We start from the raw sequence: 124,986 nt of genomic DNA, 5'->3' as shown, positions 1-124,986 counted from the left end.
GGAAGAGAAGTGCCCGGGATGGATCTCCGCCCTGCCTCCCGTGGGAGCCTGACCTGTCCCTCATCAGTCACTGGTTTTACTGAACTAAGAGCGTCAAAGGTCTCAGGGCCCAGAGGGCCGGTAGAACAGGCGCTCAGAGCCTCAGTCCCTCTCACCCCGTCTTGGCTCCCGGCTACTGTCTGTCTCTCTCTTAGGATTTTCCCCAGGGAGGTGCCAGCTGCCAAGATTCCCCTGGCCTCTTTGTAGAGCCGGCGGGTGGAGGGAGCCTGCCCTTCGGGGCCTCCCTACAATCAGGGACTGAACACCAGACACTCCGATGGTGTTAGCTCCCTGAGCTGCCAGGTCCGGTGTCTTAGCCCAGGGTGGTGTTTCTGACCAGCTCAGGTTCTCAGGGAGCCATGGGGAGGGTTTGAACCTGGAGAGGGAGGGTCAGCCTGTCCAGATGAGGCAGCAGAGCCCAGAATCCAGACCCCAGCCCTTCCCCACCTTCCTTCCTGGGCAGAACCTACCTATGGAGCCTACGCTGGTGTTAGGCTCGGAGAGCAAGATGGAGTGGGACTCAGCGGCAGAGGCGCTGTCCTCAACCAGGAGTCGGGAGTTTCGGAGGAGGACGGGATCCCTTGTGGACTGAGAGGCAGGAAGGATTCAGAGAGAAGGGTGGGCATGTAGCCTGGCCTTGGAGGAGGCGGTGGGCCAGGGAGAGGATGGGGGCGGGGTTCCCGAGGATGCTGGGCATCCAGTCAGGCCCCAGCTTCTTTTAGCACGTCCTCCCGTGAGCTGCTGGGGTGAGCTGTGACAGTGAGTCCTCCACAGAGCCGCGCCTCGTTGTCACCAGGAGTGGATGAGCCGTTGGGTCATCTGGCGTTAAAAATTCAAGGCGGGTTATTCTTCCAGCCGTTACAGCAAGCGCCTCTGTGTGGCAGGCCCCGTTTCAGGTGTCACGGGAGATGCCGGTTTTGACCTTGGAGGGTCACTAATCAGGCCCCAGAGACAGATCCATGTGTCCCACGTGCAGCGGCCGGCGTGCCAGAGGTCACACGTCCTGGTGTGAAGGTTAACGAAGTCCCCCTGGAGCTCAGAGGAGGGGGCAGCCCCTCTGATTGAGGAGTAAGTCCCGAGTCTTTCCCGGCACCTGAGGTGGGGACTGAGAGGCCCCTGGACACGCGGAGGGGGCAGAGCCCACCTGCGCCCCCAGGCAGGGCAGTGCCGACCTGTGGACGGACACGCAGAGGCCGCAGGGAGGCCTGCGGCAGGCTGCTGTCGCGTGTGCAGGGGACGGGGAGTGTCAGGGGACCGGCAGTGGGGACTGAGAGGAGCGGACCCATCCAAGAGGCCTGAGGTGCGGGGCTCTCGTAGCCGAGCAGGCGGGTGGGCCTGGGCAGCTGGCAGGAAACGACTCAGGTGCTGTCCGCCCGTCGGTCCACTGAGGCCGGGGCCGTGGAGAGGCGTGTGTGTTCTGTTCTGTGTTGATTGGAGTGGGGTGACGGAATAATTCGCAATCCACACACACCAGGCCCTTCTGAGGGCAGAAGCAGTGTTACGACCGCTGACCTGGGCTGTCAGGCTGGCCTGTGCCTAGCCGACGGGGACATCAGGTCTCCCTAGCTATGGCCCCTCTGTCTGTGGAGACACCCAGGGGAAGAAAATGCCAAGGGGCAGGTGGGGTGTGTGCACACTGTCCCCAGCAAGGGTTACTGCACAATGGGAGCGGCAGGCGAGGGCCGAGGCCAGGGGCGGGTGGCCTTTGGCCCGCCCTCCCCACCCCCGCCCCCAGGCCTGGGTCTCCCCCGAAGATCCCCACCCACAGCGTGGAGACCCGGTGGGCTGCCTTCTCAGGTTTGGTCAGGCTGCTGGCGAAGGACGCTCTCATCCTGGGAGGTCCTGCAGCTTCCGCTCTGGAAGGCCAGCCCAGGCTGCGCTGCCTCACGTGAGCGGGGACACATGGGGGCCGCCAGGGGCAGCTGGGGACAGGCCCTATGCCTTCTGGGCGCACGGCAGCCCAGGCCCGGGGCGTGTGTGGTTCTGAAAGCTCGAGATAAACGCCCAGCTGCTGCAGGTGGACGAGAAGAGGAGGCCAGGCACCAAGAGGGCCGTGGAAGCAGGGCTGGAGGGGGGCAGACCTGGGCTGTTTATTAGAAACATTGGGCCTTGCGCTTCCGGGGCCGTGGCCTTGTGGTCCCGAGTGCGTGGCGGATTCTCTCTGCTGGGGCCTGGGCGGCAGGAAGCCACGGGGGTCTGGCCTGCCACGTGCCCAGCCCAGCTTCAGTGATCAAGGCCAAATCCATGATGCCAGCCTCTCCTCCCCCTCAGGGCTGGAACCAGTCCCCTCATGGCATCTCTTCCTAGTGAGCCGAGAGTCTAGGCCCCTGCAGACGGGCACAGAGCCTGCAGGGAGAACGCCTGCCTGTCTCCACTCGCACCCCAGGGCCCTCTCAGGCCCCCAGGGCTCCAGCCTTCCAGAGGGAGAGTGGCCTGGTGAGCCGGGTCAGCCGTGCACCGACCACAGGCTTGTCAGCTCCTGGGGTGAACAGGGTCCCCGTTACCATGCTTGGCACGGGCCTGCATGAGATCAGGGGAGAGTATAAATACAGAAATATCCAGGGCTTTGAACTGGATGGCCTCTAGGAGGAGGTTTTTTTTTTTTGCAGTCTCTTTATGAGCTGTGTATTTAAGCTCTTACCACTGTCCCCCTTAATTTTTCTGTCCGATCATCTTTAACTCTTTGGGGAAAATTCTGAAAGTTCTCTCGCCTTTTTCATCATGAAAGCCTTGGTCACATCGCAGAGTGTGGAATAAGAAAAGGCGTGCTGGCCCTCCGGCAGCATGACACACCAGTGAACTTTCCAACCAGCGAAGGGCATTTTCAAAAAGGAATTTGACTGTGATCCCGTAGCTCTTGGGTTTTCCGTTTTGTCAACATTGCGTTTCAGCTGTTCCCCATGTACGTACTTCTCACACACCCATTTCAGAGACGCGTTTGTAGCCAGAAGGTGCAGTTTCAGTCTGCTTTTCTCGAGTAATGCAAATCCACATTTTCCTGTGTTGCTGAGTCTTCTGATCCTTTGCTTTGGTCATTTAGGTTGTCTGTAGTATTTTTTGCAGTATTTGTATTTATACAAATTTGGAATAAATAACAGCACTTACCACTTTTTTCTTCTTTCACACTGTCCTCTGAGTATAAACACCTTTGTGAAGACAAAGGCTACGAAAGTCTTTGTGGCTTGATACACCTGTTTGCAATGACCACTAATGGACATCGTAGGGGGGCACAGCTTCAACACAATCTTTTAGAGACACTCATTGGTAAAATGTATCTTTCCACTTTAACAGGTAATAAGGTAAAGTGGTAACTCACTTCAATTTACATTTCTTTGAAAAAGTAAGATTGAAAATGTTTCCAGATGTAATTCCTCTCATGTGAACTAATTATGTCCTTCACACATTTGTCTATTACAATCTTTTGTGTGTCTGATAATTTGTATCAACTATTTATTTAGAATAAATCATTATTCCATTTGGTTCAAGTACCTTTCCAGGCTTTTTTTCTTAGTTATTTAAAATTTTTGTTTTATATTTTCATAGTGGAATTCGTTGCTCTAAGCAATTTCAGAGTTTAGAATGTTACTTTCTCTTTGATGATTTAAATACATTCACCTTTACTTTTTAAATGTATTCATTTGGCTGCACTGGGTCTTAAGACATGGCACGTGGGATCTAGTTTCCTGACCAGGGCTGGAGCCCGAGCCCCCTGCATTGCGAGTGCAGAGTCAGCCACTGAACCACCAGGGAGGCCCCTTCGATTTTGTTAAAATTTTGTATCATCTTTTTAAATCCACATAAATTTTTTTAAATTTCTAACTTTCCCAACACCATTACATTAAAACTATTTGTAAGAACCCCACTGTACTGCAATGTCGAACTGTGTCCACACCCGCCACACTGTCCCTGTGTCTGCATGTCTAGTGAACAAACAGGTGGGGCTGTTGGTGGGAGAGGCTGGCGTCCACGTCCGCTTTATAACTTGACCGCCGTGTGCAGCTGGGCTCCAGTTCCCGTCTCAGAGCAGGTGGGAGAGGGCCTGTGTGACGGGTGAGGATCCCATGGACAGCTGGGGGGACACTCCCACAGCAGCTCTGCACTCCAGTCCAGCCCAGCCCCCCTGGGGAGCTGCGGGCTCGGCCACCCTGCCCCCTCCCACCCCGGGTGTCTGTGCACACAGCGGGTGGAGGGTCGCGGTCTGAGATTGCCCTGGACACCTCCTGTGAGGTCATCCCCACCGGGGGGCTTTCGGGCCGGGCCAGCGCAGGTCCCTGGGGCACAGGTGAGGTGGCTTCTGCTGCGGAGCTGAGCGGGCCGAGGCATGGACTGGTGGCAGCATCGGTCTACAGCCCGTGGTGGGTAGGGTGGGCGTGTCCCCAGCCTCTGGATGGCGAGGGTGCTAGAAACGGGGGCCCTGCCTTCAACTCACAGTCCTCCACCGGCTGCAGGTGCTTCCTCACACACCATGCTCCCGAGCCCTCCATGTGCATATGCATGCACGTGTGTGTATGTGGCTGTGCGCGCACGTGTGCCTGTGCCAGCGTGTGGAGCGGCGAGGGGTGTCAGGGGAAGGCCGGCAGTGGTCCCCCCTCTACCCCTGCCACCGCAGGCTCCCCAGCCCAGGGCCGGCCCCACCCTGGGTGCCAGGGGTGGAGCGGGGTTTCAGAAACTCTCAGGGACGAGACCAGGCGGCTGGGAAGGGGCAGGAACATCTCAGCGTCCCTGGGGGAAGTGCTTTGGTGACTCAGAGTGAAAGTGTCTCAGGGCCGCAACCTTACTGCTGGCCTGGGGGTGGTGGGTCAGGGGTGAGAGGAAGAGGGCGGCTTTCAAGGAAAGCGAGATTCCATCTCCTGCTTCGGGGCTGCAGACTGAGGTGGCAGGAACCCGAGAGGAGGAGAGAGGCAGGGAAGTCCCCTGGCAGGACAGGGCCCCAAGGGTTTGGAGAGGAAGTTGCAGGTCTGGGTGGTGATTACTCAGCCCACAAGGGATGCTCGCCAGCACTTCCCAGTGATCTCAGCCTGTCTCTGGTCACTGAAGCAGGACTGGTGGCTGGGAGGGGGCGCGGGGCGGGGGCCAGCCCTTTCGCTGCCGTGAGCCTGCCCTTCCCGCCTGGGCCCACTGCCCGACCCTGCCCTTCCCACGCCATGCTGCCTGTCCTAACAGGGTGGACGCCCCACCTGTCAGTGAACAAAAGACAAGAAGACAATGACAGGGTGCTCCCTCTCCAGCCGCCCCCGCCTTACTGGGGAGCAAGTTTTAGCGCAGAATGGCTGGGAGGCGGGCAGACCTGGCACCCTGTCTCCAGTGTGGCCAGGTCGGCCTTGAGGCTGTGTCTGGGCACCGCGGTGAACGGGTGACGTCCTGAGTCACCCTCCCAACTTGGCACAAATGTGAGGAGCCAAGGAGCCTGAGAAGGTCCTGACGGTTGGATCTTTCTCACAGTAACTTTGTGACTTATCTCGAAATGCCACACTTGCCTGAGTTTCACAGTGTCTACTGGGGATTTCCCTGCCAGCTGCTGTGACCGGGCCAGGCAGGCTCAGGAGGACTTCAGTGACGGCCGGGCTGAGCCGGGCTTGTGCAGGGGTGTGGGGGCATCGGGATCCCGGTCCCCCCTGCAGAAGAGACGGCCTGGCGGCTCGGGCAGGGGGCTGGGGTGGATGGAGGCTCGGGGGGTGCAATGTGTGGGGACTCGGCCCGGGCGCCTCCATGCTGGACTGGAGAAGAGGAAGGGAGGCCCTCAAAGGCTCGGCCTCGGTGGCTGGCAGCTGCTGGGGGCACGGACCTACCCAGAAGGTCGAGGACTGGTTTCTGAGCTGGGTGAGCTGCGGAAGGCCATGAACTTCTGGGTGAGGGGTGAGACGCACGGGGGTGGCGGGGAGGCCAGGTTGTATGGAGGCAGAGGCTGCAGGCCTGGCAGAAAGCGCAGGGGTGGGCAGGGCCTGGGGCGGAGCCCTGAGACTCTGCGTGCAGGAGAGCTGGGGACAGACAGGAGGGGAGCAGCCCACCCTCAGACGACAGCAGTCTGCAATTTCAAGCTGCCCCCAGGCCCCAGGGACAGTGTACGTCAACCAGAGGGCGTCGGACCAGAAAAGCCACCGCAGGGCTCTTATTTTGAGGGCAAAACTATCTTTAGTTGGAAAGTAGGGGTGGGCTTCCCTGGTGGCTCAGGTGGTAAAAAATCTGCCTGCAATGCAGGAGACGCGGGTTTTCAATCCATGGAAGACCCCCTGGAGAAGGGAATGGTTCCCCTCTCCAGTATTTTTCCATGGAGAATCCCATGGACAGAGGAGCCTGGTGGGCTACAGTCCAGAGGTCACAGGGTTGGACACAACTGAGCAGCTAACACTTTCCCTTCACACAGTTTTTAGGTTTTTCTTTAACTGCCCTGGTCTGAATGAGGAGAATCCGCAAAATCAAAGTGAAGCTTATGGAATAACTGTTGAGACCTGGCTCCCACTGCTGCCGGAGCTGGGTGAGCTCAGCAGACATTCACTTGTAGAGGCGCAGAGGGTTAATTCTGGCATTTTTAATGATCAATTCCCCAAAGAAAAAGAAGGAAGAAATCAGGCAAAATTAATGAAGATGAGCACAAGTGTCTCTGCATCACTGTGTGGACCGTCTGAGCCGCACAGACCGCGACAGGCTTCCCACAGCGCCTACGCCAGGCTTCAAACGCCCTCCAGTGTGATCGCTCTCATGGACACCTGAATTGTTCAATTTAAACTGAGGTTAAGAGACAGGAAAACCATGTGATGTGTTTGCCCAGGTGCAAATATTAGCCCCAAGACCCCGTATTTTAATCGAGAAACAGAAAGGGACATTTGGTGCCATGCTTTTATTCAAATGAAAGGGGAAAAACTACACTGTACCAGGAAGTAGCAAATAGGACAGTATTTTACAGCACAGCATCGTAAAAAACCTGTGAGTGACGCTCCCGAGTGGACGGCAGCACACTGGACGCGGTGCATCGCCCCAGGTGTCCATGGAACCACAGCTAAAGAGCTGGATGTGGCTTTAAAACAGCCAACTGAACTGGAACAGTCATAACACAACTGAGCAGCTGAGGGGAATGGAAAGCTTTCCAGTGCCTGTCGCTCGGCAGAACCGGACAGGCCGCACTGGTGACCGTGACAAGGGTCTGGCAAACTCAACCAAGTAATCACCCAACAACATGACCTCCGATGATGAGAAGCACCAATGTGTTTCAATAAGTTGATGACTATCTCCAGACTTTATGAAATAGCATAATTCTCATTTGTATAATTTTAAAAACATAATTTAAAAAAATCCACAGACTTAAATATATCCATATTCCTTCTGCATGAATAAAGTAAACCATCATACTGAGAGCAAGGAACTTTTGTGGCAATATTCACATTCTACCTTCAGACCTCACAGACAGCACTGGGCACACACAGGCTTGAGAACAAAGGGTGGGCCTGTCTGGTCCCACAGAGTTACTTCCTCCATTGTCTTGCATTCAGTTTAAAACAATTTAATGGCCAAGTAGTATCACCAAAAAGATTGCTTTGATAAGGAAAATTTCATGGATTAAAAAGAACAAATTTAGTAATGTTGAAGGCTTGTTAACTCTCCTTTTGACTATTACCACATTTTGATTAGGTTCACTATTTTTTTAAACCAGTCAATCTATTTGACAATCATTTCCTTCTAATTGTGACTGAAATGGTTGTCTGAAAGGTAAAATGTGCAATCCCTCAGTTTTAATCTTCATATATTATATACACAATATGTATACACTTAAAATATAAGAGTTACATATATCCTGGTCTTTTACATGCAAACAGCAGATCACAAATAGTTCTGAGCTACACACATATCTTGCACAGGTATTGGAAAAAAATCTGTGAAATTTTCTTTTTTACAGTTTAAACAAATATACATAAATATAAGAACATAAATTACAGTAAAATATTGACAGCATTTGAGAAGATGCTGATAGCCCAGACGCACTGACGCCGAAGGCCGTATAATAAGAGAGAAGCACAGTCCAGGGACACCTCACTCCTACTCTCTTTAAAAAATAAGTGAATACATCATCATATGAGATATTAGTTATTTCTCTGAACAACTCAATTAGAGAAATGTATATATTTTTGTCTCTACTTCCCATGAAAGAAAACAGACTATGCATCTCATATATGCTACAATACTGTCTTTCCCTCTAAGGTTACACGTCGTCACAACACTGAAACATAACAGGGTCACAGAATCATTCAAGTCTTTTCCTGAGAATGAAGTTTTCCCCCAACTAACCCTCTGGGATGCACTGTTAAAGGAACAAAGATCACATAGGGAAGAGTTCAAGTGTGTATTTAATCTAAGGTGTCCCACTTGAAAAGGATGAAAAAGAAGAAAAACTCAGAATCAGTGAAAGAATGTGAAGCTATTTTAAAATTAAAACGTAGCCCTTTGTACATGTTTAAAAACTCTAAATATACCTTTTGTATCAGCTATAAATACAACGGAAAGACCTCTCAAGAGCCTGTGGCAGGAAGTCTTCCATCTTCAGACTACTCTCAAAGTGCCGTTCATTTCTGCCAGCTTACAAAGTGATGTGCTTCCAAAGAGACAGAAAGCCTTTTTGTTAAAAGAACAATCTAAGTGATTCTGAGACGGCCAGAGGCGGCGTGCAAACAGCACTGAGTTAATCAGCACCTTCTTGTAAGGTCTCCTTGGTGAAGCCCACGTGGTTTTAAGTGACCTATAGCAGCTCTGTACACTCCTCCTCTTGTTTCATAGGAAAATGTTAATCCTTGAGTGAATAATAAATACACAAGTGTAAATACCTGGCAGGGCGGTCCGGCCAGTGCTCTGACACCAAGCATGAGGGTTACTGGGGACTGGCCCTAGTGCTTCTCTCTGCACCCTAAGAACAGCGCGAGGCATCTCCGCAGGCCTACTTCCTACTCTTGTGATCTCCACATGAAACCAAATACAAACGTTATCCTGGAACAAACTCCAGGGGAGGAAAACAGCAAAATAAACCATCTGAAGACACTCATATACGTTAAAAAGTTACAAAAAAAACAGCAACAAACAAAACACACAGCTGATGATCCTAGCCTTACGTCAACTAGCGTCCGCAAGAACTCAGTGCTTTGCTGTATCGAGAGCCCAGCAGGCACACCTCCCCCAGCGAGCCAGACACCCACCATCACCTGGCCTGGCACCTCGGTGCGTCTCCAGCACTGTGGTCTACATTCCAGTTGTCATGACAACAGGGCTGAACGTCCAGTTTCAATGAATAAAAGTCTGTTGGCAATTAGAAAGGATTTCTATAGGCAGGAGGGATGAAGTGCAAACTTACCATGAACGTTCAGAAGCAGGGACCTCCCAGTTCCTATGCTTTAGTGGGTAACAGTTTTTTGGGCGTCACTGGCCTCTTGGCCTGCCACAAATGGCTGTGAATGGTAATGGCATCAACACTGGCAGATAAAGTTTTAGCAGGGATGTGGCTGAACTGTTTCCTGTCAGAATTGTATTTGTAAAGGCCCTCGATCATCTTTTTAGTGACAGACTTAGGGCCTATCCCAGTCAGCTTACTGATCTCTTCAGTCTCTGGGCAGTAGGTGTACAGAGACCGGAACTGGCAGCCTGAGTCCCGAAATAAGATCAGGAAGTTGTTGGCATCTGACTTCTCCATTTCCTTCAGGATTACAAACAAAAACAAAACAACAATAAAAACCCTTAAACGTTTTGCTGAACACAATTCATATGTTACATTTCTTGACATGTAATTTAAAACAGAAACTCTCAAGCAGCTAAAATGCGGTGCATGTAATGCATGCCCAGCACGCTGGGCTGAACTGCGTGCAGGCCCCTTACGGCCGAGGGCCTGCTGGCTGTGCCCAAATCAAGACCCTGGAGGAACTTCAAGGTCTGCAGGATCTGCTAAATCTCTACCACTGACAACCAGGCACTGGCTGTCTCCTTTGCGACACAGCTCCATTTAAAAAAAGGCAAATAACGCAATCTACGTTTATGAAATGTGACCAAGCGACTCTGGGGAAGAAACATTTTGATTTTGTATTTTCATCTTAAGTCTATGCCTAGTCTTGAATGAAATGTGCAGTCTTCCAGAATCCCATCTGAGAGTTAAGTCCGTCTAATAATGAAAACATAGTTACAGACCCTTCATATGCGGCTGAAATTCTAGGAGTCCCTAAGGAGTGTTTTTTCTTGAATTGAGAGAGAAGACTCCTACAATTTTAAGACATTGCCCAACCTAACTTTCATGCAAACAGGCTTACCTCCAGTATTTTTTTCTTCTGACCTTCATTTACTTTTCCAGCCAAACAGCAATGAGCTAAAGCATTTTGTATTATGTGCTTATTGGATTTTGCACTGGGTTCTTTGAAGAGCTTTGGTCCTATGATAAGAATTTAATAACAATAACAGTAAAATAACTTTCCTAAGTCAGAAATACTACTTATGTTTAAATGATACAATTGTTCCTACACTGATTAAACTCTAACATGAAGGCCCCTGACTGCCCTGTTCCAGTCAGGACCCAGTTTTATCTACAGGGCCACACTCGCGGGTCCCCTTTGGCCTCCCGAGGTGGCCTGGAGGGCAGTACTTTCTGCCACTTTCCTGGAACTCCTCCAGGAGGCCTTCAGTAAGTATGCAGAGAAACCAGTTCTTTGGAAGAGAAAAAAATTAGCCCTGATTTGTCATGTTTATCTATATCTGGAATAAATTACTCCCAGCATGGCTGACTCAGAGCTACCAGTGGTCCTGCAGCCATGTAACTCCTGGAAGGTTCCCTGTGTGTCTGACAGCCCTGAAGGTCTGGGCTCCCCGGGGCCGGCAGGCACGTCTGCTGCACTGACCTTACAGGCTGCTGGGCCGGCTGGAGCCACAGGGTAGGAGGAAACAACTCTGGGGGAGTCAGCAAGCTCTGCCCCCTGGGCCTTCGGGGACCACTTGGGGGTCAGCCGGATGCCAGCGTCACCTCTCCCACCTACCTCTCCACGGCTGCTCCCACTTTCTCTCCTGCTTCATTGCTTTAGTTCTCACCCACATGTTATTCTGCGTGCTTCTCCTTCAACAACGCCTCTCCCAACAGAGCCAGACCAGATGCCCTCCTGGACCTAAGGCCTTCCTTTATCTTTCAGAGCCTCTCAACACTTGCTCTAGATGCACAGGTCCAGACCTTGAAGGCCCAACACGAGGGGAAGGACTTGGCGGGGCCGGGCTGTTCCCCTCACTCATGACTGATGTGGGGCGGAGGGACCTCTGGAGACCAAACGAAGACAGCCTCAGACCCAGACTACAACACAGAGACGAGCAGGGTTTTTAAGGGAGAAGCCGGGCGCTGAGGGCTGAGGGATATTGCTATTTTTCTGAAGCTGAATTCATCTGGGACAAGCTGCCACCACTCTGACTGGAACCAAATCACAGACACTGACTTACCTGAAAGTGACCGCCACCTCAGCCACTGTTTCCAATCTGTCTTCTGCACGCAGCACACCCTGCATCGCGTCTCAGCCCCTGGCCAAATGCTTCCCAAGGATGGGCGGGCACTCACCTGTGTACTCCGTCCCTGAGGCCACGGACGACGTGGTGGATGCGTTCTCCCAGTCCTTCTCGCCGTTCCGGCTGCCACACCGGCTTGGAGATAAGAAGCCTTCTACAGACTCTGATCTGAATAATATAAGACATGCACTGTAACGTCCCATATAGAGGAAAAACATTTGGGGCTCAGGAGGATGAAGGTGAGTGCCAACCAAACTCAACTCAGAGGCTTAAAAAGAAGACGACGGTGGTCATTCTGTCTCGTTCACAGCTGCAGGACCGAGACCTCAGTGGGCACCCCCCTGAATACCTGTGGAGGACAGATGGACGTTCCCACAGGACAACCGACAGTACCTGACGACCTTCACTAGGAACCTTCTCTTACATGGGTGCTACGTTATAACATGCTTCGAAGACCAGGAAATACTGATTTTTAGCTTCTAATACATATACTGGGTTGGTCAAAAAGTTCATTCTGTTTTTTCCCATAAGGTGGTTTGAAACCTCTAACTTTTTGGCCAACCCAACACATCCTTGAGAAAGAGGGAGCGTACGAAGGCGCTTTCCTAAGTCACGAGAGGGCAGACTAGAGCGGCTGGCGCGCTGCACACAAGGGCGTTCCGCTTCAAGCTCGACTCTACCAACAGTCAGCAGTGGCTGGCCCACAGATACACGCACTATCCTACTGATGTCATTAATCTAAAATCCAAAGGAAAAAACTGAAAGATGAATAGACTTCTTCATATATGTATTTTTTATAGACACCCAAACTGTCCAAGTCAGCAAAACTTGCGACCGTCCGCGATTACGGTGCGTTCACTGAGAATGTTGTTCTCAGGAGACGTCTGCGCTGTGACTCACCTCGGGGTCCTCTTCCCTGACTGCAAGCTTTCGTTATCGCCCGTGTTCAGTGATGCCAGAGAAAGGCTCGAGACTGAAAAGACACGACAGATTTGTGATCCTGAACAAAAATTAGAAATTTAAAAGGGGCAACTAGAGAAGAGTGTTCATTAGGTAATACCAGTGTATGAAAATTTAGCTAGTACAGTTTCTTTTCCTTTTTAGATACATAATATGCTTGCACACATATACGCACAACTTACTTAAAATGGGCAAGGAGCCTACTTTTGAGAACTAATGCAGTAAGTGAGGGAGACTGAGAGGTACACGCCTCCAGTTATGAGGTGATGAGTCAGGCAGCTGGCGTGTCTGGCGTGGGGAGTGCAGTCAGTCACTAGATAAACTCTTCGTTCGGTGACAGATTAACTAGATCAAGCCTGGTGACCACTGTGAATCGCTCTGTTGTATAACAGGAACTAACACAGTGTTGTAGCGCAACTGTACTTCAACAGCACAAACTCAGAGAAACGAGATCAGACTCGTGGCTGCCAGAGGCGGGGGGAGGGCGCCTGGGTGAAGGGGCAGCGGCCTCCGGCGCGCAGGCCTCGGGACAGCAGGTGCTCGTCTATAACTTCCCTGACGCTGCTGTGTGACACTCCACACAAAAGCTGCCAGGAGACGGGCCCTAGGAGTTCTCAGCACAAGGAGAAAACATGTCTTTCTTTTTCTGAGATGTTTTATCTATTCAAGATGACGGATGCTCAGTAGATTTACTGCGGGCACCACTTCATGACACATGTAGATCAAATCACTAGACTATGCACCTTAAACTCACAAAGTGCTAAACGCCAATCACACCTCAACAAAACCGAGGGAGAAAAAGGATAAAATTAATTACTCCCAAACAGTGGCGTGGTAATAAATGAGTGCCTATAAGAAAAAAACTCAAAAAAAGAAAAAGTGACAAAGAAACTAACTATAATAATAAACTATATTTTAGGAATATCTAATTCCCAGGTAATGCTGGACTGGATAAAGCACAAGCTGGAATCAAGATTGCCAGGAGAAATATCAATAACCTCAGATATGCAGATGACACAACCCCATGGCAGAAAGTGAAAAAGAACTAAGGAGCCTCTTGATGAAAGTCAAAGAAGACAGTGAAAAAGTTGGCTTAAAACTCAACATTCAGAAAACTAAGATCATGGCATCACTTCATGGCAAATAGATGGGGAAACAATGGGAACAGTGACAGACTTTATTTTTTGGGGCTTCAAAATCACCGCAGATGGTGACTGTAGCCATGAAAATTAAAAGATGCTTGCTCCCTGGAAGAAAAGTTATGACCAACCCAGACAGCATATTAAAAAGCAGAGACATTACTTTGCTGACAAAGGTCCGTCTAGTCAAAGCTATAGTTTTTTCAGTAGTCACGTGTGGATGTGAGAGTTGGACTATAAAGAAAACTGATACTTTTGAACTGTGGTATTGGAGAAGACTCCTGAGAGTCTCTTGGACATCAAGGAGATCCAACCAGTCCATCCTAAAGTAAATCAGTCCTGAATATTCACTGGAAGGACTGATGCTGAAACTCCAATACTTTGGCCACCTGATGCGAAGAACTGACTCACTGGAAAAGACCCTGATGTTGGAAAAGACTGAAGGAGGGAGAAGGGGATGACAGAAGACGAGATGGTTGGATGGCATCACCGGCTCAATGGACATGAGTTTGAGCAAGCTACAGGAATTGGTAATGGACAGGGAAGTCCACGGGGTCACAAAGAGTCGGACACAACTGAGCAAGTGAACTGAATTCCCAGGTAGCAAATCAATTTGTTAATTTCAACCAATACTAGGTATCAAAATTTTTCACTGACTACAAAAGGTGGAGTTCTCTTTACTTTTTAAATTGAAGTATAGTTAATTTACAATGCTGTGTTAGGTTCTGGTATAAGCAAAGTGATTCAGTTACACACACACACACACACACCTCTTTTCCATATTCTTTCCCATTATAGTTCCCTGTGTTGTACAGTAAGTTCTTATCTGATTCATATATAGTCATGTATATATGTTAACCCCAGCATCCTAACACTTACCCCACCCCATTATCCTCTGGCATCTGTTTTCTATGTCTATTTTATTTTTTTAACAGTTCTCTTTAAATAGTCAGTGTTACATTATTTTCCTTCAGTTTCAGAATAACTATAGTAATTCAGTATAGAATTCAGTATAGAATTCGGTATAGAATAACTATAGTAATTCTTAAGTTTCAGAATAACTATAGTGACAACCCAGGGAGATGGTATGTGAGGGCGAGCGCCCACTGGGCTCGTGTTCAGGCTGGATGTGAGCACTCGAGAGTGCTGTTGGCCATATGCACGCACGCGTAACAGGCTCCACTCGCAGGAAGCTTTCCTGCCCAGTTCAGAGCCCCTCGTGCCTCTGTGCCACTGCCGAGCTGGGGTCTGTTCTAAGCCACCTCACCAGGCGCCCGTTACCTGGGGGACCTTTCACGGGTGTCTTGGGGGACTCAAGGTGGTCCCTGTGGATGGACTTGGGCCGCTGCTTCTTCTGCCGGGCCACCTGAGGCCGGGGCTTGAGGACGCTGTCCATGTCCTCCATGAGCTTCAGCTGCTTGCGCCGCAGGTACTCCTGCCGGATGAACTCGCGGCGCGCCCGCTCGTCCTCCTTCTTCTGCCGCTCCTCCTCCGTCCTGCGCCTGGAGACGGAGCGGGCGGGCCGCTTACTGTGCACGCACGGGGGCGGTCAGGGGCGGCTAGTGCGCGTGAGGTGGGGTGAGCATGCGTGAAGAGAGGTGAGGGGCAGTGAGCGTGCATGGGTGGGGGGGGTGTGTGAGTGCGTGACAGGTGGTGGGGGCAGTGACCGTGCGCGGGGAGGGGGGCAGTGAGCGTGCGTGAGGAGTGGTGAGCGTGCGTGAGGAGTGGTGAGCATGCGTATAGAGAGGTGAGGGGCAGTAAGCGTGCATGGGGGGGCTGAGCATGCGTGACAGGTGGTGAGGGGCAGTGAGCGTGGTTGGTGGGGGGCGGTGAGTGTGCGTGGGGGGCGCGAGCGAGTCAACACCTGGAAAACGCTCCATTTAAAGTGTACCTGGGACAACCGCAGTCATTATATCATTAATAAATAACTACTTTAAAAAACGTGTGTGTGTGAGAAAAACCCAGGAAAATTATTTTAAATTAATGTTTCAAGCTTGGGATAAAAACATGCAACCAATACTTAAATAAATAAACTCCTAAGAAGCACCCAAATCAGCACCGATTCCGCGAAGGTTTCCCAACGCCCATTAAGGAGCCAGCAGGACCCCTCCCCGCTCGGTGGCCGCACCTGGTCTCCTCTTTCTTGTGCTCCATCTCGGCTTCCAGCTGCTGCTTCCGAAGCTGTGTCTCCTTCTCCCTTCTTAATCGTTTCTCCAACAAAGCTGCTCGTTTCATGGCCATATCATTTTCTGCCTTTTGATCATCCTAGGGAATGAGTTTCATTGAGGAGGAGGAAACATTTAAGGCACCAATATCCGCGTTTTCAATGGCTGAGGCCACAGGTAGTGGTTACTCTTAGAACTGAGAATCCAAATTACCCACTGAATCCTATTCCAACCCCACCACAGATGGACATGTTCCAAAATGATGAAGGAAGAAATGAATTAAAGAGGCAATACTTTTATCAAATAACAAAAGACACAAACTTCTTTGATTACATGTTTTCAAAACTTAGGAAGTTAGCAAAGAACAACATAAAATGGGGGAAAAAAAAGAAAACGTTTTCTGGGCCCTAATAAATAATTTACAGAGTGGAGAGTTTCTCGACACATTTTAAAATTCCATTTAAGTTGTATTTAGAATGCACGCTTGATGTAGAAAAGTCAAGGAAAAGCACCAAAAACATAGCTACCCAAAGTTGTATCATATAAACGAAATTCCTGCTGCACGATTTTTTTAAGTGGAGGCTCTGCCAGTTTGCTCGCTGGGTTCTGCACTGCACTGCGGGCTCTCCCACAGAAGAGGAGATGGGTGTAATTACACTTCGGACCCCAGGGCTAGCTAGAAGGTGGGTCCTTGGCCTTCTGGGCCTGCCTGGCTCCTAAGCAGACTCTCAGGGCCCAAGTTCTCAGAAGTCAGGAGGAACCAGCTGGAGAAGTGGTTCTGACACACTCCCAGCACGGTGCTAACCCTAACCCAAAAGACACGAAGAGTGAACAAGACGGGGCTCCTTAGGCGAAGGAGCTTCTAGACCCCTACCAGCCAGGGGGAGGAAGGGGCACAGCAAGGCACTGGCACAGAAACTCAGCCACAGCTGCGCTCAGAACGGAGAGAGTCAGAAGACCGAGTCAGCCAGGCTGAACATACACACGTCCGCACCAGACACGCTGCACACACTCGGCGGATGAGAGGACGCAGTGCCTGCAGGACTTCATGGTCTAAGAGAAACTGTGACAGAAGCAAGCCACGAGGTGGCTGGGAAGCCCAGGTCAGCAGCGTCACTATGAGAGTGCTGAGGGCGCAAGAGATGCGAGAAGACACTCCGTCCACCCCCAGAACCACGCAAGGCTGCGGCACACAGAGGCGGCCCGAGGCGAGCCAGACAGGACATCCCGATGGGAGCTACGGGGAGAGGGTGGACCCACGAATCAGCGGATTTGTCTGCAAAAGGCCCCGATCACATACCGAGGGGCTGCACTTTATCCAACAGGCATCTCTAAGAGACCCCGTGGACTTCCGCTCCTGAGAGGCAGTGTGAAGAAGGGACCAGGCAGACGTGGGGAGCCCGTGATGAGCTGCGACCACGGTCTGAGGGCTGAGTACCGGGTGATGAAGACAGAAGTGAGGAAAGGAGGGCATGGGTGGACACCCGAGGACCCCCTCTGCTCTCCTCTCGGAGGGAGCAGAGGTAGCAAGGTCTCTACACATCAATTACAATCTACAGCAGCAGTCCATTAAAAACATTAATAGCAGTCTCACACAGTTGGGAAACAAAAAACACAACTCACATTTAAGTCTCTAAATGTTAAAAAGGGCCGAGAAAAAAAGGGCCATCTCTCTATGACCAACTTCAAAGTAAGTTACCCATTCCCAATATTTAATGATCCAAAGCAAGCGATTGTAATCACTTCCGAATTCTCAGTTCTGACTCGAACAGGACTCCAGAAAATCTGCAAGTATAGACTTTTGCCACTGAAGGCTGTCTATCTATATTCTAAACTGCAGAGGATTAGAAATGATATACCTTGGTCTCTTAACTTTTTAAAAACAGAAACAGGAGTAGCACACGCACGTTTCTGATGATAAAAAACCATTCTTCCCTCTAAGAGTCTGGAAAACACAGAAAAATATAAAGATGAAGAAAAGGATGACAGGAGAAAAACTTTAATACTAGGCCTTCCTCAGTCTAGTACCTATGGTAAGTGTCCAGATGTTACCATCACAAGGTGATACTGTGCAGGACTTGGGTTAGCTGGCTGCAGTAGCCTATAAACGTAGGTTACATCAAACACCAAACTGGAGATTGGGGTCATAAGCTACACCCTCATCAGTGCTTCCAGAGGAGCTAGTCCAATGACAAGTGCTCAAACTATATTTTTAATGTTTCATCTTGAAAGATTCCGTCTGGTCAGTTTTTAAAATATATATATATAAAAAGTGTATGGGAAGATGGTCAATACTAAGAACAGAAACAGATTTGCCTGCAATGCCAAGTTATAACCTTTTTTTAACCAACTGGCAACAGAGTATCTTTTCCAAGAGTGAATCACTTGGTTCTCAAAAGGCTTTGCAGAAAAGAGAGAGACGGGGTGGGGCGGGCAAGAACAGCAGGTCTCCCCACGTTCAACGACGTGATGAAAGACCGCTTCAAAAACCAGAGTGCCTGCCGAAACCGCAGTCCACAAGAGTCGGACCAGAACATAGCCCAGGATTAAGGGCAGACGCTAACAGAGGTCCTGCTGCTCAGAGCGTGCGCGCGCAAACATGGAGAGGGGAGAGGCCTACGGCCGAGCGGGCAGTTTTACCTTAAAAAAGAATCCACAGCATACTTTCTGGTCCTCATCAACTTGTTCTTTATCACTTTCTCCATCATACTTTTCAACAGATACGTCAGCCTTTTCAGGGGGTTTCAAATCTGAGAGGGAGACTTCAATCAGATTAACGCTCTTAGGCGCAGCAGGCGGGACACTGGGTTTGGAAGGCAGCTGTGCGGGCTGACTCGGGGGGTCCTCGCTGGGTGCGGGGTGCGCGACCTCCGAGGCCGGGGCGGCCGGGCCCTCGGGGGCCGCAGAGGGTGGGGGCCGGGCCTCCCCGTGCTCCGGAGGCCCCGCCGACCCCTCCTCCTCTTCCTTCGCTCCGTCCTTGCGCCCAGACTCCTGGGCCCGAGGCTCTCCATCGTCGCCCAGACACACGAAGGACCGCGTCTGGATGGGAACCTGACTCGGGGAGAACCTCCGGAGCCGAGGGAGGCTGTCCACAGACCGCGGGGGCGTCAGTGTGCGGTGCAGGGGCGTGATCTTGAGTTCGCTGGGCCTGGGAGTCCTTTGATTTTTGACGGAGAAGGACGCGCTCTTCCTGGGCGCGGCCTGCGGGGACGGGTGGGCCGGGCGGGGCGGGTCGCGCGCAGGCCGGTGCGGGGAGGGCGGCGGCGGGGAGATGACCCAGGCCTGCTGCTCGCGCATGTGCATCAGTGCCTCCTGCTGCAGCGCCAGGCGCCGCATCTCCCGCTGCAGCGCATGCAGGGACGCGTTGAGCCTCTCGATGGAGCGCGTGTGCTCCAGCAGCTCGCCGTCCTGCGGCGGCTCCTCCGCGGGCCCGGCCGGGCTCCACCGCCCCTCGGGGTCCCCGGGCGCGCTAGGGGTCGACGGCCACCTGCCTGCAGGGCTCTCCGCGCCCTCCTTGGGGTCCGCCTCGGACTTGCTCCTCGGCCCGTTCGCCTTCTGCGGCTCCTTCTCGCGCGGCCGCTCCGTGTACACCTTCTCGTCCTCTGCGCCCGCCGCCTCCTCCCGCAGCGGGGAGACCCCGTCGCCTTTCTTCTTCACCACGGTGAGGAAGGCCGTCCTCCCCATCTTCTGCCTCTGCCTGGTGAACGCGGCCTCCATCTTCTTCTTCTGGGCCTCGATGGCCCGCCGCTTCTCCTCCAGCTTCATCCTCAGGTGCACCACCTCGGAGGCCAGCAGCTGCGTGGTGTCCCGGCCGTGCGGGAGGCCCGCGTCCTCAGGGGCCGGGGCCCAGGCCACCACGTGGGGAATGTTGAGCTCCGAGCCCTCGGGCGTGGTCTTCTGAGAGCTGCTGCCGCTGCTCTTTCCGTCCGTGTGGTTCAGCTTCCTGAACTTCTGCTCGGCAAAGCTGGTCATCTTCACCCCGGAGCTGGAGGAGGCGCTGCTCCCGGGCTGGGACTTGGTGCTGACCGTGCTGGGACAGGGGCTCAAGGCCTCTCTAGTGCTGCCGGTCCGCACGTCGTAGTCCTGCAGGAATTTGGACGCGTCATCCATGTCGGAGTCCAAGCTCACGGTGTAGTCTCTCAGGGACGAGTCCTCGTCCATGGTTTCCGGAATGTCTTCTGAGGGCACGTGGATGCCCGTGTCCACCTCCGTGGTGTCTGTGACAGGACTCAAGGCCCCTCGCGTGTCCCCCACATTCTCGGGACTGGACTGGCTGCGCGGGACGCCGGCATTCAGGAAGCTCAGCTCCTGGCTGTGGAGGAAGAAGCCGTTGGCAAGCTGTCCCGGCCTTGGGGTGTGGGCGGGCTTCTCCGTGTCGTGGATTATCTGCAAGGCCTCTTCGATGCTCGGGGTCCCCACCTGGTTGCCGAGCTCGTCGAAAAGCACGCTGTTGTGTAGCGCTCCGTTGGGGAACCTGTAGTGCGTGTTCTCGTTGGAATTCAGCTCGCCTGTGCTCCGGGGCACGTAGGTGGTCAGGTCACCGTGAGAGCCCACCGTGCGCTCCTCCGCGATGCCCGCCGCGTGCTCCTCCCCGTCCACCGGCTTGAAGGCCAGGTTCTTCCGGCTGTTCCTGGCTGCGCGGTGGTTGCTCAGGGCGAGCCCGTCATTGCTAAGGGAGCGAGTGATTCCTCTGTTGGAGGTGGATCTCTGCACAGCGTTTTCTTTATCAAAAGAAATATCAAATGAAACTCCATGCACTGACGATCTGAAAAAAAAGAGAAGGCTCTTAAATAACCCCAGAAAAGACAGGATCTGGTATCACTGAGAGATGTGATTTCTTCTCTCCCTCATTTCTCACAATCACATCCTCCTGGGGGTGGAGGCGGGGTAAGGCGGTCAGGACACCTGTCACCAAGGTCACTCCATCCTCTGGCTAGCAACAAGGGGTGGTGGGGTGGGGAAGGAGTGCCTCTCGCTAAGGCAAGTACACGGAGAGGGAGCCTCCTGTTTACCTTTTCTCCTTGGGCCATGTCCCTATGAAGCCATCGACATAGGACATAGACGAAGACCTTCTTATTCCTCCTTCAAATGCATGAGAAGAAAAGTCACTGGCACTGTGTAAAACAATTTTAACTTACAACATTTTAACAGATTTCACACAAGGTAAGGAGATACACATGGAGAAATGAAGATCATCTTATTAAGAAAAGCAAGCACAGAGAAACAGAGTCTTCGGTGTGTATGTGAACACTTTTTATTTGCATTTATTCTCAATCACTTTCCTGTTAACCACTCACACGGCACTCTCTGGGCTTTCTGACACATTACCTGAGGCTGAAGGATGAAGCTGGGGCTGTAAGTGCCTGGAAGGCAAATGGGGACGAGAGTGTGTGAACGCAGCTCCTTCCCCACTGCAACAGAAAAGACACGCAAAATGTCACAGCCTAGCTCTTTCAGACAAATCTAACATATGCAGCTGAAGTCACAGATACCACCGCCACCTCTGACTCTCCATCCTACATGGAAAAAAATTAAGGAAACACACCGTTTAAACCAAAGAACGGCTGTGATTATATGAACCTTTATGCATTTTATATTTTTTAGCCCAGGAGCTTGAAATACTACTTTCAAGTACAACTCAATGTCCTTGTGAGATAAGATATGGCACATTATTTTCATTTTATAAGTAGAAAAACTAAGAAAGAAGCTAAATGCAAATCATCAGCTTGAAGTACTTTGGTCGAATCTAAATTTCTAAAAGTACAAGTATGATCACTTCTTATAAAAGAGCCTGACACCTGCTTGCACGCGGACCTGTGTGTATGTCTCTAATATATTTACATTTCTTCTTATTTAATTCCACCCTATTCCAGTCAATGCAGGGATTAGACAGTCTATTTCTCAGTTTATGATGACATTTGGCCAAAACTTAATCTTTTTCTTCCTATGTTTTCAGTCCGCCATGGCTTACCTTAGTAGGTGAAACTCAGCATGCCCTGAGAAGGGCTGAGGACGAGCTGGGGGCAGGGCGCAGTGACCTAGCTCTCTGTGACCACGCTGCCTTTCAGCTAACGCAAACCGAGAAGATGAGCAAGCACCGAAGGATTCAGAGGCAAACCTCAACGCGCATCCTACTGCTCAGCGAGCGCCTGCTACACAGAGCTTTCCAGAAGCCTGCAGCAGGCGCACGCCTCTGCTGTTTCATCAGCTCCCTCGCACCCCACCCCCACCCTGCACATCACGTGTCCCCTCACCCGTGTCCTCGTTTGTGGGGAAGCCGAGGGACACGACCACGCTGCTCCCCATCACGGGTGTGTCTCGTCCCCTCCAGTGGCCTTCCCAAGCCTCTGCTCTTCTTACACCGACTATCAAGTGTGTCCTCAACAGAGGCACGTTCAGTTATTAAATATGTTCACTCTTTTCTTCTTTCCCAAGTGCTGGCTAAACTGTTGTACGTTCCTGTAACTGCCTTACTTCACGTCTGCATGGAGGGTTTTGGTGTGGGGTAACTCCTGGACACGCTAGTGGCCATGTGTGTGCAGTAGCTGCTACAAATGTCTTGCTTGCCGTCTTCTTCGACTCTTTCCTTGTGAGATCACTCTTCAGGCGCGAGAACACTTGTACATGCGGCTGCATCATTCTCAGGAAGAACAGCATTCCCTGAATCCCTCCTCAAAAGTTCTACAGTGGGAGAACTCACACGGGCCACACAGAAACTCAGAGACATGAGAGGACTACACAGCGACCCACTGAGGAAAAGAAATTGGACAGCCAGCTGGTTATAGGAAGCTCTGCCGGGAAAGAGGAGAAAGGTGGCCACTCAGACACCTGAGAGACAGACAGAGGAGCCCTCCCGAGGGTGAGACATTTACCAGTGTCAGAAATGTGGAGGACTGTCTGTCCAAGTTTCTGGAAATAGTAACTGTGGAATAACCTAGTGTTTAAGTGGAAAGTTTAGAAGGTTTTAAAGATTTAACAGGACAAGAGATATGACCTAGGATATTGAGTGTTTTCTAAATTTCAAGGCAGGGAATGTTACTACATAACCAACCCAGGAAAGCATTGAGGAAGTAGCGTGTAGAAAACAATCTCCCATGGGACGCCATAGAGCAACTCCTGGACCAGTCGTATTCCAGCTTCACCTCTTCCTTCATGGTAAACCTCAGTGACGGGTACGAAACAGGGAACTTAACGGAAGTAAGAAAATCCATGGGGGTAAATCCGAGGGCAGGGGGAGGAAAGTGCTTTCCTAATTCACAGGGCTCTGAAGCTCACGGTGATGAGAAGCCCTCTGAGCAGTGAGAGGGTGGTGAGGGTTCTGTCCACACTTGGTCAGGACACAGTGGAGAGAAACTGCTCAGGTGTGAGGAGGAGTGACAGCTTCGGCACATGTTCACACTTTCAGGTTAAACCAAGAGTTCATGCAGAAACTATTTTCAATTTCTTACTTTTAAAAATGTATTTTAAATAGATTGGCTTGAATTTCTAAAAAAAAAAAATCACAAAGTACTTCGGATTTAAATTAAAAAAATCATATATTAATAAATTAGGGAGTCCAAAGTCAATACACATTTTAGTTTCTAAAAAATATACATTAAAAGTGCTTACAGGATCTGCTAAAAAACACTTTGAAACAAATTAATGTCTCTATCACATACTTGGGTCAGAAGTCAGGATTATCCTGATAGTAAATGTTTACCTGGCTTTGAATTCAATTCCTGATATTAAGAACTAAAGCATTAACTATTCAACGGTATAATCAACATTCCATCGTGACCTCTCCATAGCTGCAGGAACTAGCAAACCAAACAGGGAAAACTGTCTCGTAGATTTAAAAACCTCCCCTGAGGCCTAAGAATTACCTATCATTTGAGCCTCATATGATCTCTATTATAAACAAGGTGTGCAGCAAGAGTTTAGTTTTAGGCTGATTATTTGGACCTTAGGATAATATTCTCCCGCTTTTCAGTGTGACTCATAAAAGCCTATTTATGAAACATTCAGTTCATGTAAATTTCAATGACACTGACAGAACAACAGGCTTTAATTGTAACTTATTCAGTTCAAAGTTCAACTGAAACTGTAAAAATGCTCATGTAATATAGTAATTAATAATCTTGATCTCCTAAGTGACTGGGATGGCCATCCGGACTCACCCTGGCGTGAGGTCAGAGCTGTCCAGGGCATCTCGCTGGGCAGCATTCGAGACAGGAAGTGACGGCAGATCCTCCACAGGCTCAGCTACAGGAAAGACGAAAACCTCAGAATTAACGTCAGCCCGTTTCCGCCACCGCTTCAAGGATCCTGAACTGCAAGTAAGTGTTTACTGTCCGCTTTCCTTACTCCTTACAGAGAATCATAGTGTATTTAGTTTTCTCCTTAAATTTTTCAAAAGGACAAACCTTTAAACACTTCTTGGAAGTGTTCTGACCTATAAAATTCACTTGGTTAAGGCTAAATGGGGGAAAAAAGGCTTAATATAAAATAAATAGATAATTAAAAATAAACGAGTATTCAACTTTGCAAAAGCTTTCACAGAGCTTGTTACACATGGGCACTTTTACGTCCACGATAGAGTTGGTGTTTTGGTAATCAATTAAAGAGACAGAATTTTGTTGGTTAATAACTAAAACACAGCTAGCTATAGTTTACGTTTTTGCGAATAACTCTCATTTAGCTTTTTGCTTTTGAGACCTAATATAACAACTGTCGAATATTTTGAATAGTGGGCTTCACAGACGAGATCACACAAAGCACCGCATGTGAAACCTGTGCGGACAGTAAGAGGCGTGGCACTCGGGTTGTGATCAGCACGGAGAGCCTGGCTTTCCCGACCGGCCCTCGCAGGGGCTCCGCGCCCACGGCCCTGCCGCGTTACGTGCCGCCTCCGCCCTGGGCAGGCTCACAGCCGTCACTGCGTGTCCTACAGAACGCGGCCTGGGCGCAGAGCGCGCTGAGGACGCCGCTTCTCCTCACTGGAGTGAGTGCCGAGTTCGCCCCCTACCCCTGCCCGAGTACAGACTTCTTCCTTCTTCTCTTTCCTTTTTCCTTGGATTTTTTTAGGGGGAAAGCGGGTGGGGATGCGGAGAAATAAGGGAAAAGACAAAACTGTGGCGGCAAGGAAAGCAGGCCGGCGGCGGGGAGGCAGAGCAGTCACGCGGCGCGCGGGGCGGAGCGCCGGCAGCAGAGGGGCGCCGCCGCGCTGAGCGAAGTCCTCCCGGGGGTCAGGCCTGAAGGCAGACTTGTTCTTTCCCCACAGAGAGAAACCTCTGGTTTTATCATGGAAGCCAGTGGAAAATCTGGTTTGCTTTACAGAAAGTAATGTTTTTCTTTTTTTTCTGTTTTTTTTCCAGAGATCTTTATGGTAACTTACCCCTTTATTTCTTGTTCGTGTCCTTATCGTGAGCAATCAATAGACTGTGATACTGCAACAATCACAGAACTTACTCGGTTTAAATATATATATATACACCCAAGCCTTTTCATGGCTTAATGGCAAATTCAGATTACAGATAAGAATCAAGCCATAATTTGAATGGCTTCTGGCCAACAACATTAAAAAACAGGGAACAAAACCTAAGGATGGGAGTAAAAGATGCAAAGGGAAGAAAGAGGGAAAACAGTTAAAGCTAAAAGCTCCACAACATAAGCCTTCGAATTCAGGGCTATTCTCGCTACCTCCTTTTCCTCCCCTAAGGTATGGCTCACTCAACAGAGAATTGAATGGCTTTAAATATTAAAATATTCAGAATTTATCCAGGCTAACAGCTAGAACATGAAACAGTCACAGGCCTTCCTGTACAAGAACATCAGGTGAGGTTGTTTTAACTCTCCATTCTGTCTGTTCACAGGAACACTGATCACCTCCTTGTGGATGAGCGACACGGGGCTGGACAAAGGAGGGCTTCACAACCTCAAACCACCAGAAGAGCTCGGCCATGAACACCAGGTAGTTACTCTGAAAAGAGGCAAGAAAGTCAGGAGAAAAATCAGGTAAAGCTTGACCAACAAGCAATGATAAGAAGATTTTTACTCTGTGTTACCTATTGAAATACAGCTTTAAATATCAGTCACTCATCGAAATTTGTGATTAAAAAAAGAAAGCAATGAGAACGCTTATAATCTCTATGGGCTGTGTTGTGCGTTACCTTCTCAGCAGCTTTCATTCTCAACTATATTTGTTTCTCCGATACATTCATTCTCCCCCTAGGCTGAACCCGTCCTGCTGCTGCTGCTGCAAAGTCGCTTCAGTCGTGTCCGACCTACTTGGCTTTTAAACAAGCTCAGGGACTTCCCTGGTGGTCCAGTGGTTATGACTCTGCGCTTTCAATGCAGGGGGCTTGGGTTTGATCCCTGGTTGGGGAACTAAAATCCCGCATGCCACGCAGCATGGCCAAAAAACTAAAAACATTTAAAAAATAAGTAAGCCCGCTCGAGTCTCTCCTACTGAGCACAAGGCACAAGCTTCACCCGACTCCCCTCCTCCGGCTGCCCCTCGGCCCGCCCCCGGCCCCGCCCTCACCCTCGGCCCCGCCCCGCCCTCACCCTCGGCCCCGCCCCGCCCCGCCCCGCCCCGCCCTCACCTCCGCACAGGCTTCTGTCAGGCGGCCTCCCCCACCCACCCACCCGGTCCCAGCCCTCCACTCCCAGTCCACTCCCGCACTGCACGCAGCCACGAAACTGCATCTGCTCAAGTCACCAACGACTATGTACTAAATCAAACAGATTCTGTAGTCTCCCTTGAACCTGACCTCTCAGTGGCACCAATACTCTCGATCTGTCTCCTCTGTGAAGACTGCCACCTGCCCCTATCAGGTGGCTCCGGAACGCGTGACTGTCCTGAGACATGCAGTGGCCTTCGAGCATCTCCACGTGTGTTTCTCTACCTGCACCAGTCATCCTCCCCACAACCCTGATCCCGTTCCAGCCTCATCTCCCTGACTGACAACTGCCATCACAGGGAACAAACCAGAAACCTAGGAGTCGCCCCATGCCCCCTTCTTCCTCCCTTCCCACACCAAGTCATCCTCAGGGCTGCAGAGTCTGCACGCTAAACATCTCTGAGCCCACCCACTTCTCCCCATCTTCATCATAATTACTCTGATTCAAATGTTTTCACCGCTTGGTTAGAATACAATCCCCTTTTCTTTGACTTATTAAGTCAAACTTCTCAAAATGTAGCACCCTTTCCCCCACTTTCCCCACCCTTAGGGAAAGACTGACTACAGGTTACAAGTAGGTACTTGATCAGGGCCCTCCTCAATTTCCCCAGCTTCATCGAATACCATATTCTCCAGGCTTCCTCCTCTTACCCGGCCAGCACTCTGTCTTCAGTGTTCAAGGCAGGGCCTGGTATGTGATAGATGCCCAATAAATATTTACTGAATGAATGTATAAATGAATAAGTAAACACATAATAAAAAAGGCCAGTCACAGGCAAAACATTGATAGGGAGTATCTCTGGGCAGTAAGATGACTGTGATTTACATTTATTCTTTATACTTAACTCACAGTACACTTTCTAAAGCCAAGGTGTAAAATTATATTTTAAATACTAGTGCTAGATTCTGCTCTGCTAGTACAATTAACTGAAAGCTGTGTATATGTTTTGAAAAAACACTTGTTAAGTGCTCCATAACTGTCTGTTATAGGAAATTAATCAATATTTAAGGACCTTGGTGCTCAACAAAACTACTCATCATCAGGAAAATGCAAATCAAAACCACAATGAGATATCACCTGGCACCTGTCAGAATCGCCATCCTCAAAAAGGTAAGCAGTAACAAGTGCTGATGAGGGTGTGGAGAAAAGGGAAGCCTTGAGCATTACTGGTGGGGATGCAACATGGTGCAGGCTCTATGGAAGGCAGTATGGGGCAGCATGGAGGCTCCTCAAAAATTAAAACAGAGCTGCCACAGAATCCAGCAGGCCTATCTGGGTACACACCCAAAGGAAATGAAAACAGGATCCTGGACAGAGATCTGCACGTCCATGCTCACTGCAGCTAAGACAAGGAAGCAAGCTGAGTGTCCACAGCGGGTGGATGGATAAAGATGTGGTATATATACACAATGCAACACTACTTAGCCCTGAGGAAAGAAGGGGATCCTGCCACTTGCAAAAACACAGATGGCTCCTGAGGGCACTGTAGTGAGTGAGATAAGTCAGAGACACACACTGTGTGGTATGCTGCACGTGGAGTCTAAGGAGCCAGCAGAGAGCAGAGTGGGGTATGCAGGGACTGGGGTGGGGCACGTGCCGCTCCACTGTGCCAGCCCCGACTATCAGTGAATAGGTCCTGGGGTCTAATGAGTGTGGCTAATGACGCTGCATCTCAGATTTGAAAGCTGCGGAAAGTAGATCCTCAATGCTCAAGAGAAATGGTAATGACGTGATGTGTGAGGGTGTCAGCCGCCTGTGGTAGCAATCACTCTGCAGTATGTGCGTATCAGATCAGCACACGGAACACCTTAGACTTCTGCAGTCACGCCTTCCCTGGGGGCTCAGTGGTGACGAATCCGCCTGCTGATGCAGGGGACACAGATTTGATCCCTGGGTTGGAAAGATCCGCTGGAGAAGGAAATGGCAATCCACTCCAGTATTTTTGCCTAGGAAATCCCATAGATGCTGTCCGTGAGGTCACAAGAGTTGGACGTGACTGAGCGACTAAACAACAACAACGTGTCAATTATACGTCAGTGAAGCTGGACAATTTTACTTTAGGCACCCTGGTCAGATAGCCGTCCTAGTAACATAACTGTACTGTGTTTGGCCACAAGGTGTCAGCGCAGGAAGAAATGATTTCCCCAGTAACTGAAGTTTATGAAGAGAATTCCTTTCTGGATCTGCGAAGATTAAACAGCAACAGATCTGTCACCATATTCTAGGAATGATACCAAATTAATTTCATTTTAAAAGCTCTTCTTTTAGTTAAGAAGTTCATGCAGCTATACATTAACATTCTTGAACAATGTAAACAATATCAAAGAATACAAATAAACAGAATAAAAAGTGCACAAACTCCTCTTGTCCACATCCTAACACCACAGTCAGAAGAAACCCCTGCTAACAGTTTTGTGTCTCTCTCTGCAGACCTTTTCCTGTGCGTCTATATATATGTGCAGATGTGCATACAGATGGAAACAGCGTTTTAAAAAGAGATATAAATCACATCACGTTATATATAATGTGTGCGACCGGGTACTTCTCTTGGTAACTCTTGCGAGCTTTCTGCCTCCTCCTCTTGCACAGCTCAGCCACGTTACAGGACCCCCCACCGCGCCCCTAAGACGGGCTGCCCCCCGTCACCCCAGGAACAACACTAACACAGCCTTCTGTGCACTTTCAATCTGGTTAGATGCCACCAAGTTCAGTTCAGGCGCTCAGTCATGTCCGACTCTTTGCGACCCCATGAATCGCAGCACGCCAGCCCTCCCTGTCCATCACCAACTCCCGGAGTTCACTCAAACTCACATCCATCGAGTCGGTGATGCCATCCAGCCATCTCATCCTCTGTCGTCCCCTTCTCCTCCTGCCCCCAATCCCTCCCAGCATCAGGGTCTTTTCCAATGAGTCAACTCTTCGCATGAGGTGGCCAAAGTACTGGACTTTCAGCTTTAGCATCATTCCTTCCAAAGAAATCCCAGGGCTGATCTCCTTCAGAATGGACTGCCACCAAAGTACCCTCTAAAAAGGGCACACCAGTGTACACATCCAGTGTGGGGGAAAGAGGGCTCATTCCCCATGTCTCCACAAATACTTGTTGCTCAAGTCAACACATGATGGGATGCCCAGCACCATGGACCAAGCAACTTCTCGAGGATGAAGAATCTTAAAATACTCATTTGAAGACAAAATGTGGTTCTAATAATTTAGCAGAGGACCAAAATAGATAAAGTGACAGTGTTCTCTGCAGATAATTATCTATTTTTTAAATGCCTCATTTAGGAAAATATCTTTATATCTGGATTATGCCCAGAGTAAGTTGATCTAAACATCAGGGTTACATTTTATTTATGGGAAGTCCAAAGTATATGACTTAAGCAAATGTATTCTTACAGTTTAATGTACTTAATGAGACAATTTTTTCCCCTGAGATTATAGTAGTGGCCTTTAAAATTTTTAATAGGGAAGAATCAGCAAAAGCATTAACAAGATAAATATGAAAATATCTCCCATTTTGGTAAAAATGGTGTAACCATTCAAAATCAATCAAGGTCTTTCTTCCGACGTGTGGGCCAGCGGGGAGTGGGTGCTATGCTGGGCAGTGGGCAGTGGTCTGTTCTGGGAGCAGCTGCATGGCTGGCTGGCTGTGTCTCCTGCCTTGTGTGTAAAGGAGGAAGGGCACAGGGTGAAGCGGGCAGAGAGCAAGGAGCGCAAGCAGACGGGCAGAAGCGTGGCTCCAGGAGGCCCATGGCAGCCTTCAGGGAGGCGGGCACCGTGAATACGGCCAGGTGTCAAGCCTGACACAAGGCTGTTCCTCTCTAACATTACACAGAAGTGGCGAACTTCAGGCAAGGGCACAGGAGGCGGGAAGGAATTCCGCAGCTGCCAGGAACAGCAAGGCATCACTCCTACCACGGAGCTCTGGAACCTGCAGCTCAGAAGCCATCACGCCTGAGACACGTGTCTGTCTTCACTACAAAGTAAGCTCTGAAAGGACATGGATCTCTGATCGTCTGCTGATTCACCCAAACAGCCCGGAACAGTGCGAGGTGCTCAATAAACAGCTCTTGGAAGAAGCGCACTAAGCAACTGAGCGAAGCTAGGAGGCCCTGTGACATCGTCCTGAAGCAAGGGACTCGTGCATGGCTGATAAAAGCAAGTACTTTTATTTACCTACTAAAAATTTTATATATATATTGGCTGCACTGTGTGGCACGCAGGATCCTAGCTCCCTGACCAGGGGTTGAACCCACACCCGCTGCAGTGGGAGCACAGAATCCTAACCACTGGGCCACCAGGATATTGCCAGGAGTTACTTCTTAAAAGGTTCATTTCTAGACAACCTTGGTATTTCCTTCCCCCTTTCTTTCCCAAGGGTGTGTCTCAAGTTCTGGCACAGAAGGACCCTTTCTTCCCGGAGCCCGCTGCCCTGCTGAGGGCGCAGCAGCACTTGCCGGCTCCGTCTCCACTGCACTAGCCCCTGCAGGGCCACAGACGAGCTCTTTGTGCTGCAGAAGCCGCCCGTGTGCGTTACGACAGAGCACAATCAGCAGAGAAAGCTAACCAGCTACTGTGACTGAAATTACAGTTAGCTTTGTAAGCTTAACACAGCTAGACTGTCTCTGTACCTGGCTGTGTGTTTTCCCAACAACCTTAAAGCGCAGGGGACCAGGGAGTACCTTTATGGAGGAAGCTGCGTAGAGCATGTCTTCCAGGGTGAAATGGCAACACTGGTTCAAATATTCTTGGCAAAATTCTTGGATCAGCTGCAGGTTATAGAGGCTATCAGCCAAAGACATGGTTTCTTTCAAGCAAATGTCTTCAAATAAGAAAAGAACAAGGATTAATTTTGATAATACACACTTTGGACTCACTTTATAATTAGTAACTTAATACCAGCACACAACTCCGTAGAATCTGGTCATCTCTCTCTCTCTCTCTCTCTCTCACACACACACACACACACACACACACACACATCTATACATGTAGCAGTCACTACACAGACTTAGAAACCAAGCACTCCTTCACTCAACTAACTCCCCTCCTAGAACGACATATAAATGTTTTTCTTAAAAAAAGAAAAAAGCCTTCATTACTTATTAGATATTAGCATCTTAAACATCTGTCACATCCACCCACAGCTGAGGAACATTCCAATGGGCACTCACCCTCTAACCTGACAGCAGCAGGGCAGTAAAAGTGGATGAGCGCGGCCAACGCGCAGCCGTCCGAGCCGTCTTTCAACAGATTTTCTACCAACGGAATGCAAGGCAGTTGCTTGAGCAAGGTCTGCTCCTTCCTATAACGAGCCTACAATATAAAAAAAGAGATGAAAGTAAGAACTTCAACAGGAAAGACACAGCACCGTAGGTCCTGTGTCAGTAATAAAGTGTAAGTCAGCAGAGGCCACAGCTACTCAGCCACATCCTTCTCTCCTGAACAGCACTGCTAGGCCTGTCTTTGCCAACAGCACTGCGGTTCTGAAGCTAAGTGCTTAACAGAACGCCACAGGGCTCCTTTATGTGAATTCACTTAGCCCAAGAATCTAAATATAAAAGCATCACAGAATGGATTTTGGACATTTGAAATGTCCAAATTATCAGTTCTGTGGCTCTGAAGATGATAAAATTTGCTTTAACATTAGACTTAACTTAGACAGCATGCTCTTGTGTAAAAAGATTAAGACCGGAGCTTAAAGACTGAGGAGTGAGTCATCAGCGTCAAGGGACAGCCAGAGGAATGTAAAATTACTCCTAAAGGAGGCCTTGCAATAAGAACCGTCACTCTGAGGAGCTGGAATCAGACCGCAAAGAAATCCTGGCTTCTCATCTGACTGCTGAGACAATGCAAATAAAGTGTAACCACTCTGAAACTGAGAAAACCCTCCTGGATGAGGTTTCTACCCTAACCCAAAGCAGAGCAAGTATAAGGGTTTCTGCTCCCTCTCAGAAAAGAAGAAGCTCTTGTTTTTTAAAGACTGGCTGGTGCGAGCGATACAAATTTGTGAGACAGTTCCCTAAAAATGAGACCTGCTGTAAAACTGAGAGTTTACGAGAAGGAGCTTCTTAAGTCAGACTAAATACCTGGGCTCAGATCCTGCTCCTGCCACTTCCCAGCTCTGGGATCTTGGACGAGTTACCTGAACACTCATCTCTCGGTTCCTTATCTGTGAACCGGGGCAGTCACAGTGCCTGCTTCGCAGGACACGGAGGAGTAAGAAAGGTGGTGACGCCATGCGCGACATACACACGGGCACACAGCGAGTGTCACCAGAGGCCAGAGGCCAGAGGTCGTTAGCTACTAGCTCTCCTCAAGCCAAGAAAAATCATGCTGAAGACTTAATGAAAACTGCACACTGAACTATTTCATTAGCAAAATTTATAATTACAGTGGTCACTGATATTTAAATACAGGTTTTTTTTTTTTAAGAAATCAAAACTAATTTTTCTTCTATCTAAACTGATCATCTCTATTTCATAATTAAAGTATAATTATGAAATATAATACTCTGGTGAGAATAAAAACAAAAAATTACTTACTGAAAGAGATTTACTATTTGGTGGTGAAGTCAGATTTCCTTTAAATGACTTTCCCCAGAAAAGCACACACATTCAAGGGGAAATATTTATTCCTATATACCCCTCACTGGCTACTCAAGAACAAGATTCATGGAACATTTTCCCTTGTGAAGAATTTCAGAGGAGATTGTTCTTACGAATCAGTAGGGACTATAATCTGTATGTAATGGTACAGTGCACCTATATTCAGGAAACACCGCATCACTGCGCTAGAGAAATTCTGCAGCTGATTGTGTTACGTAATCGCTAGTAAGCGTCCTCAGCGAGCTGCTGGCAGGCAGTTTAGAACTCAAGCATGAAAAGCAGGAGTGAGGGGGAGTGGCAGCCGGGGTCTCGCCAGCCTTCTGCTGCCCCTGCGGCTTCCACACCCCTCCAGGCCCACTTCCTTGGGCCGGTGAGAAAAAGAATACTATCTCTGGAAACGCTCTACAGTGGCTGGCTCCGTGCCAGACTTCTCAGACCTCCAGGGCCCACGGCCGGAAGTGGACTGCGCCGAGCGCCCAGGGTCACGGAACAAAGGACTGAGCTGTGCGCTGTGCTCTGCTGCGCTCCGCCAAGGGGCACGGCAACACGCGCACACACGCACACAGCTCCCCAAGGCTGCGGCCACGAGGCCTGCGGTCTGGACCAGACAATCCACGGTTTGCAAGTGGCCGGCCGCATCTTCCTGAAGATTACATCCTAGAAGGCCTACCAGGGAAACCAACTTTCAATCTTGAAGTCATGTGGGTCTCCCAGAACTTCTGGAGTGTGCTCGGCGCTTTACAAACACACTGCTCTTTCTACAAACTGAGACATCTGGCATTTAAGAGGGATGTATTTTCGATCTTTCAACATTGTGGTGGACTTCTAAGTTACATGTCTGTTTCTGAGGGTGAAAAACACTTAAGCGGTCGAACCCCCAGAGTTCACCCTGAAAGATCAACTCTTGTAGTCAAACCAGAACTGAATCTGTTAATAGTTTAGATTCAGTAATGAGAGGGACACAGAATCTGTCACTTTTTTAAATTACACAAACAGTATCCTCTATAGGTCAGGCCAAAAGGAAATGATTCTTTCAAAAAGATGACTTGATAATACAAATAATTTACATGTGCAATTCATACTCACTTTTACTGACATTATTAAAACCAGTACAAATCTATACCCACACTTTCTTCTTACTAGTTACTTATGGTCTGCCAAGTAATGACAGACTAGTTTACACTTTTAATTATCTTTAAAGCGTCTAATCCAAATTTTGGCTAGATTTTTTTTAGGTCTTTCTATTCTGCACTATGATCAAAGACCTTACAATCCAATCTCCACTTGTGACTAATGGAGTTATATGGAATGACCGTATCAGCACGACATCAACAATACAATGACACTCTATAATGATGTCTCTGGAGGGTGAGCTGAAGGAGCTGGGTAAACTTACAGGAACCAGTTTCCAAAACCATTTGGAAGGAGACTTCAGAGGAGGCAGCAGGAGAAAAGGGAAAGTGAAAGGGAAAGTGCATCAGCATTTTTAAAAATTAACAAGTTATAGTAAAGTTTCTGTTAGTGCAGCTCCAAGTTTACAGTTCTCAAAACACTTTTAAACTGTTAATACTTGAAAATTTAGCTTAAAATATAGAGTTTCCTCATGATAAAGACCACCACCTTCTCTCCCCACAACTCCTCTCCCAACATGGATATGTGTTTTTAGGATACCCTGGACCTGCTGCATACTTTGGCAGCAAAGAATTTTATTTCGCGGCTCTGGAACCACACATCATATTAAAACATAAAATACATAACACGAGAGGGAATAGAAAGATTCCAGGGCTGGACTTGCAACCACTGAAATTCTTAAGACATTAGGAAGCCAAGTCTTTGTCCCAAAAGGAAAAGAAGGCTGTTCCATAAGTGTATGAATAAGAGCAAACAGTAATGCAGAATTGAACATGATGATAATTTCCCTTAATGATATAAAGAATTTCTTTCAATTAATAGGAAAGAAGAACAGTTGGCAATTCCTATCAATTAATATTTTTATAGAGTCTCTAAAGCAAGTAGCCACTAACACAAAGAGAATATAAATGTTATTATTTTTACTATCCAGGGGTGTCTCAAAGAATATAATTTTATGTCTTCAAGAAGATTAATTTAATAAACTCACAATTTCAGATAACTGAATAATTTGTGATTGTTTATATTTCCTAGTACCGTTGTGTTTTTTTTTTGGGGGGGGGGGGGCGGGCGGGCAGCCCTAAATAAATATTTGTTAAAATGAACCAAACTAAATGGTGTCTGAGTTAAAATTTGTACTAAACTTTTATGTAGAAAGTTTATCTTACAGAAATTAACAGTAAAAATAAGACTATTTGGAAAAATAACATAAATAACATACATTCAAGAACTTAAAAAACCTGAAAAAGTCATCTCAAGAATCAGAAAACTCAAGAAACAGAAAAATACCAGCTTCCCACAAAGATAACATTTCCAATAAAGTTTTCTTGCCGCATCAGGAAGAATAACCTTAACAGTTCTGTCACATGTATTGTAACCGCTCATTTAACCAAAGCCTCTGCAGCTGCCTCTGCAGGAGTCCCGAAAGGCACAAGCAGGGCAGGAGGCCCGGGAACGTGTCTGGGTTCCCAGGGACGAACAGCAATGTCAAAACGGGAGTCTTCCTGTTTTTGATACTAGAAAAATCCATTACATAGAAATTACTAGGGATTATTCAAAACAGGTGATGAGCAAAGGAGTTAGTCTGTATTTCTTGTAAAATATTCAGTACTTGAATTTTTTACTAATTCAGAAAACTCTGACACAGCTCCCAATGACTGGAGCTGGGAAATCTGAACAAGTTACCACCACAGACTGGTTGTAACCCCAGTACACACACACACACACACACACACACGAGTCCAGATTGCTACAAATAACTGACTGAAGGATGTAAGGAAGTGGACAGGACACAGTCTCCCTTAGAGGAAAGTTCCAAATGATACAGGGGCTCGACCCTTCAGGGAGGGAGCTAACTTCTCTCCTGCAGCGTGGGCTGGACTGAGTGACCCACTTACAAAGAAAACAGTGCTGATGGTGGAAATGGAAACTTGACAAGGAGGGACGTGACTTTAATGAACCAAGTGATCATGTGGACACCATCAGTGATGAGCCGTGTTCATGTCCCGCGCTCCCTGATGCGAAGTGATGAGGTGTGAAACCACCTCTGTGACGTTCTTCTCTGAAAGCCCACACACCAAATCTCATCACGAGACACAGGAGACAAACCCCAATTCAGGTATGCTGGATAGAACACCTGGGCAGAACACAAACTGGTGGACTGTAAAGAAAGCCTGTGGTTTAATCAATATTAATAATCCACCAATGTTACTTTCCTGTTGTTGACAAAAGGGCCATAATTATAATAATAAGATGTTAACATTGGGGGAAACTGGAGAAAGTTGTACTATCTTTGGGATTGCTCTGTAAACTAAAATTATTCCACAATAAAGTTTATTTCAAAAATAAATACACACAAAATTAGATGAGGGTACAAACTTCCAGTTAGTTACAAGATAATAAGTAGTAGGGATGAAACATGCAACATGGTAATTAACAGGGCTGCATGGTACATATGAAAGCTGTCAAGGTAAATCCCAAGAGTTCTCATCGCAAGGGAAAATGCTTCTTCTACTCCCTCAACGCTGCATCTCTATGAGGTGATGGAGGCTCGCTAGGCCTACTGCGATCCTTCCGTGCCATGTGTAAGCCGGACCGTGATGTTGCGCACCCTAACCTTACTCCATGCTTTGTGTCAGTTAGAGCTCAGTAAAACTGGGAATGAGCAAATGAATAGGTGAATAACTGTGGACAGAAATACATGCATTTAAAATAAGAATCTATCAATTCATACAGATAATACAGAGGACAGACGGATAAACAGATGAGCTCAGATCTGCTTACAGCACCCTGACTCACAAGCGTGGGAGACACGACGGAGCTGGAGGGTTACCATTCTGTAGCCACCTTAGTCATGGTAACTGACGTGGGTGCCGTCCATAAATGCTAAATCTAGGGTGCAGGGAAACGCTGAGGAGGAACAGGGTATTTACAGTCTCAAAGTGTCTCCTCTCAAATTACTACAAAAGGAAAAATAATAACCACGCAGTCAAAAAAACCAAACAATATCTTAACCAACTGATCAAAATTATTTTCATCTAATAGGGGCAAATGGCTATCATGTGCCTCTGGATACAATCTTGTGAGAAGGATACACCTTACATCGTATTTCAGTCTTAAAAAGCATAGCTTAATCTATCTGCAAGGAAATGCCAGTAAAAATATCAAATTGAAGGATAGTCTATGAAAATGCCCTGTGTTCTTCAAAAATGTTAAGGTCACAAAAAAGAAAAGCCGAGGGACCGTTCCAGATTCAAAACGAAAAAGATACACAATTACATCTATTATATGATCTCAGATTAGATCCCAGTCCAGGAAAAAGCATAAAGTATCGATACAATTGGGATGACTGACAGAACTAAACACAGTTTCTAAGTCTGATCAAGCACAATACAGACATTAAGTTACCTGTCCTTGTGTAAGTGGATAGCTTTGTTCTTAGGAAATATACACCAAAATATTAAGGGGTGAAGGGCCATGATGTATGCAACCTTGTTTCAAATGTTTCAGAAAAATGTATACACATATGTGTTTGTGTGTGCAACATGTAACACAAGGGCACATGTGCGAGCACATGAAATGTTATAAAATGTTACCACAAGAGCCCAGGGTTCCTGCAGACAATCCTTGCAACTGTTTCTAAGTCTGAAATATTTCAAAATAAATGTCCTTAACTTAGCAAGTTATATTAAGTCCACACCAATCCAAATCTTTGTAGGGTCTTGTGTCCAAAAGCTTGGTAGGGTCTTGTGTCCAAATGCACAAGACTGATTTACAAAGCTGTTAAAGCTGATTTTTACGGTCCTCTTAGACAAAGATTAAAATCACGGTATTAGGTTATCTAACTCATATATAAGTTACTTCAGACGAAATCATCTTTATAAAATATTCCTTGGAGAAAAAAAATTCATGGTACCATCTCTGAATTTTTAAAATGTTTAAATATACACGTACATGTGAAAGTTTATGATAGCCAACTACTTACTATTTTCATTAACCTTTCAAGTTCCTTACATTTACTACATGCAAACTGAGCATCACTTTCGTAACAGAATTTAGGAGCCACTCACCCAAACTTTCAGTTTTGCAGACACAGGAGAGAAGGCCAGGGTAGTGGAGGGCCCGGGAAGGGCAGTGGCAGGACTCTCCTGACCAACACCAGGCCCACTTCCCACAGCACTAGGGACAAGCTCCTTAAGAGAATGAACACTGGACTTCACGTTGCTGGTCCTAACCCTTAGAGATTGTTGAAATAGGACTGCCAGATTTTGCAAATAAAAATACAAGCTGCTCATGCAACTTACACCAAAAATTACTTATCTAATTCACACTTTAGAATCAAAAGGAGTAGCAGAAGCCAAAAGAGAAACTTGAAAGAAAATAAAGAAAATAACATCAGCAACCTGTTTAATCAAAATATTTTCCTAGGACACTATTTAAAACGCCTCCCTCTTAAAGCACCACCCAGTCCAACAATCAGAAATAGATGGTCAGATGATGGTCTAATAATCTACTGAAATGGCTTTGGAATTTAAATTTTGGTCCAACACTAATAATATACAGTACAAGTATCCCTCAACAGAGCATGTATTTTACCCAGAAGATAGATGTAGAAAGAAGCTTCATAAAATTAACGCTACTGAACATCTGAGCAGAGAATCGTTGGACAGGACAGGAGATCAGAGAGTCCCCATCCAGCAGCCCAGGCTCCGTCCATGGGGGGAAGCGACAGACCCCAGGGTTGGGCACCTGGGCTTCTGCCTTGCGAGCACGAGCTGAGGGGGTAAAGGGCACGGCAGCCTCTTACCAACGGTACAGCAAGGAGAAAGAGCAAACCACTCGACCTCTCTTCCCTAAAAGGAGAAAAGGGTGAAGATTTTGCTTTGCAAGAATGAAAATCAAGAATAAAGTGATTCTATTTCTAGCCATACAGTTCAAATGCTGAAACTCCCACTGATAGGTTAAGAGAGCAAGACTCCCTAACCTTGTCTGTGCTTGGCCATGTGTTTCTTCATGACACCTGTGCAGTAAGACGCGTGAAATGAACAGCTTCCCACACATCATAACAATGAGAACAAGGGTAAAACTCATTTGAAAATGAAGGTGTTGAACCTAACACACGGCACAAATCAATCTATGAAGCAGAAACAGACTCTCAGACACAGAGAACTGACCTGTGGCTGCCAAAGGGACAGGGGGCGGAGGGGTGGACTAGGGGCCTGGGGTTAGCAGATGCGGACTATCACACGCAGGATGGGGAGGAACGAGGTCCTCCTGCACAGCACAGGGGGCTGAAGATGCAAGACCCTGTGATAAACCATAACGGAAAATAATAGAAAAAGCATGTACGTGTGTATGACTGAGTCACTTTGCTGTACAGCAGAATTTAACACAACACTATAAATCAACTATACTTCAGTAAAAAATTAAACATACAAAATAAAAGGGAAGAAAAGGAAATGAAGGCACAAACGCTCTGTTCGTGCTGAATGAAAATGAGCAGTAAGCCAGATGCTTAAGTGAACTGCACTGGTTCATTCGTTCACTTGCTCAACAAATCCTGGTTGTGAAGTGTGTATGTGCAATTCCATGGGACCAAGTGCCAGGAAGTCAGAGTGGTGGATCAGCTGTGTATGGATTCCATACAGTTTGCCTTTCTTAAAGGTTAGTGAAGGGCAGGAAAGCTCGGCGTGCTGCAGTTCACGGGGTCACAGAGTCAGACAGGACTTAGCGACCGAACAACTCCATCTACAGCTGACTGGAACACAGACAGCATTTTTTTCCATAGAAACGTTTACTGGATCCTCTGTGATCATATAAACCCATGTAGCTCATAACGAGTGTGCAACACTGCAGCACCGAGCCATTGTACGTGACAACAGGTCTCCACGGACGCTCTGTGACTCAGGATGGTGCTGAACCTGGTTTCTGATCACAGCCAGAAGCAAAACAGCAGACAGGAGTAGATCTGTCTCCAAGGCAAGGGTTTCTACTCCTGAGGGAAGAAGACAGCGAGGAGGGCGGTAAGGGAAAGGGCTGGGGACCCGGTGGGGGCTGGGCTGGGGAAGGCAGCGAGTGGGCCCACCTCCACGGGGGAAAGGTCGGCCATGGGAGCAAGAGGGCCAGAGTGGGCCAGGGTGATCCCAACACCAAATTCAGGCAAAGCTGCTGGTCTTCGGCAGAACCTTCCTAGCAAGGCTGGTTACACACAAACCAGCTCTCCCTTCCCCTCCTGTTACAGAGCATCAGTGGCCAGCAGCCTTTGTCCAAAATGAAGACAAGTGCAGCATAATAATGAAGAGACTCAAAACAACCCAAATGGAAAATAAAGTCTCTGAATAACAGAACTTCTTATACCTCAACTGAAATGCTGGACAGTAAGTTTCAAGGGCTCTCCCTATAACACATTTTAGGAAGTGTAAGATATACTATATTGCAGGAAATTTACTTTAGGTTTCAGTACACAACAAACACACAAGTCTTCAGAGAAGAAACCCCTAAAAGCCTGTTCAAGAATTTTTAAAGAATAAATCCACATCAGTGTTTCTTCTTCCTTCACAGAATAACCATGTTACAGCTTACAATTCCCGGAATAATTTTAGAGGCTGGTCTTACTACAAGTCATTATAAGGCTGATACATTGGAAACTGTTTTCTTGTTTCATAACTCTACCAAACAAAGGCAGAACCATTATTTTTGCCAAAAGAACCTCAGAAATTGAGCTCTAATCATTAACAATCTTTCCTAAACACCATCATCTGGTTAACCTCCATTCTGCACTTCTACTTACCTGGCATTTATGGCAAGGCTTCCTAGGGTACAGTTAAGATCACCAAAAATAGTCTGATGAACATACCTACGAACATTTCCCCAAACAGCACATACCTGTGAACACAGGCTCTCATAAAGGCACTTTTTTCCCCTTAGGAACATGTATGTACCTTTTGACCTCCTAGCGTTTCCACTGCGTGATGGTCTTTCAATTTCTGTTCTTGTTCCATTATATCCTTCAAATGTTCATTTACCTTAAAATATAAAAACATTAATTTTAACTTATAGTCAAATATAATAATAAAATAACACGTACCTTAAAATGCCTGTGTTCAGGTCTCTGATGTCAAATACCAGTGCCACTCAAATGAACAGAACCTCATTTTCCCAACCAGAAAAAAGTATTTTACAGTATTTACAGGTGTTTTGTTTGAAATCCTAAAATTAATTCATTACTTTGCCAAATACTTGTTGAGTACCTACTACATGTCAGGGGCCAGCTGGAGTGCTCGGAAAAAGGTGCTTGACAACTCCAGTTTTGATGCCTGCCGTTGATTAGTCGCCCAGTCATGCCTGACTCTCTGCGACCCCATGGACTGCAGCACACCAGCCTTCCCTGTCCTTCACTAGCTCCTGGAGTTTGCTCAGACTCATGTCCACTGAATTGATGATGCCATCCAACCATCTCATCCTCTGCAGCCCTCTTCTCCTTTTGCTTAGGAAACAAGACTGCTGTTTTTCTGTAAAAATTTTCACAATCTCTTTTAGGACTAATAAGTGAAAACTATTTTCCTTAAAATTAATGTTTTCATTATCAGTAGAAAACACTTTGTTTGGATTGAATTCTTAACCTGTGATTTCCTAGGCATGTCCCTGGATCATGAGTGGGGTTTAGTGTGGTCACAGGTCACAGTTAAAATACATGAAAAGCTTTGTATATAGGAACTTCTCAGGGAGAAGGTCTAACTTATCAGATTGTTCAAACAGCCTCTAATTCAAGATGACTAAGAAACAATCTGTTGAGTGCATAAAGTATTTCTTGAGAATAGTTTAGATAATTTTGAATTTTGAGTTACTCATGTTATGGTCATTCCAACAACAATAAATAAATGCTCAAATTAACTAATAATGGCAATCCAGAAAATATGAATGCCGTTATCAACCATTGTAAACTAAATCAATAATTTTTAAAATTCTATCGCTTGAAAATTCAGTTCTGTGCTTAAAAAAAAGGACTGAATAATTTTAATTTATGGTAACTTGGTCCCATCACTTCATGGGAAATAGAAGGGGAAACAGTGGAAACAGTGTCAGACTTTATTTTTGGGGGCTCCAAAATCACTGCAGATGGTGATTGCAGCCATGAAATTAAAAGACGCTTACTCCTTGGAAGGAAAGTCATGAACAACCTAGATAGTATAATGAAAAGCAGAGATATTACTTTGTCAACAAAGGTCTATCTAGTCAAGGCTATGGTTTTTCCAGTGGTCATGTACGGATGTGAGAGTTGGACTGTGAAGAAGGCTGAGCGCCGAAGAATTGATGCTTTTGAACTGTGGTGTTGGAGAAGACTCTTGAGAGTCCCTTGGACTGCAAGGAGATCCAACCAGTCCATCCTAAAGGAGATCAATCCTGGGTGTTCATTGGTAGGACTGATGCTAAAGCTGAAACTCTAGAACTTTGGCCACCTCATGCAAAGAGCTGACTCGTTGGAAAAGACCCTGATGCTGGGAGGGATTGGGGGCAGGAGGAGAAGGGGACGACAGGATGAGATGGCTGGATGGCATCACTGACTCAATGGACATGAGTTTGAGTGAACTCTGGGAGTTGGTGATGGACAGGGAGGCCTGGCGTGCTGTGATTCATGGGGTCACAAAGAGTTGGACATGACTGAGCGACTGAACTGAACTGAAACCTAGTTAACAGTTACTAACAGTCTTTTCTACCCATGACTCTACCCGAGGCATTACAAGGAATTAACAACACATAGACTTGTTTTGGTGTGTGAGGCTGCTGCATGCCAGATCTCAGAGCATCGACTCACTCAGCTGTGTAAAATACTCTTCCTGAGAGACGGCAGAAGCAGAAATGAGCTGGCTCTGTCTCAGAATCCCCCATTCACAAGCTAGGACCTTAATAATTTGTTGGTATCTGTGAGTCTTGGTTGACAGTTTGAAGGAAACCTACTCCATGTGTGGTCTGGGGGATGACGGCTCTGAGACGGTCCCCAGCGATCCCGGTGAGTGTGGTCAGGGCTGAAAATTTGCTTCAGACCCACCATGGGCGACATGCTCGCTTCCACCGAGGGCATGAGCTCACTGTTGTCTGCACAGAGGTCAGGGTCCCAGCTTCCCAGGACCGGCAGAGCCACGGCCTCATCCAACTGCCTCGAGCCCCGGAAGCCAACGAGAGGCCAGCGAGGCCTGCAGGCCGACTCGGGTCTGCCACCTGACAGCTTCCTTTTCCTTCTCTAAGGCTCAGCTTTGTGGCACAAGCCTTTCTAACTACAATATTTATTTATGGTCTTACACATGTCACTCCAGCAAACCTAAAAATCATCTAATTGGCAATATTAAAAACTTATTTCATTCCTGGATGCAAAAAAAGTTTATGGAGCACCCACAGAGTATATTCCCTACTCGGGAGTGCTGTGAATTTTGTACTAATCTGATATCAACTAGGTTTATCATAAAATGTAGTGACAGATGTTGCTGAATACATAAAATCGTTTTCCAATATTTTAACCGTTTTTTTTTTTTTAAAGTCTAAAGGGAATGGGAACTGTTAAGTAAGACTGCATGACTTTAATTTTCACTTTGACTTAAAACAAAAGAATAACGGAGTCTGTCTTAGTCTGATCAGGCTGCTACAACAAGAACACCAGAGGCAGGTGGCCTGTGAGCAATGGAAATGTACTTCTTGGGTTCCGGAGGCTGGGAAGTCCAAAGCGCCAGCAGACTGGGCCTGGCGAGTCTGGCCCCGCTTCCTCAGAAGGGGTGAGGGGCGCTCTCGGGTCTCTCATGAAGACAGCAACCCTGTTCCCACATGAGGGCCAGCCTTCAGGACCTCCGAACACCAGCACACTGGGGGTCACGATGTCAACGGACAGCTCTGCGGGAGCACAGGCTTCAGCACAGAGCGGGGAGGCGTAGCGTCCATGGTTCTAAGACCACTGCTACCCAGGGGAGCACCCACCTTGTTGATCCAGTACATGACGGCGTCCTCGATGTCGTAGGGCAGGTCTGTGGCCTGGAAGAAGGCCGAGTACTGCTGCGCGCAGGCGGCCACCTTCTCCACGCTGACCATCTCCACGGTGTAAGCCATCATGAGGGTGTCGATCATGGCCAGGTGAGCGCTCTGGAGACAGACCGAGAATGACCTTTAGAATCACACTGAGGGACGGCTGCTTTTACACTGTTAAATGTTACTAACATTGCCCAACAAACGGGAGCGGAACTAAAGGTTATGAACAATAAGCCTTGATAAGAGCATAAATGGTACACACGGGCCAGGGGTGAACTCAGGCAACCCGACCCCTTTATCACTCAGACGCTCACTGAGGGTCTCACTCAAGGTGCTCATCTTCTCCCACTCAGAGGAAGCTCCTTGTCCCGCTTTTCCTGGTTTTGAGAAGGTCACGATCAGTTACTCAACAAAACGACTGCAGACTTCAGCGTCATCTCTGAGCAAGCTCTCTCCTCTCATCCACAGGGAGCCGTGTACAGACTCCACTCCTGAACTGTCCCTCGAGTCTAGCCTCCTTGTCTGCTCACCTCCATTCCAGCTCAGACACCACCACTTCTCACCCCTGAACAAGGCCAATAACCCTCTGCTTTTCCTGGCTGCCGCTTCTTCCCCACCCTCTGCATCCACCATAGGACTGCTAGTCTTTCCTTTACTGCTGTTTCTCATGAGAGGTAGTTTCATACAGAAATGTTACACCACGGCGGGGAGTGGGGTGGGGTGGGGGTCAGTTCTTAAAATTTCCCAACATTAGGAAGTTCCTCAAGTTGAAAGCACCCTGTCGCCCTCCTGTTCCCCAAGCAGTGTCCATGGTTTGGAACGTATTCTCACCAAACACTGTACTCCCCCAGCTCTGGGGCAGACACTCGCGCTGCCTCCTGCCCCGTGGCGCTGTAAACACACCACCACCCTGCATTTCTCCGGGGATGACGGTCACTGCAGGGCTGCTGGGCCCAAGGGCAACCGTGTGTGTGATCTGAGAAACAACCACGGATCTGCTTGCTGGAAGGGTGGGGGCAGCTTCCATCCCCACGCAGAGTGTTGCCAAGGGTGCCTGTTTCCCCACATTTTTGGTCAATATTAGACATCATGCACTTTTTATCATCTGTTATCCAGTCTGGAAGTTAAAAACCTTCCCTTGTTCAGACTGCACATTTCTCTGATTAATGAGGATAGCCATATTTTCATATGTTTAGCAAATATTTGTATTTTTCCCTCAGAAAACTGCCCGCTCATATCTCTGGCTTACATTTCTCTGTGAGATGGTCACCTTTCCTTCTTTATTTCTTGATTTGTAAGAGCTCATTATTTATTAGGTGTCATTTCATCATCAAATACCTTTTTCCAGCTTATATTTGGACTTTCTACTTTATTTGGAATGTAATATTATATTAGGAACCAGAGATCAAATTGCCAACATCCACTGCATCACAGAAAAAGCAAGAGAATTCCAGAAAAACATCTACTTCTGCTACACTGACTACGCTAAAGCCTTTGACTGTGTGGATCACAACAAACTGTGGAAAAGTCTTCAAGAGATGAGAATACCAGACCACCTTATCTGCTTCCTGAGAAATCTGTATGCACACCCAGAAGCAACAGTTAGAACCAGACATGGAACAATAGACTGGTTTCAAACTGGGAAGAGTATGTCAAGGATGAGTATTATCACTCTGCTTATTTAACTTATATGCAGAGTACATCATGAGAAACGCTGGACTGGATGAAGCATAGCTGGAATCAAGATTGCTGGGAGAAATATCAATAACCTCAGATATTCAGATGACACCACCCTTATGGCAGAGCGCAAAGAGGAACTAAAGGGCCTCTTGAAGAAAGTGAAAGAGGAGAGTGAAAAAGCTGGGTTAAAACTCAACATTCAGAAAACTAAGATCATGGCATTTGGTCCCATCACTTCATGGCTAATAGATGGGGAAACATGGAAACAGTGATGGACTTTATTTCCTTGGGCTCAAAAATCACTGCAGATGGTGACTGCAGCCATGAAATTAAAAGGCAATTACTCCTTGGAAGAAAAGCTATGACCAACCTACACAGCATATTAAAAAGCAGAGACATGACTTTGCTGACAAAGGTCTAGTCTAAGCTATGGTTGTTCCAGTAGTCATGTATGGATATGAGAGCTGGACCATAAAGAAAGCACAGCACCAAAGAATTGATGCTTTTTCAACTGCGGTGTTGGAGAAGACTCTTGAGAGTCTCTTGGACTGCAAGGAAATCAAACCAGTCAATCCTAAAGGAAATCAATCCTGAATATTCATTGGAAAGACTGATGCTGAAGCTCCAATACTTTGACCATCTGATGTGAAGAACTGACTCACTGGAAAAGACTCTGATGCTGGGAAAGATTGAAGGCGGGAGGAGAAGGGGACGACAGAGGATGAGATGGCTGGATGGCATCACTGACTCGATGGACATGAGTCTGAGCAGGCTCCGGGAGCTGGTGATGGACAGGGAGGCCTGGCATGCTGCCGTCCATGGAGTTGCAAAGAATTGGACGTGACTGAACGACTAAACTGACTGAATTGAATATTATATTGCAGAGAAGGTCTAAATATTGAATATTTACTTGGTAAAACCTGTTAATCTTAATGTCCTCCTCGAGGCCTGCAATTTCTCCCAAGTTTACAAAAGGCTCCACACCCTCCAAGAATATAAGAATACTATACTTTTTTTAATATTACCTTAAATCCGTGTGGAATGACTTCTGAAGATGTTATAAACTAGGGACTAGTTATGTTTCCAAGTCAGAGATGCCATCTCATGCTCCCATAAAGTCGACCATATCTTCTGCACCGTAAAGTCTAAACTCCTTAAAAAGGGGAGCACGCTTTATTAGCTGGCCCCACCTATCAGTCCAGCTTCATAACCTGCATTTCCTTCCCCCGTCTGCACTCCCTTCAGAGCAGCCGCGCAGAGCTCCGCTGTCTCCACGCCTGTTGCCCGGCTTCCCGCCCCCACCACGTGCAGCACGTCCTGCTCCTGGTCTGAGTGCCACCCTCTCCGACTCCCTTTCCAGCTCGTTCTTCCTACAGAAGGAGGACACCTCCCGCAGAGTGCTGCTCGCACTCGCGTGGAATCCTGCTTCTCTTTCCGTTTGACTGAGATGTTACCGACACAGCGCACTGCCTGAGTGTCAGACTGGACACACGAGCCTGTGAAACGATGCGCACAACAGGCTCACTGACACGTGCACTGTACCCTGCCCTAACGCCTGAAGTGGCCACAGGCCACGGCGTCTTTACACAGCTCCCTGGACGAGGCTAGTGAGCAGCTGCCTGAGGACCACAGACTGGCTGGCCGCAGGATGGGCACTGTCTCCCGGGTGAGACAGTGAGACCCCGAGGGCAAGGGCATCTTCGGAGGTACCTTCACATCCCCTGCACCAGACACAGCGCCTGGCAACAAAGAGGGGCTGAAGGAAGAAAAGGAGCTCACCTACCGCTCACGTAAAGAGGGAAGCGTGAGCTTGACTCTGGACGTTAGGACCTAGCTTTGACTCGGAGGTGGGGACCAGGGCACTGAAAACTCAGCAGTGTTGACAGGAGGGCAGGGGCCTGTCCAAAGCTGCATGCTTGATAACAGCCATCAGAAAACCAGTGGTGACTCAGATGCTGTGCTGAGTACTTTACTAACATACCAGCTCTTCCATTTCAAATCTGTTCTGAAATAAGACTGGAGATAACATACACCTTCTATAACCCTTAAAGCTCAGAAGGAAGCATCACTCATGCTCTTAACGTGAGGAAGCTGAAGCTCCGAAAATTAAATGGTCTGTCCCAATCCATGCGCTCCTTCTACTGTGTCACGCAGTTGGCAGAAACTAAGTCAGCTAGTTAGGCAAGAAAAATGTTCTGGAAATGATAAACAGACATCAAATGCAAGAAAGAAACGCAAGCATAACTGTTTGAACTTCAAGTCCTATTTTCACACACTTTGCCTCCCTTTCAGGCTGCTACTGTCCAGGGACCCTGGGTCTTCCCTCAGACTCAGGGGGACTCGGTGTCCACCTCGTGAGCCCTTCATGCAGGGATTTGCGTGTCCTCTCCATTCACCTGAGCCCCAGGGAGCAGGGCCTGTCTTTCCCACCTCTGCTCCCAGCACAAGGGTTAAGAGGAAAGCCCTGAGTAGGAGGATTTAACAGCATTCTAAAGCATAACTCTTCTGAACAAAAATGTGGAAAAACATCTTGAGAGCTGTAAAACCATTCACGTCCTCTTCACTAAGACTGTTTCTCTTGGCAATTTATTCCACAGATAAGAGTTTAAGAGAGAAAAAAAGAGCTGCATGAATGAAACTGACCGTTAATCAATTATAGGCAACAAGAAAGGAAGCAATGGTACAGCCACAATGTAGAATACACGCTCTCCTAAGCTATTTAACAACAGGAGAAAATGTGCTCAACACAATACTGAGTGGAAAGAGCAACACCATACTGTAATCATGTCCACAAGACATGCACGCACATGGGCACACATCTTGAATACACCCGTAATATACATAAGACAGGAAGAGAAAGGAAAAGAATAAAAGTAAAACTTGCTTAGAAATGACCTTGTAATAATATGCAGATCATTACATAGAAGTATAATCAGTAATATATTTTCAGAACAAACTTCATCTCACTGATTACTTAAAAATACTCCTAAATCCAAGAACAAATTAAAAAAAAATTCCACTACTTTGTTTACAGATATTTCCATAAGAGGTTCACCCACTTTTAAACTAAGAATCTTCAAATTTGAGCATGATTTTTTTTACCCCTTAACTTTATAATATGTGGAGAATTTAAAAATTATGTGTAACAGAAACTGTATACATGATCAATCTAGAAAAGATCAACAGTGAAAAATAAACGGTAGGCTACAATCAATCCATCTGGACTGATTTATGTCTCTAAATTAAATACACACATTCCATTTTTTACCCCAAGAATTAAGGTCAAATAGCAACAGCAGCAGCCAGCACTGAGTGGCACTCCAGACAGCGTTTCCTGCGGCGCCGTGAGACGCACTGTCCCCAAACCGGCACAGGTCAGAGTAGGCAACCGCCGGAGCGCGGTGAGAGCGCCAGGGGGCGCCCTGCAGTCTGGCTCAGCGCCCAGCGCCCGCCCACAGCCCGCGGACCTCTGGGCGCGGCCGGAGGAGGGGGCCACCAGGTGGCAGCACAGAGCCCGCCCGGGAGCAGCGACAGAAGGGCTGGTTACGGAAGGAAAGGCGGGCGCTTCCTGCATCTCAGTGAAAGGCGAGGGAGGACAGGAGGCCCGGAGCTCACGGAGCCGCCACCAGCTTCCAGAGCTGGGTTACAGGGTCACGTTACCTCCGACCAGTGGAGTCTGGACAAAAATCACTCACATGCATGTATCAGAAATGAAGGTTAAGGCTGCTAAATCAAGAGCACGGAAGTGCTGCTGCCGAGATGGTTATTAATGAGCCTCAAGATTATTGAGACCCAAGTTCTACTACTTCATGGCTTTTGATATTCTTTTATCAGGTGCAGATACAGGACTAAGGAGATATTTCCTGAACTGAACTCCGGCCCTGTGGCGCAGTGGCCAGGGCCCGGTGTCCACGTCCCCTGCAGGGACAAGGGGGAGGGGGCAGACTTAACAGACCCACAGGCACACGGAGACCTGGAACGATGCCGCTCTCGAGATGGCACACAGCAGCATCCACACACTACACCAGGGTGTCAAGTTAACTCCCATTCAGAAAATGAAATTTTACACATCATTTATTTATATACACAAGTTTACCATAATTTTCATTTATCCTTAACTTACAGAGACACAAGGAAAACAGTACTTAAAGCCCTACTGAGATACCACTTCCCACCAGGAAGGCTGTAATTAAAAACTCAGATAATAGCAGCCGCCGGCGAGGACGTGGGGCGGCGGGAGCCCTCGCGCTCCGCTGCCGGGACGCCACACGCGCAGCCGCCGTGAGAGTGGCGGCGCCCGGGGGAGGGCGGCACAGGGCCTCGCGGGCCGGCAACCCCGCCCTTAGCAGAACGCGGAAAGGAATGAAGACGCGTCCACGCACAAGCTCCACACAAAGATCCACAGTAGCATTGTTTGTTGGAGAAGGAAATGGCGACCCACGCCCGTGCTCTTGCCTTGAGAATCCCAGGGACGGGGAAGCCTGGTTGGGCTGCTGTCTATGGGGTCGCACAGAGTCGGACACGACCGATGCGCCGCAGCAGCAGCATTGTTTGTAGTAGCCAAATGGCCATCAAGGGATGACTGGGTAAGCAAAAATGATACACCCATGATATTCTGAATGGAGTGTGCCTTGGTAAAGACCAACAAACATGGGAGCCTGGTCAACAATGCTGAGTAAAATGTGCCAGGTACACGTGGCGCGCGCCCACGCGCACACACACATTCTTTTACTCCATTTATATACAATGTCCAGAAGGAACCACTACAGAGAGACACAGAGCAGGTCAGGGGTTGCTCAGTGCTGGGGGTGGGGAGACAGTGTTTCTTTCTGATGAACTGTTCTAACAGGGACTGTGGTCATGCCTACACCGCTGAGTACACCAAGCCAGTGCACGGAGGCCTGGAACGCGTGCACTGCACACTCGGCCGTTACATCTCAGCTGCTACCCCCTAATCAAATTAACTTCTGATGCTTCCCTGCCTCCTTTCCAATGTAAACACCTCATAAATCGCCTCAGCTCTGAGGCAGGCCGTTAGCCACATCCATGTGTTTGCAAACTGTCCTTAAAAGGACTTCAAGGTGAAGTGACACATTTTTCTAGACAGCCTCGTATTTTAGACATTGTTAAAAACGGAATTAAACATTTATTACCATGAGTTTGCTTTCTATATAACTTTAAGTAGGAAATATTTATGTATGAACTGATGATAAAAATAAATATGCTAAATTAATTGTAGTTTCCTCCCACAGATATTTACGTTCCCTTTCTTAAGGCACTAGCTAATTGGATAAAAGGTATACACAGTTTACTTGAAAAGATTATCATTTATGATTTTTCTTAGATAACCTTAATTAATAGCTAGAATGAGAGATAGGTTGCTATAGTTGGTATGAGAATAGAAATTTTCCAGAAAAAATTTATTTCCAATCACAGTGTCTGTCCTCTTGTATGACAAGATCCTAGCACACCAAAAGCTCAGCCTGTAGTGGGAATCCCCAAGCAGCCAACAGGTAGGGCTCGGCACTGTCACTTCCACGGCCCTGGTTCAATTCCTGGTCGGGGAACTAAGATCTCACAAGTTTAAAACAAAACAAAAAACAACTGGCCTATCCAAAGTAGGCTAGTCCTAGGGGCAAAGAGCACTGGCCTTCAAACAATGGCAGGGCACCGCTGGGTGGCCCTCAGACAGAGGAAGAGGTCACCGCCAGGCGGACCCCGGACAGAGGGAGAGGACTGCTGGGCGGCCCCCGGAGGGAGGGAGAGGACCACCGAGCGGCAAAGGGCTGAGCTCTAACTGCAGCAGGATCGGGGCTGTCCCAGGAACAGCGATGCTGCCTCCAACCTCCAACCTGTACGAGACACGGACGGGGCGGTCGCTCTGCTACACCATGGGGAACACAGGCTACACCTGGGGCCCTGGCGAGGGAGGCGTCGTCCAAGAGAGCCAAACCCTTCATAGGACATTTGCTTGTGACCACAAAGAACTGACACCGCTATTTCACCCAGACCCACCTGGTCAGACACGTGAAGAGCGAGCAAAAGGTACACAGCAGGGTCACCAGCTGGTAACTCAGCACAGCAACACCGCTTAGCAGCCATTTAATTCTGCCTCAACTGAACAAATACCCATGACACAGAGCGAGCAGCCAGGGGCTCTCCTGAACCCATGTCTGAAAGGGAACGTGAGCTCCCGGTTCCACTCAGTCACGCCCATGTGGTGACTCTGATCATCACCCAGGGGAGAACTGTTTCCAAGATAATGTTGAACCAAACTGAGATGAAGCTTTACTGCAAGGGGAGGTAAGCAAGACGCAGCCCAGCCCAGCTGTCTTCCAAAACCAAGTCCCGGACCAATGAGAGACACGGTGTCTCCGGAGCGGCTCCAGCACTTCCTCTGGGCCACACTTAACCTCAAGCGGGACCTCCCCGGCGGCCCAGTGGCTCATTACTCCTTCATCCAGTGCAGGGGTAGAGTCTGATCCCTGGTTGAGGAGCGAACAGCCCACATCCTTCATGTGGGAAAACAGAAGCAGTACTGTAACAAATTCAATGGAGACTTTAAAATGGTCCACATCAAAAAAAAAAAAATCTTAAAAAAACACAACATCATTCAAACCAACCAACCAACCTCAAACGGCAAGTTACGGATGTTAACTAGGGCTCTCTCAGGTGGACACGGACAGGAACTGCACGCCAGCAGCAAACAAACACGGTAAACAAAGGAAGCAGTCTACAGCTGAGGTTCTCAGTGTGGCCAGTCATTGAAAATCACGCATCTCCTGGTCCCGAACCTCAGAGGGCCCAGGCCAGCCTCCTAGCAGGAGTCTCGCCTCCACAGCCCTTCATCACAGCAGACTGACCATGCCATCACCCCACAAGCAAGGCCAGCGGGGGCTTCCCAGAGCCCACCCCCTTCCTGGGCCTGCACCTCCTCCGGTCCAGCAGCGCCAGTGATGGCAAGAAGAGCTCTGGAGTTCAACTGCGACTCCACATCACAACATCATCCCGGACAGGGCCCATGGCATCCTTGTGTACAAGTGGCGTGAGGGCAACAATGAGACACGGCCGCCTTTCCCATCAGGAGGCGGGCCCTGGGCGGAGGCGGGCCCCGGGTGCGGCTGCAGCGCGCGGATGGTGGCGGCTTGGGCTCCAGCCCCAGCACGCAGACGTGCCGCGCCACTCAGGATCCGGCCACCGCCCGGCGCTGAGGGGACGTGGAGGTGTGCGAACGTGGGCCAGTGGAGGGGGCACTGGGGGTGGTGCGACTGCCCCCCTCGCCGAGAGCTGCGTGCGGCTGGCGCTGCCCTCGGACAGGGCCCTGGGCAGGCACTCGTCGGAAGAATGAAGCTGCGTGTCAGTTCCAGGTGACTGAGGACTCCTGCGTATACGTGGATGTTCTTCCAGCCCTCGGTTCCTCAGTCATGTCCGACTCTGTGTGAGCCCATGGACTGTAGCCCTCTGAGCTCTTCTGCCCAGTGGATTCTCCAGATGAGAGTGGGTTGCCATTTCCTACTCTAGGGGATCTTCCCGACCCAGGGATCAAACCCTGGGCTTGGCAGGCGGAATCCTCGCTGCTGAGCCACCTGGGAAGCCCTGTCTCTACAGCAGTGTGCTCAGACGAGATAGGGTGTGTTCAGGGTGGTATGGCTGTGGACGCCCAGTGTGTTCAGACATGATCCGGGGTTCAGCAGCCCCCTTGGGATCTTGAAGAAAAGGGCCTAGAAGGAAGAACACGATAAATGCGCCTGTACCCAGATTCTGGTTTCTAAATAACATCTCATTAAAATAAACCCAAGCCTCTTTAGAAAACAGCTGATTCCAAGTCAGAGACAAGAAAAGCACAAAGGAAGCCTGGAATATCTAGTTGTGTCAGAAAGAAAAGAGGATTTAAAAACTGTCAAATGGATATAGGAATCGGCCTAAAGGGGCACCCACTGGCCAAACACATGCCTGCTGCTGCTAAGTCGCTTCAGTCATGTCTGACTCTGCACGACCCCATAGACGGCAGCCCGCCAGGCTCCGCCATCCCTGGGATTCTCCAGGCAAGAGTACTGGAGTGGGATGCCACTGCCTTCTCCAAACACATGCCTATATGAGTATAAAAAAGATTAATGATAAGAATGAATTACAACACAACACAATCCATTTGTCCAATCACAAATGGACAAGGAATGAGAGAATTCTTAAATCATAATATCACAACCACCAACACAGTCACTGATTCAGGCAGAGACCACCCCAGAGATGCTGGAACCACTAGGGGAGCATCACTGGGCAGCATAACATGCCAATAAATGTCAAAGCATCAGCCCACATGATGCCTCCGTGCTTCAGAGGAAAAGTGGTCACCCTCACAGTCTCCAGTAATGGGACATGATGAGACTGATTCAACACTACCCCTGTGTATAACACACACCACCTACCCATGTCATGGAATTCATGTCATATAACACACCACCTATTCATGTCATGGCTTTCATGTATAACACACACACACACACACACACACACACACACCTGTTCATGTTATAGCGTTCATGTCATATAACACACACCACCTATTCATGTCATAGAATTCACGTGTATAACACACACCACCTATTCATGTATATAACACACATACCTATTCATGTCATGGCATTCATGTATATAACACAGACCACCTACTCATGTCATAGCACTCATGTATATAGCACACACCACCTATTCATGTATATAACTCACACACCTATTCATGTCATGGCATTCATGTCTCAAGATTGCAATCTGAACCTCATCATGAGAAAACAAATCAGATAAATCAGGATTAGGGTATATTCTAGAAGCCAACTTGCTTGCATTCCTCAAAAATGTTAATGTCATGATTTAATAATAAAATAAGGGGTTGGAGAGGCAACTGTTCTAGATGTAGAAGAGCAAAAATGGCAGGACAACAACAGAAGCATATGATCTCTGACTGGCTTCTGATCCGAAAAGGGTTAGAGAAAAGCTATAAAGAACATTTTGGGCACATAATTGGAGAAATAAGACTACAGATTGTTGAGGTCCTTTAATGGACCGGAACCTGGTGGTCCAGAGTCGATGATAAGAAAGTAAAGGAGAGAAAGAGGCTGGTATTCCTCGGTTTACACAGAAAGCCAATAAAGCCCCTGGCACGGGGCTTGCTCTGTTCACGGAGGCCTCAGGCGCCCTCTCGATAGGGTGAAGGCGCAGAGCACCTTCTCGAGAGGGTCTCAGAAGCCCAGGCAGGAAAGTGAACTCAGAGGGCCTCTGAGCTCCAGGGGATCAGCCTGAAAGAGAGAGAGAGAGAGAAAGACACAGGGACCAGAGCTCTGATGGAGCAAAGGTGTTTTAATCAACATAGTGTGGGCATATATACTGTCTTACAAAGTAGTTATTCTCAGTAAAGATAAAGATTAAAACTCCAGACTTACAAAACATAGGCAATCCATATTAAAGAGTGAGATTTGTAAACAATCACTTTTACCATATGGTTCACAAGAAGGAAGAGGGTACTTATCACCATATAGAAACGCTAATGAAGGAAATGCCTGGATTCCTCATTCCCAGGAGAGGCTTGCCTCTCCTCCTAATTCCTGAATATTCAGGAATTAATAAGGAGCAGAGAATTCCTGACAGATCCAAAACAGCACACAGGAAGCCTCCTGTTAAATGCTTCCTGGCAATAGATCATGTATTAAATAATAGTGTAGCAACATTTAAATTCTCAGTGTGACCATGGTATTTTGGTTATGCAGAAAAATGTCCTTCTTTTCATAAGATACTGAAAGGAGTGTGTGTGTGTGTCTGTTTCTGGGTCTGTGTGGTCTGTGTGTGTGTGTAGACAGAAAGATAGGAAAGGAAGAGGGAGGAGAGAAGCAAATACGGGAAAATGTGAGTGTCAATTATTCTTTAAGTCCAGAAGAATGGAAAGTTGAAGAAAAGGCAGTTTAAAAGCAAACAAAACCATATTCCTTTTCCACAGACCTGAGGAAGTACACTTACACACGAAGCCTTGTACCGGCTACGCCTAACTCAACTGAGGTCTAAAGATAAACATACAGATCTTATATTGGTATCTTTATCTCACGAAATACTGTGTGCAGAGTAAACTTTACATGATACTCAGCCTAAACTGGAACTGCTTATACACACACAGATAAGCTGTTCCCGTTTACCTTTTTAACACCTAAGTAATTGTTGTGGCTTTCTTCTCAAACCATATCTCATAAAGAAAGCATTCCAAATATCTGTCTGTGCATTAAGCAAGCCATCAGATGGGAACGGGGCGTGCACAGCCTTCATGGAGCCCTAACTAAGCGACGCTCGCCAGTCCTATTGCTGCAGTTACATACAGAAACGGAAGAGGTTTCAGTAAGCCGAAAAGAAAAAATAAAATCAAGTGAAAGTGAAAGTCACTCTCTTGTGTCCGACTCTTTGCGACCTGTAGAGTCCATGGAATTCTCCAGGCCAGAATACTGGAGTGGGTAGCCGTTCTCGTCTCCAGGGGATCTTCCCAACCCAGGGACGGAACCCAGGTGTCCCGCATTGCAGGAGGATTTTTTATCAGCTAGCTGAGCCACCAGGGAAGCCCATGAATACTGGAGTGGGTAGCCTATCCCTTCTCCAGCGGATCTTCTCGACCCAGGAACTGAACTGGGGTCTCCTGCATTGCAAGCAGATTCCTTACCAGCAGAGCTACCAGGGAAGCCCCCAAAAATCAACATCAAAATCTTAAAGAATGAAATGCCTTCAGCGGAGGTTTCAGAGCAAACACAGCAGCCCCTGTAACGATCCACTGGTACACGGAGCACAGGGACACAAGTGCTCTCCAGTCAGGACACCGTCCAGAGCAGGCAGGCCTCTCTGCAGCGCCCCTCTCAGAAGCAAGTCATGCCGCAGAAATGTTACAATCTGAAGTGACAATAAATTTTACTTTTGTAGTCATTATTCTGCTTTACCCCACATTCAGTAAACAATTTTAGAACAATACATACTTGAATATATTATTTTGAATTAACTCATACACTAATATTTAGTTTAGGAAAGACTCAGGAAGAGAAACGGGGCAACAGAAACTGATCACACTTGCTAAAGTTCACTGGCCCCTCATCACAGGTCAGGTGCTGCATGAGATGCTCCCCGGCCGAATCCAGAGAGTCCTCATGGTGTGCAGGGCGGACGGCAGGGTCCTTCCTGACACAGCTGAGAGACTGGAGCCAGAGTCTCAGAAGAAGCCCCAAGTCAGACAGCGGCGTGCTGCCGGCCGAGCCTGTCCTGCTCTGCAGATGCAGGGCTCCACCGCCACGAGGCGGCCTCACAGAGCTTCTCTGCGCCTTTCAATCTTAAATACCCATTCATCACAAGCTTTTGTAAATTAAGCTCTTTATTAAGTAATAATTACAAGTTCACATGCAATTGTAAGGAGTAACAGAGATGCCACGACGTCCTCTCCCAACCGTAAAGTCACCCCAAGAGCTCAACACTGATGCAGTCAAATCGTCACAAGGGCCTCTCACAGCCACGTCTACTTCCCTCCAGCCCCTCTGTCTCCTCAGACCCTGATCTGGTCTCTGTTTTTTTAATTTTGTGCTTTCAAGAATGTTACACAGATGTCACTGATAGCTTACAGTGAATGATGTTGGATTCGTGATCTTCGAAGAAGAAAATTTATCTCCGGGACCAGGCTTCATCACTCAGAGCTTTTGTGTGGGGAAAACTGTATTACAGTGAACAAGGACAAAGAAAGCTTCTGACATAGACAGAAGGGGGACGGAGAGTGCCCCCTCGCTAGCCTTATCAGGCCATATATACTTTTACCAGACCCACTCCCACAACATACATCTTCAACTAACAAGATTAGAACTAACAATATATATAGAAAGGTCTTATCAGACCCACACTCATCTCGCATGTTAGCAAAGTGATGCTCAAAATTATCCTCCAAGCCAGGCTTCAATAGTACATGAACCGTGAACTTCCAGATGTTCAAGGTGGATTTAGAAAAGGCAGAGGAAACAGAGATCAAATTGCCAACCTCTGCTGGATCACAGAAAAAGCAAGAGAATACCAGAAAAACATCTACTTCTGCTTTATTGACTAGGCCGAAGTCTTCGACTGTGTGGATCACAACAGTGGACAATTCTGAAAGAGATGGGAATACCAGACCACCTTACCTGCCTCCTGAGAAATCTGTATGCACGTCAAGAAGCAACAGTTAGAACCAGACATGGAACAACAGACTGGTTCCAAACTGGGAAAGGAGTACGTCAAGGCTGTATACTGTCTCCCTGCTGATTTATCTTATATGCAGAGCATATCATGAGAAATGCCAGGCTGGATGAAGCCCAAGCTGGAATCAAGATTGCCGGGAGAAATATCAATAACCTCAGATATGCAGATGACACCATCCTTATGGCAGAAAGCAAAGAGGAACTAAAGAGCCTTTGATGAAAGTGAAAGAGAGTGAAAAAGTTGGCTTAAAACTCAACATTCAAAAAACTAAGATCATGGCATCTGGTCCCATCACTCCATGGCAAATAGATGTGGAAACAGTGGAAACAGTGACAGACTTTATTTCCTTGGGCTCCAAAATCACTGCAGATGGTAATTGCAGCCATGAAATTAAAAGACGATTGCTTTTTGGAAGAAAAGCTATGACCAACCTAGATAGCACATTCAAAAGCAGAGACATTACTTTGCCAACAAAGGTCCGTTTAGTCAAAGCTATGGTTTTCCAGTAGTAATGTATGGAATTGAGAGTTGGAGCATAAAGAAAGCAGGGCACCAAAGAATTGATGCTTTTGAACTGTGGTGTTGGAGAAGACTCTTGAGAGTCCCTTGGACAGCAAGGAGATCAAACCAGTCCATCCTAAAGGAGATCAGTCCTGAGTGTTCATTGGAAGGACTGATGTTGAAGCTGAAGCTCCAAAACTTTCACCACCTGATGCAAAGAACTGACTCACTGGAAAAGATCCTGATGCTGGGAAAGATTGAAGGTGGGAGGAAAAGGGGATGAGAGAGGATGAGATGGTTGGATGGCATCACCTATTCCAATGGACATAAGTGTGAGCAAGCTCCGGGAGTTGGTGATGGACAGGGAGGCCTGGTGTGCCGCAGTCCACAGGGTTGCAAAGAGTCGGACATGACTGAGCTGAACTGAACTGAAAGACCCACTCCCACAACATACCTCTTAAAATAACAAGAGCAGTTGGAAAAGTTTTTGTTAAGAAGGAGAAACATGTCCTTGAGAAAGATACATTGTTGTTATATAATCATTCAGTTCAGCTACGTTATTGAATCATTAGCATAGAGCTTAAGGAAAAACATACCCTTGAGCAAGATGAGTTGTTTTGTTGTGTAATCATTAGCTCTGGGCTTAAAGAAAGCTAGTCTTAAAGACTGTCATAACAACTCAGAGTTTAAGAAAAAACGTCTTATGTGACCAAGACAAAGCAATGTAGAAAAAAAAGTTTGTCCCTTTCTCCTCTGCAAGTCCCTGGACCCCTTCCCTTCCGTGAGAGTTCCGGACTCCTTACCAACCCACCTAAGAATTAACTCTCTCATGATCATACACTACAAAGCTTTGGGGGATTAGCATTTTTTAGTCAGCATCTTCTGTGGAGATTCATCCAAGGGGCTATATTTATCAGTTATTCCTTTTTATTGCTGAGTAGTGTTCCAATAAAGCTCTTAAGATACTGATTACTTGGTATTATGATAATCAATTTTTTAATTTAATTATTTGGCTGCTCCAGGTCTTAGTTGCAGCATGGGGGATCTAGTTCCTTGACCAGGGATCGAACTTGGGCCCTCTGCACTGGGAGTGAGAGTCTTAGCCAGTGGACAACCAGACGAGTCCCATAACCGATACTTTTGTACTGTAAACACATCACCTCGCTTAGTCTCCACTATTAGTTTCTCCCTATCCTCTCAAGCCCTGTATCTGAATGCCTTGAACACTCGGTTCCCCTTCTCAATTACTGCCCACATGCATCTCCTGAATTGTGTCTCTCTGACTGGCTTCCCTGAGGCTCCCCCTGTCCCCTGCCGGTGAGCTCCTGCAACTCCAGCCCTGGTGGACCCTCCCGGGCTCCACAGCACAGAGGCACCGGGAGCCCTGGTTCAGGAGGAGGCCCTGGGTCAGACTGCCTGGGCACTGAGGCTCCACAGCGATGTGCTGTCACTCACGACAGGGCACTCCAAGCCTCTGTGGCTCGGTTTCCTCATGTATAAAATCAGGGATGAAACACTACAGACCTCAGATGAAGTGTTGAGGACGACACACGTCAATAACTGCAAAGGTGCAGAGCAGCGCTGGCACCTGGGGTCCAGACGGGGCCTGCTGGCGGCAAGAGGCGGCAAGAGGCGGCTCTCGGCCATGAAGGGCAACTGGCTCAAGACTCGCCCCCTGCCAGAAACAACTGCAAAACTGGAAAAACACACAAAACTACTTTCAGACACTGGCCTACAGATGACATAGGGTGTGATTCCTGAAAGCAGAACAAACACAAGCCCCACAGTCCCTTCACAGCACATACAAAGGCACTTCTGGAACACCAGAGCAGGAGACGGAACCCACCCTGTGTGTGCTGGGCTTGCTGAGCTGAAAACACAAAGACTGGAGTCTGGGAGCAGGAAGGCTGAGGCAGCAGACACCTGTGGACCAGAGGACCAAGGAGGGGGAAGCTACTCAGAGCAATCTGCATGGGGCTCCTTTTGGTGGACTACTAACCTGCACGCAAACAAGCTGAGACTTGAAGAGGCAGGATGGAAACCCGCTGCCAGGGGAAGGACAGCTACGAAGGCACTGTAGGTGGAATTAACTCCCTCGGTTCACTTAAGCTTGCAAACACTCAACTTCCAGACAGCAAGATGGAGAGACCACACTGAGTGTCCAGGACACTCAGACAAGACTCCAGAAGGTCACTGAACAACAACAACTGGCTTAAAATAGCAAAGGTCACTCCAGACCTGCCCTAACAAAGGTCAAATACAAGCTCACAAGGATCAAGATGATCTGCAAGTAACTTAACTGCCTACCAAAAAAAAATTCAGAAGTTAAAAATTATTTTAAAATAATTACAGGTTCACAAGAAGCTTACCAAAATTCAAAACTTTTTAAAGGTGGGAAAGATTCAGACACTGAAAAATATGACAGTTACAATGTCCAGCATTAAATTAAAAATTACAAGACATAGCAGCAGGAATATGTCTCATAATTAGGAGAAGAACCAGACAGATTTAACAGAGATGATGGAATTATCACACAGACTCTAAAACAAACAATATAAAACATGAACATATTGAAGAAAGAAATACGTTGTTTATTTTTTTTAAAGGAATTTGTAGAGCTTAAAAACGCAGTATTGGACCTGAAAGATTCACTGGATGAGCTTAACAGCAGATGAAGCAGAAAGTGAACCTGAAGACACAGCAAGAGAAACCATCGAAACTAAAGCACAAGAGACGAGCAGCACTGCCACCAACAGCAAACAGCAGACCGGAGCCCGTGGCCTGTGGGAAACAGCAGGTAGTTCTGTGAGCGGAGCCCAGACAGCGGGGGGAGGAACAGGAAAAGAAATAAGGCCTGAAGAACTTCCTTTATTACTCTGAAAGAAAAAGCTGTCAACCTAGAGTTCTATAACGAACAAAATGTTCTTCAAAAAAACGAGATGAAATAAAAATATCTTTAGACAAACAAATATTGAGAGAAGTTGTCACACAAAAAAATGTTGAAAGAAGTTCTTCAGGCTGAAGGAAGGTACTGTCACATGTAAACTCATGTTGAATCAAAGGAATGAAGGGCACCTAGAAAGCATACACATGCATGACTATGGGGGACTTCATCTTTTCATTTCTTTTAACTTAAAAAACTGACTTTTAAAACAAAAAAAATTCACTTAAAATTTGAAACCAACACTAAACAACAAAAAGACAAACCACTCAATTTAAAAATGGGCAAAGAATTCAACAGACATTTTTCTGAAGGAGCCACACAAGTGGCCAACAAGCCCATGAAAAGATGCACGAGGTCATTAGTGAAATGGAAAACAAAATTACAACGAGATTGCCACTTCACCACCACTTAGGATGGCTACAGTTTTTAAAATGAGAAATAACAAGTGTTGGTGAGGATGTGGAGAGTTTCCAGCCCTCAGACACTGCTGGTACGGTGTAAAATGGTGCAATTCCTGTAGAAAACTGTTTGCAGGCTCCTCAGTGAGTTAGACATAGAATCACCACTAAGACCCAGTACTTCTCCAGCTAGGTACATACCCTAAAGAACTGAAAACAGATACTCGAGTAAGAACTTGTAGATGAATATTCGTAGCAGCCATTATTCACAGTAAGCAGAAAGTGGAAATGTCTGCCAACTGACGAGTGGATATGTAAAATGTGTCCTAGCCCTGCAACAGAAGGCTTGCTGGCGATAAACAGGAGCACAGTGTGGCCACAGGCCGCAACACAGAAGAACCTTAAAAGTACTATGCAGAGTAAAGGAGCCACAGAGAAACTCTACATTTTAACTGGAGTAGTATTTACATTAGTATCAGTCAGTTCAGTTCCTCAGTAAGGTCTGAAAAGACAACTATTTACTTTAAATAGGTACATTTTATTTAAATAATACCTTAACAAAATTACTTAAAAAAAACAAAACAAAAAACCAAACTCTGACCTGAAAGTCACTCAGACTTCATTGAACGTCCTTTTCTTCATCTATTAAATGTGGATAATACTTACCTTCTCACCCCACAAGACATCAAATGGGATCAGTCAGTCAGTCTGTTCAGTCGCTCAGTTGTGTCCGACTCTTTACGACCCCATGAATCGCAGCATGCCAGGCCTCCCCGTCCATCACCAACTCCTGGAGTTTATCCAAACTCATGTCCACTGAGTCGGTGATGCCATCCAACTGTCTCATCCTCTGTCCTCCCCTTCCCCTTCTGCCTTCAATCTTTCCCAGCATCAGGGTCTTTTCAAATGAGTCACTTCTTTGCATCAGGTGGCCAAACTATTGGAGTTTCAGCTTCAGCATCAGTCCTTCCAATGAATATTCAGGACTGATGTCCTTTAGGATGGACTGGTTGGATCTTCTTCCAGTTCAAGGGACTCTCAAGAGTCTTCTCCAACACCATAGTTCAAAAGCATCAATTCTTTGGCACTCAGCTTTCTTTATAGTCCAACTCTCACATCCACACATGACTACTGGAAAAATTATAGCTTTGACTAGATGGACCTTGGAGAAGGCAATGGCACCCCACTCCAGTACTTTTGCCTGGAAAATCCTATGGACGGAAAAGCCTGGTAGGCTGCAGTCCATGGGGTCACTAAGAGTCGGATATGACTGAGAGACTTGACTTTCACTTTTCACTTTCATGCATTGGAGAAGGAAATGGCAACTCACTCCAGTGTTCTTGCCTGGAGAATCCCAGGGACGGGGGAGCCTTGTGGGCTGCCGTCTATGGGGTCGCACAGAGTCAGACATGACGGAAGTGACTTAGCAGTAGCAGCAGACGGACCTTTGTTGGCAAAGTCATGTCTCTGCTTTTGAATATGCTGTCTAGGTTTGTCATAACTTTCCTTCCAAGGAGTAAGCGTCTTTTAATTTTATGGGTGCAGTCACCATGTGCAGTGATTTTGGAGCCCAAGAAAATAAAGTCCGTCCCTGTTTCCACTGTTTCCCCATCTATTTCCCATGAAGTGATGGGACCAGATGCCATGATCTTAGTTTCCTGAATGTTGAGTTTTAAGCCAACTTTTTCACTCTCTTCTTTCACTTTCTTGGCTTTCTGCCATAAGGGTGGTGTCAGCTGCATATCTGAGGTTATTGATATTTCTCCCGGCAATCTTGATTCCAGCTTGGGCTTCATCCAGCCCGGCGTTTCTCATGATGTACTCTGCATAGAACTTAAATAAGCAATACAGCCTTGACGTACTCCTTTCCCAGTTTGGAAAGTCTGTTGTTCCATGTCCTGTTCTAACTGTTGCTTCCTCACCTGCATACAGATTTCTCAAGATGCAGGTCAGGTGGTCTGGTATTCCCATCTCTTTCAGAATTTTCCACAGTTTATTGTGATCCACACAGTCAGAGACTTTGGCATAGTCATTATAGCAGAAAAAGATGTTTTTTCTTGAACTCTTTTGCTTTTTTGATGATCCAACAGATGTTGGCAATTTGATCTCCGGTTCCTCTGCCTTTTCTAAAACCAGCTTGAACATCTGGAGGTTCATGGTTCATGTATTGCTGAAGCCTGGCTTGGAGGATTTTGAGCATTACTTTACTAACGTGTGAGATGAGTGCAATTGTGCAGTAGTTTAAGCGTTCTTTGACATTGCGTTTCTTTGGGATTGGAATGAAAACTGACCTTTTCCAGTCCCGTGGCCACTGGTGAGTTTTCCATATTTGCTGGCATATCAAGTGTGGCACTTTCACAGCATCATCTTTCAGGATTTGAAATAGCTCAACTGGAATTCCATCACCTCCACTAGCTTTGCTCATAGTGATGCTTTCTAAGGCCCACTTGACTTCACATTCCAGGATGTCTGGCTCTAGGTGAGTGATCACACCGTCGTGGTTATCTGGGTCGTAAAGATCTTTTTTGTACAGTTCTTCTGTGTATTCTTGCCATGTCTTCTTAATATCTTCTGCTTCTGTTAGGTCCATACCATTTCTGTCCTTTATTGTGCCCATCTTTGCATGAAATATTCCCTTGGTATCTCAAATTTTCTTGAAGAGATCTCTAATCTTTCCCATTCTATTGTTTTCCTCTATTTCTTTGCACTGATCACTGAAGAGGGCTTTCTTATCTCTCCCTGCTATTCTTTGGAACTCTGCATTCAAATGGGTATATCTTTCCTTTTCTCCTTTGCTTTTCACTTCTCTTCTTTTCACAGCTATTGTAAGGCCTCCTCAGACAGCCATTTTGCTTTTTTGCATTTCTTTCTCTTGGGAATGGTCTTGATCCCTGTCTCCTGTACAGTGTCATGAACCTCCATCCATAGTTCTTCAGGCACTCTGTCTATCAGATCTCATCCCTTGAATCTATTTCTTACTGCCACTGTGTAATTGTACGGGATTTGATTTAGGTCATACCTGAATGGTCAAATGAGATGGAAGTAAATCAAAGTGCCCTAAATGTTAAGTGACATAGTGAGTTACAGTGGTTTATTACCTCAGGCATCAGTCAGCGTATGACTCTGGGATTAGCCTGCAGAGCAGTTTATCATCGAAGATAATCTTCGAATTTCACTGTAATCATTTATTCTTATGTTTCCCCAAACAAATGCTGCATCAATCAACAGTTTAAGGCATTAAATCAGGAGTGTGCCTGGCTGACTAACAGTGGACCTGCAAGGAGCCAGCAGAGACTGCAAGCAGGCAAGACGGCCACCACCACCGGGACCACGAAGCCTGGGCTGCTTCATGGAAATTCCCGGAAGCAGGTGATAATATCCAGCTAATCAAGATTTAAGTACGGAACATCTGTGGCTTTCAAATGTCCTAACCGTGGTGACCTGGGCAAGTTTTATTTATAAGACAGTTTATATATGGCAGCTCAGGCTCATCACCAGCACTCAACATAATTGCTGCCACCTCATGCCAGAGACCTAAAAGGACAGCTATGCTCTTTCATTTGCTAACCAGTATGACATTCCTCATATAGTTGAACCAGTCACATATGGTGTACTTCAAAGTGTGTTTGTGTTTCATAGCTTTCCAGATTCTAAAGTCTTCCAGGCATATGGATGCTGAGCCAAAAACTGTGCTTCAAATCTCAAAATCTAAAACTAGTTGCACAAAACACACTGAAATACGCTTTATCATGTAAAAATAACCGTCAGGAAAAGCTCCAGTTAACACTCGAAAAACTGCCTGAAAGGAAGTTTGTCAGCAAATTTCTTCAGCTGGGTATGTATGAAAAATGCGCCTGACAGTACTAGCTTTACCAGAAAAAAAAGGAAAGAAATTGAACCACACAAGGTTATGGCATAATCATAGCTGTTCCAACGCACTCAGAGTTCGTCTGCCAAGCACTGTCTGTGGGAAAGAGAGAGAGGAAGGTTGCAAGGTCTCCTTGGTGACATGGGAGGTCACCACCCAGGTTTCTGGAAACTACAAAGACGAGTTAAATCTGTATAACAACAGGCAAAATTTCACAAGGTTTGAACACAGCTATGGCAGAAACACCATCAGCAAAGTTTCTCCCACCTGCCAAGCACCCAGAGGTCATGTTCCTTCCTGGCTGAAGGCCTGTGGGCAAGCAGTGCCGGAAGGAACACGGCACAGCGGCAGAACTCAGAATCTGAAGTTGCTGAGGCCAGCATTAAGGCCTCCTCACACAGATGCCGGCCAGAGGTGAAGAGCTGTAGATCTGCAAGGCACCTCACCAGCTAACTGGCTGGAAAACGAATACTCACGAGGAAGGAGTCTGAGCTTGTACAGGGGTCCGTGCACGCAGCACGGGCGCTGTCAGCCCCCCGACCCCCCACACAGCCTGGTGACACAGCCCGCAAGAGACGCTCCTACCCACAGTGACACACACATCTCCTCTCTGTCCATTCTAACCAAGCTGAACAAATGTGTGAAGGGATCAAAAGACTATCAAGTTTTTTTTTTTAACCCTCTGAGCTGGTAACACCTTAAGGAACACTGATTTTTCAAACAGTTGAGAAGTAATGTCCACATAAAACGCTCCCACTATAATTAGACCATAACATATGTAACTCCTTTAAAACACTGATTTTTAATGAATCATTAAATACTGACATTATTCAAATCCAAATTCTAATTTAGATCATGAAAAATACTAAGAAATAATAATCTATCAATAACAATGCTGTATAACAACAAAAAAAAGATTTTAAAAAACATCAGTCTCCCTTGCATTTTCAGGCCGTCTTCAATGACACTCTCATTGCCACACGGGAACCAGGAGTGAGGCACAAGCTCTGCAGGAGCGGGAAGGCTGAGCATAAACAGTGGTGCCACACGGAGCGCTGTGCTCAGTCGGATGCCAAAGGAGCCAAAGCACTTCAGAACCCACGTGCCTCACCATTGTTTTAAACGCAACTTTTCGAGAAAAAAGAACAAAATTGGAGGTGTCACGACCTTTGACTTCAGACTTTACTACAAAGCCACAGTCATCAAAACAGCGTGGTGCTGGCACAAAAACAGACTCGCAGATCATCCGAACAGAACAGAGCCCAGAAATAACCCCACACACCTACGGCCAATCGACCTACAGCGCAGGAGGCGAGGAGACCAATGGAGGGGAGTCTCTCTGAAGTGGCACTAGGAGCACTGAACAGCCAGACGTGAAGAATTAGAGCACGTTCTTACACAATGCACAAAAATGACCCTAAAATCGATCAAAGGCCTAAATGTAAGACCTGAAACCACAAAGCTCCCAGAAGAAAATATAGGCACTGGCTCAGATGGTAGAGAATTGGCCTGTAATGCAGGAGATCTGGGTTTGATCCCTGGGTCGGGAAGATCCCCTGGAGAAGGGAATGGCAACCTATTCCGGTATTCTTGCTGGAGAATTCCATGCACAGAGGAGCCTAGTAGGGGCTACTGTACCTGAGGTCGCAAAGAGTCGGACACGACTGAGTGATGGCTTTCCTGGTGGCTCAAACGGTAAAAAAAAATCTACCTGCAGTGTGGGAGACCCAGGTTCAATCCCTGGGTTGGGAAGATCCCCTGGAGAAGAGAATGTTCAATCGACTCCAGAATTGTGGCCTAGAGAATCCCATGGACAGAGGAGCCTTGTGGGCTACAGTCCACGGGGTCGCAAAGGGTCGGACACGACTGAGTTACTAGTATACAAGGGGCTAACATCCATAAACAAAGAACCCATAGAACTCAAATCAAAAACAAAACAAACTCAACCCCCCAAAAAATATATTAAAAAATGGGCAGAGGACCTGAATAGGTATTTTTTCCAAAGAAGACACGTGGATGGCCAACAGCAGCATGGAAAGATGCTGAACATCACTAACCACCTTGTTCACGGCCAATCTGGTGGCTCTTTCCAGTTCCTGAGACACACCTGCAGGCGCTATGCCTGCTGTCTCTGCTGCCTGGAATGTTCTTTCCCAGGAGTCCTTCCAGTATTCAGGCCTCAGTGCAGGTGTCTCCTCCGGACCGGCCTTCCCTGACGCCTCGGGGGAAGACAGCACACTCCACTCCCTCTGCCTCTTTCTTCTCGATGTCTTTTCTTCAGAGAGTTCACGACTATCAGAAACTGTTACGGTCGGTTTAGCTTTTTACTGCTCATCTTTGCTACAGTGTTAGCTGTGTGAAAGCAAGGCTCGCTGTCTTCCCATCACTGTCCTGTCACCAAGGCCCCAGTGGTTCTCAACAAGCACTTACTGAATCAAGTGGCTCACATCTCACAAAGCACAAAGTAACAAATGTAGCCGGAAACCTCAAATTTCAGAACATGTTCCCTCCAGGAAACTCTCGCTGGGAACTGATCATCCAGACGTGAGGCTGACTTACTTGGTGGCCTGTCTCATTTGCTGTCGAGGATGCTGGCCACCCCATCTCGGCCTAAGTGGCCCCTGGTGGAGAGCTCTGCTCACGGCCACCCTCCTGGGCGAGGCTGCCCCAACCCTTCCACCCACGAGGGATGCACACCGTCCCCTCAGCTTGCTCCGTCACATCCTCCCGCTTTCATTTTCCTCACGGCCCAATTCACTCTCTAAAGTTGCCCTTTTAATGTTTACTGCTGCTGCTGCTGCTAAGTCACTTCAGTCGTGTTCGACTCTGTGCGACCCCATAGACGGCAGCCCACCAGGCCCCGCCGTCCCTGGGATTCTCCAGGCAAGAACACTGGAGTGGGTTGCCATTTCCTTCTCCAATGCATGAAAGTGAAAAGTGAAAGTGAAGTCGCTCAGTCGTGTCCGACTCTTAGCGACCCCATGGACTGCAGCCCACCAGGCTCCTCCGTCCATGGGATTTTCCAGGCAAGAGTACTGCAGTGGGGTGCCATAGGTGGACTATTTACCGCAAACTAAAGATTTGAGCTTCAGGAAAACTCAGAATCAGCTCAAAACTCAAAACTCATGATCAGCATTCTCAGATCCCTGCAAGCAGAGCAAGAGGACTTCCTGAAAGACAGGCCCCTGGGACAGCTTTGCAGCACAGTCACTCCATGCCACAGCTCATTATAACCCTCTTTTCAATACAGAACAGGGCAAGCTCAGAAGGAGTCCGAGTATTACAAAGATCTTCTTTTCTATCACAGAAGCTCATTGATCCAGGTGTCTAAACACAGGCAAGCATCCAAATGGAACAGTTTGTACAGTTTTTAAGTAATCATCTATTCTCCTTAACTCTCATCACTGACATTAATTAAAAACAATTTGCTAAACTATTACAGTCTGCCAAGCTGTAATAAAAACAGCTCGGTATCATGTGGATGGAGTGCGGGGTCAGTTTGTTCAACACAGACTGGGGTGTGGACGACTGTGGACCACCGCGGGCCTGTGCACTGCTCAACAGTGCTGGCCGGAGCTGTGCAGACGGGAAAACCTGATATCTGCACCAAACCTGCAAAAGCAGCTCAAACTCAGTGCTCCAATCATATGTTTATATATAGTTCTGTAAGCTAATGCTTGCGAGGAACTGACTCATTGGAAAAGACCCTGATGCTGGGAAAGACTGAAGGCGGGAGGAGAAGGGGACGACAGAGGATGAGACGGTTGGATGGCATCACCGACTTGATGGACATGGGTTTGGGTGAATTCCGGGAGTTGGTGATGGACAGGGAGGCCTGGTGTCGCAGAGTTGGACGCGACTGAGTGACTGAACTGATGCTAATGCTGTATATTATTTAAAGAAAAAGTATCTTCAACAGTACTATTTCTTTAAATTTAGTCATCTACAATGAATAGTTACTTTTTTCTCTTTTTAAAAGATGAAAAGTCTTAGTTAATATACATTTACTTCACCTTCAAAAATCATCAAAAATTACTGCTGGCAGGTCTATACTATCAGACAACTCTCTAAATATTTAGCTTTTGCTACTTTGAATATGTTATGAAGGTGAGATTACCAACAGACAATAAAACTTTCACTATTTACAAGTGAAATTTATTTTACAAAGTATGAAGTAACTCGTTATATTGTACTTTAGAAGGTAGCTCTGAAAAGTCAAATTTTTTATAAAAGAATATGCATATGAATCTGCAATATATACTAAATTTCAAATCAAATAAAATGACTAACATTTTTTAATTGGAAAGTAAGACAGGTATCAAAGTATTATTTCAGGAAAATTAATCTGCTAGAAGTATGCCATTGAAATTAGAGAAAATAAACCTTTTTATTTTTTGGCCATGCTGTGCAACTTGTGGGATCTTAGTTCCCAGACCAGGGATTGAATCTAGACCCACAGCACAGAAAGCGCCAAGTCCTAACCACTGGAAAACCAGGAAAGGCCCTAGATAAATAAACCTTAAGGTGGCAAGTCCACACACAGACTCTAGTCCCACAGTTTCCTTTTTTGTTTTCATTAAAACAGATACAAGTTGGTAACTTATAGATTAAAATACATTTTTAAGAAAAATATAAGTATGGTATTTAGTTTTAGTACCAACACTGTCACCTTACCACTCTTCCCTATAAAAAACCAACTAAACAAGTGACTTTAAATGTGTGTTTATAACCCATTTGTGGGTCAAGCATGAAGTAGGTTCCATCAACCACAGTCGTCATTTTTTGCAAACAGAACAGGAAAAAAGTCAGGTCACAAGCCTAACTGCCACGTGTGTGCAGCAGCTAGACCAGCTGCGGGTCCTGCAGCGCAACGCATCCATGTCAGCCTCAGTCAAGAGAATTCCAGAACTCCAACCCAGACGGCGGCGAAAGCCTCTCTCCACTCCAGACTTCACTGCTACGCTTAAAGCTGTCCGCAGAGTTAACTGGGACGCAGGTAAACTGGGCACAAGGGAGCTAGGCAGCTCATTCTTCACACAGTGTTTCACTGCGTTTCTTTTAACAGCAGGCAGAGGTCTGTTGAATGAGTTGTGCTAATTTAAACACCTGGGACTTACTGAGGGGACACTGAGGCAGGGCACAGACCCTGGAAGATGGGCCAACTCAGGACAGACAGACGCGCAGCACCTCCAGGCCTGGCAGGGCGCTCGCGAGCTCAGCCTCCGCCTCCATCCCCGTGCTGCCTGCACAAGGCAATCAGCCTCTGCCATTAGGCGGCCAAACCCCCAGGTAAACCAGCGGCGGCAGGGCACGGAGCAGACGTGGCCTCTAGGGATAAGCGCTCCACCGTCCCAGGCAATCGGAAACATCTGATTTCTACGGCCAGAAGTCAACATTTCACTTTGTAAGCACTATGTACTAGGCATAATACTTGGTTCAATATGATAAATATACACAATACATGTGCATATTAAAACATTAAATTGTACTGCTTAAATATATGCAGTTTTTATCAGTAAAACTGGGGGGAAATGAGATATATAAAATATGTTTTCAACAGCTAAAGGAGACGGCATTAAGAGCAAGTCGTTTAAAATAATGAACATCACACTGAGCACTGCATTGAACACGCCATTTTTCACTTCACATGATGTGTTCTTGAAAACGTAGGTTATTAAAAGCCGTACTTTTCTCAATCAGTCTTGTGAAAATGAATCCTGGTATAAAACACTTTTAAAATTTAAAAATTATTTTGCAAAGTCAAACACTCTGTTTTTAAAATATCTGTATCTTTTTAAATCAGTTGTCACTAAATGAGACGTCCCTATGCAAGAAGAGTACCTGCTGAGATCTGAATGTTTCAGTTCAGTTCAGTCGCTCAGTCGTGTCTGACTCTTTGCGACCCCATGAATCACAGCACACCAGGCCTCCCTGTCCATCACCAACTCCCGGAGTCCACCCAAACCCATGTCCATTGAGTCAGTGATGCTATACAACCAGCTCTTCCTCTGTGGTCCCCTTCTTGTTCTGCCCTCAATCTTTCCCAGCATCAGGGTCTTTTCCAATGAGTCAGCTCTTTACAGCAGGTGGCCAAAGTATTGGAGTTTCAGCTTCAGCATCAGTCCTTCCAGTGAACATCCAGGAGTGATCTCCTTTAGAATGGACTGGTTGGATCTCCTTGCAGTCCAAGGGACTCTCAAGAGTCTTCTCCAACACCACAGTTCAAAAGCATCAATTCTTCAGCGCTCAGCTTTCTTTATAGTCCAACTCTCACATCCATACATGACCACTGGAAAAACCATAGCCTTGAGTAGACAGACATTTGTTAACAAAGTAATGTCTTTGCTTTTTAATACGCTGTCTAGGTTGGTCATAACTTTCCTTCCAAGGAGTAAGCATCTTTTAATTTCATGGCTGAATGTTTGTGTCCTCCTCTACACATGGACATCACCAGACGGTCAACACCAAAATCAGATTGATTATATTCTATGCAGCCAAAGATGGAGAAGCTCTATACAGTCAGCAAAAACAAGACCGGGAGCTGACTGTGGCTCAGATCATGAACTCCTTATTGCCAAATTCAGACTGAAATTGAAGAAAGTAGGGAAAACCACTAGACCATTCAGGTATGACCTAAATCAAATCCCTTATGATTATACAGTGGAAGTGAGAAATAGATTTAAGGGCCTAGATCTGATAGATAGAGTGCCTGATGAACTATGGACTGAGGTTTGTGACACTGTACAGGAGACAGGGACCAAGACCATCCCCATGGAAAAGAAATGCAAAAAAGCAAAACGGCTGTCTGGGGAGGCCTTACAAATAGTTGTGAAAAGAAGAGAAGCAAAAAGCAAAGGAGAAAAAGAAAGATATAAGCATGTGAATGCAGAGTTCCAAAGAACAGCATGAAGAGATAAGAAAGCCTTCCTCAGCGATCAATGCAAAGAAATAGAGGAAAACAACAGAATGGGAAAGACTAGAGATCTCTTCAAGAAAATTAGAGATACCAAGGGAACATTTCATACAAAGATGGGCTAGATAAAGGACAGAAACGGTATGGACCGAACAGAAGCAGAAGATATTAAGAAGACGTGGCAAGAATACACAGAAGAACAATACAAAAAAGATCTTCACAACCAAGATAATCACGATGGTGTGATCACTGACCTAGAGCTAGACACCCTGGAATGTGAAGTCAAGGGGGCCTTAGAAAGCATCACTACAAACAAAGCTAGTGGAGGTGATGGAATTCCAGTTGAGCTATTTCAAATCCTGAAAAGATGATGCTGTGAAAGTGCTGTACTCAATATGCCAGCAAATTTGGAAAACTCAGCAGTGGCCACGGGACTGGAAAAGGTCAGTTTTCATTCCAATCCCAAAGAAAGGCAATGACAAAGAATGCTCATGCTACCGCTACTGCTTCTAAGTCACTTCAGTTGTGTCTGACTCTGTGCGACCCCATAGACGGCAGCCCACCAGGCTCCCCCGTCCCTGGGATTCTCCAGGCAAGAACACTGGAGTGGGTTGCCATTTCCTTCTCCAAAGCACAAAAGTGAAAAGTGAAAGTGAAGTCGCTCAGTCGTGTCCGACCCTCAGCAACCCCATGGACTGCAGCCTTCCAGGCTCCTCCATCCATGGGATTTTCCAGGCAGGAGTACTGGAGTGGGGTGCCATTGCCTTCTCCAAAGAATGCTCATACTACTGCACAACTGCACTCATCTCACATGCTAGTAAAGAAATGCTCAAAATTCTCCAAGCTAGGCTTCAGTAATATGTGAACCGTGAACTTCCAGATGTTCAAGCTGGTTTTAGAAAAGGCAGAGGAACCAGAGATCAAATTGCCAACATCTGTGGATCATGGAAAAAGCAAGAGAGTTCCAGAAAAACATCTATTTTTGATTTATTGACTATGCCAAAGCCTTTGACTGTGTGGATCACAATAAACTGTGGAAAATTCTGAAAGAGATGGGAATACCAGACCACCTGACCTGCCTCTTGAGAAACCTATATGCAGGTCAGGAAGCACCAGTTAGAACTGGACATGGAACAACAGACTGGTTCCAAATAGGAAAAGGAGCACGTCAAGGCTGTATATTGTCACCCTGCTTATTTAACTTATATGCAGAGTACATCATGAGAAACGCTGGGCTGGAAGAAGCACAAGCTGGAATCAAGATTGCCGGGAGAAATATCAATAACCTCAGATATGCAGATGACACCACCCTTATGGCAGAAAGTGAAGAGGAACTCAAAAGCCTCTTGATGAAAGTCAAAGAGGAGAGTGAAAAAGTTGGCTTAAATCTCAACATTCAGAAAACGAAGATCATGGCATCTGGTCCTATCACTTCATGGGAAATAGATGGGCAAACAGTGGAAACAGTGTCAGACTTTATTTTTTGGGGCTCCAAAATCACTGCAGATGGTGACTGCAGCCATGAAATTAAAAGACGCTTCCTCCTTGGAAGGAAAGTTATGACCAACCTAGATAGCATATTCAAAAGCAGAGACATTACTTTGCCAAGAAAGGTTCGTCTAGTCAAGGCTATGGTTTGTCCTGTGGTCATGTATGGATGTGAGAGTTGGACTGGGAAGGCTGAGCGCCAAAGAATCGATGCTTTTGAACTTTGGTGTTGGAGAAGACTCTTGAGAGTCCCTTGGACTGCAAGGAGATCCAACCAGTCCATTCTGAAGGAGATCAGCCCTGGGATTTCTTTGGAAGGAATGATGCTAAAGCTGAAACTCTAGTACTTTGGCCACCTCATTCGAAGAGTTGACTCACTGGAAAAGACTCTGATGCTGGGAGGGATTGGGGGAAGGAGGAGAAGGGGACGACAGAGGATGAGATGGCTGGATGGCATCACTGACTGGATGGACGTAAGTTTGAGTGAACTCTGGGAGTTGGTGATAGACAGGGAGGCTTGGCATGCTGCGATTCATGGGGTCGCAAAGAGTCGGACACGACTGAGAGACTGAACTGAACTGAACTGAACTGAAAGCTCAAATGCGGGAACTAGAAAGCACCAGGTGATGGTGTGAGGAGGGGGGCCCCTGGGAGGGGATAGGTAGGGGCCCCAGGAGGCTTCCTCCCTTCCCCCAGGAGGTCACAGCAGGGGACTGGCAGCCTACAACCCAGAAGCGGCCTCAGCAACACCCGGCCATGATGACTCCCTGGCCTTGGCCCCCTAGCCTCCAGATCAGCGCCAGGGGATAAGCTCTGGTTGTTTATAAGCAGAGCCTGTGGGACTCTGCTGCAGCCCAGAGAGACCTGGCCCCGTCCAGCCAGCCTCCCCTGTGCTCAGTTTGCCACGTGCTCCTCTCACCACGTTCCTCTTGGCGGCCACACACCCTTCTCATGGAGGGGCACCCTGCTTCATGCTGACAGTTTCTGCCAGGCTCCCCACAAGTGATGCAGAGCAAAATCCACAAGGACGAGAACAGGGGTGGCAGCACAGCGTGTGCAGGAAGAACACGCACCAGGTCAGGGGTCGGGGGGGGGTCGGGGCGGCCGCTGCACCGCCAGGAGCTAGTCTCCAAAGTCTATACCAGCTCACGATGCAGCTCAATCCCGAAGGAACACACACCCAGGCAAAAGTGGGCAGGCGGCCGACACAGACATTTCTCCAAGGAAGACACACAGATGGCCAAGAGGCAGATGAAAAGATGCTTAACCGCACTAATTATTAGAGAAATGCAAATCAAAACTACTATGAGGTATTACCCCACATGGGTCAGAATGGCCATTATCAAAAAATACACAAACAACAAAGGCTGGAGAGAAGGAAACCCTCCCACGTTGTTGGTGGGAACGTAAACCAGTGCAGCGGCTATGGACTGCACCGTGGAGGCTCCTCCAAAAGCTAAATACAGAACCACCACGTGACCCGGCAGTTCCACTCCCGGGCATAGAAATACCCGGGGAAAAACTGGGCTCGAAAGGATCCGTGCACCCCAACATTCACAGCAGCGCTACACACAACGGTTAAGACACAGAAGCAACCTACAGGTCCTCTGGCAGACAAATGGATAATGAAGACGTGGGGGGCACAACGACGGACTGTTAGCCACTAAAGACAACGACATGATGCCACTGGCTGCAATGCGCATGGACCCGGGGATCATCGTACCAAGGGGAGTCAGACAGAGAAAGACAAGTATCATCTGACATCACTTATATGTAGAACCTAAAAAAAATGATCCAGATGGACTGACTGACAGAACAGAAACAGACTTAAAGAATGAATTTACAGTCACCAAGGTGGGAGGGTGCAGGGAGGAACACACACAAAGAGTCACCTCGATTCCAGCTCAGCAACGCTCCTCCGGCACCCCCACAGCCTCCATGCTCGCTCCCCAGCCCGATGCTGCCCTGCCTGGTGTGGAGCCATCCCCTCCAGGATGAAGGGCACGCGGGGTCATGGTGCCCATCCTCATCCAGTGCTCCGGCCTCAGTGCTCGTCGTCTCTGGACACGTACCCGGGCTGAAGCTGCACTCCAACAGCGCACTCCCACACACCAGCTGCACCTCTGTGCCCGCTCGGAAGCCCCTTCACAGCCATTAAGACTCGGCCCAAGAGCAGGAGCGAGTCTGGAGCCCCTACACTCCTGAAACACACGTATTGTAAGTTGCTTGTTTCTCTAACCTCCAGGAGAATGCGAGTCTCTGGAGGACAGAAGCTCCTCCCAGTCACAGTACGTAATACAGAGTATGTGGCAGAAGTGCTGTTAATAAACTGAAAAAAATTAACAGATGGCCTGACTTCAGGTTTATTATAAACATAAAGGTTTTGTGAGGTCATCTGGTAAAATGAACACACATTCAACAAGTTATTTCTAGGAGAAAGTAATCTGGAGTTCTAAATAAAATAAACGCTAAGTCAAATGTAAAAAAAATGGTTATATCAAAAGATAATGTGACTTTGAGCCTTGAAATACTAATGGAATCCAAACCAGGTCCATGATTCATGGAACAGAAATACCAAGCACTATGCGTGAAGAAAATCCTGTTCAACAAATGCCAGGAGAATTTAGAATAATTTTTCACAGATAAGCTCTGCTCATAGTTTGCAAGACATTATTCTACACGGGTGACTAGAAATAAGTCCTTCCTCAACCACTACTGTAATAAATCTTACATTTATATAATCCTCTTTCTCTAAAGGGCAATTTTTAAACTTCTTACATGGGGAAAGGTTTTTCAAACTCCTACATGGGTAAGTGACTGAGTTCCAGCGACGGAGGCGCCATGGGGACCCCAGAGCAGCAGTGGGCCAGTGTGCTGGAGGGGCAGCAGGGGGGAGGGCGGGCGGGCGGGGCCGCTCTTCGCTTGTTTGCCGCAGGCAGGAAACACAAGCCAGGCACCGCTACTGGCACAGCAAACCCCCAGGAAAAGAGCACGAAAACGTATTCCATGACCCTGTAATGCACAAGAGTTAAAAATCCCAACTCGGGCTCACAGCCTCTGCAACCGGCCGATTATCCAGACTCATCTCACACATGTCCCCCGCGCAGGGGCCGATGTCACTCGTGACGCTCAGCCTGCAGAGCCCAAACTGCGTCGGGAACTTCTTCAGCCTGCCGCCCCTCACGGATCCCTTCCCACCCACGGAAACCCCATGAATCACTCAGCCCCGACGCCTTTCCTCACCAGCCGGCAGCAATTACCACACCCGCCTGTAGGATCCCAATGCTACGGCTTAAACTCCCACGGGGAGCACCTATTTCATGCTAACAAGCATTTTTCCAGTCTTCTTTCTCTCTGGATTCTAAGGTCCACATCATCCAAGTGCAGGCATCCGTGGTCAGGAGAATGTGGATGACAAAACACGATAAAGTAACACTCCTTTACTTGCAGGAATAGCCTTCCTGAGGGTAAACAGATGTTTCCATCATCCCTCTGTTTTAAACACAGCTTCACTGGTCTTACACCACAACAAGGCAGGGTAATGGATAGTGTGAGTGTGTGTGTGAGTGTTTGTGTGTGAGTCGCTCAGTCGTGTTCGACTGTTTGTGACCCCATGGACTGTAGCCCACCAGGCTCCTCTGTCCATGGGATTCTCCAGGCAAGAATACTGGAGTGGGTTGCCATGGCCTCCTCCAGGGGACCTTCCTGACCCAGGGAACGAACCCTGGTCTACACTGCAGGTGGATGCTTTATCACCTGAGCCACCAGGGAAGCCCTAATGGATAGTACCAGAGATGCATTATAATTTTTTAGCTTATATTGTGTGAATACCCCAAACATCCATTAAAGCAATGCTGACAGTTTACCGAGAGAACATGTCATGCCTTCCTTATCAAATGATCGATCAGCACACTTTAGTTCCCATTAAGCAAACAGAGTACTAAAGCTCTCTCTGGTACTAATTAAAACAAAGCACTTCAAAATAAAATTTTTCTTTATATGACTGCTTCAAAACAAGATCTGATTAAGTAATAAAGGTTATTTTATAAACCAAACATGAAAATCAATCTCATTATTTCACATCACACATACTATATACATTTACTTTAATAGAGCTTTATGAATATCAACTCTTTTTCCTATATATGCAAACATGACTGGAAAGCTGATTTATAACCAAGAGTTTGGTTCATAACCAGTCTACAGTTTACACAGCATGAAACCAAATATTTAAGTGGTCAAATTTGCTTTGGATTACAGCATTATAAATTAGAAAGTCAGAGTTTTAGCTCATTCAGATTCTAATTCTAGTCTTGCTACTAAATAACAGCGCTACCCTAGCCAAATTGCTTAACCTCTAAATTCTAAGTATTACATATTTGAAATGACTCTGGAGTAGATCAAATTTCAAATTTCTCAGATCACATTCTTGATCTTAGAAGTCACTCTGAACACTTGTTAAAAATACATGTCCCAGGGACTTGCCGGGTGGTCCAGAGGTTAAGACTCCATGCTTCCACTACATGGACATGAGTTTGATCCCTGCTTGGGGACCCTGAATGCCTCAAGGTGCCTTGACCCCTCTTCTAAGGCCCCACGTTAGCAGCTCTACATGGAGGGCCAGGAAGTCTGTGTTCAAAGTCCCCCTGGACTGTGTTCCCCCAGGCTGGTCGCAACTGGCAAGTTTTCTACTACACACAGGTCAGCTCTGATCTCTAAGGCTCTTTACAGCTATGAAATTCATAGAATTTAAGATTTTATGACACGGATCAAATCCATCAGCCCAATCTGATGATATCAAACGCAGTACACATGCAACTTCATTTTGTTGCAGAGGAAAGTTCAAAAGCTACAAGTCCCATCTGGCTCCACTTGCTACAAGTCCCTCAACTTCCATGTCCTCCTACGTACCAGTACTTGTGTGGACAGATAACCTGAGAGATGACCTGACTCGGGTTAGGACGTGCTGTGGTTCCAGGGCGCACAAGTCGCCGACTGGAGCACCGACATCAGGTCTCGGAGCCTGCGCCTCCCGCCCAGCGACTGTGCACGCACTGCATCTGGGCTCTGCTCACGGATGTGGGGCAGGCACGCGCACGTCACGGTTCAGCCCTTCCGCCAACCTTACAGACTACAACTATGCCCTGAATAACGGCTAACACACATCCTAACTATTGAAAAACACACTTCCTGACAATACTTTTCCATTGACGTAAATATAGAAGAGCGTATTTCACAGGCTGCACTCTCACCATCTGTCTTTAAAGTCCACTCAGATGGAGAGAGATACTCCCCAACCGGTGCTCTCACTTTTGCTTTAAAAAAAAAGGCATTTCCTTCAACCCCCACCCAGCCCAAGCTGACCACCTCTGTTCAGCGAGCCCACCTCACACGCACAGTGGCGTTTCTGCGGCCGCCACATATTCCCCAAGAGGCTGCGAGGCGGCATGCAGAAATGAGGCTCCGACCGAGACAGTCTAGAGGTGGGAGTCTAGAGGTGGGAGGCGGGCGGGGGCCAGTGTAGCAGTGCAGTTACACGTACTAGTTTCCACTACACTTCTCAAAATGCAGGACCAGGAAGGGTGTTGATTCTTATTACTCTAAAACCAAAAAGAATGGTTTCTTAAGAAACAAAGTTTTTACTAGTACTCTTAAGAAATTTTCTCACACAGGTCTTAGAAAAATAGTAATAGCACAATATCATCAATCAAAACTTCACAGCAACTGGAAAACCTTAAATCAAGTTGTAAGAAAAACTGAAAGTATACAATGAAAACACAGATCAGTAGGTGCAACACAGCAAGGGGGAAATGATGTGGTCCAGCATGAGTGTCTGAGGCCCACAAACAGAAGCCAGACCCAGAGAAGCAGGGGCCATACCCTTTACATCACGTTCCTTAAACCTCAGCTCCTGGAAAGTGAAAGTGAAGTGAAAGTCGCTCAGTCCTGTCTGACTCTTTTTGACGCCATGGACTATACAGTCCATGGCACTCTCCAGGCCAGCATACTGGACTGGGTAGCCTTTCCCTTCTCCAGAGATCGAACCCAGGTCTCCCACATTGCAGGTGGATTCTTTACCAGCTGAGCCACAAGGGAATCCCAAGAATACTGGAGTGGGTAGCCTATCCCTCTCCAGTGGATCTTCCCGACCCAGGAACCAAACTGGGGTCTCCTGCAACGCAGGCGGATTCTTCACCAACTGAGCTATCAGGGAAGCCCTCAATTCCTGGAGTCAGATTTAACAGCAAGATCAATGCAGAGTGAAAGTAACCTGATGGGAATGCAAGAGCAGTCTACCAAACCTGCACCGCCACACACTCAAGCTGCACTAGGAAAAGTAATGAAGGAAGCGTGGTGAGTCTGCTCCACTCTTATTAGAGAGGACCTAGAACAGACAACCTCCTCTGAGAAGGAGCAGGTCCTGTGACGCGCACCGCCGGCACCTGAGAGAACTGGCACTGGGCAGACCCTGATGCAGACTCGGCACAGGGACACGCTCGTAGCCACCCCCTCGGCCTGAGCAGGAAGCAAAAGCAGTCAGAGCAGGAGTGTCCACCCAGTGCAGTGACTCCAGAGAGCGGACAGTGAGCTACTGCAGGGCCCCCTGAGCAGAGTTCTGCTCAGCCCTGGGGCCTGCAAGCTGCTCACGGGCGCCATGCAGGTGTGCAAACCTCGGACGGAACCGTGAGGTGAACCTGCCGCCGTCAACAGAAGGCCACAATCTCCCAGCTGACAAGAAACATTCTTAGTTTTCCTCAATGATTCTGCAGTTTAATAAATCTATTACTAAATTTATTAACTAAAGTTTTCTCGAGACGTTATTCTCCATTTCTTGAAAGTAATAAAAAGAGGTTGTTTTAAAGAAGGAAAACAGGCAGAAAGCAAAGGTAGGTCAATCAGCTCTTCTAGTGCTATATTTGGTAAACTAACTTTCCCTCATCTTTCTTCAGTCTCATAATTTCATATAGTCTTCTACATATACCTCTCTTCTCTCCTCCAAGGAAGACAACCAGTCTCATACGAGAGCCTGATCTAATCCAACGTGCGAATAAGTCACTGTTCCAATACCATTCTCGACGCCCAGGATTTTGTAAACGCGAGTTCAAGCCGTACCACAGACTGACGCAGGACACGCCGAACTCCAGCACTTGCGTGTCTCCGGAGCTGCGGGGAGGAAGGGCACGCCTGCTCGACCCAGGCCAGCACACAGCCCTGCACTGCGTGTTCTCCACAAGAATGCGTTCTTGGTTGCTAAATAAACTCAAATACTGAGCACACAGAAATCTACCAAGAGGTCATTCACGCATATAAACGAGCACTCACCACTCCCACCTCTTTCCCAAGAAGACAAGGATGCCCTTTACATCTCCTAAAGTCTCTGGGATGGAAAAAAGTAAGCTTTTAAAATGAAAAAAAAAAAAAAAAAAAAAATCACTTTAGTAGGAAATTATGTGATTGTTTCTCCCAAGTATTAGAATGGGACCAAACATTCCAAAATAGTTCATTACACTCTTCCTTAACCAGATCTCTTTGCTATACACCTGAAACACAACACTGTAAACCAATCATACTTCAATTCTTAAAAAACAAATCTTCAATTTGAAAATGAGGTTTATGAGGAAAAAGATAATTGTTAAACTCCAGGCAGAGATGGCAGTGCAACCGTAAAGCCTAGGTCCCTCTGCTGCGTAACACACGCCACGCTCAGAAGCACACATGTCAAACGCCATCGGCGTGGCCGCGAAGACTCACCATCTGGATGGGCTTCTTGTGCAAGTCTCGCTCTGTCACCAGCTTCTCTTGGTCGGTGACATAGAGGCCCTTCTGAGCTAGGGCCTGGATGACGGCGTCATGGCCCAACAGGGGCTTCGCAGCATCGCTCCTGAGGATGAGGCTCCCGGCGCGGCAGTACAGCTCGGCGGAGAGCAGCAGGCCAACCACGGGTGGCTTGATGTGCTCCTGGTCATACTGGTCCGTGTAGAATGGCTCTCGGAGCTCCTCTGGCACATTCTCTACATAGATTAAGGGGGAAACGTTCTTACAAGATTTGTATAAAAGAAACACAGTTTATTTAATAGCATCACTTATGTCGTAAAAGATTTCTTTTAGAAACAACAGTAACCCTTTAACTGAACAGATGATTTATTTGACCATGGCAGACAGTCTGGAATGAGAAAGAGAGAGAACCTTCCTTTACGGAAGATACTGTCCGAGTACATCACGAAAGCCACCGCCAAGCATCAAGGAGAAATGCCTCCTGAGCCCAGCAACTCGGGAGAAAGCACTCCCACGTGTGCACTCAGACACGCAGAACGAGGGCAAGATTCCCAAAAGCCCGTGCCAGTGAATCCCCTCCCATCCAAGCGGCCAACCAGGAAAGGCGGCTAACAGCCGTTTCAGGGACCCTAGGCCTCGACACCTGAGAGTGTAACATCGCCTGCCCACCGTCTGCTGTCCCCTTGCCTCCCACCGCTGGCCTCTCCCGCCCTGTCGGGGGCAGTTAGAGCTGAGGTTCAAGGACAACCACCCTCAAATGTCCCGAACGCCAGAAAACCCTGTTGCTACACTACCCCCATGACCACCTCCGTCCGACCCCACTGAAGCCCTCCTGGGTGCCTGACCGATCTGCCCCAGGGAGACAGACGGGCAGCTGAGCAACGGGACCTGTCTCTGAGTGTCTCTCTGGAGGGCAGGCCACTCCCCGGGAAGAAGGCCCGGCGAAAACGAGCGTCGACCCCCGCCCCGAGGAAAGGCGGGCATCTGAGCAGCAGGCTCACATGGAGCCGCAGCCACAGGACGTGGGCAGCCACCAGCCAGGCCTCGTCTACCTTCTCTGGAGAGTCAGGGTTCACGGCCACCCACTGCCGACTTCAGGAGCTTCCTGAAGAGGCAGCTTTAGTGTAAGCTCAGGAATGTCACAGCATGAACAGAAGTCCAAAGAGCGTATTCACAAGTATTAATATACTCTGTAGCAATTTTTTACCTTAAAGCTTTTGAAAAGTCCAATCATTTAGAAAAATATTTTCATCAAATAACAGTATTATAATTACTGCACATTTATTTTACATACCAGTATGGGTTCTGGGGAATTTAAGGATTTAGAAATAATCTCTACACCCAAGGACCTAATAATTTACAAATAGTCTAGACAGATCAAGTTTATCAATTCAGAAACTGGAGACAACAGTAAGCAACAAACAACCCAGCACAAAATGAGAGAGACCAAGTGTGTGCTTCAAGTTCAAAGCAGTAAGCACCACGACAGGCTTAGCCACCTGCATCCAGAAAAACAGGAGGGGAAGAGCAAGCAGAAACTGCAATCACAGGGTAAAGAGGGTCTCTAAACAGGAGGGGGAAGAGGAAGACAGAAGACCGAACAACTCGGCAGAGAAAGGGTTCCAGTAGGAGGACAGAAATGGTACAGACCTAACTGAAGCAGAAGATATTAAGAAGAGGTGGCAAGAATACACAGGAACTGTACAAAAAAGATCTTCATGACCCAGATAATCCTGATGGTGTGATCACTCACCTAGAGCTAGACATCCTGGAATGTGAAGTCAAGTGGGCCTTAGGAAGCATCATTACAAACAAAGCTAGTGGAGGTGATGGAATTCCAGTTGAACTATTCCAAATCCTGAAAGATGATGCTGTGAAAGTGCTGCACTCAATATGCCAACAAATCTGGAAAACTCAGCAGTGGCCATAGGACTGGAAAAGGTCAGTTTTCATTCCAATCCCAAAGAAAGGCAATGTTAAAGAATGCTCAAACTACCACACAATTGCACTCATCTCACACGCTAGTAATGTAATGCTCAAAATTCTCCAAGCCAGGCTTCAACAGTATGTGAACCATGAACTTCCAGATGTTCAAGCTGGTTTTAGAAAAGGCAGAAGAACCAGAGATCAAATTGCCAACATCTGCTGGATCATCAAAAAAGCAAGAGAGTTCCAGAAAAACATCTTTTTCTGCTTTAATGACTATTGCAAAGCCTCTGTGTGGATCTTAACAAACTGAGGAGAATTCTGAAAGAGATGGGAATACCAGACCACCTGACCTGCCTCCTGAGAAATCTGTATGCAGGTCAGAAAGCAACAGTTAGAACTGGACATAGAACAACAGACTGGTTCCAAACAGGAAAAGGAGCACGTCAAGGCTGTATATTGTCACCCTACTTATTTAACTTATATGCAGAGTACATCATGAGAAATGCTGGGCTGGAAGAAGCACAAGCTGGAATCAAGATTGCCGGGAGAAATATCAATAACCTCAGATATGCAGATGACACCACCCTTATGGCAGAAAGTGAAGAGGAACTCAAAAGCCTCTTGATGAAAGTCAAAGAGGAGAGTGAAAAAGTTGGCTTAAAACTCAACATTCAGAAAACTAAGATTGTGGCATCCAGTCCCATCACTTCATGGCAAATAGATGGAGAAACAGTGGAAACAGTGACAGACTTTATTTCTGGGGGCTCCAAAATCACTGCAGATGGTGACTGCAGCCATGAATTAAAAGATGCTTGCTCCTTAGAAGAAAAGTTATGATCAACCTAGCTGCTGCTGTTGCTAAGTCACTTCTGTCGTGTCCAACCCTGTGAGACCCCATAGACGGCAGCCTACCAGGCTCCCCCGTCCCTGGGATTCTTCAGGCAAGAACACTGGAGTGGGTTGCTATTTCCTTCTCCAATGCATATTAAAAAGCAGAGACATTACTTTGCCAACAAAGGTCCATCTAGTCAAAGCTATGGTTTTTCCAGTAGTCATATATGGATGTGAGAGTTGGACTATAAAGAAAGCTGAGTGCCAAAGAATTGATGCTTTTGAACTGTGGTGTTGGAGAAGACTCTTGAGAGTCCCTTGGACTGCAAGGAGATCCAATCAGTCCATCCTGAAGGAAATCAGCCTTGAATATTCATTGGAAGGGCTGATGCTGAAGCTGAAACTCCAATATTTTGGCCACCTGATGCGAAGAGCTGACTCACTGGAAAAGACCCTGATGCTGGGAAAAACTGAAGGTGGGAGGAGAAGGGGATGACAGAGGAGGAGATGGCTGGATGGCATCATTGACTCAGTGAACGTGAGTTTGGGTAAACTCCGGGAGTTGGTGACGGACAGGGAGGCCTGGTGTGCTGCAGTCTATGGGGTCACAAAGAGCCAGATACGACTGAGCTACTGAACTGAACAAGGAACTGCAAACAGTTTTATAGGAGGAAAGTGACCCATTATGACTGATGTCTGGGGACAGTTAATCTAGTATTCAATACTGATGGTGATAAAAATCAGAGACAGAAGTCTGCAGACACTAAGAAATGACACGGGAAGGAGGCAGGGCAGCAACGCCAACAGGAAGGGAAGGACAGGGACAAAGCCTGAGGGCCCAGGCACAGAGCAGAGAGAAGGGGCCAGACGGCACCCAGAGGTGATCAAGGCAAGAGGCACATCACTAACAGAGGAAGGGAAACCAGAGGTAGCATCTGCTCCAGAAGCAGGACCGTGACCTTAGCTCCAGACACGCTGAGTTTGGAACAACAGCAAAAATACCCAAGTGGAAATATGGGAAAGGCAAGTGGGGATACTGGACTGTGGAAAGAGGTCAAGAGTAGCTAGACCAATTTGGGATTTTGGAGACATCTAAAAATATCATCCTCATTTAATAATTGAAAACTCTCCCCTTCCTTCAGAGCTGCATTAACCAGCTGTGAGCCAGCCTTAAACCTGACAGACTCTGCAGGGTGATGGTAAGCTCTGTCATAAACTACAGAATGCAGGGTCAGTGTTCATTTAAATTCCTGTATCCCAGGAACTAAACGGAAGCTACTAGTAGAACAAATTTAAAAGTGAAATCATTTGATTTTAAGATTATTATAAAATGTATACATGATAGATTTTTTTCTACAACAATGAAAACTGACCATTACAGGTGACTTGCTACCTAAACACCAGTTGTGCAAACTGACTGCTTACCATCAGTTTACAAACTTCACCACACTGTACATCCAATTACATTTACATACTGCATTCACATTCTTCCCCACCCATGAGCTTTATTACAACTTGGTGAAACTGTCAAACCAGACAATATACAGATAAATATTAGGACTGTGTTAATAACAACAGAATGGGAAAGATTAGAGATCTCTTCAAGAAAATTAGAGATACCAAGGGAACATTTCATGCAAAAATGGGCTTGATAAAAGACAGAAATGGTAGGGACCTAACAGAAGCAGAAGATATTAAGAAGACGTGGCAAGAATACACAGAAGAACTGTACAAAAAAGATCTTCATGACCAAGATAATCACGATGATGTGATCACTCAACTAGAGCAGACATCCTGGAATGTGAAGTCAAGTAGGCCTTAGAAAGCATCACTACGAACAAAGCTAGTGGAGGTGATGGAATTCCAGTTGAGCTATTTCAAATCCTGAAAGATTATGCTGTGAAAGTGCTACACTCGATATGCCAGCAAATTTGGAAAACTCAGCAGTGGCCACGGGACTGGAAAAGGTCAGTTTTCATTCCAATCCCAAAGAAAGGCAATGCTAAAGAATGCTCAAACTACCACACAATAGCACTCATCTCACATACTAGTAAAGTAATGCTCAAAATTCTCCAAGCTAGGCTTCAGTAATACGTGAACCGTGAACTTCCAGATGTTCAAGCTGGTTTTAGAAAAGGCAGAAGAACCAGAAATCAAATTGCCAACATCCGCTGGATCATCAAAAAAGCAAGAGAGTTCCAGAAAAACATCTATTTTTGATTTATTGACTATGCCAAAGCCTTTGACTGTGTGGATCACAATAAACTGTGGAAAATTCTGAAAGAGATGGGAATACCAGACCACCTGACCTGCCTCTTGAGAAACCTATATGCAGGTCAGGAAGCACCAGTTAGAACTGGACATGGAACAACAGACTGGTTCCAAATAGGAAAAGGAGCACGTCAAGGCTGTATATTGTCACCCTGTTTATTTAACTTCTATGCAGAGTACATCATGAGAAATGCTGGGCTGGAAGAAGCACAAGCTGGAATCAAGATTGCCGGGAGAAATATCAATAACCTCAGATACGCAGATGATACCACCCTTACGGCAGAAAGTGAAGAGGAACTGAAAAGCCTCTTGATGAAAGTGAAAGAGGAGAGTGAAAAAGTTGGTTTAAATCTCAACATTCAGAAAACGAAGATCATGGCATCTGGTCCCATCACTTCATGGGAAATAGATGGGGAAACAGTGTCAGACTTTATTTTTTTGGGCTCCAAAATCACTGCAGATGGTGACTGCAGCCATGAAATTAAAAGACGCTTCCTCCTTGGAAGGAAAGTTATGACCAACCTAGATAGCATATTCAAAAGCAGAGACATTACTTTGCCAACAAAGGTCCATGTAGTCAAGGCTATGGTTTTTCCAGGAGTCATGTGTGGATGTGAGAGTTGGACTGTGAAGAAGGCTGAGCACCGAAAAATTGATGCTTTTGAACTGTGGTGTTGGAGAAGACTCTTGAGAGTCCCTTGGGCTGCAAGAAGATCCAACCAGTCCATTCTGAAGGAGATCAGTCCTGGGATTTCTTTGGAAGGAATGATGCTAAAGCTGAAACTCTAGTACTTTGGCCACCTCATGAGAAGAGTTGACTCGCTGGGAGGGATTGGGGGCAAGAGGAGAAGGGGATGACAGAGGATGAGATGGCTGGATGGCATCACTGACTGGATGGACGTGAGTCTGAGTGAACTCCGGGAGTTCGTGATGGACAAGGAGGCCTGATGTGCTGCAATTCATGGGGTCGCAAAGAGTCGGACACGACTGAGCGACCGAGCTGAGCTGAGCTGAACCTCAATCAGGGCTGTTACATGCAAGCACTGTCATCAGCATGCATGCTGTCTTTCAATACGAACATCCTCGTCCCTGTTTTACACATAAGGAACTCAAGAAAGGCATTGTGCCACAGGCACACAGCTGATAATGCAGAGTCTTAACTCTAAACTGTGTAGCTACACAGATTCAAAAATAACGACGGTCTGCCAGGATCACCAAACTGGAAGGTAGAAGAGGACAGCTTAGGGGTTATTTTCATTGTGCTATGATGTACCCACAAGTCTAAGTTATGAAAGTGTAAGTTTCAAAAAATTTCAAGGCAAGGAAAAGGGAAAGGACCAATAGGAAGTCTCAGAATGTTTTAAGAATATGACAAAAACAGATCATTCCATCCCTAAAGAATGTAAAACTGCATACCGAGTATTGTAAAGTAGGTCACCTTTAAGAACAAGACTTCAAGAACTGCGTATGCTGAAAAGACAAGGTCAAAAATGTCTATCATTTTGCAGACAGTACAAAACTGTCATTCTTTAAAACAACAGTTTGGAGTTTGTATCACATTTTAAAACAAATGAACTGAAACTGCATATTAGAAAATAAATAGGCAAAATCAAAATTAAGAAGTTTCACCCTCCCCCTCATCTCCAGAGTACAAGAAGATAAGAAATTAATACTTGAGAAAACTGAAACTCCACTCCCAGAATTGCAAAGGGGAAGAGACAAATTTTTCTTGAGTACCAGAACTTAAGCGAGAACCTACCACGCTCATGTTACTATAAATAAATCCTGGCTAGAGCAGGGCTTTGAAACTCACAACCACCTAAGAGGCCTGGGCACCGGCAGAGAGCACAGCCGTGGTCCTGCTCAGGGCCCTTCCCCGCAGAGCTGAGTCAGCACTAGTAACCGCCGCACCCACACCCAGCAAGCGACTTGGAGCTCCCTAAACAGTGGCTGCCCGGGTGGCATGCTGCTGCTGCTGCTGCTGCTGCGTCGCTTCAGTCGTGTCCGACTCTGTGCGACCCCAGAGACGGCAGCCCACCAGGCCCCACCGTCCCTGGGATTCTCCAGGCAGGAGGACTGGAGTGGGGTGCCACTGCCTTCTCCCTAGGGGAGTACATTTCAGAAATGTCACTACTTAGCCAGGGGAATGCTGCCTTAATTTCCAAATCTAAAAACTGTGTCTAAGACAATTACTAAGACAGAATTTGTGAGTATCAAAAACTCCAAGTGAAAGTAAACCCTAGACCCTGAACTCTAAATTAACCAAAAGACACAAAAATGATCAGTAATATTAAAAAAAAAAATTCCTAGTACCAGTAATCAAAGATTAAGTTACAAAGAGTCTGCCTATCAAAATGACGAATTGTTGCTAAACCCACTGTTGACAAGGAGGGACTCACCCAGGCCCAGGTCTCTTATTCCCACGACTCACACCGCAGCAGCTCAGTGCCCCATGCACGTGGAGCATGCAATGGACATCTGATCGTTCAAAACGTTACTTTGTAAAATTTTAGTCATTGGCCTTGTTCTAAAGATATGCACAGATTTCAAATTTCCCCTCAAGTCCCAGATTCTGCACTAGCAATCCCAATTTACTCCTTCTATCTGCTTTGAAAGCCCTGAGAATTCCCTCTAGGCCACCTGACTTCTGCAGCGGCATTCCCTCTTAAAACCTGAGTCGTTTTCAGTTAGCCTAATTCACCAGCAGCAGGAGGCAGCATGGCAGAGTGGGGAAGGCTGGTGCTCTGGAGCCCTGTCTTACTTGATGGGGGCCCGAGTGCGGTCATCCCCTCCCTGAGTTGAGGCCACCTCCCGCTGCCCACATGTCAGGTATCTGCCTCCCTGGCTCTGGACCTCAACCTCTGCCCCTCCGGGCCGGCCAGCAGGCCACAGACACTGAGTCTCTGGGCTCCATGCCACCCAGTTGGCCCTCATCCTCCCACGGGAGCTGTGAGCCGTCATCCCCAGACCCCCCTTCCCATCGGTCAACCTGTTCTCATGACTGCTGTCCCATGATATCCGGGTCTGCTATTCCCTCCACGCCGCAGCCTCTAGGAGAGTGGGCCCTTCCCCATCCTTGGCATCAGCACCCAGAAGGGCGCCTGGAGCACAGCACGGGCAGGGGGCTCCCCGTCCCTCCACACAGCACCCCAGGTGTGAAGTCCCCACCCACCCCTCCCACTGCCCTGAGAGACACAAGAGCCTCTTCCAAGCTGCAGATCCTCACCAGCCTCTAGGACGCAGGGAACCTCAACCCTAAGACCAGAGCCAGGTTCCTGGGCGACAGGGGAAGTAACGCACATGGCAAGGGGAATGTGAGGGCGAGCTCCGTGGAGCTGGCCTCGGATGGGAAGTGTCAGCATGAGCACACGCGTGACATGCACCTGTGACGGCGACAGAGCGCCCGAGCCGCGGGTCACGCCTGCGGAACCCCAGCGGCAGCAAGAGCACGCCTTCATCCTGGTCTCTAAGACTCTCCCACGAAAGTAACCAGGACTCCTCAAGAAATGGCTGCTTCCTCCCGAGCTGGAACAGCAAAGTACACGCTCAGCTAAGAATGCGTGCGCGCGCATGCCAAGAAGTATCAGAGCCAACAAATGAGGGGACTGTGTCAGCTCGCAGGACTCCGCTGGAAGGAGATTCCAATCAGCCAAACCTAAGACAATCTGAACATCAAATAAATAATGACAACAAACGACTATAACCCACTTGAATAAACAAGAATGTCCATCCTGATGTAAGCAAATAAATGAATAAGTGCGTGAAAGAAAAAGAAGGGAAAACTCTTCCTTGTAGCAGAATACCAACTAAAAATGGGATACAGTAAATAGGGTAATAACTGACTCAAGCAAGAATCACTGTGGGTGCTAAGTCAGTGGGCCAAAGTTTGATGAAGAGGATGTTTCAAATTATCTCCCCGCAAATTGCTTCTTAATTAAAAAAGGAAAACAATAATTTAACAGTGGAGAAAAGTAGCAGATACCACCTGAAGCAAGAGATCAAAGTCTGGAGTTGCCTGGTGGCACAGTGGATAAGAACCTACTTGCCAATGCAGGGGACACGGGTTCAATCCCTGGTCTGGGAAGATTCCACACGCTGAGGAGGAACCACTAAGCCCTGCACCACAACTCCTGAAGCCTGCACGCTCCAGGGCCCTCGAGACACATCCACTGACCCCACGTACTACAGCTACTGAAGCTCGTGCAGCGAGAGCCCGTGCTCCTCAACGAGAGAAGCACTGTGACTAGAGCGCCCACAGGCAGCAACAAAGACCCAGCGCGATCAAAAAGAAACAATTTTTTTTTTAAGAGAGAGATTAAAGTCCACCTCGCCAACCACATGCACACCGCGTGCCTCTGACACGACCACTGGAAACACAGCGCCCTTCTGCGGTCACCCTGCCCGATCTGCTTGACTTGACTCTATCATGAAGACACGCTGACAGACCCAAATCGAAGGCCCTTCTGTAAAATAAGTGGCCTTCAGTTTTTCTAAGATAAAAACCCATTTTAATAAAGGAAACAAACGGGCACTGCAGGCTCAGACAGACCGGGGGTGCTGAGAGCTGGGACTTCCCACGTCTCCCCCGCCCCCAGCCGTCTTATCCTGGGAGCACAGAGGGTGGGGGACCAGAGTGCGGGGCTGCCCGGCGGTTTCCCTCAGGTGCCTCCTGGGTGTCCTGGCCCAGGACCCCAGGAAGGTAGGGCAGGTGCCAGGCAGGGGGCACCAAGGTGCACCTGCCACCAGAGAGACAGGGAAGAGAGAAGGGGCAGTGGAGGGGGTGCGGGTAAGGAGGGAGGGGAAAGAGAGGAGATGTCAGAGGACAAGAGGGAAGAAAGCCAAAGACAACGGGCTGGCAGCAGGTGCTGGGAGGGGTGCAGGGAAGCGTCTCAGCTCCAGGTCTCCATCGCCTCTTGTCCGGGGCAGGGTTCTGTGCACTGGTCCTTCTTACTGCCTGGGGCTCCCACTGGGACACTGCCAGCAGCCAGACCCCGTCACGAGGGGCAGAGGACCAGGGGGCGGGGGGCGGCCCTGAGGGGACCAGCCTCCTCGTGCAAAGATACCGCACCCAAGGCAGGGACCTGACGCCCAGCCCTGCACGCTGCAGGGTGTGCAGGCTTCACCACGCCAGCATCGTGATGACAAGGACAGACTGACAAGCCATCCAGGTTACAGAGCTGACAGAGACAAGCCAATTAAACGCGATGCATGATCCCGGGTGGCTCCGGGAAGAGAAAAAAGTGGCAACAAAGGACACTAAGACAATGGCAAAGTTGAACGCGGGATTAGATGATATAATGGCGAGCTAAATTTCCCAATTCTTAAAATTTTCAGATTATCTGAGACTTACTGTTCATCTTAGGAGACAGCCTGAAGCATTTAGGGGTAGAGGATACAGTGTCTCTAATTCATTAGACGCTTACTCCTTGGAAGGAAAGTTATGACCAACCTAGATAGCATATTCAAAAGCAGAGACATTACTTTGCCAACAAAGGTTCGTCTAGTCAAGGCTATGGTTTTTCCTGTGGTCATGTATGGATGGGAGAGTTGGACTGTGAAGAAGGCTGAGCACCAAAGAGTTGATGCTTTTGAACTGTGGTGTTGGAGAAGACTCTTGAGAGTCCCTTGGACTGCAAGGACATCCAACGAGTCCATTCTGAAGGAGATCAGCCCTGGGATTTCTTTGGAAGGAATGATGCTAAAGCTGAAACTCCAGTCCTTTGGCCACCTCATGCGAAGAGTTGACTCATTGGAAAAGACTCTGATGCTGGGAGGGATTGGGGGCAGGAGGAGAAGAGGACGACAGAGGATGAGATGGCTGGATGGCATCACTGACTCGATGGACGTGAGTCTCAGTGAACTCCAGGAGTTGGTGATGGACAGGGAGGCCTGGCGTGCTATGATTCATGGGGTCGCAAAGAGTTGGACACGACTGAGTGACTGATCTGATCTGATGTATATATACATACATACACGTGTACTTGTGTCAGGGAAAGGGAAAGAATCATAGAACAAATGGGACAGAATGTCAACAACGGGTAACTCTGGGTGACGGGTATTGGGGAACTCCTACTATTTCTAGACATTTGACATGATGCTGAGAAAAGTCATGAAACCTCCAAACGCCCCAAATCAGCCTTCTCCCAGTGTTCCTCACATCACAGACCCACAGCACCTTCCAAGTGCACAAGCCTGGGGCCTGGGCATCATCACTGCCGCCTCCCAGTCCCTCAAGCCCCAGATCAGACCCACCACCACGCCCAACCCAAAGCCCTCCCTTCTCACAGTCTCAACGCACACCTCCCAGTCCCGCTCGCAGGACTCTGCATCTGACCTACAACACAGCTGTAGTCACAGTTCGAAAGCGTCCATTTTTCGGTCCTCAGCATCAGTTCTCTCCGACATTTGTCTCTGCAATGTTCACTCTTGCCCCGATCCAAGCCATTCTCTACTGTAGCCAGAGTCTGCTTCTTTCCTGTGGGCAAACTTGATCAGGTGACACACCACACCAAGCCTTAGGGCTTTCGATGATGTTCAACTTCTTCAAGGACTCAGCACCTTCCTCTGACCCCCAGGAAAGTGGCCCAGGCTTGCCTGCATCCCTGGATCGTGCAGAGCCTCTGCTGGCCACGCAGCCTCGGGACCACGCTCCTGTCCCCTCACAGCCTCTGACACCCCGGTCACCACAGCTCAAAGTGCTCTTTCTCCCTACTCTTCACTCCCTTCCAGATTCTCAGGGGCCACTGACCCATCACTTTGGTCCAATTTCCCCTCAGTAAGCAGCAAGAACAGAGCAGTTTTCCTGCCTCTCCTTTACCTTAGAAAATGCACTTTTACTTTAAAGACTATTCGGTTCTACTAAAAAAAATGCATAGGTTTGTAAGATACATGCGAAAACTTTAAAGATATTTGAAGTATAGGTAACTACTAGGAAATAAAAAGTCTGTTAGCCATAGACAGAACTCAAGGAATGTATCGCATAAAGGTAAGTGGTGAGCAGCAATGTACACAGAAAGGCAATGCTGTTGTTCAGTTGCTCAATCGTGTCCGATGCTTTCCGACCCTGTGGACTACAGCACACTAGGCTTCCCTGTCCTTCACTGCCTCCCTGAGTTTGCTCAAACTCATGCCCATCATGTCAGTGATGCCATCCAACCATCTCATCCCTCTGCCGCCCTCTTCTGCCTTCACTTTTTCCCAGCATGAGGGTCTTTTCCAATGAGTCAGGTCTTCGCATCAGGTGGCCAGAGTATTTCAGCTTAAGCTTTAGCATCAGTCCTTCCAATGAATATTCAGGACTGATTTCCTTTAGGATTGACTGGTTTGATCTCCTTACTGTCGAAGGGACTGTCAAGAGTCTTCTCCAACACCACAGTTCAAAAGCATCAATTGTTCAGTGCTCAGCCTTCTTTATGGTCCAACTCTCACATCCGTACATGACTACTGCAAAAATTATAGCTTTGAAGTATATGGATTTTGGTCAGCAAAGTGATGTCTCTGCTTTTTAATATGCTGTCTAGGTTTGTCGTAGCTTCCCTTCCAAGCAGCAAGTGTCTTTTTTAATTTCATAGCTGCAGTCACCATCCACAGTGATTTTGAAGTCCAAGAAAATAAAGTCTGTCACTGTTTCCACTTTTTCCTCTTCTATTTGCCATGAAGTGATGGGACCATATGCCACGATCTTAGTTTTTTAAATGTTGAGTTTTAAGCCAGCTTTCTCACTTTCCTCTTTCACCCTCATCAAGAGGGTCTTTAGTTCCTCTTCACTTTTTGCCATTAAGGTAGTATCATCTGTATATCTGACATTTTTGATATTTCTCCCAGAAATCTTGATTTCAGCTCATGATTCATCCAGCGGGGCATTTTGCATGATGTATTCTGCATATAAGTTAAATAAGCAGGGTGACAATATACAGCCTTGACGTACTCCTTTCCCAATTTGGAACCAGTCAGTTGTTCCATGTCTGGTTCTAACTGTTGCTTCTTGAGCCACATACAGGTTTCTCAGGAGGCAGGTAAGGTGGTCTAGCATTCCCAACTCTTTAAGAATTTTCAATGAAGCAGATTTTTCCTGGAACTCCCTTGCTTTCTCCGTGATCCAACGGATGTTGCCAATTTGATTTCTGGTTCCTCTGTCTCTTCTAAACCCAGCTTGTCCATTTCGAAGTCCTTGGCGTGGGCGCTGCTGAAGCCTAGTGTGAGGGATTCTGAGTGCGCTAGCATGTGAAATGCGTGCAACCGTACCATCGTGTGAACGCTCTTTGGCCTCGCCCTTCTTCGGGCCTAAAATGAAAACTGACCTTCTCCGGTCCTGTGGCCACTGATGAGTTTTCCAAATTTGCTGGCATACTCAGTGCAGTACTTTAACAGCATCGCCTTTTAGGATTTTAAATAGCTCAGCTGGAATTCTATAAATATTTATGATAATTAAATATGCATGAGACTAAACAAACAACAGGCAACGAACACTACATATACATGAACACTTCACAGTCTGAATGCTTAACAAGCCACCCATTGGTGATACTCACTCTGGCCTATGCATCCTCTGCCCTAGGAGCATGAGACCCACTCTGATTCAGCAGGCTTCCCGACGTGCCTGACGCGTGGGGAAGCTGTGGCAGGCATGCTGTCCCTTGCCTCCCTGATGGAGCGAGCATGTGGCCTGCGTCACTGTGGGCCTCCGTGTTCCAACCTCGGCTCCGACTGGTGTGACCACACCATCTGTAGGTGAGGCTGCTGTAGCAGAAAGTGGTGGACGAAGCTCAGGACGGAGCGCAGGGGCCCACTTTGTCCTACATGTGTCAACCCACCCCACCTCTGCCCTCGCTTCTGTCGACTGATTTAACAAGCCATGTGACATAAGCACTCTGATCTGGTTTGTGAGCTTTTCTGCTCCATGACCTTTGGGGTGGGTGCCTGGCAGTGCACTTGGAGGCTAGGGTTCATCAAGGACATTTCCCCCAGGGTACCCAGACACTTAATTCAGGGAAGAATATTCCAAGTAACAAATGAAGAAGTCATGGCAGAAAGAGAAATAACGAGACATTAAGTGCCTCCTGGTGGAAGTACAAAAATCTATGAAGCATGCAAAAGAAAAAAATCAAACATGAATCCATTTAATTCTCTAAATTTAGCTGTCAGTATATAAGAAATACAAGGGGCCAAAAAAAAAAGGGAAGAGAGAGAGAGAGAAAATTGTAAAGATGGCCCTAATTCGATACTGACTGGAACAAATGAACTGGAAGACAAAGAATGAAAATATGAGGGTGAGGCAGAGCGGTGTGATGATGGCAGGACCTCAGTCACATTTAAAAAGGGAGCCCCTCCATAACGGGGGACACACGCACCCCAGTGCTCACGGCTGCCCTACTCACAACGGCCAAGACGTGGAAGCAGCCTAGGTGTCCGTCGACAGAGGAACGGATTAAGAAGATGTGGCACATATATCCCAGGGAGTATGACTCATCCATAGAAAGGAATGAAATTGTGTCTTTGCAGAGACATGGATGGACCTAGAGACCATCACACAAAGTGAAGTAAGTCAGAAAGAGAAAAATATTGTACTGTAACGCATATATATGGAATCCAGAAAAACGGTACAGGTGAACCTATTTGCAAAGAGAAACAGAGACACAGACATAGAGACAAACACAAGGGCACTAAGGACGGGAGGGGAGGGGTGGATGAACTGGGAGACTGGGGTGGACACACACACACTATGGATACCACGCATAAAACAGGTAACCACTGAGGCCTGCTGTGAGCACAGGGAGCTCTGTTCAGTGCTCTGTGCATAGCAGGAACCAACGCAACACTGCCAAGCAACTAAACGCCAATAAAAAAAGAAAGGGAGCCCCCGACTTCTGGAGACACTCGTACATTTATTGATGAAATGACTGGATGGCAGGGATTTGCTTCAAATGATGGGCAAGGGGACAGATAAATCAAGGTTGGCCACGAGCTGTTGACTGTGGAGGTTGGGTAAAGAGTACATGGAAGTTTCCTGCTGATGTATATACCTGAGATCTCCTCTCATTGAGCAGCTTTGTCTGTTTAAAGAGAAAGAAGGGTGTAAGAGAAGAGCGGACCACTTTCTGTGATGCTGGGAAGAGCCCTGGCCTGTGTGGGACGTGAGAGGACCCTGGAGTAGGGGCCATTCCTAAGTAAAAAAAAAAAAAGAAAAATCTCTCTTAACACTCCCCACAATATCATCTTTCCTTCTCTGTGTCCAGCTGACTTCCCACTAAATCTGCCTTCTGTACCTCTGGACTCATGAATCTATGCCTGTCTCACCTCTTCAAAAAATATGAGGTATCAAAAGTAAAATTTCAAGGACTTACAGTCAAGCCCTCTAAAACCCATAAAATAAAGTGGAGACAGCTTTAAAAAAAAAAAAAAAAAGATAGTTCTGCTGTTCAGAACCTGTTAAAATACAAAATTCTACAAAATGCACCAGAGAAAAATTTACAAGTCAGCAATCTCGTAATTTGAATGTCATTTAAAAAAAAATGAGAGAGAATGGAAAACAAGAAGCTGAGAGAGAATCTTGAAAGAAGTGGTAAAATGCCAGCAGAAAAAAATGAAACCGTCTACTTTGAAGCTTTCCTTTGCTGAGGACAAATGCCATTTCAGATATATTTTATTTCAAGCCTAAAGTACTTAAAAATTGCTCGTACTCCCCTTTTTAGAGCTCGAAAGTCGTTTGAAGGAGTGAGCTGGGAGTGGGTGCTGCTGAACTCCTATGACGCACAGGCTGCTGCCCAACAAGGAAGAATCCATCCCGCCCTGCTGCAGCAGGGACCCCTGCCTCATAGTTGTAAATGAAGAAACATAGTATCTACTTAATAGGGTCATTCTCAGAATTAAAAAAATAATGCATATAAAATGCTCAAAACTATACCTGACACAAAGTATGTGTTCAATAAATTATAGTGGCTTTCTAAAAAAAATCTAATGTGCCTAGGATAATTTACTTATCTACTAAATAAATACCAAATTCCTTAATGTGGCCTCTCGAGCAATCCCAGCTTACCTTTCAAGCTGGATCTCTTGCACTCAGCGGAGGCCTCCTGCAAGCTCAGGTCTCTGCCGCTGCACCGACACCGCTCTGGGCCCCCTGCCTGCACGCGCACGGTGGGCTCCGCCTGCCCCGCCTCCTCTCCACTGCCGGCCCCCTCCCTGGTCCCCACCATCTCCACTGCCCCGGCTTTCTTCACAGACCGCTGGGAATGCTACTGCCCACCACAGTGCCCCCAGCTCCTTCCCTTCCCCAGGGCACTGGCCAGTTACGCAGCTCCAGGATTTCGCCTGAACTCTGCTACGGTTACACACTGACCACACCTCTGTACTACAGCACAAGCTGTCAGAAGACAGGCCCGATTTATACCCCTGCAGCCTCTGACCCAGCTAAGAAGACCACCCACTGGAAAATTTCCCCTTCCAGGGCCTCAGTGTTTTTACACTTTCTTAATTCTCCCCCTAACTTGGATTGCTCTAATTCCGACTTCTCTTCCTCAGCCTCCTCCCGAAACTATTCTCAGTGTTCATGACCCTAGATTCTGTCTCAAATCTTCTCTCCCTCTATGTCTCATCTCCTTCCCAGTTCAATGACACTTCATACACAGAAGATTCCCAAATTGCTATTTTGTAGCCTCGCCTGGTCAACCCTCCTCCATACCCACATTTACAGCTGCCTACCTTATTGGATTTCTCAGATAACATGTTGGCCAACACATTAAGTTCAAGGTTCCCCAAAACAAAGCTGACTTCCCCTTCCCACTGGCCGCTCCCTGCTCAGCCAATGGCACCTGACTCACCCTCTCAGACACCGACAGCAAAGCTCAAGTAACGCGGTTCTCCTTACAACCTCAAGTGACCTCGCCCCCTCCCCAGGCATTCCAAATTCAGCCCTTTAGAAACACCAGGGACTAGGTCTCAGCAGTGTTTTTTCTACCTTTGCCTCTTTTCCATGAATCCGACTCCTACCCATACAGGACAGTGGTAAAGAGGGCAGCTGAAAACAGGCACAGAACACACGGCCGTACGCTGGGTGATGTGGGGTGAGGCCCTGAACCCCTGGGCCTCATTTCCTCATCAGCGACCCTGCACAGCTCCACCTCTCAAGGCTGTTATGAGGACCAAAATGAGATGGAACACAGAAAGAGACTGACACACGGGAAGAACTCAATAAACATTACCGGCGTTTCCATGCTGCCACCTCAGCTCTCACAACCTCATGCCCAGACTCCTGTGAGAACTTTCCAAACCGGCCTCTCTGCTCCAGGCTCCCTTCACCACAGCGCTGGTCACTGAGATCACAACTTCACACGTGCATGAGAGTTGGGTCTCATGCAGGATTTTGACAAAATGTATTGGGATACACAAAGAAGCATAATAAGGAGTATTTATAGTATCAGATAAAAAAGCATATTAAATAAAAATAGCAGATAAATAGCGTATTAAAAAGCAGAGACATTACTTTGCCGACAAAGGTCCATCTAGTCAATGGACCATCTATGATTTTTCCAGTAGTCACGTATGGATGTGAGACTTGGACCATAAAGAAAGCTGAGCGCAGAAGAATTGATGCGTTTGAACTGTGGTGTTGGAGAAGACTCTTGAGAGTCCCTTGGACTGCAAGGAGATCCAACCAGTCAATCCTAAAGGAAATCAGCCCTGAATATTCATTAGAAGGACTGATGCTGAATCTACAATACTTTGGCCACCTGATGCGAAGAACTGACTCATTAGAAAAGACCCTGATGCTGGGAAAGATTGAAGGCAGGAGGAGAAGGGGACGACAGGATGAGATGGTTGGATGGCATCACCAACTTGATGGACATGAGTTTGGGCAAGCTCCGGGAGTTGGTGAGGCCTGGTGTTGCTGCAGTCCATGGGGTCACAAAGAGTTGGACATGAATGAGCAACTGAACTAAACTGATAATAGCAGATGGGCTTCCCAGGTGGCATTATTGGTAAAGAACCTGGCTGTCAATGAAAGAGACCTAAGAGATGCAGGTTCGACCCCTGGGTCAGGAAGAGGGCATGGCAACCCATTCCAGTATTCTTGCCTGGAGAATCCCATAGACAGAGGAGCCTGGTGGGCTACAGTCCATGGGGTCACAAAGAGTTGGACATGACTGAAGTGACTTAGCACACACACATAAGAGCAGATGATTTTATACTCTGCTATATATATATTCTGTAGTTCATACCACACACTACATGGTACGAAAGGGAGGAAGACAGTGGATAAGGTTGAAACAATAAAGCAACACCAGGAAGTGGGTCTCAAGTGCTAAGTGAAGAACAAATGCTGGCAATTCCCGGGTGGTCCAGTGGTTAGGACTCTAGTGTTAGGGTAAAGAAGAGGCATTTTCACTGCCATTGCCCAGGTTACACGATCAAGAAAAAAGAACTCCAAATGTGAGAACTTTGCGAACTTAAAGCAAAGTTATACCATTGCATAAATGGGTGAAGCTATTCAAATACACCAGACACAGCACAGTTCAACTTTACCTTCTACAATTTGCTTAAAGTAATTAGAGCATCTTACCTGTTTACTGACTAAAATTCACCTAAACAAACTTGTTCTTCATTTGATCGAAGTTGTATCTGCCTCCTCCCACAAAATAAACTATTAAGATTTGAGTTATTTGGAACATTTTCAGTGTAAACAAAAAGAATATGATTTCAATCTCAAATTAAGTAAATACTCCATCTGCTTTCTAGGTATTACAATGCCAATGCTTTATTTATTTTTTAAAGTTGCCCACAATTGATTTCCGGCTATCATCTTAAATGAGTTTTCTGATATAGAGTTTTCTCTAAAATTTAATATGTCAAAAGTTAGAAAGTTTCTCACAGAAAAAGACTAAATCAGGACCTGAGAATCCTACATGCCATCATTAAAGAAGGAATGTTCATAAGTCATAACTTAAAAGGGAGCTAGTGTTTTGAATGATTCACTGAATACCACTAGGCAATACCTCTGAAATATGCTGTCTACTAACACCTGTCATAAAACAGTGTCTGCAGCAAATGCAGAAAATTATATCCAAAGAAATGAAACCTCACCTTTTTTTTACTCACCCCATATAAATTTATACTTCGAAAGACTGTTGAATAATAAACAAAACGTACATACATAACCCTCATAATAATACACTGATTTCTCCTCACTAAGGGGACTTCCTCATGGTGTTTTTAAGCTTGTTTTTCATTCCATTTTGAATATGACTTTTATCCATGCCAATCGCTGCCAAGACAAATATAAGTGCCAACGTCATTCATCTAAACCATCTGAGAGTAATATCTGCCGTTATTTAAAGAAAACAAATAAGTAAATAAGACTTTCAATGTGTACTATATGGACATTTTGCACACCTGGCAGATAAGAGGCTTACTCTGCAGAGTGGCGGAAAGAGGAAAGACTTGCAGGACCCGCCAGATGTTTAATCTTGAGCGAACGGGTCTGAGCTCGTTCCCTCATCTGTGAAACGAGAACACTATCCTTCTAGAGGGATGCTTGTGGGACTAACAGAGCAGTGTGTTTGAAGCATCAGACACAGAAGAGGTGTGCCTGCTCCACCCACACCCAACCCTTTAGAGTCAGACACTCAAGTCAAAGCTTATGTCTGCCCTTACTCAAAGTGTGACCGTGGGGAAGCTGTTTAACCTCTCTCTCCACTGGGGACCTTGCATTTTTAGATGAGGAGCAGGCTACCTACATCACAGAGCTGCTGTGGGCCCCGAGCGTACAACAGAACGCACAGCATCTCACACACCTCCTGCACACAACACATTCCACGGGTGCTCTGCTTCTTCCTCTTCTCTTCTCCTCCAAGCAGGTTCAACGCCTGCTCCTCAAGAGGTCCAGGATCTAGTAAACCTGCCTGACATGCACCCAGAGAGCAGGCCTTTTTCTGGTCAGGAATCCTCATGAATCCAGGGCAACATGGACAGCTGTACTACAAGATTCTTCCCAGTTTCAGGAGGAAAGAAAATATTTTTGCTATCCCCTCTGCATTCCATTTTGTACACACTGCTTTTCCACAGCGGTGGAAATATAAATTTCTCTTTTCCATCTTTTCTAAACACTTAAATAGCTTCCATTTCTCCTCTAAATGGGTATTAGCTTCGGGAAACAAAAATACTCTAACACTTTGTGTTTCCTCCCAGGTGTTACTCTACACATTCAGTTTCAATAAATCTCTAAGATCTAAATTATTTCAAAGTAAATTTTTTATTATATTTACTCCTGATGCCAGTTTTAAAACCTTTAACATCTTTCTACTTCAATACAAAGCATAAGAATTCAAATAAAACAAAAGCTGTCATAAACATCAAATCCCGGTAAGATGAAGTTTCCCTCAAAAGTAATTCAAATAATTTTCTAAACGCTGAGATTCATTTGCTAGTTAACTAAATATGCAGTCCTGCTAGTCACCTGTGTATGTATTCAGCTGCGTATGTTTGAACAGTTAAGAATGAATTAAACCATTTACCCACATATTTTCATGGTCCTAAAACTGGAAATAAGCCATCCTCTTCCCCTCAAAAAAACAAAAACAAAAACCTGTATTTAACATCTGGAGAAAAGTCTGTAAATACTAAGCAACTTTTCAAAAGATATTTTACATATCCAAAATTTATTAACTAGGGTACAGAAATCTTACAGAACGACTCAAAGCTATCAGACGACACCACCTTCATGGAAAAATCTCCGAGTGAAAAGCTAAATCTTTCAGAGCTCCACAACAGGGGCTCCTAAAGCACCAGCCAAGGAATTACACAGGAGGCCCTTTTCCTGTTATTTTGCAAAGACTGGATTAAGGCGGGAGTGTCTGACTTCCACTGCGCTATACAGTTTGTGTCAACAGCACATGCCCTCAAAAAACTCTATTAAAAAATTTTTTTTAAATCCCACAGTAGTGAGTTGTTGTTTCTTTTAATTTATGAAACCAAAATGTTTGGGAAAAGGAATGTGTCTGAACACGAAATGAAAACAGTACGTGACAGTCAGCAAGCTAAATACTGGGTTTAAATAACTGGTCTAACAGAGCCTGGACCGTGTACGGAGGACACAGGCTTAAAGAAGGACCACAAAAACTAAAAACCTGCACTCGGCCGGGGCCACCGTACAGCCCACGGAGCCTGACTCGCAGCCATGGTTACAAATGTCAGAATCAATGTAGTCTGTGCGCCAAGCCACCTCCTTCCAATAATAACGAAACCAACTCAGATTTCTCGGCGCTGTAATCACAGCTATGACTGCGGGGGAAATGAATGCAGCACAATGAGGAAAATACCACAAATTAAAACCACCTCGTGTAAAAACGTGACAAAATTGGTCACTGGAGGGGGGAAAAAAAAACAACAAACACCCACTTCTGCTATCCAATAAAAGAAATCTGGCTCATCCCACCTGCACAAACCGGAGGCTCTTGACTGAAGAGCAAGCCGGCGCTACCCCCCCTTTCTCCTCCTCGCATCGCCCATCGCGTCCCCGAGCCTGTGCGCCGAGCCAGGCGGGGAGGGGGGGACCAGAGGACGGAAACAAAATCGGGATGCGCGCAGCTGCGGGGGAGGGAGGCATGGGGCGGCCACCGCCTACCTGTCCCGAAGGCCTTGGCCACCAGCCAGGCCAGATTGCAGGCGATTTTGGCCCTGGAGAAGTCGTAGTGGTCGAAGGGCTTGATGGCCGGAACAATGAACGTCCTCCTCCCGTCCCGGGGGTCCGCGGCATCCCCCATCCTCACGGGCTCCGGGCGCCGGCCCACCCTTCACATGGCGCGGCCGGCCGCGGGGCCGGGGGGTCGGGGTCCCGGCCGAAGTCCCCAGGCCCCTCAGAGCATCGGGCAGGCCCCGCGCGCCCGGCCCGGGGCGAGGCGACGCCGCGTCCGGCCGCCCCGCGAGCCTCCCGCGAACGCGCGTGCGGGCGCCTCCCCTTTGTCTCGGCGCGGCCGGGCCCGGGCGCGGCGGGGGCGTCCTCAGCGGTCACGTCGCGGGGGCCGTCCAGCCATCGCGCCGCCCTCCGCGCGCGGCCCGCCGAGGGGCGCCCCGCCGGTCGGAGCCCCGGGGCCTCGCCGGGGGGACGTGGTCGGGGGACTCGGGCGACCCCCGCCCGGCGCTGACGGAGCCGAGAACGTCAAAGTCCCTGCGGCGCCGGCAGTCGCCCCTCGTCGCGCTCGCCCTCCGCAGCCGCGCGGACGCCGTCAGCCCGCCGCTCGGGCCCCGCCCGGCCAGCCCCGGCCCGCGCTCCGCCTGCGGCCGCCCGCGCGCTCGCCGCCTCAGCCGCCGCCGCTGCGGTTTTTTCCGGCTGCCGCACTGAGACCGCGCGGCGGCGCCGTCTGCGCATGCGCCCTCGCGCGGCCCGCCCCGCCCGCCGCCCGGCCGGGTCCCGGCGACCCGCGGAGCATGCGCGGTGGGCGCGGCCGCGCGGCGGGCCTCGCCAGTGCGCGTCCAGGCGTCCGGGCCCCGCGCGCGCGGCGGCCGCTGGCTCTGCTGGCGCGGGAGGGAGGAAGCGGGGATGCGGGCCTCGCTGGGGCTTTCGGGCTTTCGCGAGCCGGTGCTGAGGCACAGAGAGCTGATGTTTATTGAAATACTTGTTCGGGGACGCACACTTTGCGTCCCGTCTCGTCCTCGGGGTGACCCTGGGGGTGGGTGTCATCGCTGGCGGGCCGCAAAGGTACAGAGCTCAAGTGGGGTGACTGGGCGCTTGACCCGGTCGAGGCCTCGGGTCTCTCCGCTTCAGCGGCCTCCCTCAGGGGGGCGCAGCCTCGGCGCGTCGGGACCCGGCGTGTCAGTTCCTGCGAGCGCGAGGCTGGCGTCCGCAAACCCTCGTGGCTCCATCTTGTCAGAGAATAACGGGCTCCTGTCCGAGGTCTGCCTCCCGGCTCTCTGTGCTCCTTCCGGCGCCTCGGCTCACACCCACACGACCCGCCCGTCTCTCACGGGAATCACCTCCTGCTGGAAGCCCTCCCGGACCGGGCCGTCAGGCGGGCGCTCCCCTGGCTCCCCCGACACACACCCAGCGCCGTGTTCTTGTCGTCTCTTTCCCGCCGGTGACAGCGTCTGTCTCCCCACGCGCGTGGGGCCCAGCCCGTAGGAGTTGCTCAAGGAGTGTTCACGCTTGTTGGTCTGCTTTAATTCATTTCTCGCAATATCTCCTTTCAGAACGTTATCTAATTTTCAGTTCAATTCAGTTGTTCAGTGGTGGCTGACTCTTTGCGACCCCGTGGGCTGCCACACCCCAGGCCTCCCTGTCCATCACCAACTCCCAGAGTTTACTCAAACTCATGTCCATTGAGTCGGTGATGCCATCCTACCATCTCATCCTCTGTCGTCCCCTTCTCCCGCCTTCTATCTTTCCCAGCATCAGGGTCTTTTCTAATGAGTCGGTTCTTTGCCTCAGGCCAAAGTATTGGAGCTTCAGCTTCAGCATCAGTCCGTCCAATGAATATTCAGGACTGATTTCCTTAAGGATGGACTGGTTTGATCTCCTTGCAGTCCAGGGGACTCTCAAGAGTCTTCTCCAGCACCACACAGTTCAAAAACATCAATTCTTCCGAGCTTCCGGGCTCAAATTTCTTTATGGTCCAACCCTCACATGCATATGTGACTACTGGAAAGACCATAGCTTTGACTAGATAGATCTTTAACAGCAAAGTCAACTCTCTGCTTTTTATATGCTGTCTAGGTTGGTCATAGCTTTTCTTCCAAGGAGCAAGTGTCTTTTAATTTCATGGCTGCAGTCACCATCTGCAGTGATTTTGGAGCCCAAGAAAATAAAGTCTGTCCCTGTTTCCATTGTTTCCCCCTCTATCAGCCATGAAGTGATGAGACTGGATGCCATGATCTTTGTTTTTTGAATGTTGAGTTTTAAGACAGCTTTTTCACTCTCCTCTTTCACCTTCATCAAGAGGCTCTTTAGTTCCTCTTCACTTTCTGCCATAAGGGTGGTGTCATCTGCATATCAAGGTTATTGATATTTTTCCCAGCAATCTTGATTCCAGCTTGGACTTCATCCAGTCCAGCACTTCGCATGATGTACTCTGTATATGTTAAATAAGCAGGGTGACAATATACAGCCTTGACGTACTCCTTTCCCAATTTTGACCCAGTCCATTGGTCCATGTCCGGTTCTAACTGTTGCTTTTTGACATGCATATTCCCAATTTTGACCCAGTCCATTGGTCCATGTCCGGTTCTAACTGTTGCTTTTTGACATGCATATTCCCAATTTTGACCCAATCCATTGGTCCATGTCCGGTTCTAACTGTTGCTTTTTGACGTGCATACAGATTTCTTAGGAGGCAGGTAAGGTGGTCTGGTATTCCCATCTCTTGAAGAATTTCCCACAATTTGTGGTGATCCACACAGTCAAAGGCTTTAGGGTAGTCAATAAAGCATGCTGCTGCTGCTGCTGCTAAGTCACTTCAGTCGTGTCCGACTCTGTGCGACCCCATAGACGGCAACCCACCAGGCTTCCCCGTCCCTGGGATTCTCCAAGCAAGAACACTGGAGTGGGTTGCCATTTCCTTCTCCAGTGCATGAAAGTGAAAAGTGAAAGTGAAGTCGCTCCGTCGTGTCTGACTCTTAGCGACCCCATGGACTCCAGCCTACCAGGCTCCTCCGTCCATGGGATTTTCCAGGCAAAAGTACTGGAGTGGGGTGCCATTGCCTTCTCTGCAATAAAGCATAAGTAGATGTTTTTCTGGAATTCTCTTGCTTTTTCTATGATGCGACAGATGTTGGCAGTTTGATCTCTGGTTCCTCTGCCTTTTCTAAATCCAGCTTGAACATCTGGAAATTCTTGGTTCACATACTGTTGAAGCCTAGCTTGGAGAATTTTCAGCATTACTTTGCTAATGTGTGAGATGAGTGCAATTGTGCAGTAATTTGAACATTCTTTGGCATTGCCTTTGTTTGGGACAGGAATGCTGACATAATCTAATTTTAGTCATTGTCCAATCCTTGTTATCTTTGTTACACACACACACACAAAATGGAAAGCCAAGAAAAACTTGAAAATTACCCCACATCACACAACAAGTAAAGATTTGATCCCAGGACTGTCTTACTCCAGAGTCCTTTTTTTTTTTGGCCTTGCAGCATGTAGGATCTTACTTTCCCCATCAAGGCTGGAACCCACACCCCCTGCAGTGGAAGGATGGAGTCTTAAGCACTGGACCTCCAGGAAAGTCCTTACAGACAATGTTTTAACTAGCAGGGCTTCTCTGGTACTTTCTGCCCTTTAAGATAGAAGCAGGACATATGAAGTAGGGGGTAGGGAAGAGTGCTTTGGACCCGACTATCCAAAAGGATAGCTTCACTGGCGAGCAGGCCCCTTTGATCCTGTTTAATTCCTACAAATACTCTCCCCAACATCGACGGCGTTACAGATAGGCCTAGCTAAGGATGTGGGCTGCAAAAGGAATGTGAATGACAAGGATAATACATCACAGGGTGCTTGGTGTCATTTTTCAACAACTGAATGAATATTAATAAGGAATTTCTCATAGGCAAGGCCTTTTGCTAGATCGCTTGGGGGTAATAAAATCAGCATATGGGTAATAGTTAACAAAGCACATTCATATAATAAATGCTCCATTCTCACATCCATGCTGTGACATAGGCATTATTATCATCTTTCAACTCTAGATAGGGACTGAGGGTCAGAGAGATTAACTTGCATGGGCAAGATTTTCCTGGTTGATTCATACCTGAGTCTGGCTTCAAAAACAAGCACAAGCTTTCTGGCTCCACTCCCTGGGCCCCTTTCCTCCCTCCCCAGATTATGGAGGCTGACATGTTCATAAATAAATATAACACGACGTGATAAAAGAGGTAAGTGCGCATAAAGTACAGAAGGAACATGCAGGTAGGGGAATTGGTTTCATAGAGACTTCTGTTTGATTGAATATGCTCAAGTTCACCTTTAGCTAAATCATAAAGTGACAAGTCAAATTAAGAGAAACTTACAGCCCGGAAATCCCATGGACAGAGGGGCTTGGTGGGCTACAATCAGTGCACGGGGTCACAAGAGTCGGACACAACTGAGCGACTAACCTACTACCACCATAGCCTGCAAATGTTGAAGGAATGCCAAAGCGCTTCACCAATCTCCAAAACCATCTGCGAGCCCATGCAAGAGGCTTCAGGCCGGAAACCACGCCCAACCAGCTCGACGCTGCCTGTGTGACTGAGCACAAGGGGGCTCTGTGCAAATGCTCGCTGAATTTTATTGATAGTGATGTCAACCTAAATAAACACGACGAGGAAGAGAAGGCAGCACAGAGAGTTGCGCTGACTTGTCCTTTGACTCAGTGGTGATGCATTTAGTAGCGGTGGCCCAACTCTGACCCCAGCTGGGGAGGAGTGTGCGTAGGAAAGGGAATAAAATGCCTGCACAAAGAGCAGCTTTTACTTCCAGGGGCTGTGAAACCTGGGGTCATCGGAGGAGGCTGTCATTAACAGAGAAACACTCTGAGTACAAAGAAGAAGGATTCGCTTTCAGGGAGACAGACACGTGATAGGTGCTCTTTGTGATAGCTGTAGAATGACCCCTTTTAACGACTGGAAATCTCTGCAGAGTATCGTGGTCAAAAAGAAATGCTCTCCGCTGCCTTCTTGAGGTATCTGACTTCATTAAAAACAGAAACAAAACCCAGAGATTCTTTGGGCGAGTTTCCAGCTGCACAGCTAGCCCTCTATGTTTTCTCTCCAGGCTTGGAATCTATCCATCAAGCAACAGTGACACTGTTCCTACGTGTCTATTCCTCCTTCTCTCTGTTTTAAAAGTTGACCTGCTACCTTGAGGAAACCACGATTCAAAAGAACACATGTACCCCAGTGTTCACTGCAGCACCATTTGCAATAGCCAGGAGGACATGCAGACAGCCTAATTGTCCAGAGACAGCTGAATGGATGAGGAAGACGTGGCACATATTTACAATGGATGTTACTCAACCACTAAACAGAACGAAATAGTCATTTGCAGAGCCGCAGATGAACATGGAGTGAAATAAGTCAGAAAGAGAAAAACAAATATCGTATATTAGCGCATATATGTGGAATCTAAAAAAATGATACAGATAAACCTAGTGCATATATGTGGAATCTAGAAAAATGATACAGATAAACCTATTTGCAGGGCAGGAATAGAGTCACAGACATAGAGAAGGGACCTGTGGACGCGGGGCCTGGGGGAGACCTGGGAGACTGGAATTGACGTGTGTACACTGCCATGTGTAAGATAGATGGTGGAAACTGCTGTAGAGCACAGGGAGCTCCGTGCTCCGTGATGACGGGTGTGACTGGTGGGCATGGAGGTGGGAGGGCGGTCCATGGGGGAGGGGATAAATGTATCCTTATAGCTGATTCGCTTCCTTGTACAGCAGAAATCCATACCACATTGTAAAGCAATTATACTTGATCTCCTTTTTCCTGGAAAATCTACAGTGACAGCCAGACTTCCTTCCTTGGCGCCATCCTCCGTTTCTCTGTCTTTGACTAGATGCATAAATGTTTTCATTCATTCATAAGCCAGTATTGACTGAGTACGTGGGTGCTAAGGCTGTAACGTCGAACAGGACAGCCCAGAAAGCAAATTTCGAATGGGAAACTGAGAGATCTCAGAGCCTGGATGGACCAGTTCTCTTCCTGTGGTCGTGACTGTAGCTCTGTAGGCTTGAAGCCTTGTTACTTCATCCAAGAAATCATCAGCGTGTCCCTCGAAAACAAACACGAAACTGTAGAGCACTATGGTAAGAATGCAAGTTATTTCATTAACTAAGCGCCTGTATTCACATACTGTCACCACCGTCAATCAGTTACACTAAGAGTACTAATGCCTATTGGGTATTTTCTGTGTATCAGACCCTGCTCCGCCTATTAACTTACCTAATCCTCACCATAGTCCTGTGTCCCTCATTCGGCAAATGGAGTAACCAAGGTACAAAGACCTTAAGTGGTAAAGATCTTATTTTGAAACACGAGAGACTAGACTAAGTCCTTTGAATCAACCGAGTTAAGGATGACCAGGGGGTGGTAAGACAGAATGCTTAGCTAACCGATGACAGTAATTGCTGAACTGGCTGAAGCACAGCAGCATCTGATAAACCAAGTTGGGCGGAGGAGTGTGGCTGAGTGGCTGGCACGCCGTCATTTCTAGACACAGTTGTGGCTTTCTTCTGCATAGCTAACAGAGTTTTATAAGGATTACATCAACCTTCACAACGACTCCAGCAAGGCCTGTGTGGTCTGATGCCAAGTGTGGAGCTGGAGCAGCTGAGACTCAGGGAGGCCACAGAACCTCCCAGCATGTTGCTGTGCGTCAGAGCCTAAACTCGACTGTGAAGCCTGGCCCTTGGCGTCTCAGGGATGGCACTCCTGTTTCCCAGATCCCTAAGACATGTGTCCTGTGTTTCCTAGTCAAACCTGAGTCTCCTGAACAGGCAGGGCCTCCATTGCTTTTAGAATCACTGAAGGCAGGTAAGGATGCTGGAGGAAACAGAAAGAACATGGTCTGGGAGTGGGGACGCCGGGGTCCAGGACCGTTGGAGGAACACGGGTCACGTCTCTACTCTCAGGTTTCCACTTCTGTGAAACAGAGGAGGTGGGGGTAGGCAACCTCTAAGGTACTTCCAGTGCCATCTGTCACAGTGGGAGGGCGACATCTCTGTACTTTACCAGATCGTAACGGAGGGCTTAATCAGTCTGAGCTAGCATTCGGGACTGTAATCTTTAAAGCAGAAGTCACAGTTTTATTTCCAGAAAGCACTCCGATGGGGTTGTGCAGAAAAGCTAGGGGAGGCTGCAGAGCAGGAAATGGGGTCCCAGAATCTGGCCGGAGGCGGATGGACGCAGTTGTTTGTGGTTAAATCCAGTAGTTCTGCCGCTTGAGTCATCAAAGTCTAGAGTTTTAGAACTTCACTAAGTCACTCATGAAGTTTTTGTTGTTTGTATCAGGTTCTTGATGGAAACAACCCACACATCTACCAGTAGAGAAGAAGGCTGATCAAAAAAATTATGACGTACCTCGGGATCGTATAGAGAGACCTATAAGACATCAGGTGCATGCTTAGTCAGTCGTGTTCAACTCTCTGTGACCCCATGGACTGTAGCTGTCCATGGGATTCTCCAGGCAAGGATACTGAAGTGGGTTGCCATGTCCTTCTCAAGAGGATCTTCCTGACCCAAGGATCGAACCCATGTCTCCTGCATTGCAAGCGGACTTTTTACCACTGAGCCACCTGGGGAGGCCCCAGGACATCATATGGCCAAGTAAAAAGAGAGGTGTGGAGATTTCCCTGATGGTCCAGTGGCTAAGACCTCGCCTTCCAGTGCAGGGAATGGGTGTTTGATCCCTGGTTGGGAGCTAAGATCCCACATGCCTCAGGGCCAAAAAACCAAAAGATAAAACAGAGGCAATACTGTAGCAAATGCAATAAAGACTTAAAAAATAGTCCACATCAAAAAATCATTTTTTTAAAAAAGGTACAGAGTAGTAGGTGTCAGGTGATGTTTAAAAAACATGAAAGTGAAAGTGTTAGCCGCTCAGTCGTGTCCAACTCTTTGTGACCCCGAGGACTGTAGCCTGCCAGGCTCCTCTGTCCATGGAATTCTCCAGACAAGAATACTGGACTGGGTTGCCAACATACCTGATGTATTACTATAAATTTATTTTATGAATAATCAACTATCTATTAAAATGTGTGAAACTATCATAAAGTAATAATAAAATTCTCAGTCTCAAACAAACAAACAAACAAACAAAATACATATTCATTGACTCTGCCCGGATATTCCTGAAAGTTTGACCAAGAAATTGGAGGAGTACGTGAGAGAGCTAGGTTTCTCTTTGTACGCTTTGGTAGCTTCTGATTCATATGCATATTTACTATTCCAAATATAACTTAATCCATTTTCAATATAATTTAAATATAAATACATTTATAAATTAATAGTTTAAATATCATGTGATCTATGTTAGCCTCACCTCTTCCCTTTTCCTGCAAGGCGGCTTCGGCCCCACCCGCCCCCGACCACTGGAGCTGCGCTCACCGAGTCCTTCGGAGCTCCTGCCGTGACTGCCTTGCTCCTGTTTCTCTGGCACCCATGGCACGTGGCACTTGCGACTGCCCCTGTTCCTAAGACAGTCTTGTCTCTCAGGTTCCAGGGGCTCCGGGCTCTGTTTTCCCTGCTGTCCTTCCAAGCCTAGCAGAGGAGATGGTCAAACTCATCCTCGGGCCCCTGCTTGCTCTACACTCCTGCCCTCGGCAACACAAGGATGTCTTTATGGCTTTACCTCTCATCCCTGGACCGGATGGTTCCTAGTCTGGATCTCAGCTTCTGACTCCCAGGTTCTGCTAACCGGTGTCATCGTTCTCGAGCCCCGCATCTGAGCAACCCAAATGCCCCTCACTACGGACCCCTCTCATCTACTCCCGTTATTTCTCACTCTGAGCCCGCAGGTGAATGTGAGAATCTACCTAACCTGAATTTTGATGAGTCAGTAGATATCCACAACCAGTAAACTTTCATGATTTCAGACTGTGTGTCAGACTATCCTAGGCCTTTCACAGATGGCATCTTACTGAATTTAATAGTAGGATAGATGTCATCGAGATATTAATCACATTTTACAGTTGGAAAATGGAGACCCATAAGAGAACTGCTCGAGGTTTTGTGGGGAGAACGGAGCTGACACTCAGAGGTCCGAGCTCCTGGTTTCAAGGTCAGGAATCCGTCCGTCCCCACGCCCGCTTGCTGCCTCTGCCTGGCTTCCTGGATGTGGTCTCAACATTCGCCTTGACCCTGAGGATCCCCTGCAATGACCTTCATGGTTTTCTATTTCTCCAGTTCTCTACAGTCCATATCAAGTCAAATTACTTTCAAGACACTGAGCTTCTTTAATCCTTTCGCAGGTTTATTGGTCTGGATAATTGTTTTTAACTTCCCACCATAGCACCCTCTACCAGACCAACAGGAGCTATCAAATTCCTCTCATCTTTTCATATCTGACTCAAACGCCACCTCCTCCATGAAGCCTTCCCTGCCCCACCCTTGGCTTCCCTGATCCATCTGTGTCCTTTTATGGAATGCTTTTTCTTGAATTAAAATTCTTTCTGTATACTGCTTCATAACCACCATCAGTGCCTAATATGTAATAGACCACAGGAGGTATTTGTTGAATAGAAGACAGAATCCGTGAATTAACAGTTAACAAAAAAATCCACCTTAACACACACTCCAGGGCCATGAAACACACCCATGTAACTTAACTAGCTTATATGGGAATTAAAAATGGAAAGTTGATCTCTTTAGTACTATACTAAGTCATTTCCACTGGTTCCTAAATACTAACTTATCATGTTTTATTAGGATTTATACTGAGAAAATGTAGTGGGGTTTTTTTGGTAAACAAATTTTCTTCCTCTGAAGGACTATTTTTATTGTGAGGTTATTCCCTTCCTGATTTTTTTGTTAAAATGTCCTTTCTCTTATTAAATAGTCATGATTACTGGTGGTGGGTGAGCTTTTTGAAACTTCTTTTAGAGAAATGAGAAGTTGATAACCCAGCATCTGCTCCTCTCCAGTTTATTTACTTGTTCATTCATTTGGGAACCATCCCTGCCCTGTGACATCCCAGTGGGAGATCACCGCTCTAATCAACTAAGTGAATTAGTCCTGACTCGCTCCTTAAACGAAACTGGCTCCAAATAGCATTCAGAAAAGCAAAGCATAAATGTGTTATTTTTGTGTATCATATTTGCTATGGGAACAGCTATTACTCTCATTTCAAATATGTTGGTATTTGAACAAGTTGTGGCATATGGGCTAAATTTTCCTTTTTTTTTTCAGTCACTAAAAATATAAATCAAACCTTCCGTTGAAGTGCTAGTTAGGAGCTATGCTTCGACTTTCGCGGACTTCTCTTAAATGGATGTTGAACTACTGCTGAGTACAGGCAATGGTCGTTCTTGATGACGCCCTGCAGACAATCAGGCAGTTAGAAAAATGTACTGCACCTCTCTCTGGTGTGTGGTCTTCGGGGTCAGCCTTCCGGGAGCCTGCTGAAGATATGATTCTGATTAACTGGAACAAAATATGGTGGCTTCCTTCTCCAGATTTAATTTTCTCATCTGCTCCCCATCTTCCTCCTCACTTTCTAGATCAGAGAAACACAGCTTCCTGTTTACTTTCTTCTGTTTTGATTTAAAGATTCTGGATAAAACTGGAAGAAGGAAATTACAGCTTGAGCGTTTGAAAAGGCAAATGCTCGTGACATCCAAAATGATGTTCTTTATGAAACTTGAAAAACTCAACATTATTTATCCCACATGAGAAACGCTTTATGATCAGGGTCTTCAAAATGAAACCTGGAGTTGAAAAGGAAGGAAAAGTGAAAAACGGCCCAGTGTGTTAAAAAGGTGCAGAACTTGTCCTGCACGATTCCCACACGAAGGAGGTGTCCTGGAAACAGGAGACGGCTGCTGCTGCTAAGTCGTGTCCGACTCTGTGAGACCCCATAGACGGCAGCCCACCAGGCTCCCCCGTCCCTGGGATTCTCCAGGCAAGAACACTGGAGTGGGTTGCCATTTCCTTCTCCAATGCAGGAAAGTGAAAAGTGAAAGTGAAGTCGCTCAGTTGTGTCTGACTCTTAGCGATCCCATGGACTGTAGCCCGCCAGGCTCCTCCGTCCATGGGATTTTCCAGGCAAGAGTACTGGAGTGGGTGCCATCGCCTTCTCCGGGTGCTTTAGCTAATCCAATCCCAATTCTACTTAAACCTAGTTCTTGTTGCATTTTAAAATGTTTTTGTTACGATAGTGAACACAATTCAGAATAATAACAACCGTTTGTAAAGGAAATCAGGAGATTTTTATATGAAGGTAAATAAGGCTGGAAATGCTCAGAACCACCTGGACTCAAGCAGACGGTAAGCCATTTTTTTGCCACGGATCCTGTGGATCCATGTTAATATTCACACAGCGGGGCTGGTTCAAGCAGGTCTGACACCAGTACCTCATTTAAGTTTTTATTTCATTTGAAATGAATGCGGTTTACCTTTCATGGGCCACTTAGCTAGTTTGGTTAACTGTTTGGACTGAGGGTGGGGGTAGGAGCAGGGACGTGGGAGTGGGGTCAGGACTAGATGGTGGGAGGTTCAGCCTGTTCCCAGATCTTGGCAGCACTTTGGAAAGTATGTTATTTTTTTCATTAGGAAAAGGGAAAACAGTACAGATAGCTCAAGGAACCCTAGGCTAATACTAGAAACAAATTAGAATACATCCTCATTGCAACTGAGTATACTTTTGGTACTTAAAACTCAATATTTTTTTCATATGGTAAAAGCAATCCATGTTTATTTGTTTAATTTAGAAAATACAGAAAAACAAATGGAGCAATAGACACCTGGAATTTCACCACCCAGAGGTATCCTTTGTCTATCCTTCCACTTATTTTGTGCTGAAGTGAGATTCTACTGTATATTCCATTTTAACTTGTTTCTTTCACTTGAGTATTATTAATATATATTGATATAAATAAATATTCATCCAAAACATCAATTTAATGCATAGTAGAATTTCATTGTTTAGATGTATCGTTTTTGTTTGTTTTTAACCAAACTCCTGTTATAGGATATTTTTTTTATTTCAATAATTATGGTTCTTATGATAATGCTTTAAGCAGTGAGCTTGAACACAAATCTTTGCTTACTTCCCTGATTATTTTTAAATATGGATGTGTTTTGAATGTGCATTGTCAGTTTAATTTTAAGTCTTTTGATACATATGCTATACTGCTCTTCTGAGAAGTACAAATTTTCGTATATACCAGCAATATGTAGAGTGTACTGATGCTGGGAAAGATTGAGGGCAAGAGGAGAAGGGGCGACAGAGGATGAGATGGCTGGATGGCATCACTGACTCAATGGACATGAGTTTGGGTAAACTCCGGGAGATGGTGAAGGACAGGGAAGCCTGGCGTGCTGCAGTTAATGGGGTCACCAAGAGTTGGACACGAACAACAACACTGATGTTATACATTTCTTCTTAATTTTGTTTGCCTTTTTTCCTCTTATAAGACTAGTTTCCCATTTATCTATTATGATATTCATCTTCTTGTATTGCTTTCTGAGAGACATATATTAAATATATTAGCTCTTTTTCTGTCAAACATGGTCATTTTTCCAAGTTTACCTTTTCCCTTTAACGTTAGAGCATTTTTTGATGTATCGTTTTTCTGTAGTCAGCTCTGTCAATCTTTTCCAGTTTCTGCCTTAAATGTTAAACTTTAAAAGGCCCTTCCTCCTCTGCCTCCCCACTGAAGGTTAAATGAATACACACATATGAATGAATACGTGAATCGTTACAGGTATGTTGTTTGCAGAGATGCTGAGACTGTACTTCCTGTTTTGATCATTTTTATTAAGAACATTTTTATTCTAGGTAGAAACACAAGCATTTTGGTTTGAATTATACCAACAATGTTGATCATGAAGATACTTTCACAGTGAGTGCCATTAAGCTAATCTACATCTTTGACCAATTTTCCCCACTTTGCAGTTAAACCATTCTCATCTTTTTTAACTTTCATTTTGATCTCTTACTGAGGTTATTTTTATTGAGATTAGTTCTTTTCCATGTAAATTTACAACCAAGCGTTTGTGTTTTGGTAAGACATTTTTGGCCAAATCAAATTCTAACAGCAGCCTGCAATTTTAAGTTTTCTTTCATGGCCTACATTTTTAACAAGTTCAACTTACCTGAATCACATTTTAATACTTCTAATTTTGTTTAAAAATGGGATTCTCCAAACAGCTGTTTATTGCAATTTTTACTGTATGTAGTCTGGCTTGTTGTCTTTGAAGCTTTGTGTAGCTTATTTCTTTTCATGACTTTTCATTATGAGCTGGGTAAAGGGCTGACGGGGGACAACGGGTGTACATGCAGCGCTTCACTCCATGGGGCATGAGAGAACGAGTGGGTCCCCTTTGCCAGCCCAGGGGCGTGAGTGAGGTGGTGGCTTAAAATACGCCCACGACTTCTTCTCCAGGTGATACTCCCTCCAGAACGTGCAGCATGACGCCCTTTCCACAGAGTGCGGGCTGGAGCAAGGGACTCAGCTGCAAAGACCAGGAGGAAGTGTGGGGGCAGCGCCCATGGGCCAGCCCGTGGAAACGGCCCGAGAGGCAGGCGGCCTCTGCCCGCTTTCATCTCCCGCTCCTGGGAGCCCTGCTGTCCGGCGGTGGGGACACCCCCGAGGTTTCTGGGGGGCGCGCTCGGTGACAGGCCTGTGGGGGCACCACCTGGGGAGCGGATTCTCGGGTCCCGGGTCCCCTCCTGGGGGGCTGAGCCACAGAGACTCAGCCAAACTGCGCCTGAGTCTCAACCCCCTGAGACTGTGAGACCGCTTTGGGTCGGTTTGTTCTGGAGAGGGTGAGCCCAGGGGAGGTGGCCCCGGGGTCCGCGGCTTGCTCTCCCTCAGGGATGCTCTGCTAACTACCCCTCCTCCCCTCAGCGCGCCTCTCTTTCAGCTTCACCACCTACCTTCCGGTCCTGACCTCCCTTCCCCTCCCCCGTCACTGCCCCCCACCCTTTTTTCTTCCCAACTGCACAGCAGTGGGAAGGCTTCTGGATGTTCGGGAGGGAGAATGCAGCTTTGGTGATTATGCACCACCCTGCTGAAGGTGTTCACTTCCATGGCACAGGTACCTGTGGGGTGCAGAGGTGCCCTCCATCCTTCCAAGATGGGCAGCACTTGGTGCCCACTGTGGGCGGGCAGCACAGGATTTCAAAGAAACCCTTGGGAAATAGGGGTTTTATTTAAAGTCCAGGGGATGTTTAAAAGTAACCATAATACAAAAGTCGTGACTGGGACTTCCTTGTGGTCCTGTGGTAAAGCTTCTGCACTCTCATTGCATGGGGCACGGGTTCCATCCCTGGGCAGAGAACTAAGATTCTGTGTGCCACGGGCCAAAAGACAAATCAGTAAATAAGATAAAATATAGTGGTCGCTAGAGATTATGTTAAAAAAAAATTAGGGGTCTTAGTTTAGATACCTGGTTTTTATTGATGAACAGAAGGAAGAGAGTAGAGCCAGAAGCCCTAAAATGCCTTTTGCCAAGAAGAAAATTTGCTGATGGAGATGGGGTGAACAGCTGAAACCTCAGAAGTGAAGCCTGTTTGTACCGCCTTTTGGATTGCTTTGGGCCTGGTGAGATGGATCATGGAACCATCCGCTCTCTCAGAGCTCGCTCGGCCTGGACCCTTCGCGTGGGGGCTGCCTGTCTGTCCTCCCCTCGAGGCAGCGGAAGTCGCTGGAGCAAGTGATCCGAGACAGCGACGGATGCGTGACAATCAAAGTTTCAATGTTTGCTCCTGTCACTCACACAAGTAAACCATTTAATTGCCTCTTCCCCTTGTGGGGGCTTCCCTGGTGGCTCAGCTGGTAAAGAATCCGCCTGCAATGCGGGAGACTTGGGTTCGGTCCCTGGGTTGGGAAGATCCCCTGGAGAAGGGAACGGCTACCCACTCCAGTATTCTGGCCTGGAGAATTCCATGAGCTATATAGTCCATGGGGTAGCAGAGAGTTGGACACAACTGAGCGACTTTCACTTTCACACTTTCCCCTTTTTTAAATAGGTCTCTTGGCAAATACTTCCCGGGGTCCATGAGCTACAACATGTTTTGTGTCTTGAGGTAATTTGTTTCTTTCAATAAACTGTTTTCCCCCAATCACTTCCAACTAAACATCCAAAACGACAGTCGTTTTAAAGAATGATTGTATGTGATAAGGCAATAAAAACTCGAAGTAGTGATGTGTTTTAGCAGGACCTTGTTATGGCGTGACGTCACACACAACTGTCAGAGACATAATGACCAAGTGCAGTAAATGTCTGGACTGTGCTGGTCTGTAAGTTGCGTACCAGCCCAGCCCCCACGCTTAGACAGAATTTCAACATCAGAAAAATAGGGTCACTGCTTTCATTTTAAAGCTAACAAAGATTCAGTTAGAAAAATCACTCAGCACGGCTTCCGTTGATGAAATGCTGGAATAACGGCGGTAATTCCAAGGATCATGTTGTGTTACTTTGGACAGGCCAAGGGGACTAGTGAAAACGCTGAATAAAACAGCCCTGGACTTCTGCGACCCTGCAGTGGCTCCTCAGAAACCTTTTAAAAAACTAAAAAAAACACAAAAATACTCAACTTAAAACAAAAAAATGAAACCTAAAATTGTTTTATTGCACTCTCTAAAAAATTCTTAATTAAATAATTAAAATATAAATTAATTATTGTAATTTAGAACAACATTACATGAACTTTATTACAAGGTGTTTTTTACCTGATTCAGTAGAGTCCCAGGTACTTTTTTGCAGAGGAAATTCTCTAAAAGAAAATAAATGAGCACAGTTTTTCCAGACAAATATCCTAGTTCTTTCTAAATTCCAAATGGAACTAAAACTACATTATGTAACAGATGCTTGCCAAGACTGCGATTGGTTTTTGATCAAAGGCCTTATTGAAACACACACTTTCCTAACAGCATCCTTTTCCAAAACATCTTAAAATGAAAAGCAAGAACACAGCTCATGAAGGGAGGATCAGGCTCCGCATAACATGTTTGATTTGTTTTCCTTGGTGCGTGTGTTTTTGGAACTTGTTAAAAAAAACAAGCAAAAAAAAAGCACCATAACAACAATCCTTTGGAGTAAAGTTGAGTGATGAATAAAGTGTTCCAGCCAAGTTATAAATCTCAGCAAAGAGAGGTTTGAATGGCAAGTGCTGGGCAGGACGGACCCTGAGTGCAGCGCCGCCCGAGAGCAGACGGGCCTTGAGGAGGCTCCAGGCCCGCCTGCCCCAGCCGGTCGCCCGCTGGACGGGAGGCTGCTGGGGCTGTCAGGGGAGTTTGCCCAGGAAACTCCAGGGCATGGGAAGAAGTTCACTGGACTTCTGAGAGGCCAAATATCATTTTGGCACACGCATTTCATTAGCTGATAGCGAGCTTTTGCTGTTCAACAGAACTAAGACACTTCCAGCTCAGCATATTATGCTCCCAGTTTGGTTTTTGTTTGCATTTCCCCTTTAGCTTCGCATTCTGTACAGAAACACTTCCTAACCATCAAAATCAAACAGTCATCAAAAATCATGGTTTACTGTTTAAATTTAATATAATTCACTTTTTAAAAATAAAAAAGGCCGTCATTGCGCTCACCTTGGAGCTGTGCGGAGACCAGCGTCTCCCTGCAGTCTGCGGTCTTCCCTCAGGACCTAGTTAGACACGATTCCTCATTGACACTTCACTGGATTTCAGGGAATGAGTTACAGAGCATGTTCTCCTGGGAAGGCAGAAATAAAAATAGCATTAAGAATGGACTAATGTAACAGTTCTCAACATCTTTTATCCTCAATTGCCCATTTTTAATTCCCTATGTCAGTTGTCACTTAAATAGTACCCAATACAGAAGAAGCATGTGTAATTAGCCTACTAAAAAAAAAAGGCTTAATAATACAAGACGAAGACCACACGGGTATAAAAGTCTTACTCTGCGCCACTCTGCTGTCATTTGGGGGTCTTTCTCAGCCTGGGTGTACCCGTCGTGCTGTCCTGCCCCGGCAACCCTTGGTGGTGGGTGCGGATTGGGATGCGTGAGACGGTGCAGAGGCAGAATCACCGCATCCAGGGGCCCTGGGCTTCGAGTCCTTCCAGCTCTGCACTCACCTGCAGGGCGACTCACCTCTTTGGAACTCGGTTTCCCCATTTTGAAGTAGGGTGTTGAAGAAGGTGTTAGGAATGGCCTATGCTAAATTAAATCACATTTGGCACCTAAGTCTGCCTTCTAACACGGTCTCCATAATTCCATAAAGATTTACCCAGTCTATATAGACAATGGAATACTACCCAGCCACAAAAAGAGTGAAATAATGCCATTTGCAGCAACATGGATGCAACTAGAGGTTACCATATTAGGTAAACAAATCAGAGAGAGAGAGAGAAATATATGCTGTCACATATATGTGGAATTTAAAATGAACCTATTCTGTAAAACAGATCCCTGGACATAGAGAGCAGACTTGTGGGTGCCAAGGGGGAGGCATTGGAAGACAGGTGGAATGGGGGTTTGGGATTAGCAGGCCCAGGCTATTACATGTAGAATTAGAACAAGGTCCCGCTGTACAGCACAGGGAACTGTATTCCATATCCTGTGATAAAGCATAATGGAAAAGGATATTTTTAAAAAGAACATATACATACACATAACTGAGCCACTCAGCTGCCCAGCAGAAATTAACACAACATTGTGAATCAGCCATACTTCAATGGTTCTCTTTTTCGCTTCATCGTTCCCCCAGTTTTATGAAATACTACTGTGTCTTCAGTCTTTCAACCTAGTGAAGTAATTTCAGAAAACACTGCTTGCTTTTAAATGATTTATTCATGGGCCGTGTTGTTAGTAGAAAATGCTGGTACTAAATCAATGTATCATAAGACACTCCTGCTCAAGTTCAAAATGTTAGAATAACAGGACTTGTCTTCAGCAACCACTGCAAATATTTGCGGGTGTAAATCAGGCAGGACTGGTTTTACTTTGGTTTAAAATATTGCTTCTCTGGTGGCTCAGCACTAAAGAATCTACCTGCAATGCGGGAGATGCTGGTTTGATACCTGGGTCCAAAATATCCCCTGGAGAAGGATAGAGCAACCCACTCCAGTATTCTTGCCTGGAGAATCCCATGGACAGAGGAGCCTGGCGGGCTACAGTCCATGGGATCACAGAGAGTCAGACATAACTGAGTGACTAAACCACCTAGGAAACTTAGAATATTTCAATAACTTTACAGAACATTACAGAAAATAACAAGGTACAGACATCTGATCTTTGTCAAATCTGAATATTTGGCTGTATTTGCTTCAAGTTTTTAAAAATAAAATGTTACAGGTGCAGTTAAAGCCTTCTATCTACTTTCCCCATCTTGTTCCTCACCTCTGCCTCCCACGTATGAATTATTATGCAACGAATGTTTTCTCCTTTGCATATTTTTGTAATTTTAATACATGTGAATATATAACAAATAAAGCACATTACTGACATATACTTGTAAACTTTATGTTGATGATACTAGACCATCTTTCAGTGTTCACATTTACCCGTGTTAGCCCACTTATGTTCATTCATTCTGATTGTTGTGTAGCATTCTTTTATGTGAGTGTACTTCAGTTTATGTACCTAATGGCAGAAAGTGAAGAGAAACTAAAGAGCCTCTTGATAGAGATCAGAGAGGAGAGTGGAAAAGTGACTTAAAACTCAACATTCAAAAACTTAAGATCATGGCATCCAGTCTCATCACCTCATGGCATCCAGTCTCATCACCTCATGGCAAATAGATGGGAAAAAAATGGAAACAGTGACAGACTTTATTTTCTTGGACTCCAAAATTACTGTAGATGGTGACTGCAGCCATGAAATTAAAAGATGCTTGTTCCTTGGAAGGAAAGCTAGAACAAACCTAGATCAAACCAGTCCACCCTAAAGGAAATCAACCCTGAATATTCATTGGAAGGACTGATGCTGAAGCTGAAGTTCTAATACTTTGGCCACCTGATGTGAAGAGCTGACTCACTGGAAAAGCCCCTGATCCTGGAAAAGATTAAGGGCAGGAGGAGAAGGGGACGATAGAGGATGAGATGGTTGGATGGCATCACTGATTCAATGGACATGAGTTTGAGCAAACTCATGGATATAGTGAAAGACAAGGAAGCCTGGGGTGCTGCAATCCATGGGATTGAAAAGAGTTGGACACGACTGAGCTACTGAACAAAAACAATCTCAGTTTATGAATCCATTTTACTATTAGTGGATATTTAAATGGTTTCTAATTGCTTGCTGTTGCAAACAGTGTTATTAACACAATGTTCTTATACTTATTTACTCGGGCACGTGTGTGAGAGTTGCCGAAATGAAGATGCACCTTTTCAACCTAAATACGTATTTCTCAATGTTCTCCAAGGTGTGGGTTTCTCTGCTTCCCGTCCTTACCAGCACTTGACATCATCTGATGTTCACATTTTTTCTGATCCAACTATGTAAATGCTACTTCATTTTCATTATAATTTGTGTTTCTCTGATTGCAAGTGAGTTGGAGTGCTTTTGTTTCACGTTAATTGAATTTCTTCTGTGACCTATGTGTATCCTCTGCCCATTTGGCTTTTGAGTTGTCTTTGCTTAGATTTTTCCTTTGTGCATTGCATGAGGTAGGTATGTAATTTTTTCCCCACATGATTAATCAGACTTTACACCATCATTTATTGAAGCATTTGTCCCTTCCCCCTCCCCACCAAATTTGTAATGTCATATACAGTTTCCATGTAGGAATGGTTTCATTTTGTAAATCTTTGTTTGCTGTTACTGGTCTATTTTCCTATTACTGAACCAATATTGATTGTAATAGCCACACTTAATTATCATAGCTTATAACAAGCTTTCTTACATGGCAGAGGAAATTCCTTTACCTTGTTCTTTATTCTTTGAAAGCATTTTTTCATGTAAATTTTAGACTTACTTTGCAAAAACTCTAGAGATTTTGGTTGGAAATATAGTGAGTTCAGATATTAATTGGGAGAGAATGAGACGTTTTTACAATATTGAATCCTCCAATAAATAAGATATAGCTCTACTTTTATGACTTTTTAATTTATGTTAACTAGTTTCAGATTTTTTTAAAAGGTCCCCAACATGTTTTGTTAGATTTACGACTAAGAATCTTATGGGTTTGGATACTAGGCCTTCTCAAGTGGCTCAGTGGTAAAGAATCCCCCTGCCAATGCAGGAGATGCAGGAGCCATGGGTTCAGTCCCTGGGTCGGAAAGATCCCCTGGAGAAGGAAATGGCAACCCACTTCAGCACTCTTGCCTGGGAAATCGCATGGATAGAGGAGCCTGGTGGGCTACAGTCCATGGGGTTGCAAAGAGCCAGATGTGACTGAACATGTTTCATGGAAGAAGAAATAAATTCAGTTTTTAAAAACTCTATCATTAGCTCCATATTTGTTGATTCTCTGGACTTTCTGTGATGACTGTGGGGAGTTATTGTAGTTTGTTTCTTTTTTTTTTCCCATCTTTTCACTTTTCTTTTTTCATCTCTGACTGCTGAGGCTTAAATTTCTAATACAATAGGATATGAGCAATGGATGATCATGGCCTCTGTCGTTCTTGGCCCCTACGTTTCCTCAGTAACAGTATTCATTCTCCATCGTGTGTAGCACGGAGTAGTCTGCTCTGGCTGCCAGAACAAACACCGTGGACTGGCTGGCTTAAACAACAGAATTGTATTTTCTCCTAGCTCTAGAGGATAAAAGTCCATGATCGAGGCTCCAGATGACTTGGTTTCTGGTGAGGGCTGTCTACCTGGCCTGCAGACAGATGTTTTCTTGCTGTATCTTCACATGTGCTCTCCCTTGGTGCCCAAACACGTGCATGCACACACATACACACAACACACACACAACACACACGCACACACACAACACACACGCACACACACACAGACAACACACACAACACAAACAACACACAGAACACATACACAACACATGCACACACACACACATGTGCATGCGTGCGCACACACACACACATGTGCATGCGCGCGCGCGCACACACACACACACACATGTGCATGCGCGCGCACACACACACACACACACACAAACCCCCTGATGTCTCTTCTTAAAAAGAAACTAATTCTATCAGGTCAGGGCCCCACCCTTATGACCTCATTTAACCTTAATTTTCCCCTCAAGACCCCATCTTCAAATAAGCCACAAAAAAGGCTGGAGGAAAAACTGCAATATAAGCAGTGAGAGGTAAGGTAAATGATGCTAGGTTATTTTCATATTTATTTAAATTTAGAGAAT

At 46.9% G+C, this 124,986-nt stretch overlaps 1 protein-coding gene and 1 long non-coding RNA gene across 3 annotated transcripts; one reads left to right on the top strand and one right to left on the bottom strand.

Moving 5' to 3' along the window:
* Positions 1-6,564: 6,564 nt before the first annotated feature.
* CAMSAP2 (calmodulin regulated spectrin associated protein family member 2) lies at positions 6,565-104,390 on the bottom strand. 2 transcript variants are annotated; one of them, XM_055583179.1, is made up of 18 exons: positions 103,675-104,390; positions 82,002-82,261; positions 44,173-44,334; positions 41,148-41,231; positions 31,645-31,786; positions 31,153-31,292; positions 25,673-25,766; positions 23,965-24,049; positions 21,137-21,219; positions 20,821-20,890; positions 18,449-20,573; positions 15,772-15,908; positions 14,925-15,145; positions 12,445-12,517; positions 11,597-11,712; positions 10,317-10,435; positions 9,374-9,712; positions 6,565-6,746 (listed from the first exon to the last, which is right to left on the bottom strand). In XM_055583179.1, the coding sequence occupies exons 1-17, from the start codon at positions 103,811-103,813 to the stop codon at positions 9,407-9,409; spliced, it is 4,356 nt and encodes a 1,451-aa protein (XP_055439154.1). In that variant the 5' UTR covers positions 103,814-104,390; the 3' UTR covers positions 6,565-6,746; positions 9,374-9,406. The 2 variants fall into 2 exon arrangements, with proteins under 2 accessions (XP_055439154.1, XP_055439153.1); XM_055583178.1 differs by lacking the exon at positions 6,565-6,746 and having other exon boundaries at positions 6,863-9,712.
* Positions 23,990-27,574, top strand: LOC129653462 (uncharacterized). Its single transcript, XR_008715144.1, has 4 exons — positions 23,990-24,123; positions 24,535-24,788; positions 25,660-25,801; positions 27,460-27,574. It is a non-coding gene; the product is annotated as an uncharacterized LOC129653462 (long non-coding RNA).
* Positions 104,391-124,986: the final 20,596 nt, after the last annotated feature.

Source organism: Bubalus kerabau, chromosome 5 (genome assembly GCF_029407905.1).
Source record: "Bubalus kerabau isolate K-KA32 ecotype Philippines breed swamp buffalo chromosome 5, PCC_UOA_SB_1v2, whole genome shotgun sequence".
Classification (NCBI taxonomy): domain Eukaryota; kingdom Metazoa; phylum Chordata; class Mammalia; order Artiodactyla; family Bovidae; genus Bubalus; species Bubalus kerabau.
Note: the sequence above shows the minus strand (reverse complement) of the source record. Positions and strands in the feature narration are given on the sequence as shown.

Bases quoted from the DNA above. Each gene is read 5' to 3' on its own strand.
- CAMSAP2 (XM_055583179.1), bottom strand. From the start codon at position 103,813: ATGGGGGATGCCGCGGACCCCCGGGACGGGAGGAGGACGTTCATTGTT. The intron at 24,050-25,672 runs GTGATCAGTGTT...TCTTTCCTGTAG, and splicing joins TGTCGCTCATCCACAAGGAG to CTGAGCCTGTGGAGGATCTG. The intron at 15,146-15,771 runs GTGCGGCCACCG...CTCCGTCTCCAG, and splicing joins CACAAGAAAGAGGAGACCAG to GCGCAGGACGGAGGAGGAGC.